Below are 144179 nucleotides of genomic sequence, written 5' to 3' on the forward strand. Positions count from 1 at the left end.
AAATAAGTCACAATGTCTTCCAGGGCTTCCAAAAATCAGAAATTCCTGAAAATTAATGGGAACTCTTTCATTGACATTGTAACATTTCTGTGTATTAGACATTTGATTGACACCATGTCGGCTCTTTGAAAGCTTAGGCTACGTCAGTGCCACTGGAATAAAAGTAAAGGAAGCAGTATTTGACTTTGTAACAGCAATCTGAGATTTTGAAAAATGATATATATAGTATATATGTATTGTGTGCACATATATACACATATATGCATACATATATACATATAGTACATATATATTCCATTAACACTTCAAGGGCAGTTCTATTGAGAGAATGATACCTCTTACAATGGGACAGTTTTCCCTGACAGGAAAAAAAATCTCCCAATGATGACACGTTGGTTCGGCAACCCCTCTGGATTCATTAAAGAGCCAATGGAATTTCTACTATTCATATATTTATGCCCAGTATGAGACACTTCTACTGAAATTCAATTGTGGCAGCAGAAGCTTCAGACCAGATATCATTTTAACAATTTCTGCTACTGGAGTGGTAAGACCAAATAGCTATTTAGGATTCACATTTCCCTTTTCCAATTGATCGTGGGGCTCCCCCTGGAACGCCCCATGCTCCAACTACCCTGACTTTCGGATTCATTTTCACCAGAAAAAAAAAAAACCCTAAACACGAAGCAGTGTCTTCTATTCTGGCTGGCACAGTGGTTCCCCTAAGGGTATTTTTGTGTTGAAGTCAGTCACTGAGTAGCAGACTGATAGCTTTTTGTCTTCTGAAGCTCATTGAGTAAGAAAATAATACACATAAAAGCAGCCTATTCCAACAATATCCCAGAGGGAAAATAGTCGATTGCCACCCACTTCTCCTGATGGGGACAGAGAGGGTTCGAGAATCTCATAACTTGGAGGCCAAAGAAGATAAAGTGACGATTCCATAGGGTTTTGATGAAACAGTAAAAACAATAGAACACAAAAACTAAATCTGTGATAGAAATCTCAGACAAGGCTTCTTCTGATGTGCCTAAATGAATTGGAAAAGAATTCACAATTAATCAAATACCATGGAATAGAAATTCCATTTAATTTGGGCTTGGTTTTTCTAAATGAAAATTCCCCAAGGAAAAGATATGTTTATATATATGTATGCATGTATATGTATGTATATACACACATATACACTATATATGCAATACATATATACATGTGTACATACATACATACATATAACCATATTCAAATGAATATTAAAATTTTTGTCCATAGGCTAGAGGATGGAATTCCTAAGTTCTTGAAAATACATACCTATGTAGAATTATATAATGACCAAGAAAATGTACCTCTTTCTCTTCTTTGTAGAAGTGGGAGAATATGGGTAGGAAATACTGAACATACCACCACACAGGAGATATATTAGTTTGAGGAATCACTTTCTTTCTTTTCTTTGTTACAAGGGTTACCTCTTGGTGAACAGAGGAGGGAAAAGAACATATTGAGAAGTAAAGGTAATGTTACAGCAAAAAATATCAGTATTTTTTGAAAGAAAATGCATCCTTAAATTAGTGTCCTAGAAAAGTCAGAAACAAACAAAGATGGAAAATTTTGCCATTCCATAGCAATGTAAGCATCATTTCCAAATAAAATATCACAGATTTGAAGGATAAATATATTACTTGCATCAGGCATAATCACTGCTCATAGGGACATAAATATTTTCATTCTGGTCTGAATAAAAGCGGCACAATTAGAAGAAAAAGAAAAAAAGGTGTTGAGGGGGCAAGGAACATATAATTATGTGTTTCTATCTACAATTTGGTAAATGTAACCAGTATTTCTCTTTAATTGTTATGATTTGCAGCTGTAACACATAGCGTGCTATTTTTATTGATCTGATTTTAACTTGCCTCATTGCCCTTATATCACTCTCTTTGCACAAAAGGCAACTGTGTTTAAGCAAAGTTCGAAGCAGGGCATTTCTTTTAGCCAGAAAAGTAGAAAAAATGAAGAGTTCTGACACAAATCTGACTTATTCTCATGTGCTCCAAGGCAACAGAAATGAGGATTGGGTTGAGAGAATATAATAAAAAGGACGGCAAATTCAGACAGAGGACATTTCACCCTGATAGAAAATATCCTTCATCCATTTGGACCAGAGTCAAATATGCTATTGTCAACCAGATGGACCCTCGATGTCCCTTGTTGTGATAAAAAGGCATGAAATTGGCTCAATCCTTTTCTAGGACTGACCACTGCTAAGGACAGACACTAATTTCATCCCACTGAAAAATAACAGCTAAACAAGTCAACATGGTTCAGCTCTAAAAGGACAATATTTCCTATTTTCAAGCCTCAGATTTGAGCAAGTGACCTTCATGTTCTCCTGGTGAAGTGGAAAGTCTTCAGAATCTACAAATAGTCCCTGGAATAACCCAGACAGAGTGATCTAGAGAGAGGTCCCTTAAGACCACCTTTGTGTTCCATGTTATCCCGTTCATCTGTTAGAAAGAAGTTCCTACGTGGTAGGAGGAACTAAGACCTAACCATCTCCTCTGAACAACAGGCATTCATTAGCAGAATTGTGAGTCCTGCCTCCCTTTCCCCGATGTACACCCAACTCTCTTACACTTGGTTAGGTTCCCTGAAATCTAGACAGGCCATCCATCAGAGCAAGATCCTGACCACAGTGATAAGGCATGACTCTGGTCTTCTGAACCCCTGACATAAGAAGCAAGATGAGGGAAAAAAACTTATTTGCAACTTTCCAAAATCTTTATGATTTTTAGGCAACACAGACCAGGTCATCAGTAAGTCAGTAAGCATTAATTCATTCAGTGTGCTCTCTCTCTCTCTCTCTCTCTGTCTCTCTCTCCCCCCCACCTCTCTCTGTCTCTCTCTTTGTCTCTCTGTCTCTCTCTCTGTCTCTCTTTCCCCCTCTCCTTCTCTCTCTCTGTCTTCCCCTCTCTCTCTCTCTTTCTCTCTCTCTCTCTCTCTCTCTCTCTCTCTCTCTCTCTCTCTCTCTCTCTCTCTCTCTCTCTCTCCTCTCTCTCTCTCTCTCTCTCTCTCTCTCTCTCTCTCTCTCTCTCTTACTTTCTCTCTCTCTCCCTCTCTCTAAGGTGCCATAGCAAGGACAGTGGATAAAAAGAAAGGCCAAAAACATAGTTTCGGCCCCCTAGGAGCTCACTTCCCAATGAAGTAATGAATCAGGTCTATATTCCCACATTTTATCAATTCCATGGAAACTCTAAATTCTGCTAAATGGATTTGTTCTGCTTTTGCTTTTAAAGAGAGCATACCTTCCTAAATCAATCACAAAATATTCATTACAAAAATAGTATTTTTAATAAATTTATCTCTTGTTTTACCGTCACCAATACTTCCTAATCCTCACCCCATATCTGTCTGCCCTCCCCATCCCAGAGTGCCACCTCTTATTAAAAATAAAAAAGGATGGAAATAAAAATGAAAAACCAAACCACATACAGAAAAAGTGTGATCTATGCAGTGTTCCGTAGCCATAGGCCCTCACCTCTGCGAAAAAGGTGAGGAGAGGTGTCTTCAATTTTCTCTTCTTTGGGGTCAAGCTTGTTCCTCGAATTTCATGACATACAATTTGGATTATTTTACTATTCTTTTCATTTTTATTATTGTCATCATCGGGTAGGTTATTTCTCAGGTTCTTTTCATTTCGTTTTCTATCAGTACATCTAAGTCTTGCTATTATCTCTTCTAGAGCCGTAACCTCCCATCCCGTTGACACACCAGCTTTTGTAGTCATTCTCCAATTGAAGGACATCTCAAAAAAAAATCAACCACTGTTAAATAAGAAAAAGACTTGTTTGTACAAATCCACATTAATCCAGTAACAGCTACATTTTCAAGTCCGGCCGGGTTCAAATCATTTATTTTCACTCCCACAATTCTTAATAGTCCCAAATTTGCTCTGTATGACCTGAGTTTGGGGAGGGGGTGGAAAATAAGGATTTCTTTGGTCCCTTTCGATTTGTCTGAGTTCCCAGTGGTTAATTTGGCACGCAGCCTCGCTTCTGCAGGGGCCCACGAAGGTGAAGCTAAAATGCTGGTACAACATTCCCAGCTTATTTTCACATATGTGCTTGCTAATTACCTGTTACCACATGTGTGATTACCTCCTTTGCACAAGGAAAAGAGTCCTATTTTCTGGAAATAGTCAAGGAACAACACTGGCTTTTTAAGCATGAAGACTCAGAAGGGGATCTCAGCCAACCTTAGAAACAACCCAAAACTTGGTTCAATGCTTCTCCCCTTCATATTGGTTTATATTTCATAGTGTTACTAATGACATCCTATTTTTCAAGATTTCAAGAGGTGCATAAGTCTTGGACGTGAAACAGACCTGGCAAAATAATCTTCTGATGAGTTAAGTGTAAATGAATCAGAAACATACGACTCATATTTCCCTTGAAACACACGGGGATTTAAAAGTTAATGGGGGAAAAAAAAGTTTTGGCCAACCACATTCAGGGTTTTTATTGAAACCAGGATGTTTGAATAAACATTGGAGATATCCAACTAACCCAAACCGTAATTGGGTTCACCCATCCCTACTACTAACGGTGCTGGGAAACAACGAGAAAACATGCCACAGTCAGGTTTCTGAAAGCTTTAGTTGGCAGACACTTGGGAAAGCTTGCCGGCACATTTTGGCAACCAGTTGAGAATATTAAAACAGACAGTGAAGTCTTAAACCCCTTTTGGTGAATGCCCTAAGAAAATGATTTAGAATTAGAAGAGTAGCCAGGGAGAAATAATCAGAAATGAAAAGGAAATCCTTTCTGGACAAGATGATGATGCCTTAGAGTTGCAAAGGACTTTACATACACTATCTCATTTGCTCGTCATAATGACCCTATGAGTTAGGTCTTATTACTAGCCCCATTTTTCAGATGAAGAAACTGAGGTAGAGGTGAAGTGACCTGCCCAGGGTCACACTGCTAATAAATGCCTGAGGCTTGATTTGAACTGAGGGCTTCCTGGCTACAGGCCTGGTGTTCTATCCACAGTGATGTGTAAGAGTAATCTTTCTCCACTGTGATGTGTTTATAATAATAACATCTATATAGTACTTAAAGGCTTAAAGTGTGCCTCACATATATCACCTCAATTGATCTTTGCAACAACCCTGTAAGGTAGCTAACATTAATGTAGTGCCTTTCTCCAGGCAGAGAAGGGTTTGATGGATTCCCTTTGGCAAGAGAAAGAAAGCCTGTAAAATATAATCGGTCAATCAGCAAGCATTTGTTAAGATGTGCCTACACTGCTCTGAGCAGCTACAGATTTATTGTTCAGTTGTTTGCTTTTTCAGTCATGTGTGATTCTTTGTGACCTTTTTTGGGGTTTTCTTGACAGAGATTCTGGAGTGGTGTGCCATTTTGTTCTCCAGCTCATTTTACAGATGAGGATACTGAGGCAAACAGGATTAAATGACTTGCCCAGGATTACACAGCTATTACACGTCTAAGGCTGGATTTGAACTCAGGAAGATAAGTCTTCTTGACTCCAGGCCCAGCACTCTGTGCACTAAGGCACCACCAAGTTGCTTCAGCTACAGATTCAGAGAAAAAAATGAATGCCTTTGCCCTCAAGGGTCTTACATTCTAAACAAGCAATAGAGAACTTGAAAAGTAGATGAGGACATATCACAAAGAAATTTCACCCACTTAACCAAATTGTTAGGGCCATGAACTCGTGAGAGGTAAGCCTTACTTCACATCAAAGGTCACCATGTTCTTTCCTTTCTGATCTTTCTGGACAAAAGCCAGTGCTCCCTCTTTCGAATTTGGAATCCCTTTTTTCTCCCGCATCATCCTTATTTGCAATTCTGTCTTTTGTTCTTCCCCTAGACAGAGAGCCATTGCTAGAAATTAAGCATAAAAAAGGGAGAGAGATAAAGTGCAAAAAAATTCCCCAAAAACTGTCAACAGAGTCATGAAATGTTCCACACCCATAGGTTCCCACCTCTCCAATGAAGGAAAGGAGTTATATCTGCCTATCTCTTCTTCCAGACCATGCTCCGTCAATTATAATTCATGTCTAGTTTCTTTTCATTGTGGCTCTTTCCCTTTACGTCGTCATTTACTGACCCTCTTTTTCTTTATATCATGAAAATCTTTGCATATATTGTTTCTTTACTTCTGTTTCCTTCACTTTCCATCAGTTTATCATGGGTCTCTCTTCCAGACTGCCATTTCTTGCAGCGCAGTAATAGCCCATACATTCACAAACCACAACTTATTTAGTCAATTTCTTAATCTTTGGGCATCCTTTTTTATTCCCACCTCTTGGCTATTACAAAGTATGCAGCCATATATATTTGATGTAGATGGGACTTGTTTCATTTTTTTCTTCTGTTTTTTTTTTTTACAACCTTAAAGGATATGCCAAACAGTGGGATACAGACATTTTCATCACCTTCTTAGGTAATGAATTACAAATTACAAATTCTAACCATCTTTTATTTTCAAAATTTAAACTTATTTAGGGTGAAAGGTGTGTTTTATTCACATCTCTCCCAAGTACAGAGAAAAGTGCCTAATAGATAGTAACAACTCAATAATAGTTAGCACTATATAGCACTTTAAGGTTTGCAAAATGCTTTATCTCATTTGATGTTTATGATAATCCTATGACATAGGTACTATTTTCATCCTTATTTTACTGACAAGAAAACTGAGGCTGAGAGGTTAAATGATTTGCCTAGGGTCACACCACATCTCAGTATTTGAAGCAAGACTCCAACTTGGGTCCTGCTGGCTCACCAAGCCAGCTAGTCCATCCACTAGAGTAAGCTACCTCCCACCTAAATATTGGCAAACCAAGCTGAACTGACAGGGGAGCTCTGTCTATACAACGGACAACAGGTAACCCTTGCAAGGAAAAGGGAGATTCCAATGAAAAAGCAAGAGACTTGCTACCCAAGAGTACAGGTCATTCTCTCTGTAGACATTTAAAATAAAATGCATAAATAAGGAAACTGCAAAACATTCTATACAATCTTCACATGTTCCATCTTTTCATGCTCCCAGAAATTCCTTTTTATGCACTTATCAATATATGTCAATGTTGCTGTTATGTTGCTTCAGTAGTGTCTGACTCTTCATGACCCCAATTGGATTTTCTTGGCAAAGATACTGGAGTGGTTTGCCATTTTCTTCTCCAGTTTATTTTATAAATGAGGAAGCTGAGGCAACCAGGGTAACGTGATTTGCCCAGGGTCACACAATTAATAAGTATCTGAAGCTGGAGGAGAACTCAGGAAGATGAGTCTTACTGATTCCATGCCAGGTCCCCTCCCCAAGTGAACTCTTAAGGGCAGGAATTTCTCACTTTTTTATTTGCATTCCCAACACCCCGCATAGTATGTGACACATAGTAGGCACTTAATTAAATGCTTGGAAAACTGAATGGTACTTCAGTGGGGGGAAAATATCCATACAAAAAAGCACTAATCAAACTTCTAGAGTTTTCTCAGAAGAGGGCTCAAAAGGCTCGGACTCTGTTTTATATACAATAGTTAGGCTTATTCATTACAAATTTAACATTAACATTTTAGCTCAAAGGCCAATTTGCCAATTTGCTGCCCATCCCTGTGAATGCTCTTTTTAATAAATAATGCAGATTGTATAAGGGGAAAAATGATGGCCAAGGTAAAAATGCAAAACATTTTAATGGGATGTCTTTATAAAAGGTCATCACCCTTTCTAAATAGTTTCAATAATTTCTTTTATCTTAAAAGATTCCTTTATTTCCCCATGCACAAGCTTACAGAGTGCAATCAGCCAGTAGTTTGAAGGAGATTCAACTGATGGGAAACCAAAGATTCTTTCTGAGATGATGGATGAGTGACACATGCTTGCTTTGTTTACATTATAAATGTTTAATTGCAGGAATAATAATAAATAATAACTGGTCCTAGTAGGGAAAATGGCTTTCTTATGAAGATAAAGTGAGAGCAAATTTGTAACAGTTGTATTGTAATTGAAAGCATTCCTCCAGGATGTTGAAAACTCTAAGGGGGCATTTCTCTTAAATGTATCATTTATCCCTCCCCCTACTCCCCCAAATGGGGAGGTTTTTAGTCTCAATTTCAGAAGATGATGGATGGTATACATTTGATCTCCTAATTCTAAGACTCCAAAATCACGAAGAGAAACTTTTAAAATGAATTTTCAAAGATTTTTAAATTCAACAAGCAGTTATTAAGTATTTCCTATGTACCAGGCACTGGTCTTGTGACTGCCCATAAGACCGAAAAAAAAAAGAACCAGTCCTTGTTTTCAAGGAGCTACAATTTTACTCAGAGGATACGGTATATACTCAGATGGAAAAAAGAGTACTTATTAAGCACCTAATATGTGCTAAGCACTGGAAATAAATACAAAGTATATGGCTAGCCAAAAAGCAACTACTATTTATGATACTTCAAGGTTTGCTCTTATTTGATCCTTATAACAACTTCAGGGAGGTAGGTATTATTATACTCAGTAAACAGGTGAGGAAACTGAGGCAGAGAGAGGTCAAGTGACTTGTCCAGAGTGATATAGCTAGTGCCTAAAGTTATGGTGCCTTGGAACATAGTAGGACCTTAATAAATGATGGTTGACCTGACTCAACAAGCCCTGCTTTGAAAGAAGTTAGAGACTACAATTTCCTCCAACTTCAGCCAAAGCTGTAGTGGGAGGGCTTGGAAGCTGGGACAGTGCATGCCAATGAAACTCATCTCAAGTGACCCCCATGGCACTGGTGGGACTGAGCCAAAAGGCTGTTAAGTTTCCATTGATTTGAAGTGGTTTTGGCTTGAAGTGGTCGAGATGAGTTGTGAACCAAGATGAAGCTGAGTCCCCGTTCTTCGTGCTAACTGCTTAATCAAAATTACTAAGGAAATGAAGTGTTCTCTGCCATATAACAGTTACTTCCAGGTACCAAAAGCAATTGAACTCTGGGTTTTTGTATGTTTCTCTTTTCAGTGACTTCATAGACCCACTACTTTGGGCTTCCAATCAACTCTGCAAAGCAAATTTAAACTAGCATTCATGAAATAATATTGGATTTAGAGTTAGAGGAACCAAGTTCAAATCTCAGTTCTGCCACTTAATCCCTGTGTGACTTTGGTTGAGTTGCTTAACCTCTCTGTGCCACAGTCTTCTCACCTAAAAACAATTGAGTAAGTCCAACTCGATGGGCTCTAAGTGGCTTTCCAGTTCTAAATTTATGATTTTATGATTTTACTTCTAACCATTTCTATGTTGTTGTTCAGTGGTTTTCAGTATGTCCAACTCTTCATGACCCCATTTTGCGGTTTTCTTGACAAAGATACTAGAGTGGTTTGCCATTTCCTTCTCTAGTTCATTTCACAGATGAGGAAACTAAGGCAAACAGAGTCAAATGACTTGTCCAGGGTCACACAGTTAGTACATGTCTGAGGTCTTCCTGACTCCAGGTCCAATGTTTTATCCACTGTGTCCCTATTTCTGACTGCAGTTCTGACCGTAAGAAATGAGCTATGGAAATACTCAGAAAGGACAAAATTTCATTATCACCTATTTATTTCAAAAGTCCTTTATACTACTATCTTTAATTCTCATAAATCAGTTCTCAATCAGCAAAATTATAAATTAATATGATATCGTTTAGACTTTTGAAGAAGGTATGATGTAATCTTGAGCTCTTATTCTCCCAGTACATGCTTGCTACTTACAGAGGCAGCAAGAGATAGTGGATAGAGTCCTCAGCCTAGAGACCTGAGTTTGAGATGTGACTCTAACTTTTCTAAGCCTCAATTTTCCCATCTAAAAAATGGGAATTATGATACTTGAATAATTCACACATGTTTCATGTAGGGAAAGCACGATATAAATGCAAATTCTTATTGTTAGAATTGATTTAATAATTTTCACTTGCTTTTTAAGGATATCAGCCAAGTATTTTGTAAGAGGAGGGGATTAAAGATAGCTAGTTTACTATATTTCCATTTTCTTAGACATCTGATGAGTTAAATTTTAAAATGATTAACCTTATTTTAAACATAGATAAGTGTCTAATTTAAATGCATTAATTTTTCCTATTTCTCATTTCAAGTTCCTTGTTTCATTTTTGCCCTTGTGTCCCAAACATCTAGCATGATGCCAGATTCTTAATGTACACTCAATAATTATTGCTTTTTAAATAAACAAACTTTTTCTTCTATCTCTTCTCACTGTTTTATGAGTTAATATTACTTATAATATTCCACTACCTAACCCTGTAACATTTCATCTTCTTCAGTATGATGACTAACGTGAGTTAAACTAGCTTAGGAAATGATGATAGTGTTTGGTGTCAATGTCTGTTCTTTTATCCAGTATCCATTTTTCAGCATCAGTAACTTAGTTACATAAGTTAGTTTGGAGATGATTTGCTATGTTCTCATTTCTATTCTTCTAATTTGGTATTGATTGTTGTCTTCGATCTAATGGGTCAGTGGTCAAAATATGTATAGACAGATGATTTAAAATAACTTCCCTATTGACCAACAGTTTTCTAATTATTAAAATATAAGTAATTTGATTTTGCTTACGTTATCCTAGTGCTCACCATGTCCACCGAAACCCAACTCCCTTATATAGAAAATGTTCATCATATGAATGATAAATATGTATGAGGCTTCTGTTTAGTCACTAATTCTTTGACCACTTTAATTTTTTATCTGACCATATTTTCTCATATTTTTTTTTATCATTGTCCCTTCTGCTTACCTTTATTCTCCCAGTTGGATTTACCTTAATAGTAATGTCACTGAAATTTCTCTTGTTTCGTTGGTTTTCATGGTCAAAGATATCATCACCTAGTTTCCAGCCTCCCACTTATGAGCCTCTGTACACTTAACTAGCCTAGTCCTCAGAACACAGTCATATGCTGTCATTGGAACCATATGCAAAATCTTTCCAATACTGAAGAAGCAGTCGGAGCTTCCATTCCATTTGCAGAGCCCCTGAGAACTCATTTACCTCCATGACACAATGAAGTATTAGAACAGGAGATTTTTGGAGAGTTAAAGAAAAAAGATAATAAAACTATATCATAAAAATCCTATGTAACAATATTCATCAAAAAATCCATCTTCCTTACAGTAATGTTATGATAACCACAAGTACTTTTAAACATTTTGATGAAAAAACCATACTAAACATCCCGCATTCAGCACAGTGCATGACACATAGTAGGTACCTAACAATCTTTACTGACTATTGTTTTATTATAAAAGTAATGGGAATCATATCACTGTGAGTTAAAAAATATAGAAGTATAAAACTTCATATAATATGTCACCCAGATTTAAATTAAAATAGTTTTATTCCTTAGATTGCCTAGTTCCTTCAGTAAATTCTCATCTTGGGTCTGGAAGGGATTTCTACTAACATAGGGAAGACATTGATGTGTTCTAAAATGTATTCAGGTCATGGAGGCTGCTCTCAGCTAATTGTGAAAATGAGAAACTAGAGGTAAATTTCATTTGCATTATCTTCCTTTGATGCTCACTAAGGTCAAAGGTAAAGGTTTCATCTTTTTCTGGTCCATAAAATATAGATTGCCATTTTCAAAGTGCATCAACACTGGTAATAGCCATTCCCATTAGTCAGTCATATAATCTTATGAAATATTGACATGATAAAACAATGCAACTGGGAAAGAACCAATAGAATATGTGTTTTATTGACAAATAAATGCGTGGGTTTAAATATCTCCTTCACCACCTTCCTTTAGCCATGATGACCATTTTATCAAAAACATAAGGATCTAGAAAGAGCTGAGGCCTTTTAAATATTTCTTTGATACTCCCTCAAATAAAAATACAAATCCAATTTAATCCTAGTTCATATTTGTGTTCACCCCATTTTGACAGTGACATTTTATGGCAAAATGTACTTTAATATCATATTCAAACTCTTTTCCCATCTTTTCGTAGAAAATCTACTTTTTAATTTATGGTACTTGCTTGCTCGATTCAAGCTGCATTCACTTTGAGATACTTTGCAAAGATAAATAACCAACACACTCTGCCATTCGTGAGTAATGTAGTGACTATAACTTAGGAAAATAAAATAGGTGGTCACCACCAAAGGAATGTATTACCATTAGAAATAAATATGTATCATATGGATAAGTAATAATAGAACTGTAAATTAGAAATACGCTATGGAAAATGCTTTCCTATTTTACAAAGATTAAATTATATATTGTAATACATTGTTGCTTCATATATATTTAAAGAATGAAATATATTGGGTCATACCTTGTGCTGGATAGACACCCAGTCTGAGTATGAAGAATGCAAAGCTAAGTCGTATGTTTACAAGCTATTTCACACTGATTCCTTCAGAATGTATATGACTTAGAGGTCATCATTTCTTGGCAAAATATGGCATTCCAGCACAACTCTCATCAATGAAAACTTTCAAATATAATCAAATATGAACATTCTTTGCAGAGCTCTGAAAAAAAACATTTAGAATAAATACATTGGTCTTGAGTTGCAACAAAATATATGATGGGAAAAGGATTTGGGTCAAGTATTTTTGTTAGACGAGGGGATTAAAGATGGCTTGGCTGAGTGATGCCCTTGTATCCATCAAATGTTAAAAGACCCACAGGAAGGCAATTATTGTTGGGAGTGGATTCTCTTTGGATGGTCACTGAAAGAACATGGAGAAGGATCCTGAAGAATGAGAATGTATGGATGAATTATTATCTCTACTGCCTTAAAAAGACCAAGGACCAATTAAAGTATTCTAACCATGGTTAGAATGACTAGAGCTACTAGACCATCGTCTTCCAAAAAACACATTCTTTGATCTGTGGTCAAGAGGAAGACCCTGTTAAACTAGGGTAACTATGTGGTGCAGTGGATAGAGTGCTGGGCCTGAAGCCAGGAAAATGCATCTTCCAAAGTTCAAATCTGGCCTCAGACACTAGCCGTGTGACCCTAGGCAAGTCACTTAATACCGTTTGCCTCAGTTTTTTCATCTGTTAAAAAAAATGAGCTGAAGAAAGAAATGGCAGACCACTCTTTACCAAAGTATCTTTGCTAAGAAAACCTCAATTGCTAGTCACAAAGAGAAGGATATTACTGAAACGACTGAACACCAACAAGAAGAAAAATCTTTAATTGTAAGGACCCCAAGATCTCTCTGCATATTGCAAGTCTTATTATGCAGTGAAGAAACTGATTCTGCCACTAATGCTCTTAAGTCAATTTTTATTGGACCAGATGGACACAACTTCTCAATTTCAATTGAACTCACATATTGTATTATAAACACAAGCCAAAAATAGCATGAGCATTTTTACTTTATATATCATCTAAAACTTACAGTTTAAGCAACAGTTCCTCCCTGGGGCCATTGTTAATTAAGAGGTACTAACAAGTTGTGAAATGGTCTTACTTTAACTTGACTTTGCGAAGAAATCACTGTATAATTTCATGTTTAAAATTCTGCCACCTTTGTTTTGTTCTGAAAGGACAAAATTCCTAACAAAGAAACATGAAATCACCCCAATTTTAAATAATTAGTAGCAAGACATTAATCAACCAATAAACATTCATTAAGTACCTACCATGTGCCAAGTCCTGTGTTAGGTCCTAGGGCTACAAATGCAAAGAATGAATTAACCTCTACTCTTAGGGCATTTACATTCTATAAGCTAGAGCGGAGACTAGAAGCTGTAAGAAAATTCCAGGGGAAAGCCATAGGAGGACAATGCCAATATTTTAATATGTAGATTTGATAACAGTCAATTTTAGCAATAAAACGTGTATTCTGCAGTTATTTTAAAAATTAGTCATTGCTCAATGACTGAAAAAACTGTGCTTTCTGAATGTACCAAAAAAGTGTGATGAGTATAAAACAAATTAAGGGAAATACATGAAGATTTATACAAAGTAATGTACTAGAAATTGTTGTGCTTGTCCTTTGTTTTCAAAGAGGACCATGACATCAGGGAAATGACATGACTTGCAGTTGACTTTGATTTGAGTGAGGGAAGGCTGTTCAGGGTCATCAGCCTCACTTTCTCCTCCAGGGCCATCTGGATGAAATGACCAGACATTCATTAGGATGATTGGAGATGGCCCTGGATGTAATGGGAGACCTTGGCCCTTTTAGGCTCTCACTTGGAGTGAGTTAATACCCATTCAGTGAATAGGCTTCTTTTACAAGTGAGTCAAGGGATGGCCCTTTAATTGAAATAAAGAAAAAATTTCAAGCTGGGAGAGAAAGACCCTTAGGGTCGATCTTCCAAAGAGAAACAGTTACCACTGACATTCACTCTAAGCCAGAAGGGCCCAAAATACAGCCATAAAGTGAAGTTTGGTCAGGGACCTATTATGGTCCAATCTATGAGCTTCAGGGCAAACTGGGTTTAAGATTTTGTGGAAAGATGGAAGGGAGGAAAGAAGGAAGGAAGGAAGGAAGGAAGGAAGGAAGGAAGGAAGGAAGGAAGGAAGGAAGGAAGGAAGGAAGGAAGGAAGGAAGGAAGGAAGGAAGAAGGAGAAAAGGAGAGAGAAAGAAAGAAAAATCTAGCCAGCAAATCCAAAGTTAACTGGGCAGCTTCTGGCCATCAAAATTTACCTTCCTTTGGAGAGGAGAGGGAGATCTCCTGCAAAGATGATCCCATAACCTCCCTCAAGGCCAAAAGAGCAGTTAGCACAATGATTGTTGTAAACACAAATAGTCAGGTTTATTTCCATAGGCCTGTTTCTACATCTGTATAACTGGGATGATAATTGCCAAGAGAATTTTGAAGGTCCCTTCCAGGTTCAATATATTTTATGATTCCTTTGATCCCAAGATATACAACATATTTCCACTGAGAAAATATTATCCAGCTCTGAAAACCTGACCATTTTCTCCCTGTTTTGAATTCACCCCTGTGCTAGCCAGTAACCAAGGAGCTATGGCTGATTGATGAGTGTGGCAAACTCCATTGGGACAACGCTTTCTAAAAGGAATCAGTGGCTATGCTAATACAGTGATTGACCTCAGGCCCTCCGAATTAGCCAGAAGCTACTTCCCTAGACTCACCATTTAGTCCTAGAGGAGGTTAGTAGCGCTAAGGCCAACATTTTCATTACATAATTTTATCAATGACACACACACACACACACACACACACACACACACACACACACACACACACACACAAAGTTTTCTTGTCCCTGGAAATACTTTGCTAGCTATTTTGACTATGGCTTCCAAGAAAATGTTTTTCATCAAAATGTTTGAGCTAGGTGCCATGTAGACACAACCATGGACATTCAGTCCTATCTTAAAATAAACATGATTAAGAACAGCCTCCTTTCAGCTGACTTTAGACTTGGGATTAGTCCATTATTTTGTCAGCCTTTATAGCACTGTTTTCTGTTCTACAGTCAATTGGAAGTGCTCCTTGTTTTTTAAGACCAGATTAGAACAGGTCCAAATGTTATGGACTTTTAATAAGAGATGCTCATCATTATTAGTCACATGGGTTCACTTAGCTAGAAAGTATCTGAGGCAGGATTTGAACTCAGGTCTTCTTGACCCCAGGTCATTCTTTCCATGGCACCACCTGGCTACCTCTTAAAGGTCATGTGATCCAGAGCTTTCATTTTACAAATGAGAAAACTGAAACCCAGAAAAGAGAAGAGATTTGCCTAGGGTGACACAAGCAATAGGAAAAAGAGCTGGGGGTGGGTTTCAGGTCCTCTTCTTTCAAATCCAGATCTTTCCTCTGTTCCACTGTGTCTCCCCAAGAATTTTGGAGGAATAGGAGACTTGGAAGCACTGTTAGAAAAATAACTCACACCAAGGAGCTTCCATGAATTCCCATGTACTACCTGAGTGTTTTGTTATGATTTAAAAGTATCCTTTCCCAAAGGTACACTATCCACTATCCATCTTCCAGGCTTCCAAATGTAGCAGGTAATTATGCTTGATTAAAACTATAATATTTTTTATCCTTACTCAGCTCTCCACAATTGATCTTTCCATAAAAAGCTACTAATCCAAATAAGAAAGGGAGAAAGGAAATTTATGTCAAGTATTTTTAAACTCAAGAAAAATGTTGTATGAAACTTCTTTGATGGATTTCTTCTTACTGTAAAATGTACTTGCAATATGCTTCATATACTTGCTTTTAGGCAAATTTCATGGAGAATCAGACTCTGCAGTGTGGCAGGTGTAGTGTTTTAGCAGAGTGATAAAGGAAGAGTTCTTACGAGTCAGTTTGATGAAGGACATTGAACTCACAATTTACTCAAATCACGTTTTTTACTTTTAAAATCATCGTATGTATAAATCTATGTTGTTAAGTGCTGGCAAAATTCTGCCTCTGCGCAAGCCTAGTCTTGAGGTTTGAAAATGTTCATAACTCTTCATGAAGTAGCAGATTAGCCCAAAACAAGCAAACTAGCAGGGCAAGGAAAGTCCCTTCCTCATAAGAAGGGGGTGACTGCCCTGCCTTGAGTCAAGCAATGGGTTCTGAGAAGCCAAAGGCCTTTATTGCAGGCCTCCTATGTGCCAGGCACTGTGCTGAGTGCTCTATATGTATCTCTGTCTGTCTGTCTCTTTCTCTCTGTCTCTGTTTCTCTGTCTGTGGGTGTATCTATCTCTGTTTCTATCTCTCTCTATCTCTGTCTCTCTCTCCCCTCAGAGCTGAGTACAGTGCTTAAAAAATAGCACTTAATAAATGTGCCATTTGTCTGACCCTTTGCACATTTACTCTTTCCACATATTTCTTTTCTACATCATTCTTTTCATTTCACTTTCATATGTCTTCTCTTCCTACTAGAAAGCAAGCTCTTAAGGACAATGACTGCTTCTTACATGATTTTTCTGTCCCTCAGAGAGCCTTGCCTATAATAGGCATTCAACAAATATCTCTTGAACAATAGGTCTGCCTAAGTTCAATTTAATTCAACACACATTTATTGTTTATTATGTACAAGATGTTATGCCCAGAATAGGAAATTTAAAGATTAAAACTTTACAAGTCCCTGCCCTCAAGAAGATTATATTCTACTGGAGGGGAAGAGGAAACAACCTATACATAGATACATAAATGCAAAGAAATGGGAGGCAAGAGAGAACCCGAATAAACTCGTAGTAATACAACATCTCTGTAGTAGGTGACCAGTTTAGAAACAACAGCCCATGAGTCTGGACTAGCTTCATTTTTACAGCTTTACTTAAAGGGCCACTACGAGTTGGTAAATACAGTCAGGAAGACTTGAATCTACATTGCCTCCCAAGGTTGTTGTGAAGTTGAAAAAACAGGCAAATGTCAAAATGCTAAATAATTATAAGCTATTGTTATAAGATATTATGATAATTAACCATAGAATAATTTGCTATAAGAAATGATGAACAGATGGACTTCAGAAAAACCTGGAACAACTTATATGAACTGATGCTGCATGAAGTGAACGGAGCCAGGAGAATACTATACACAGTAACAGCCACAGTGTGGGAGGACTGTTTCTGATAGACTTAGCCCTTCACAGCAATGAAAGAAACTAAAATATTTCCAAAGGTCTCATGATGCAAAATGTCATCCACATCCAGAGAAAGAGCTATGGAGTCAGAACAGAGAATGAAGCAGAATATTTCTCCTTTATGTTTTATTTTGTTTTTCTCATGGTTTCTCCCATTCATTTTAATTCTTCTATGCAACATGACTAATATGAAAGTGTGTTAATAGGAATGTATATATAGAACCCATATAAGATTGCATACCTTTTTGGGGAGGGAGGGAGGAAGGGAGGGGGAGAAAATTTAGAACTTTTGGAAATGATTGTTGAAAATTGAAAACAAACAAATTAATAAATTTGGGGGAAATTAAAAAAAATAAAACCAGAATAATTTGAATACAAGCAAGAAACTGCTAAATCTGTTTTTTGTATTTGTAGGATTTCAATCATCTCTGATACTCTGAATCCTACTTACGTCTTCATTTATTAGTTTTAGATTTACTTTTCACATTACTCAGTTCATTATTGTGATTTTAATTTATATGATCTCTACTTATAAATTAAGCACAGTGAAAATTAATGGGATAGAAGGAAAATTTATATGAAGCTATAATGCCCCTGCCCCCATACCACAGGGAATTGATGGAGAATACCTCAATTGTTTAGATTTGGCTCTTTATGTTGAACTCCTAGAACACTCTCCTGGATGATTCCTGATCTACCTCACTAACCCAATGCCTCATTTTCCCTTCCCCCTTGTATACCCAGAAAAAATGGATTCATCACCTGGAGAAAATTGAAGCCATCAGAAAATACCTCCATTCTTCAAGGCTTAATAGGTAAATTAAAACCTTCATCATAAAAATTAAATTAAATTTAAAACCCTCTTGTTCAATCAAACAAAAAGTAATTTCTTAGAATCAAAGAATCTTAAAGTTGGAAGAGATCTCAGGGGCTATCTACTCTAACCTATATCCAAATAAGAAACCACCCTACAACACACTTAATTGATAATCAGTCTCTTCTTAGGTCAAAATCCTATTAGGCAACTAGGTCATGCATTGGTTAGAGCACTGACTGTGGAGTAAGGTAAGATCTGTATTCAAATGTGGCCTCAGATACTTATTGGATGTGTGACCCTGGACACTTCACCTCTGTCTGTTTTCTCATCTGTAAAATGGGAGCAATAATGGTACTTATCTCCCAGAGTTCTTGTGAGGATCAATTTAGATAATATTTGTCAAGTGCTACGTAATTGCTGTTATTGTTGCACTATTGTCTATATGTCTAATTTTTACTACTTCAGCGAATCTTATCTTATCAAAGTGTCTACTTATATCAGTGATGGAAGTCACTGACTTCTAATGGCATTATGTCCCAGAAAACTCTTGTCCATGTCCTTCCATTAATAATACACATATCCCACTCCTACCTCTCCCAAGGGAATCCTGTTGTCATCGTAAGGATAAAAATAGAGCGTAGGACCTGTTCATTGGTTATCCCTCATCTCAGCAAATGACTTAGCCTCCTACTTGGCAAGCTTTGCAGCTCTCTGATGGTATCATCTATATCAGTTCTCCTGCACAGTTCTGAGTTGGTGTCGTGTTGGAGCATACTCATGTCCACCATATGTCTTTCCATTGCTCTTTGAATAACCCTCAACTTTATCATTCAAAAATGCCATTTATATATTGTGTTATAGGACAATTCTTTGTGAACCCACTCTCTCTCATTCTAGCTTGGAAGCTGCTAGATGGAAGGAACTAAGTTATCTTATTTCCCCTGTGGCTCTCAATATATTTGTCTACTAAATGAATGAAGAAAAGAATAAATGAAGGAATTTCAAAGAGGAGTGACCAAAATGCTAAAACTCCTTAAAGAATTTCTGAAACTTTTCTTAATTTTCTGAAACTGTTTTTATAAAGCTCCTTCATTAGGTGAAGGAGGAAAATCCACCCCCAGGCAATTTATTTCCCAGAAATGTGTTACACAACAAAGACCACTGGAGAGTTTTGGAAAGATTAGCCTGGCAGTGGTTGATCAGGGTTGATCAGAGCTAAGGGAACAGGGAGCAGGAACCTCAGGTAGAAGACTATTGTAAGAATCATCCAGGAATGAAGAGAAGAAGGCTGAAACTAATACAGTGACACTGAAAATAGAAAATAATATCCTTGTGTTTCCTCTCTAACCGCAACCTTCTCATCTCTGAGAGTTCTGTGAATTACAGTCCTCCTGAGGCTTTACCTGAATGACCTGGAATTCAATTCCACTCTATTCTATAAGTATTAATTAAGCACCTATGGTGTGCAAGGCCATGTGCTAGGCTGTAGTAATAAAAACTTTAGAAAGGAAGGAAGGAGAGAAGGAGAGAAAGAAGGAAGGAAGGAAGGAAGGAAGGAAGGAAGGAAGGAAGGAAGGAAGGAAGGAAGGAAGGAAGGAAGGAAAGAAGGAAGGAAGGAAGGAGGGAAGGAGGGAAGGAGGGAAGGAGGGAAGGAAGGAAGGAAGGAAGGAAGGAAGGAAGGAAGGAAGGAAGGAAGGAAGGAAGGAAGGAAGGAGGGAGGGAAGGAAAGAAGGAGGGAAGGAAGGAAGGAGGGAAGGAAGGAAGGAAGGAAGGAAGGAGGGAGGGAAGGAAGGAAGGAGGGAAGGAGGGAAGGAAGGAAGGAGGGAAGGAAGGAAGGAAGGAAGGAGGGAAGGAAGGAAGGAAGGAAGGAAGGAAGGAAGGAAGGAAGGAAGGAAGGAAGGAAGGAAGGAGGGAAGGAGGGAAGGAAGGAAGGAGGGAAGGAAGGAAGGAAGGAAGGAAGGAAGGAAGGAAGGAAGGAAGGAAGGAAGGGTTACTGCCCTCAGAGAGCTTGTATTTAACATATGATCAAGGTAAAGGTCCAAGAATTAAATTGCTCTACTACCCCAGATGTCAGTAAGTAACAAAACAGGAGAGCTGAAGGAACCTCAGTTGCCATGGAGCAGCTAGGTGGTGAAGTGGATATAACTCTGGCCCTGGAGTTAGGTAGACCTGAGTTCCAGTACAACCTCAGACACTTAGTATCTATGTGACTCTGGGTAAGTCACTTAACTCTGCCTCAGTTTCCTCATCTGTAAAATGAGCTGGAGAAAGAAATAGCAAACCATCCAGCATCTCTGCTAAGAAGACCCCAGATGGGGTCACGAGAATCAGACACAACTGAAACAACTGACTAACAACAAACCCATACTTTTCCACAAATAGCAGCAGAAGTAGGAGGTAACCCTAGGTTCTGCAACTTTAAATCTAATGTTCTTTTCATTGTTCCACACTCCTTCCCTTTAATTAGAATATAAACTTCTTAAGGGTAGAAACTTTTTCAGGTGTCTTTGCTATCCCCCCACCAAACACAATATCTGAAATATGGTAGTTCGTTTCAAAAACTTATTGAAGTACTTTATATGGTTAATACATGAAGGTACCTATTTAAATCTTACCCTCAGTTATGTGTTCAGAATACCCAGTCAGAGATACACAGAAATGGCCCAGGATTGTGTGGAGGGACAGTGTCCTATTTTTTTTTATTCATAGCTTTCAACAACTGTCCTCTTACTAAAACCTTTTGCCCACTTACGCAGGCAGTTTCTGAAAACTCCCATCTCACAACTAAAGTAACTTAACTCATTTGGAGCCCTAAGTGGATTGGCTGACCACTCTGTGCTAGAGAAGCTAATCTACTTCCCAGGGCTCTGCCATAAACCCCTCACCTTGCTCTAAAGCTGGGAGAAGAGACGTCTTTTGTGACAAGTGTAGGGAAAATGTAGCGAAGAGTTAAAAGTGAATCTCTTACCTCTTTGAACTGTTTTCTCAGTACTTGGTGTACACAGATACACTTTTGATGTGTTAACTAGAAAATCTGACTGCCAAAGAACAAAGCAGCTGTCAGGGAGAGGAAGACACTGACGGAGAAACCACACGGCCTTTATTGAAGAACTGCCAGGCCCCATCCTGCAGCGTTCAGTTTGTCTGTACTGTTTATCAAAGACCTGAATCTGATGCAGGAAATTAAAAAATAATAACAAAAATCTAAGCACTGGACATTTATGAATGGAACTTGAAGTTATATTTAACATAACTACAAAGAATATATGTGAGTTTTTTTAACAATTCTGACAAAAGAACACACGATTTTTTTTGAAACACTGGTATATGCAGATCCATTCATTATACATATGTGACTGAGTATGAATGTATATTTCAACCCATTCATACATGTGAATGGGGGGGGGGAATTTCCCCTTCAATAAAATCTACTTAATAATCTCAGCATTCCAAGTTGTCCCTAAGTAATGCTAATGAAAACATTATGTATGAAAATTAAACCTAGTGGATATTTTGGAAATGAGTTTCAGTGAGAAACCTTTGGAGAAATGGTTTTGAATTTCTATTTTGGTTCAAAATATTTAATGTTTTCATAGCTTCATCGATTGAAAGCTGGAATGGACCTCTGGAGGCATCTAGTCTAGTTCCCCCATTTTGCAGATTAGAAGACTGAGTCCGGAGGATTTAAGTCAACTATACAATTAATATTTGTTAATTTATTCATTACCTTCTATGGTGAGAGACTGTGTGGCGTATTGATTTGAGAGATGGGCTCTAAGTGAGAAAATGTGAGTTCAAGTCCTTTCTCTGGTATGTCCTGACTGCTCAGTGCCCTAGTGAGCACGCAAAGACTGTGAGTTGCAAGGTTGGTACTAACTGCATTGGTAGAGCTAATTCCTATACCAATAAAATCATAGTTCTGGTCCACAAACGTGCCAGGAATAGGGCCGGATGCTAGACTTGCCCAAGGTCACACTGTTTTTTCAATAGAAGATCAGAAATTCAAACCCAGGTACTTTTTCAACCCAGAACTTGCCCCCACTACTTCATGTTAATGGATTATCTTTCCCCATTTCTTAGAAAAAAAAATTTAAAAAAAGAATTTTCCTCTCCAATCCATTGTAGTTACATACAGATTATAAAATGATATTCTATAGGTTCTTGGGATAGGACCTAACATAGATATTGAAGAGAATTCAGGAGCCCTGGATGCAGAAAATACTCCTTATGTAGGTTGAATAACTTATTTCTGAAATCCCAATAGCAGAAGTTGTTCCAGTTTTTCAGGAGGTACACAGAAATCTCTGCAAGTTTCCTAAGAAGAGGAACCAATAATCTCTATTAAATAGCCAGGTTGATTGGGGTTGTTAACAAAGAAGCCTTCACACAGGGATGCTGGGGCATACTATACCCTCAATCCTCCCGAGTCCCTCCCGGGGAGTCCCACTGTGCCTGAGTATCTGAGGGAATCATTTTGCCTCCGCCAGCTAGCAGATATAATGCACCTGTGTGTCTCCCGGGTCCCACACGCTATTTTCATAAATCCCTGTTCAAGCAGAACAGTGGCAGTCAAAAGGACATGTAGTCCCTGAGGGCAACTTGTTGGAAGGATATTACAATATGTGCCTTACTTCTGAGGTTAGCAGGCATCCCTGAGCAATGGAGCAAATCCTCAGACTACACTTGTTTCTACGCAGGCAAAGTAAAGGGGAGAGCAGAGGAGTCGTCTGGCAAACTCAATCAATACAGACAGCCAGTGGGCTTCATTCAGACCACTTTTCCCCTCACTCGCAGGGTGATTTCCTTGGTTTCAACAGCGTACTTGGCCTAACTGCTTATAGAGAAATTCCCTAGAGAACATATTTTCTAGCAGCTAATTTTCCAAGAGTCATTAACTATGAAGCATTTGAGATTCTTCTTTTTCTAAACTGGGGGATGTTTAGACATATTCCATGTTCAATGTTCTATGGTTTATGTGTCATAAAAGGATATAGGGCTTTATCCTATTGGACCAAGCAAGAGTCCTAGCCTCAGCTCTGGAATGTGACCAAATGTAATATGGAAGAATCACTTCCCCCTCACAACACATTCTGACCCTTAATGGGATTTTATTGTCCAATGAGATTGGTACAAGGCCCCTTTCTCCACAGTGTCCATGAAGGAAATCTTTCTTAGTCCTTTCTCACCAAACAGGTCAAAAGAAATTCCAGAAAAGGGACATGACATCCGAGACTCCTAAGACCTTATTCAATTTCAGCTACAAAAGAAGCCCAAACGTCGCTCCTGACAGGTATGTCATCTGCACCTTAACAAAGTTTTTTGGGCCTTCCTATTGCAATCAGCTCGAGGTCAAAAAGATCAGCGTTACCATTTAATTTCTCTTGGAAACGTCCCAGACTTTCCACATGACTGCATATTGAGAAGCACTGGATAAATAATACCAAATTTGAGCTTTTATTTTTTTAAAGCTAGTTCTCATCCACTTTAAACTGTCATACCATTTTTTTTAACCATTCAAATTTGGGAAGATCACATTGTTAACTACCAGGCAACTGGGGAAAAAACCTTCATACAACAATACCCGCTTAATTGAAGATTTCTCTTAACATTTTTTTATAGAATAATGTGGGTGTTATCCATATGAAAAAAAATGCTTTTAATGAACCAGTTCAAAATCAGGGCAGGAAAAGAGCAAAGAGTTTCCTTTAGGTTCTGGTGACAGTTTACATAAAAAAAGATGTTTTATTTTCTCTTAGCAGGGTGTACACCATCATTTTGTCTTATTATTCCTGACATTTAGTCCATCATATTAGCTTCTTTGTGGGAAACAAGAAAGCAATTAGGGGCCCTGCTCTTTATTCCACAGGAAAGTCAGAGTCGACTTTCCCCGAAAACACTTAATGATGTAGCAGACCTGGTCAAACAGAAAATGTAGAGGCTTTAAAATGCAATAAAGATACAGCTTTAATAATTTTCAATTATAGTTATCCTGCAATAATGTTAGTGAATCTCATCTAGAAAGTAAATTATTCACTGAAAAGGATATAGAAATCTGGGGGTTTGTGTGACTTTCCCATTTAAAGTTTCACCAAGATTTTCCCCGATAAGGCTCCTTTTTTCGATTACATATTTTATACTTTGTTTCTATCCTATTCTTCTTTCAGGATGCTGTTTCTACTTTTTAATATACTTTTCTAACAAAACACTGTAGTTATGGAGTGGCCATTCAGATGGATCTATTCAAAGTAAGTATTCATTCACTTGCTGCCAGAAATACTGATAATGTGATATTTTTTTATTTAGTTTTAAGAATACATTTTTCATTTTAAGCAAATGAAACTTGGAGCTAAATAAGAAACCTGTCATTTGCTTTCAGGAGCAAGTTGGTAGGAAAAAAAGTCATGCATGTTTCCATTACATGAAGGTTTCTTTTCTTTCGTGTAAATAAATAGATCGATTATGGAATGTTTCAAAGAGGGGGATAGGAACTACAACAAAATATTTCAAACCCACATTAAAATGTGCTCAAATGAAAAGTGGAATATGGAATATGTCCTTTAAAAGAGGGTAGTATTGCGCTACCTATCAAACTTGAAAAAAAGCAATTAACCTAGTCATTTTCTACATTCCTTTGGCTATAATTTCTAATACTTGTGCTTAGATAAAAGCTGGATCTTTCATAATTTAGCTTTCTGTCCAACTTTCTGCTACCATGAATTCAACCACCTTTGTTAAACTCTTACTGTCATAAATTGAACATACCATTACAAGTTTGACTTGGTGATTAGATGGGTGTAAAACTTTTACCATGAAGCTTGGGTCCGGGAAATTCCTGGCATGGAATCCAGGAACGCACTCTAAACTTTTTCATTATGTATTTATTTATATCAGAATTCATTTTCTAACTTACCTAACCCAAGTTCCCACCAAACTAAAATAATGAATGCACACAAGTCATACGACATTGAAAAGTTTTGATCAATTTCAGGAATTCTAGTGAGTGCTATGGTGGGGTTGCTCTCATCCAGCCCAAAAAAATGAAAAATCCAAAGAAGATTGTTGTCATTGTTCAGCCTTTTCTTTAGTCATGTTCAAATCTTTGTGACCCCATTTGGGGTTTTCTTGGACAAGATACTGTAGTGGTTTACAATTTCCTTCTCTAGCTCATTTTACAGAGAAGGAACTGAGGCAAATAGGGTTAAGTGACTTGCCCCGGGTCCTGCAGCTTGTCTTCCTGACCAGGGCATGTGCTCTATGTCCTGAGCCAACTAGTGATCCCCCTCCCCAAAAAATTGATTCACATATTATTTTCAAGGAACCTAGATTGTGAAAAGGTTAAGTAAAACTAAGTAAAGAAAATGTTTAGAGAGTAAAAGTAAGGTCATACTACATTAGAGAGTCTAGAAGCCTCTCAATGATCTATAGTAATTTAGGGAGTGTGCATTTCAACAAGGGTTTTGGTTTAGTAATGATATGTATGTATGTTTTTTTGGGAGTGGGGAGTATGTAAAGGCAAAACAAAATGTAATATCTCTACATCTGTTTCTTAGTCCCTTCTCACTGATGTTGTTTGGCTCCCATTGCTAGGATATGCCCACTGAAGAGTTCAAGATATTAAATTTCCTGGTATTTTAAGTGAATTAGGATACAAGTTAAAAAATGTTCTAAGTAGCATTTATACAACATCAATTATGTGCCAGGCACTGTGCTAAGAACTTTACAAATCTCTCATTTGATCCTCCCAAACACCCTGGGAGGTAGGGACTATTCTTTATCTTCATTTTACATTTGAGAAAACTGAGGCATACTGAAGTTAAATGACTTACCCAGGTCACACAACTAGTCTGAAATCAAATCTGAAGTCAAATTTGAACTCAGGTTTTCCTGAGTCTGGACCTAGTGCCAGCTAGCTGCCAGTAGTCTAGAGGATTGGATTCTAAGTAGAATCCTAGAAGCCTAAGTAGAATTCTAGAAGTAACCTTGGAAATCATGATCTCTCTCTCTCTCTCTCTCTCTCTCTCTCTCTCTCTCTCTCTCTCTCTCTCTCTCTCTCTCTCTCTCTCTCTCTTTCTCTCTCTCTCTCTCTCTCTCTTTCCCCCTCCCTCCCTTCCTCTCTCCTTCTCCCTCTCCCTCTCCCTCTTTTTTTCTTCTCTGTCTCTCTGTCTCTCTCTCTCCCTCCCTCTATTTTTCCCTCCCTCCTTCTCTCTCTCTCCCCCTCTTGTTTCACAGAGGAGGAAACTGAGAATCATAGAGGTTAAAGGACTGGGGAAAAGCAGATGTCTTCCTTGACAAAGTTCATGAGAATCTTAGTGAGACTGATTTCTTTTATTGCCCATATTCTTTTTGAGAAGTGTAGAGCATCATTTGTTTTTGTACCAGATATACCAAAAGATCCAGAGAAACAAAAAGAGAGTCTTCAGTCATCTTCTGAAGCAATGATGACAACTCTGTTCTCATGAATCTGGCAAAATCAGCCTTTTCATTTCAGATCTAAATCCAATAAAGGTTCATCCCACCTAGTCATCCATCCAGCAAGGGTATCTTACCAACTACTCTGCTGCTTCTCTCCTTCCCACCTAGAAGAGTATCCTCTGAGCTGGACTTCCAGGGGCTGTCTCCCCATTGCCCTCTTCTCCACCCCATCCTATTGCCTCATTTAACCACTCAGTTTTGGAGCTCCTCCCTAAGGCTCAACTCTTTTGATTGATGAGTCTGTGAGTATAAACTCTCTTATCCCAATGGTTATCCAGCCCCAGACCATACTTCACATCCCATTCAGTCATCCACTTCAGGCATGCTGCCATCTACCATTCCATCTGCATAGCCTTTCCTAATTTTACACCTCTTGCTCTCTGAATCATAATCATATCAACTCTACTATGTAATCATTGCATCTTGAAATGTCATGATAGTAGTCTTCTCTAGGGCTAAACTCACCATCCCCATGATTTCCTAGGTCAAAACACCCTTCCCTGGCCACCATGCCAACGTACATTTTGTCTCACCCTATTAGTTCCTTGATATCAAAAATTATTTCAATTATGTCTTTGAATACTTGGTGCCTAACACAGTGTCTGGCACATAATCAGTCCTTTTTAAATGCTTCAATATTCATTCATGCATTAATGTGAGTGTCATAAAGAATACCAACATACTATATGAATGTCAGTTATCATTATTTTAGTTATTTCAATTAATATAAATTTAATAACCTACAATACAAAAATACAACAAAAAAATCACACATAAAGCTATAAACATGTTTAATGGTGAGAGGAAGGAACAGACTCCAAATTAACAATGTAGAATTTTGAATAAAGAGCTTGGCTTAGAGTCAGCAAGGCAACCCTGGGTTCAAGGCTCACCTCTGACACATATCTGTGTGACCATGGGGCAGCCATTTTCTAAAAAGAGAGAGATGATATTTCCACTGTATTCACTGATCATCAAAGCCCACCTGGGAAATTGTGATTAGTTCACTGTAAGAGGTATATTGATAAAGGCAACCAGGATGGGGAAGGGCCTTCAATCCATGACATATAAGAATGGATTGAAAGAAAAATCTTCCTAACAATTAGAGTCGTACTAAAATGAATGCAATAAAATTGGCTCAAAAGAAAATGGGCTCCCTCTCCTTGGAAGTCATCAAGCAGAGACTGCACCACTTGTTGTTTATATTGTAGTGGGGATGCCTTTGGTATGTGTCTTAAACTAGAAGGACCAAGTAAGGCCCCTATTAACTCCAAAATTTTGTGATTCTGTGATTCTATGGCCCTTCTAGTGGCCCCCAACGACATTCCAAAAACAGGTGCTGGTCTGACTTGGGATAAAGAGTTGCTTCACCAAGAGTACCCTACATACACAGATGATATCACAAGTCCAGACCAAGTTCAATTAATGAATAATAACAATGTTTTTATTAAAAACAATATTTTGTTTGCTTCTGTGTGTTGTTTAATTGATTTTCTCTCTGTAGACCATGCCCTGCCTTCTGACAACCATCATTTATATTGTCTTAGTACAGCTATAGTATAGTGTTTTTCAGTCCTGCCTTCTTTATACTTCATAAATTCATATTACTTCATATACATTGTATAGTACAATATTACATGATTTTGCTATGCTATAAATTATTATGCCATTTTCCCAATCTTTGCACATTCACGTAGCTTTCATTCTTGGTTCTGGGGGAGTTTGATGGACTTACTATTACAAATAAAGCTGTTGTAAAATCAGCCATACTTCAAAGGTATAACTAGCATGGCGGAAACAGTGATTAACTTTGTATTGCCTAATTGGGAGACCATCTCTTCTATTCCACAATCTGTCCCCCTGCTTCATTTTTCAGTTCTCTACCCGTCCATGTTATTGCACAATTCTCCCAGTAAGACAGTACTAGCAGTCAAATTGTCCTTTAAACCCAGGGATATGCTGGAGCCAGCTCTTACCAGCTCACAAGAGCTGATTATTAAATTTTCATTGAGGGCATTTACAACTTGGAAATACACAAATCCTATTTTCTAGCTTAAGAGGAGAATGCTAATAATGTAGATTAATCTTAAATGCATTTCTTACATATATATTTTCCTCAGAGAGCCAGTTGTTAAGTATTTATGAACACACTGCTGTCTGAGCCCCAATTTCCCCAACCAAATTATTTTGTGCAATGCCACTCTCCTCCCTTCCCTATCTTCATCAATGACAAGGATAGGGATAAGAACTGCTCCTGTGATTTTTTCCATATATATATATAAAAATCCTAGGATGAGAAGAGTTCTCTTATTGTGGATTGGTACCTTCTCTGCAATTTATGACTTTAGAAAGTTGTTTAGTGCACCAAAATGTTGAATGATTTTGCCCAGGGTCATGATACAGAGTTTGAACCCATATCTCCTGGCTTTGTGGCCACTATGCCAAGCTGATTCTCTCTCATCAGAGCAAGATTATTTCCAGTTTTGTTATAATGTTATCATCTGATCAATGCAAACATCTGTGAACAACATCTGCAATATGACGTACTCATTAACAGATTATAAAGTTATTATCAACATTTAACAGATGAGGATCTAGGGCTTACTGAGGTTAAGGGTATGCCTGTGTTTATTCAGCTAACAGTGGCAAAGCCAAGACCGAAACCCAGATCTAATACCATATCTAATGCTACGTCCACTACCCTATCCTAGCATATAATCTGATATTGATAAAAGGCTTTACTTGAAAGGTAAAGTTCTTCAAAGTATACTTTCTCCTTTGTTACCCAGACTCTGTGTTTTGACTAACCACAGGTGTTCCCCCACAAGAATCCTTTACAAACCACCTCCATCTTGGTTACATGTTTCCTCAAATCTTTTCCAATTCCATTTTGTTACTCAAATATGACTCACATGTCCTTTGAGTTTTACCCTTCCTGGATTGTCCAGGATAGGAATAGTAAGACTGAAAATTGTAGGATGGAATAGAGACCACAAATAGACATAAATCATGGGTTTCCTTGTTAGTTAGCACAGCACCATCCCCTAGATCATAAATAAAAGTCTCACCTGAAACACTGGGAAGGCAAAAGAATCTTTACAATACTCTGGGTACACCACATGTTTATACATTTTTATTACCATCTGTTAGCATCTCCTCCCTCTTTGGAGGCCTCTTTGCATAAGGAACTTGTGGGTTTCTACTTTCCTTTCAATTCTGTTTTATATTCTACTTTAATGATAAAGAAGCTTAGCCAGAGAAATAGAATTACCAAACATTCACTGTGAGACACCGAAAGGGATCTCTCTCTAAGAAACCAGGATCTACATGACTTTTCCATTCCTCCTGAGAGCCCATTAAGGCAAGGCACACAGGGTAATGTGCTCATTGGAATGCTTCACAAAATGTGCAAGGGAGAAGGATGCTGAAAACTTTGGAGTTAGAAACTACTGTAGCATCGGCAAGTAGGCCAGTGCGTACCAGGGCTAAAGGCAGTGGGTTGGTCCTATTGGACAGCTTCCTATAGGAAGGACGGATTGATAAGACTGAATATGATTTCACTGTGGAAGAGATAGTGAGGAAAGCTCTACATTTGGAGGGAGAGGATTTGGATTCAAATCCTGGTTCTGCTGCTTTTTTCCTACATAATCTTGTATCACTCATCACCCTTCCCCACACCTGAATTTTCTCATTCTGAAATGAGGGGGTTGGACTTAGATGACCTTAAAGGTCTCTTCCTAACATAGAAAGTTTCCAACTCACTTTATCTACTTTGTCTCATTTTACCTTTCCAATAGGTCTATGAAGTAGGTACTAAGGCTTTAATTATTGGGGGGTTATAGAGTCAAAGGATCTGAGGTCAAATCTCATCTTCAACACTTACAAACTGTGTGCCTTTGGGAAAGTCATTTAACATCCCTAAGTCTCATCTTTCTTATTTGTAAAAGGAAATGCTTGTGTTATTCCACATAGTAAGAATAAAATAAATGTGAAAAGAGGGCTTCTCATGATGGCATCTAGTACGGGAAAAAAAGAAATTAGATCAGTCAGTCAGGAAGCATTTATTAAACACTACATGCTAGACACTGAAGGTGCAAAGAAAAGGAGAAAAATGGACCCTGTCTTCAAGGAACTCACATTCTAGTTGAGGCAATATCGTCCAAATGGTCATGTATGTACAAGATGTATAAAGTATAAATGCGAGGTGATCTCAGAGGGAAGGCATTAGCAGTGCCAGGGAGTGGGAGTGGGAAAGACTTCTTTATAAAGGTGGTATTAGTTGACTCCTGGACTTCTTGGTTGCCATTACAAGTATGTCCATCACAATGTCCACCCAAGGTAGAGGATCCCATCTAACTACCCAAGGGAAGCCAGTTCTCCACCTCCCTCCACCGCCTCTCATTAGTCTGGAATCTTACACAATGGGAGAGGAGGAAGGGAATAAGCATTTATTAAGTACCTACTATGCTGAGCATTTTATAAACATTATCTAAATATATATAAACATAAATATCATATTAGATAATAGTAATAAAAAATCCCTAGTTTTAAGCCAAAAAAAATAAATAAAGGGGGTATTTGAGCTGATACTTGAAAAAAGTCAAGAAAGTCAGGCAGTGGAGATGAGGAGGGCAAATATTCTAGGAACAGAGGCAGCTAGTGAAAAGACCCAGAATGGATGAGATGAAGTGTTGTGTGTGACGAACAGAAAGAAAGACAGTGTCAATGGATCATAGAGTCAATGGAGAGGTGAAAATGATGAACTCTAAGGTCCCTTCATGTTCTAGATCTACGAACATTTTTATGAACATCCACAAACGAAATTGAGGCATGAAGAGACTCTACAAACTTGTCCAGGATCACACAAATGGTTGGTATAAGTGGTGAGATCTGAACCTCGTTCTACCTGCCTCCAAGTGCAGCATGACATCCACTACACTACTGTGCCCCTTTCAGCTCTCAAAGTAGGATTCCACTTGATCAGGTTGCTCTCCTACAAAGAAAGTTCAAATCTGCTTTCATGTATCCAAGTGACCTTAGAAAACCCTACTGCGATAATAAAATGTACTTGCCTGGCATATAATAAGAACTTGTAAGTGCTTTGTGATGGAGCGCTTCCTGGTACATCTTTATTTTTATCCAATTGTCATATAAACTAAAATATCATAGTATATTTAGGAAATCATATAAATGTGCAACAAACATGAATTCCCTAATATCTAGAGCAATGTCATAAAATTCAAATAGAAAGGGGACTATAATCTATATATAAGGATCCTCAGGGATGCATATTAACTTCATTTTTAAATGTTAATGCTACCTGAGTTTTATTGTATTCTTATTAATTTTGTTAAATTAATTACATTTTAACTGATTCAGGCTACACTTTGGAATGTCATGGGCCACATGGGCATTGTAAAACATGTGCTAATACTTAGATTTGTAAAAGGTTCCTGCCCTTAAGGAGCTTATATTCCATTAATGGAGGGAAGAGGAGAAGAAGGAATATGAACTCAACGTAGAAAGCTAAAATATACGTTACATGATAAGTGCACTAGAGAAAGTAATGAGATTTAATCATCCAAATTTCCAAATGCAAACTAATTTTCTTTTAGTTGCTGTTTATCTAACATAATTGTTTTTTAAATAACATGGTTGATGAAAGCAAGTTTGGATGTTATACATTAATATAAGTATAAAATCTTCTGTTTCAGAATCTGGCCTTTAAGAACTGTGAGCCCTAATCACAATATTGACAACCTAATAACATGGAAAAAAATGGAGTCAAGGGAATGATGTACATGCCATAAATAAGACCCATAAGTGGATGTTTTATGTGTTTTAAATGTCTATTTTATCATTAATTATTCTTTGGTAAAGACTCTATGATTAAAATAACACCACCATATGCTGTTCTGTGTGTCCGCTTTGTTCTAAAGAGGATATATATGTCCTTTCATATGCTACGTTCTCAGCCATCTGTGAAAACTAATCTTGTGGCCAACATGGATCAGTGGTTCTTCATTTCCATGTTATAAGGCGTTAAGAGTCGGAATCCTAGAGCCAGCCGTTTACAATTGCTATTATTTTTTTTCATTTGTGGAGAGCACTCAGTGTTCCAATGTGCAGATATATTTGGTGTCTATTATGAGGAAAAGTTTGGATTCTCTTATTAGGAGTGTTTTCACTCTATAAATAGTATGAAAGGAGAAACCAGCTCCATGCTAAAGTTATATAAAATAGTTACTATGTGTCCACTCTGTGGTTGTTCAAGCCAAGCCTTTTGTCAATGGGCAACCTAGAGTTTATGCCTCTTTGGTGACTCTGCCAGTCCCCAATTTTTTTTTTGAGGGGGGGGTGGGAATGATCAAGTTTTAATCCTCAGTCTAAAACATCAACTTCCAGAGTACAAACCCTCGGCAAAGACCATGCCCCAAGAGAACTAATCCTGTTCCACACTCCCACATGATGGATCATCTAATAATGTTGAGTGTGAATCTTCAGCCTGACTGCCAAATCCTCAGAGGAAACAAGAGTCTCAAAGCAGACAAGAAATGTGTGATCTTCCCAAATCATGTAGAGACAGGAAACTCTTTGAAGACATGGTATGGGGATAAGAAAGAGAGGAGTTATTGAATGAAGATAATTCTCCTGTTCCTCAAAACAAAAGTCCAACATATATAGGTGGATCCCCTTTAACAGTGAGGCCAAGCCCTGAATTCTTAGGAGAAAAGGATTTTTAACCCTTCTTACATGGAGCTCTCCAAGGTACTCAAAAGTTTCTTCTTAGAACTCACACTAGCCCACTCTACCAAAGACCTGCATTTCTGCCTTGAATGAAAGTCTAAGGTACTATTAACTTCTCTCCTACTACCTGGAGCATTGTCCCAGAGGAAAGGCATAGTATAGAGGAATGTACTATACACATATACTATATAGAGAGAAGTATAGTAAAATATCTGAAATAAGTGTCCTAAAGACTTCACTGTGTGGGATTGGACAACAAGAAAGGGAAAAGAAGGAATGGAGAATGAAACAGCAGCCAGGGAGAAGATGACCTATTCTTGCCTGATCTGCTTATGACTAGTAACACCTATTTTCAAGCTAGCTGACAAGATTATAGTCTTCTCTGTATTTTCTCCTTCAACTATGGCATAAAGTAAAAGCAGGATAACTGAGAAGCCTCTGCCTCAAAACCCCATTTGCTCAAGAAGCTAGACATCAAGGGTCAGTGGAAACAGTATGACTAGATTACACTAGTGGATGTGTAGACATCCACTCTAAACATTCCATTATAGGAAAAGAAGTATTTGAGGATACAAGACATTGTGACCAGGGTTGTCAGGCCTAAGAGAGGGAGGGATGCTATGATCAGCCATAGTGCCCTAGAACCTATTTCGTCTGAACCTTCCTTGCCTTTGGGAACCATTCTGTCCTTAACCATCATGACCTTACACATATGCCTAATAAGTGATGGTTATATCATAACTTAATGTGCAAGGTTAGATCTTCATCATCAAAGAAGCTTTTTTATTTCTCCTCAAGACTAAAGTTGGGGTACAGTCCTAATTTGTGTGTCTGTATGTGTGCAGTCTGAACGAGGATTCTCATAAACATTGTCAATGAAAAGAGATACTAGATCTTTTTTTCACTTCTCATGTTTTTAAACCAAATTAGAAATGTTTAAATAGCTGAAACAACCATTGAAAAGTATTGATTTTTTAAAAGACATCTAGAAAGAGTAAGACTGAGAGAAATACACATGTAGGTACATCTCAATGCATTTCTCACTAATTCTTAAGTGTTATCAATCAGAAAAAGTATAATGAGACCAAAGGGCAGTGAAGAAACATGATGGGCATAAGACTGCATTCCATTTTGAACAACGACTTTCATTAGAGAAGTGGCATGAAAATCATTATCAAAAGCATAGATGACCCCAAAAAGAGATCAATTAGTCTTATGTTAAAGATAAGAGAAAACAGGCATATTGAAGGATTCAAAAATGATATTCTAAGATGAGATAAAACAAATCCTTCCCATACATTCATTATATAATATGTAGATTTTTTTCAAAGAAAACATGGATAACAGCCACATAGGATCAAGTGTTGGAGTTGACACAGAGAAATCTAGTAATGAGTTATACTCTTAGAGAACATATGTGAGTTCTCCATCTCATAGGCTGGGTAAGTCACTTAACCTCTACATCAATGCAGAAATTCACAAGTCTATTAAAATATCTGTTGTTGCTAAATTTATCCCAATGCCTTAATAGAATGGTTCTTTTTAACTTAGTCTGAATCCAGAATCTTGAGGTCAGATAAAAACCATGCATGTTGTATGTATGCATATATTACACATATTATAAAACAAAATATCAACTTGCCAATTTTGATTTTTTGAAAGATCCGTATGCAAGCAAAAGTGGGGAGGAATACGCCCTGAAATATTCTAATAATTGCTAAGACAAGGTAATGTGCTATGTAACATTGAGCCAAAAGAAAATAAATGTAATAACGATAAATGCAAAGGCCTACACTTAGGTCCAAAAACTTAACTTTGTACAAGATGAGGGAGGCTTGACTAAAGTATCGGTTTTTTCTGAAAAATATCTAGGTGAGAGGTCAACTGAATTCAAGATTAATATGAGTAAAGTGTGACACGGACAGAAAAGAAGCTAATAGTTTCTTAAGCTACTCTGAGAAAACCATTAGAGTCTAGGACAAGAGAAGTTGCAATGGCATTGTCCTCTGACCTGAGCAGACCCAAATCTATGGTGTTGTGTTCAGTTCTGGCTTCTGTCTTTTAGGAATGACATCGATAAGCTGCCACAAAAAATCTTTCATTAACCTCCTCCCTCAACTAGAGTCATTTATCTGTAGCTAGCATTTACTTGGTAGCAATTTACTTAATTTCTGTACATACTTACATTGTACCCTCTCTGGATTACCCCTCAAAAACAAACTCACACTCACAGGGGTCCAGGTGTAGCTACTACAAGTTTCAAGGTACTCTATTGGTCTGCCCTTCTAAAACCATAGCTCATGAGCTCATACCAGCATACTTCCCTTAAACGGTCTTCCAATAGGTGCAATTAAGTCAAAGACAAGACATTTCCTGGGATGTCACCATAAGAAAATAGTAACAACCATTCCTTCCATTAATCTTGAATATACTCACCAACAGCTACACACAGTATCAGTGAGAAGAGGGAGCACACATTTAAATTAGTCTAATATGGGACATACATTGGAAAGACATGTGGTCAAGGCAACTCACCCTTCTGGTATTACAGGATCATAATGTCCTTTTCTTTTTCATTGTGTCCTGATTCATCCTTGGTATAGCATTTCTTTGGATAAGTTAAAGAATATCCAGAGGAGAATTGGGTAAGATGATGATGGTCCTTGAGATCACTACAAGTTGAGGCTCAAACGTAGAAACTGGGAATGCTTAGCCAACAACAGACTTGAGTAGGGGAAGAAGAGCCCTTATTTAAAAGATGGTCCTATAGAAAAGGAATTTTACTTTCCCTGATCAAACATATAGAGCAAAACCAGTTTTAGTGGGTGGAGGATGCAGAAAGATAGATTTAGACTCCATGTGAGGAATCATTTCCTAAGGATTTGAGTTATCTGAAAGGGGAATGGACTGCTGTGGGAGGGAGTACTTACCCCTGACTGGAATACTTCAAACAAAATCTGATTGAAAGCTCATCATTGCAGAGGAGACTCTCAGTGAGATATGGTTTGGATAAGTTCTCTGGGGTCCTTTCCAACTCTAAGATTTAATGGTCTTGAATTGCTGTTTCAGAACTGTGATCAAAAGAGTTGCCTTTCCTGTCTCCAAGAGTAGAGCTACTACTGCTGCTACCATTAAGGGCAAGAGAGTTCTGCCATTCCCCTTCTCTGGTGGTATTCCTATAGGTTAGGAATAATTGTTCCTATTACTGGAAGGCAGAATTAATTTTACTGTAGAAATAGTATAATCAATGATGCTTAAGTACAGCTAAAGAATATTAGAATACTTCTTCAGGAAGACAATGGAATAAATAGACTATTGAGGACTGGCCTGGGAATATAATCATGACTGATTATTTCTATGAGAAAATGCATTCTCAAGACCAAATTGCCAACATGCATCAGACTTTCAACATGAAATTCATATGGGGAGGGGTTTTCAATGGTACCTCCTCAATGAGACACCCTTTCTGTGATCAGAATTTTTACTCCTCTTGTTAATACCAGAGAAACTTGTGTCACATCAATCAATGTGGCCTTTACCTTTACCAAGAGGCATGCCAGATGGAACTCAGAAGTGTTAAGCTAAAATACAGAAGGCCCAACTGTGGGGTAGCTCCTAGCTGTGCCTTTTGCTTTCTGTGTGATCTTGAACAAGTCAATATCTCTTGTCATCATTTTCCTTATTTGACCAATGAAGAAGTTGGCTGCTTGACCACTGTCGTCTTTTTCAGCTGTGAATCTATTAATCCATGAACTCAATCAATCAATAAGCATTCATTAAGTACCTACTATGGGCCAAAGACTGTGCTATGCATTTGAGATACAAATACAAAGAATGAAATAATCACTACCCACTCAGAAAAAAACTTACATTCTAACTGTTAAAAAAGAAGTACATACATTATATACAGAAAAAATATAAAGAGAATAAATACAAGGTAGTGGAATCCAAGATAGTTTGAGAGGGAGAGAGGAAGGGTGCTAGTATTTGGAGGGATCAGGAAAGGTTTCACATAGAAGGTAGAGTTTGAGTTGAATCTGGACAATGAAAAAATAGGATGGGCTTTAAAGATTGTGAAGGGCTTTAAAAGATAACTAGAAATAACCTTCTTGAAAGCTTCTGTTAAGCATGAAACAAAATAGTTTTCTGTTTATATCAATTATAAAACACTGGAAATTCTAACAGAAATACTAGGGATTTAGTTCAGAATTTGTTGTTGTATTTGATATTATATTCAATATTTTCCTCAGCCCAAAACCTTACATGTACGTGTGTGTGTGTGTGTGTATGTGTGTGTGTGTGTACAAAGTTACCTGCAAAATGACCTGGGCACTTAATATTCAGGTAGTATTGACCTCAGTCCTCCCCAGTTACTAAAGTGACTTCAGGTACATAGGGAAGCATCCCCCACCCCACAGTTAAACTCGTCAAGACTGGTAGAAATGGTAACAATAAAAAACATAGAACATTTAACAAATAGCAATCACCCTCCCTTCTATTTTGATTTCAGCCACCAAATTCTAGCAGTGGAAAACTGAGAAGAGGGAAAAATACCAACTTAATAGGCATACCTTCATCATCAGTCCCTGAAAAGTCCTTTCTTATTAAATGGCCAGAATTTGCCAAGCATCAGCATTGCAGGATCTGAGTTAAGCCATAGTTTTTCAGGTTGGGCTCATGAAATAAAAATTGTCTGATTTGAGCCTTTGAGAGAAAGAGGAGCTTCTCTCTAACCTCTATGGAAAAGGCCCAGAAGACCCCTGAGAAGAGAAGCAATATGGCCTCCCATCCACACTGACACCCTTAATTATGCCGTTTGAGCTTTGATGTTCTGACACATAAATAGCTAAAAATTTGCTATTTCATTTTTGTGCACTCGCAAGTTGGAAATGTCATCAAGTTTCATCAAGATTGAAATGGGGTCCAATTTGCTAAAAATGCCTCATGCATAAGGAAGTTTTGTGTTCTCTTTCACATGGGAGTCAGCCCGCACAATGCATTATGCACTGAGGGCTGAAAGAATCTTGACACGCCGCTCAGATGGATTACTGAAATGGAGGGAGCATTCCAGCAATGGTGTTGTGTGCACTTGCTGGGGTTGGGGGGGAGGGGGTGGGAAACAAAGATCCACTTCCCAAAGAAAATGGTCCTCTGGACTTACTGAAGGAGTATTGATGTAGAAACGACATGGACAGTTTCCCTCTGCTCATTATTTCTGATTCACAGATGGTCACTGCTTTAATGTGTCCCTCACACAAAGGAAAGGATGCTAACAGGGAAAAATAATTGCTATTTTATGTCCCTTTTGCTTTTTAGCAGCACATAAGACTAACAACTTTTTACTTTAACAATGTGAAAGGAAAGTGAATTAGTGGAGGGGAGGACTGGCTTCTTATAATTCCACCTTATCTTTCTAATTGGGATTATTTCTCCCTTGCATCTGTTGAATAAAAAGCCACTCTGAATGAGACTCAAGGTCTCTCAGAAAAGCCTTTAAAAATATTTGAGAGCCAACATTTCTGGGCATGTATGCGCATGTGTGCACTGGATCTTGATTTCCTTACTCCAATTTTTGCTTCTGTTTTTTTTCATATCTTAGAGATGTAAATTTGTTATTTAATATTCATCTATAAAATGCTGAAAAGACTATAAACTTGCTCTCATTTGGGCATCCTAGGAACTCATGTTAGACAAAATAATATCTTAAAATTTCTCCATTGGTTTTATCTTAAAAGGCCAAAGGGGGAAGGGGGAGGGCAGTATGAAGATATCTTGATCTGTAAATAAAGACTTGGTGATCACTAAGATTCCTTCTAGCATATATATGTGTGTGTGTGTGTGTATATATATATATATATATATATATATATATATATATATATATATATATATATATATATATATACACACACACACATATATGTGTGTGTATATATGTGTATATGCATACACATACATACTTATATTTATACAGAGAGAAGCTATATATATGCATATATATTCATATGTTTCTAGTCTATTTTATATATATATATATTCTACATGTATACATATTTCTATTCTAGCTTATGATAATTGATGGTTCTATTATACAAAAGATGATCTAAATGAACTATTAAAATGTGAGGAAACCAAGTGTCTTTGCTTTTATCGTGCCTGGCACATAATAGACCCTTAATTAGAGCCTGTTCATTCCTAAAAATGTCAAAAGTGGAAAGGACCTTAGAGATCATCAGATCAAGCCTGATCATTTTTATCAATGAGGGAGCTGAAGGTTAGAGAAGCAAAGTAACTTATATAAGATTTGGAAGGTAATTGGCAGGTATACTGGACAGAAAGAATAAGGAAGACCTACTCTCACATATTGCTTTTGACATATGCAAGTTAAATGACCAGAGGGAAAATGTTTAACTTCTTGGTGCCTCCAGACAATTGGTGGAAGCAATTCCCACACTGAAAAATCACAGGTCCAGATTCTGAAAATACATCAATAATCTTATGTGACTTTTTCTCATAAGAAAAGAAAATTACAGCAAACTTCTGACTCCAGAATAATTTTCCTTTTCATTTGTTTTCTAATTTAAAGAATATAGAAATCAAAATTAAAGCAATATTTTAGCAGTCTATGGCAAACTATAGTGACTCCATACATAAGTTCTGTAGTCAAATTACATCTGTACCTACATCATAACCAGCTGAAAGGGAGACTGTTCACAAAGATTGACCCAGGAATGCTTCCTCTGGAAAACAAGGTCCACACTACCCAACAACCATCCCCTGACCCTTGATTTCTAAGTATTTGGTTAAAATGATATCTTTCATAGAAAAGTGCAGCTGACAACAATCTAGACATTCTCTTCTTTAGCGTTCTATCTTTGTCTGGACAGGTAGTAAAGGCTCACTGCAATCTGGATGGAATCTACCTTTTGACATTTATTTCCCATTATTTTCTTTATCCAATCTAAGTTCTAACCAAATTGTATTGTGCCATGCCTTGTCCCTTCTCATTTGCTTAGTTCTTCTCATTTATCTGCAAGGTATTCTTTATATTTCTCTGAATACTGAAATCCTTAATCTATATCCCAACCTGAGAACTGCTGCCCACTTCTGTCAGTTACTCAACAAGCATGTATTAAGCACTTTTTAGGTGACCAACACTGGGTCAAATGAAAAAGACCCAAAGGAAGACAGGAACAGGATCCTTGTCCTTAAGGAACTCACATTCTAATGAGAGAGATAAATGCAAAAATTTGTGCATATGCAAGATATATACAGTGTAAATGAGAAAATAATCTTAGAAGGAAGGCATTAGTAGTGAGGAATAGGAAAGAGACAACAAGAAAAGTATCCCATAAAGAACAGGGTTGGAGTTGTTGTGAGGGAAGGTAGGGAAATCAGGTTTCACATGGGCACAGATGATACTGGGAAAAGAAATCTTGACAAGATTAGCAGAGATTTTGAAACCTTAGACATAAAACTGAAAATCTCAAGGGTAATAGTACTACTGTCACTCCTACTACATATTCAATGCAAGGACTTCCAAAGTAGAAGACAGGTACAGGAAGATGATTATGAAGGTGAAGGCTTTCTGAGAAAAGTATTTGGATTTCTGAATCAGCTCGAAATAGAGGAAGGATAGGTTCCTGGCCAGGGATGGAGTGCTCATCTAGTGCACAGCTGGGAAGAGTGCATGACAAGATCGATACTAATCCCAAAGAACAAAGGATGAAACACATCTCCCTCTTCTTAGAGGGAGGAAAAGCTGCACTATAGATTACAAATTATAAATTCACTGATGGATGAGGTTTGAGTGTCAGCTGGTTTTGCTTAATTGATTTTTTTTGTCATAAGGGAGGGTGCTCTAGGAAACAAGTATATTGAGAAATGACTATTTTAAAGAAACAAAATACATCCAACTTTATCTATGTATATACTATATAGTACACATATCTGTATACGTATATGTGTGTATATTTAGATACATATACACACAAAAAGAATTTGGACCCTTACAAATCTAATAGAAATGGCTTTGAAGTGAAAAATAAAGACATAAGGAAATTGCATACACACATCTATATATGTATATGTATAACTGATCATTAATGTGTGAAATTATGAAATGGATGCAAGTACACCTGATTCTTTGAATACTAGCTGGGAAGGACTCTGATTGGCAGCAGGAAAGGAAGCATCAATCACACTTTAATAATCACAGAAGGTACAGAGAAGAACAGTGAAAGACATACAGAAGCAGATGGGTGACTAGGAAGATGGAATGGTGAAGCTCTCTTCATACCGGCAGGTATGCTGGAGGAGAGGCAGAGAATATCACTCATATGACCATGGATTTGAGTTGGGTGCATTAGGCAGCATGTACTATATAGAGACACAAAGGGGTTTGGGGGGACAGAAGTTTGAGGCATCATTTTTATAGGATTTTTAGGATAAACAGACCAAATACTATCTGTTCCACTTTGGGGTTAGTTCATTAATTTATCCAAATCATCTCAAATTTATCAATACCTTTTTGATGTTCTACTGGTCTAGAACTTTGGAGGTCTAGATTTTGTCTATAAATAATTTACTTATCACAGACCAGATTTTTGACAGTAACATCTTCTGTTGATTCATCACATATTACCAGGATGGGAATTTTGATTAATATTTGATACAATTTGCAAATTATGCTCTTTCTATCATTGGGACAGCTTGTGTGTGACATCCAGGTTCCCCTTTGCAATCTTATTTCCTGTTATTATCCCCATGAGACTGGCTGAGAGAGTGCCTCTGTGTGTGTGTGTGTGTGTGTGTGTGTGTGTGTGTGTGTGTGCGTGCGTGCGCATGCTAAGTGGCACAATAGATAGAATTCTAGCCCTGGAGTCAAGAAGATTCATCCTCCTGAGTTCAAATCTGGCCTCAGACACTTCCTAACTGTGTGACACTGGAAACATCACTTAACCCTCTTTGACTAATGAGCTGGAGAAGAAAAAGGTAAAACAGTCCAATATTTTTGACAAGAAAACCCCAAATGGGGGGTGGAGGTGGACATGAAGAGTGAGACACAGTTGAAATGACTGAATAACAACATCACACACATAAACACATATATATAGACACATACATACATATATTCACATGCATGTATATATACATAAATTATAAAAATATATTTATCCACCAAGCTTATTACCATAGAGAGTAGCTGCTATGACAAAAGAATAACAGAAGAGATACCTAGAAATTTACAGGAGAAAAAGTTCTAAGAAAGGAACCAGTAATAGAACTCAAAGCCCCAGATGTCCATAAATGAATATATAAGGCATGATTAACAAGCATGCGTCCTAATGAAAGCAGGTATTGAACCTTAAAGTTATCACTGTGACTTGGTAGAAAATGATGTGTTACCAAACTACAGCTCTGGACAGGCATATCTTATTATTATATTAATAGAATGTGAAAATTTGTGATGTAAATTTGAGAAACATTAATATTTAGAAGATGTATTCATGTGAGGAAATTCAGGAACTAAAAGTGGGAAGTTTGGTGCAGAAAATCTGAGATAATCTCAGTGGAAGCAGAAACCAACATGGTATTGTCTTGACTATGCCACAGATCACCTGGACTGATGAAGGAAATTAATAACTTTATTATAAAGCAGATAACTTGCTTAGCATGGAAACATGTTACAATATTGATAAATGCTGCTAGAGCTCTCTCTGTCTCTCTGTCTCTGTCTCTGTCTCTGTCTCTCTCTCTCTCTCTCTCTCTCTCTCTCTCTCTCTCTCTCTCTCTCTCTCTCTCTCTCCTCTCTCTCTCTGACTCTCTCTCCCTCTCTCTCTCTCCACCAAAGCAAAAGAGCTATTAAATAAGTTCCAAAACCGAGCTAAGGAACATTTCATTCTTTATAAGTTGGAGAAACTAATGAGAACCAATTCTTCTGGATCTGATTCTCAACAAGGAGGTATTTGTAAAGCACTTAGCACAGTTCCCAGCACACAGTAGGTGCTTTTAAAATGCTTCCTTCTTTTCTCCTCTTTTTGCCAAGTTGGAAATCATGGGAATATTGCAGAATATGATATTTGAATTTATGTTAGAGAAGGAGAATACAGCTAAGAATAATCTATCACCCCAAATTTTAAGAGAGCAAATTTCAGTGTGTTAGAGAAAAATAGGTTGAATCCTATGTCCTAAAAATTCTATAAAAATAATCCCATTAGGGGTGGGAAGTCCTCAAGCATGACATTCTGAAAACCAAAGGGAAACAACTTCTTCGACAAGTAAAATTGGAGGGGAGCTATTAAAGTGACCAGTGTGGATGCAAAGGTAATGAATCAATGAACTAGAGTTTTTTTAAAGATATATAGAAGATGAAGAATGGACAATAAAAACCAGATGAATACAAAAGTGTGACACAATCTTGAAAGCAGTTAGAAATAGTAATGCATAGAAATAATTTATTTCTCAGAAACAAAGGTAAGAATAAGCAAAAGAGGGCTGTGTATCTGGGAAGAGGGGTTAATTAGCAAGAAAGATGGATAGAATAAGAGGTGGAAAGGTAATCAGGGAATGCAGAACGTTGATGTTCAGTACTTAACTCTGCTTGTTTTCCTACCAAGGAAACTGATCTTTCTGTTGGGAAGGTCAGAACAAAAAATGACCAATAGAGAGATGAAATAGGATATAGGTTGAAAAATAGTTAGAGCATTGCTGCTGAAAAAGTGAAATCACTTTCCACAAGTGAACTAGATAGTAGGGAGCTGAAAGAAATGGCAGATGTGATTTCTGAACTTTAGTCAATGAGTTTGAAGAATCACAGATTGTAGGAGAAAAGTCATAGGACTGGAGAAAGGTAAATGTGCTGATTTAAAAAAAAAAGGAATGTAAATGGATTTCTGGATAATACAGACCAGTAGATTTAACTTTGATTCCTTGTAAAATTCTAGAACAGGTTATTAAAGGGATGATTCATGAACATTTAGAAAAGGAAGTGCTGATCACAAAGAGTCAGCATAGCTTCATCAAGGATCCTTCATGCCAAACTAATCTCATTTCTATTTTGACAGGGTTACTAGACTGGTAGATAAGGAGAATGCTACAGAGACAGTTCTGCTCGAATTTAGCAAAGCATTTCACAAAGTTTCTCAATCTATTCTTGTAGAAAAGATAGGGACATGAGATAGATAAGAGAATAGTTAGGCACATTTGTGCCTGATTGCATGGCCTAACTCAAAGAATGGTCATGAAGAGTTCAATGTCAACTTGGAAAGCAATCTCTAGGGAAATGTCCCCCATCTATGCTTGGCCTTGTGCTTTAAAAAGAAAATTAACATTTTTATCAAAACACTAAACTTAGAAGGATAGCGAACACACTATGACAGTCAAGGACAATGTGGAATTTGTTTTGCTAGATCTAAAAAGGTCTTGGCAAGCTAGAACACTGAACTGAATCAAATGAAATTCAATTTAATACAGATAAAAGTAAAGTCTTACCCTTAAGGGAGAAAAACTTTCCTTCCAAAGATGGGATAGCGAATATAGGTGGCTGCTCTTACAGGAAAAAATCCATAGATTTTAGTGTACTATAAACTCAACATGAATCAACATTGCATTATGGAAGGCCAAAAAAGCTTATCCTGTAGGCTGCATTAAGAGAGACTGAGTTTCCCTTGTTCTCCTCTGACTATTGGTGGTTTGTGGGTTGGTGTTAGTAATTGTCCTTCATTCTCAAAAAGAACCAACGACATCATGAGGGAGATGTCTTGGCTGTTCTGATTAGACCTCATCCAAAGTCCTACATGCAGTTTTGGATGCCATATCTGAGCAAGAAATTGGGGTGGGAAGCATCCAGAACAAAGCAAGGAAAGCAGAATAGAGAAGTCACTTGACATAGTCCTATCTGGGACTATCCATTGAAAGAGCTGGGAATATTTCAAATGGAAGAGGAGATGCTTTGTTTTGGGCAGGGGGGCATTACAATTTTCTTCAGTTATTTGAAAGGCCATCATGCAATAGGTAGACTTTGGAGATACACAAATTTAATCTTGTTGCAAGGGGAAAATTTTTATTTCATAAACTTCCTCACAATCAGAACTATCCAAAAATAGAATTAACTACCTCAAGAGGTTGTGAGTTCCCTTTCAATTTCTCTTCCTAGAAGTCTTCAAGAAAAGGTGAGGTGGAAAGTTGTCAAGTAAGTTGTAGAGGAGATTCTCATTTCACATATGGGAACATTTGAACACATTATGATGGACAATCAATAGACCATCCAACAAACAGATACTCCTCCCCAAAGGGGCCAATGGCTGATCTAGAGGTAGAGAATGCAGGAGAACGAATCAGTGGTCCAGTCATTTGGACAAAGATCAAAACAGAAAGTGCAGGCTTCTGATGTTTAATTTGTCCAGGATCCAGAAAAATAATTGAATATCAATTAAATGTAATTAATGTAACTTGCCCAATTGACTTATATGTGTGTGTATGCATAAGAAGGATATGTTGCCTTTTTATATTACAAAATGTCATACCGTGCATACCCTCTGACCCTGCAATGCCATTACTAGGACTGTAAACTAAAAAGGGAAAAAAGAGGGAGAATGGAGGACCTATTCGTACAAAAATATTTATAGCAACTCTTTTTTATATTGGCAAAGAATTGGAAATTGAGGGAATGCTAATCAGTTGGAGAATAGCTAAACAAGTTGTGATATACGATTGTGATGGAATACTACTGTGCTGTAAGAAATGATGAGCAGGGTGACATCAGAAAAACCTTGAAAGTCCTATAGGGAACAATGCAGAGTGAAATGAGCAGATTCAGGAAATCATTGTACACAATAACAACAACACTGTGATCTACTGTGAAAGACTTGGCTACTCTGATTAAGAAAGTGATCCAAAATGGCGCCAAATGATCCATGGTGGAACGTGCTATCCTTCTCCTGAGAGAGAACTGATGAACACTGAGTACAGACTGAAATATATTTTTCCCCTTCTTTATTTTTCTTCCTTGTGTGTGTGTTTTCTTTTACAAAATGGTTAATATGGACATAGGTTTTGCATGACTTCATATGTTAATCAATATCATATCACTTGCCTTCTCAATAGATGCGGGAGGGACAGGAAGGAAGGAGAGAATTTGGAAATCAAAATTAAAAAAACAGAATATTTTTTAAAATTACATGTAATTGGGAGATAGTTCATTAAATAAAAATATATTTTAAAAAACAAAATGACGGTACTGATGATAGTAGTAGTAGCTTACTCATTTTGACCTATATCCATTTCCACAGTTGATGATGATACATCCATCTATGATCTTAATCATTTAATAAGTATCTAAGGTAGGATTTGAACTCTAATTCCAATGCTCAGTCCACCAGAACCAGCTCATCATACTAATTCTCCAGATTTCAACTTCCATTAAATCAGACCATATATACCTAGGGCTGACATTTTTTACAAAAACTACCAGAGACCAAAGGACATGTTTAATTGGCATTACAGTCACAAGATTTATAAATAAATAAATTGATTAGCCTCATTCAGAGAGTCTGCACTGTACACTATACACCAATACACCTGCAGCAGATAATATTTTCAGAATAATCTTTTTCCTCTAATATTATACTTTGCTGTAAGAAAGTACTTTATTCTAAAGACGATTCCATTATTTCCTTATTTTTACAACCTAGGATATTGGGTATGTTAGTAAAATTAAGAAGCAGAGAGCTATAAACTCAAATCCTATCTCTGGCACAGCTATGTGACCCTGGGCAACGTATTTCATTCACTGCACCTCTCTTTCTTCATCTGTAAAATGGGGAGGGTAGTAGAGGGCAGATACTTTTAGAGGACTCTAGTAATACTCAAAAAAGATAATGTACATAATGTGCTTTTCAAACTTTGAAGCCCAATGCAAATGTTAGTTATTTAAATGTCCACGTTTAGTATTGCTTCTTGTAATACTGCTGTGCTTGATAGTTAGGCGACATTATTGTAGAGTTTAAGTATTCTTGGTTTCAAATCCAGCCTTAGACACTTACTGTCACCCTGGGCAAATTCACTTAACCTCAGTTTCTTCAGCTGTAAAATGAGGATAAAAATAGCACCTACCTCACAAAATTGTTGTGAGGATCAAATGAGAAGATATTTGTAAAAGGTACTTAGCACACTGGCTGGCACGTAATAGACCCTGTATAAATGCTCATTCCCTCTCTCTCTTCCTACTGCGATTTAGAACGTAAGCCCTCCTTTAATATAAGGATTATCTTACTTTTGTATTTAGATCCCTAGTTTCTAGCCCAGCAGGTACTTAATAAAAGCTTGTTTATTAGTTGATTTCAGCAGTTTTGGGATGTCCAGGTTCGAAAATTCCTCTAATACAATGGTGTAATTATACAATTGTTCATAATAATGGTCTAAGATTTTTTTGAAGAGGGTAGTAAGGATGAGGGAGATGATTTGCCTGTGATTCTGCTAGTAGAGCTGACTGCTCCTGGTGTGGAAATTATCTCCACCAATGCATTCCTCTGTAACTTGAAGTCCTGGAGGGTTTCCTGAAGCATTGAGAGGTTAATTTATTTACCCATGGTCCATAACCGTTACTCAGAGGTCAGTCTTGAACCTATATCTTTAAGGATGGTACTCAAACCACTATATCATTCAGAATAATCTATCACTGTAAATACCTGGGCCAAAATATTTGTCTTCCTCATCTATCTTCACATTTGTTATTTTAACATTCAAAGCTTTAGATATTCCCCTCTCTTATGTATCACACTGCATAGCAATTATCATGTATCTATTTTTAAGAAGGCAAATTTCTGTTGGGCTTTTTTAGGGGGAGATGGTAATGCGTCATTAATATCTACTCTAATTAAATAAGCTCATTTGCACATTACTGCACCATCTTATGTATTTGTTTCTAAGACTGAAGAACTTCTAAACCATATAATAATCCAGATCAAAAATTCAGCTGCTTTTGAAAGTGAGAAAATAGTGATTTACATGTTACACTTTAAAAGCTTCATCAAAGCTGTAATAATTTTGTTGGCTAAACAATGCGATTCTTGAGATTAATAGGAATTTCTAAATATGAACAATATGTACCCTGAGGAGAATATTATCTAACAAGCAGCTGATAAATTATGTTGGGCAAATAATCTACATATGAAAATATGGGTAATGGAGACAGGAAATTAAATATTGAAATGTGTAAATAATACATCATTTGATGTACTGCTTCTCTCCTCCTCCCTCTCCCCAAAATGAGGGTCAAATTCCAACCTCCGAATAATCAATGGCTTATGCCAATTCTTCTCATCCATACCAGAGAGCAGCTTAGGTTGAAGTAGATATTTGAAATCCCTCTTACTTTGGCCATGAACTAACAATCTCTTTGACTAGATTTTTAAAAATAACTGCCCAGAGAAGGGATTTTTAAAAAATGTTCTTGTAACATCTCTTTCCTTTTGTGAATATACCATAAATTACCTGGGGAACAATTGCTTCTCACTCTGAGACTCTCTGGTGAAAACAGATGAGGCACAATTTCTCCATAGTCACCAACACAGAAATACTGTCTGTAAGTGAGATTAGCAATATTTGCAAGCTTACCTGACTCTTATTGACTGATCATAAGAATATTGATCTAGAACTATAAGGAAGAGGCCCTTTAGTCCAAACTTTTCATTTTGCAAATGAGGAAACTGAGGCAAAAGGACACGATCACTATCTTAAGATCATAAAATCCTAGACTGAAAGCTAGAAGAGATATAGACTCCCATTCCCTTACGTCAAGGGCTTCTAGAGGCTTTGAAACTTTTCACAGGGAACCCTGCTTTAATAGCCGAACCTACAAACCCCAAGCCTTCCAAGAAGGACTGGCTATGGTGCTGACAGTTCATTTGGCCTGTAATTTTGAATTTGACTGTGAGACTCACCTTTTATCCAAAAGCAACAAGTGTATGAAATTAGTGAGAACAGCACAGGCCCTCAGCTGAAGCACAAAGACAGCTCAATTCCAAGCTAAGTTTGAACACAGAGGCTCTCAGAAAAAGCCAATTTAACCTTCCTACCCCCTGCTCCCGATTTGCTAAGTGGAAGTAATAATACTAAATCTGTGAGGATTATTCAATTCATTTCTTAAGCTTTGCAGATAAAACACATGCAACACAAGGGCTATTTTTTTTTAAAAAAATAGGAAATGTTTTGTTTATTCAAATGTCCCATTAGCTATTCCTTAAACCTTATTTTATCTCCCAATTCTCGTTGAGGAGATTAATATGGAGTCCTTTAAGCTATGATGAGTGCCCTTCGTGGATTAGACATTTCAATCACTGATTCACAATGAATGTTTGACCAGATAGATGTCACATAGGAGGGAGTCATACATCTAATCCTAAAGAGGTTAATAATACAAACTGCATTTTGGAGTTTCAATTTACCATAACTATTCTAAAAGCCTCACAATAATTCAGCTTCAGAATACAATTCTCTGTCAATACTTACCCAGGCACCCTTGTTAAAAGAAATGTTAGCACCCCAAAATAATTCTACAAGTGAAAAAGAGATAGGCAAATAGGAGGTGGCCAACTATGTGTCCTAATTCCATGGAGAAATGCCTGTTGTCCATAGTCATAATAAGGAATCCACTTACTTGGGACAAAAAGAGGGAGGTTGGAAGGATACAGTGGCAATGGAGTTAAACTGGAGGATGGAATCTGTCAAGGAAATGATTCTTCTCCCAGACATCTCTACCTGTGCTCACTTGGGGTCTGGAGGGAAGTTGGGTCCCTAGAAAGGATTGTCACAGAAATTTGGGGAGCCAAAGACCAAACAAAATTGAGGGGCCACAACTCATGATTAGACCAGTGAAGGACAAAGAGGCATGGGAAGAGCCTCCTGCCCTTAGAAGGAATTCCAGACATTAGAATGTAGGTACCGTAGAGCAAAATACCAGTATCCCATCAAAGTTATAGTGCTATGCTATCTTGCTATACAAAGAGGGTGCTTTGAGATTTAGTGGGGAAGTAAATACGGACTAAAATGGATTGCTCCCTTAAGCAGTTTTCTACCTGAATAATGACATCCATTTGCTAAGAAGCTGGCTAGATCCTAGAAGGAAAGCTCAATGGTCAGCACACAAATAGATTAGGATCTTCAGCCCACCAGAAAAACCACAAAATGATCAATTGCTGTGCAATTCTGCCTTCCTTCCCCACTCCCATTTCTTTCAAGAACAACATTAAAAGCTGTTTAAGAACATTTAAAGTGTCCTAGGGAAACTGTTACTCTGCATTTAGAACCAGGAACACCTGGGTTCAAATACTAGCTGAAATATTTACTGATTTCAGGCAGTAACCAATCAAAACCAATCTGGGCCTCAGTTTCCTTATCTGTAAAATGAGATTGAACTCAGCATTATCTAAGGTACCTTCTAGTTCTCAACCCATGAGACTATGATCCTATGACCTTTCTCTTCCAGATATCCAAATAATTGAGGATACTTTTGGACAGTAACTGTATTTATGGATTGATGAAAAAAAGGTTTCAGTAGCTTGATAAGACTATTTGATAAGGAGGTCAGTGTCTAATATCAGCCCTGTGATCAGCCTACTCCTTTACAATCTCAACCACTAGGATCTTAGTACATTCAGTTACCAGGATGAGATAAAACCCTAAAGATGCCCAAGGGCTACAATCTAGGACTTCAAATGCCCATTTAAACATCAAATTGTCTGGGTTTTAGAAATCAGATTTTTTAAATGAATTGGCCCATATAAATTTGCTGCAGGCTTCATTTAGAATACTCTCTCTTGGAAATAGTTCTTGACCTCAATTTGCATCTTATCTGAAAGTACCATCAGAGATCTGTCCGTTCCACCTTGCCACAGATGCACGGATTTTCATGATGCCAAATCCTTATTCCTAGAGCTGATTAGTCCTTCTCCAAGGACCATACTTAAAATCCCACACCTGCATCCTGTTGGCAAGGATCATTCCAGAAATATTGGTCCAAAAAAGATCCCTGAGCATGCTATATAAATAAGAAACCAATTAAAGCAAGTTCTTGTCTTCCAGAAGATGATACTGGTGACTGTCTGAAATAGAACTGGTCATCATCATCAAGTACTCTCCAAACACTGAGTTCAACCACTTTCCTTTAGGGAGTTCAGCCACTTTAGTGATGCAAGTAAAAGCACACCCACCTGGGAGGAAAGAAGATACAAAAGACAAAAAGACACAATCCCTGCAATCAAGGAACATAGTGAAGCGTAGAGGAAAGAACCCACATATGCAACAACTAGAGAATACTTTTTTATATAATGAGAATAGAAAAGGTCCCTACAATCCCTTGGAAATTCCTCTGATTAGTACACTAATTATTTGAGGCATCTCGGGTAATCTAACCAAAAGGAATATGGGGTGAGCAGGATGAAACCCCCAATAGGGTCACTTCCTAATTCTGATGTGCAAAGACTAGGGTCTCCTCCTCTGAGCTCACCTTTCATTATTCTACAAGTCTCTTCCCATGTCGCTATTTATTTACCACATTATCTCTCCCATTAGATTGTGAATTCCTCAAGGACAATGCCTGGTTTTGCCTCTCTTTGTATCCCTAAGTGCTTAGCACATTGCTTGGCTTATTACAATGCTTAGTAAATGTTTTATGATTGTTTGAATGGTAGTAATAAAAGAAGTAAATGAGATGAGAGGAAGCATCATTATATAGCTGATTGAGGACCAATCTTCAAGTCAGGAAGACTCAGGTTCACACCTTGCTTCTGGTATGTGAAGGGTGTGACCATGGCAAGTCACTTGACCAATCAGTGCCCCTGTAATAATTCCAAAACAATAATTTGTAGAAGATTTGCCTATCAGTCTAGTGGAGGGAATTTCCATACTGATTAAACCACAAATATGGATGTAAAAAATCAAGAATAACAGTGTGGGAGGGGGAAATAGTTATGATAGCATCTTAAAGATAGGTGTATCCAATCCAACTGCTTCCTATTTTGATAAGTTATCTTGCTAGTGAGGTGACAAGTTCCTGGTTACTTAACTAGGTATTTCTATGTTAAATTTATATGCCCTCCAAAACCCCACTGAAATTTGGAGGCATACAAAGTTGACATCGGCACTTTTTCAGTAGCTAGAGACATTAGCTGAGTGACCTTGGGACAAATTATTTGTCATCTCTAAAACTCAGTTTCTTCATTTTTCAGATGAGGCAGGGTGGACTAGATTTAGGTCCTTCCAGCTTTCATGTGATGATCTGTAAATAAGAATAACCCTATCCTCTTATAAGTAAATGTTCATTTGCCTCCTACCAAAGAGAAAGAATAAAGTCCCATTGCATTCAAATGAACACCCATGACCAAGGGCTATAAGAACTCGGAGACTTAGGGAAAGATCAACGAGAATCCAAGTAGTCAGAGAAGACTTGAAAGAATCGGGAATATTTGAGGGGAGCCTTAAAAGATGGGGAGAATTAGGAAAGGTGCTAGAAAGAAGAGAGAGGATTCCAGAGAAAGTTAACAATGCATGCACAAATCTGAATGAAGGGCTGAACGTGTCCCATTCATGGGACATCAGAGTGTTTTTAGACTATGCTATGAGGAAACCAGGTTTTCTCTAATAAATCCTCATTATTTTATTTATCCTGATAATTGTGTTAAGGTACTAAAGAGTTTTCATTTCAGTTTCCTTTACTTAATCTCCTAAGTACTTGATCTAGTGGAGAGAGAGCTGGCTGTGCAGTCAGAAAGACTTGGGTTCAAGTTCCACGTTGGCTGTCACACTTGAGTTCAAGTTCAAGAGACACACTGACTATCAGGTCTCAGACAAGTCTTTTAACTGCTTGCTGCCCTCAGATGACTCACTAAGACTTAGTTGCAGGGCAAGTTCTAAACCACATTGGAAAATAGATGAGAGACAGAGACAGAGAGAGAGACGGGGGGAAAGAGAGACAGAGATACAGAGAAAGAGATGAGAAAGTGATGATAGATAGATAGATAGATAGACAGACAGACAGACAGACAGACAGACAGACAGACAGACAGACAGACAGACAGACAGACAGACAGATAGATAGATAGATAGATAGATAGATAGATAGATAGATAGATAGATAGATAGATAGATAGACAGATGAGAGAGAGAGGTGGATGGATGGATGGATGGATAGATGAAGTAGTCCCGTTATATCTCTCAAATCTTATTTATCATCAGGCAAGCATTGCTTTCCAGTTTGAGAGGTAAGAAAGAAGAGCCCGGAGAGGTAAAGTAATTGTGAGACTTCCCCACAGTAAATTGGGGGTGTCAAGCAATACTTCAAATCTCCTTATTCTTAGCTCTGTCCTATTTCTGCTAGGTACTGTGATCTCACTTATTATGGAATCACCTTCAAATTATGAAATACCGATGAGCAGGAAGGTACAAACCCCTCCTCCCTGGATTGTTCTTCCATCATCTCCTACAAAACTACAAGAGCCTCACCAGGTATCCCAGCATTTGGGATAATCCAGGCTCTTGTGGTGATTTTAGGTTTCCCTTTTTGCTGATAATATCGTTGCCCCTGATAATCATAGCTTTGTTTCAAAGTGAGGTCTCTTGAGATTAGCCCTTCCAGCACTGATGAAGGTAGTGGGGGTAGTTTATTACGATAAAGAGAAAGCTGGCATTTACAACGTGCAACAAACTTGTCTATCTATAACAAACTCTGTCTATCTCTGGGTGCTGGTGACATAGCCAAATATTTGAGCTTTGCTCTCAGTTTATGATGTTGCCAGACTATTCCCCCTGAATGACAGCCTCATTATGCATGGTTGCTTATTAGTCTGTACATATGCCAGGGCTGTAATCTATTTCCAATATTTGAAGTAGAGGCTTTCAAGATGCTTTATCAACAAATTTGGAAGTTAGCTGCTCAAGGTGACTGTATCATAGGTTAGATGAAATAAGTGAGCCGTGGGTAGTCAGTTCCTAGTAGCATGTCATCACAATTCCAATGAGTTCTTTGCCTTTAAAAAAAATGACAGAAGATATTTTCTTCTTACAGATTAGGTGTGACATGGGGTGGCTGTCAGGTAGGTGCCCATGCAGTACCCATCCAATGGGCAGACCTTGTCAATCCAGACAATTTGACTGCCTTAAACTCATCGTGGGCTTGTTTTAATTGAAAGCTACTTGACTAATCTGTGAGGAAAAAGGGAAATATAAATGCATTAAGTGTGAGAGGCTGTGCTGACCTGTGCCTGAGGGCTTCACACATACAATCATTTAGGATCCTCATCTCCCAAGTGCCTTGAAATGTTTGAAAATTATGCAGACTGTGCTGGGTTGCAGCCTAATCAAAAATAGACTTGCACATTTTCCCCTCCTGGAGGTCACGTGTTAGGTCATCCAACACAACATGTGATACGCGTAGCCATCAAAAGTGTCAATTTACCCCATTTGTATGTGGTCCATGATGGATGGATGAGCAGAGATTAAATAAGACCCCTTTTCTTAGGGGCTAACATAAGATATAGTACCACTTACATGTCATGTCTAAGCATAATATTAACATATACATTGATACTGTATTTCTAGAAAAAAGATTTCTAATAGTATGCTTCTGCATGCAGAATTTATCTAAGTAAATAATTATTTTTAAACCTAAGATTTAGGCAGCTTTAGTATTCCACATTATGCTAATGTTTGACAATTACTAAGTGTGGGTATCAGCCAGTGGGTTTTTTTAAAGTTTAATTTAAAGCAATTTGACATGGAAAGGTTATTACTTTAGCTGCCAATAAAAGCTGTACTTTTAACATAAGTGTACACCAGGCCCTAGGGTATGTGACTATTATCTTTTCTGCAATTATGTGGTGTTCTACATAAATGTTAAAAAAAACTTAGAAATATCAAAAGTACCAACTTAGATACAATATAAAAGTTGAATAGATAAAATGGGAAACCCAGAATTCTAGACACAACAAAGGTTGAGGTTTCCTCCTAGAGGTCATATTAGGAATGACACGAGCTGGCTCAGACCAAATTAATTCAAACTATATCTTAAAAACACACACTTAGCACCCAGAATATCGATTTTATGAACATTTTGTCTTGAGATGCAGTTGTTCAATTTCACCAGTTAAATGCCATTAACTAAAGGAGCATCGCTCTGAACCAATGAACTCTTCTTCTATAAATGCTGTGCTAAGAAAAAGGAAAAAAAGAACATCTCTCAGATGGTGTTTGCCATACTCCATTTTCATATGCCCCTGAAAAAAGCACTAATTGATAGGAATCAGGCTGTCTGTGGTCTTTAAGATCTTTCTCTTCTCCCTGATCATTTAGGAAGTTGCCTCCAACAAAACAAAATACATACACACAAAAACTTCAAAATTGTGAGTTAGTAGTTTTCTATAGGCTCACAACCTTTCACCTTCTTACCTTTATCTCTGGGGTATACATACTTAATGAATGGGGGAAATGAGAGGGAAAGAGAGAGGATTTAATCAATAACTACTGTCAATTCTTCATTATTATGACTTAGCTCCCTTCCTATAATAGGAAATCACTCAAGAAAAGTAGGTAAGGCTGGATTGACAAAGTAGAGGGCATTCACTCAGACCTCTGCTTAAAAGGATAGTTTAATTCATCAAAAGAAGAGCTCATCCAAGCCCCCAAAGCAGTTGCAAACATGGCAGATGCCAGAATGGGGAGAGAAGTACCCTATTTCACTTTTCAAGGAGTAAAAAAATCATCATGTTAAAATGGACAAATATTCTTGGCCTCCTGCAAAAGGAGAAAAGCCTTTCTCAGTGAGTACAGAACAGAACCCCAAAAGTAGAAAGGAGCTCAGAGGCTACGTGGTCTCAGCCATACCTTAATCAACATCCCGAAAGTGGGGAGTGGTCACGTGGCTATTTTCTGTAGGTCTCAAGCTGGGGAGCAACCCTGAATCTTCTAATATAAGGAAGTTTTGCCTTACCTCAAGTTTGCTTGTAAACCCTGTCACTCCCAGCCTTTGCTCATACTTCTGCTTTTTGGTGCCAAGCAAAACAAATTTAATCCTTCCTCCACAACATATCCTTTCAAAGACTTGAAGACTGCTACTAAATTATGCCTGCCTCCCTCCTCCATTCCCCCACCATCATTCCTTTTCTCCAACCTAGTCATCTCCAATTTCTCATTGATGATCTTTTGACATAGAACCCAGGCTTCTCACCATCCTCACTGCCCTCATCTGGTACCCTGCCCCCATTTTGTTTGCCACCCTAAACTGAGGCATTCAAAATGAATCACAAGACTTCTAGTGTGTCCTTACAAAAGCAACGCTCAACTACAGCAGTTTATTATTTTTGAATTATCTATTATCTTTTATCTTTATATTATCTATATAATACTATCTATTTTCTATAATATATCTATTATCTTCAGAATCCTATAGTCCTAGACCCTATGCCTTTTAAGGAGGTCATAGACAAAATGACCTTTACTTGATGCTATGTCACACTGCTAACTTGCAATCCCGTAAAACCACCTCATCATTTCTAGACAAAATTATAGATAATCTTCTCTATCTTGTACTTTGAAGTCAATTTTTTTAAGCCAAGCTGATTCTACAGTTAAGATTTAGCCAGATCTTGTGGAAATTGCCTCTGCAGGCACTATAACCTTCTCCTTTTCAGGTGCCAAATCTACTAAACACAAAAAAATTCTTGCCACCAGAGTCTTTGGCACTGTCAAGTGGCTTACCACCAACAACAAATATGTTTTTATTGTTAGAAAAGACAGAAAATAAAATGCATTACCCCCTGTTTTGCCATCACCCTTGAAGGACCACTGGCTCATTGAAACAAGTAGCTGGACCCATCCATATGCACCCTCTCCACCTTTAAAATGTGAGTTTTTTTGAGAAGGACTGTTCTCTCTTTGTATCCCAGCCCTTGGCACAGCACTATAAGCAAAGTAAACATTTAATGTTTTTAATTCATTCATTTTATTAAATTTCATCTTATTTGATTCAGTATAATTTTGAACTTTTTAAGATTCTGCCTCTGCCATCTAGTCTGACAATTCCATCTCCCAGCTTTGTGTCATTTGCAGATGTGATGAATATTCCATCAGTCTTCCCTTTAATTTTTGTTTCCTCCTTTACTTATTGTTCACATCCTTTGTAATCTTTATTTCCTCCTTAAAGATTTCCCCTCTGTTTCTTCATATTCTTTTATCATCTTTATTTTCTCCTGGAAATATTTTTAACATTCTTCCAAAGTACCTGTGACTCCCCCTCATATCTTGGGGAATATTTGATAATACAGATAAATATAAGAAGGACAGAAGGAGCAGGCACAGAGCCTTGGTGCTCCTCCCTCTAAGCTGACATTGACTCATTGATGGCTAATCTTTAGGTCCTGTCATTGAGTCAGTTCCAAACCCATCTGGTCAGTCAATCAATAAACATTTATTAAGTGCCTACATTGTGCTAACTACTGGGCAAACAAGTACAAAATTTAAAAAAAGATAGTTCTGTCCCTCAGGAACCCTACAAACTAAATGTATGTCACGCCTAGCATATATCTCCCATCTTTTCCATAAGGGTAGTATATGAAATGCTTTAATAAAATCTAAGTAGACTGTGTCTACAATGTTCATCTGAGCTACCAGTCTAGATAAAAAAAGAAGAAATGTGGTTAAACTAGACTGCTCTATTCTTAATGAATCCATTTTACTTTTAATAGATTATTGCTTCCCTTTCTAAATTCCCATAAACCATCCCTTTAAAATGTGTTATTAAAGATTCAGTAGGAACAGATAAATGACACAGCGGATAGAGTGCCAAGCCTGGAGTCAGGAAAACTCATCTTCCTGAGTTCAAATCTGATCCCAGATCCTTACTAGCTGTAGCTTACTAGCTATGATCCTGAGCAAGTCACTTAACCCTGTTTGCCTCAATTTCCTCATCTGTAAAATGAGCTGGAGAAGAAAATGGCAAAACCACACCAGCTTCTTTACCAAGAAAACCCTAAATAGAGTCACAAAGAGTCAAACATGACTGGAAACAACTGAACAGCAAAAATTAAACTTAGAAGATGAGAATACTCTCCCAGGACACATATACATGGAAAGGCTTATTGTTATTAACATTTGATGCCTTCCTCAATTCATTCTTGGGTTTAGTACTCCTGCCACTATTTTTATAAGACCATATCACTCCTTTATAGTGATCTTTAGTTACCTGAGATTACTTCCACATGTCTTCTTTTCTTGATCTGAGTTGATGGAACCACATTAGTGTCTTGAGGCAGCTCCCACATCTACACAAACACTGCTTCCCAGCATCATCAAAGCTATTTCTGTTTGTGTCTTCAGAATTTCATTCTTGAGAACTCTCCATCTGTCATTGGCAAAATATAGTATCTTTTCTCTGAACCCTTTGAAATCTGCTCTCTTAAAATCCAGGGTCATGTCAGACTGTGCCCAAATTTCTTTTTCTTCTGTATCACAAACTCTGGTTTGTGGTAGAGGACCTGGTACCTAGTCCCCAAGATTCTTGTTTTTATTTCCACAAGTAATTTTGCATTGAATAGTTAGGTTTAAAATAGCATGGCCTGTTCTCACCTCCTTAACCTTTGAATAATACAGTCTGCATTTAAGCAATTAACAAACGTATCAGCTGCTCTGCTTTTGTCAGACAGAGAGAGAAAGAGAAAAGTAGACAGAGAAAGAGGAGAGGGAGGGAGGGGGAGAGAGAGAGAGAGAGAGAGAGAGAGAGAGAGAGAGAGAGAGAGAGAGAGAGAGGAAAGAGAAGAGAGGGAGGACATAGAGCTTCAGGGAAAAAATTATTTCCCTTCAAATTCAAGTCTTCAATTCATTTTTGGTTTTAGCACTCCTGACTTCACAGTGACCTACTTCTATGTAAGGTTTGCTTCTGTTTCAAAAACTCTTCATCCAACCTACATGGTCTATATTACATTTCCCTTATAATATTTTCTCAAGTGATCTTCAGAGTGCTTTCCTCACATTTCCCACCTCCCAGACCTTTGAGATTTATTCATATAAGTATATCTTTGTAATAGATGATATTACTCTACCTCAAGGGTCTGCTAGGTGGCACCATAGTGCACAGAGCACTGGATTTGGAATCAGGAGATTCATCTTCCTGAGTTCAAATCTGACGTCAGACACTTCTTAGCTGTATGACCCTGGGCAAGTCACTAAACCCTATTTGCCTCAGTTCCTCATCCATAAAATGAGCTGGAGAAGGAAATGGCAAACCACTTGAGTATCCTTGACAAGAAAACCCCAAGTGGGGTCATAAATAGTCAGACATGACTGAAGCAACAAAAGTTCTACCACCTCCACCCTTTTGTCTACAACGTTCTTTTTTTATTATTAGTTACGATAAAATTAATAGCATCTTTTTGATGTTTTAAGATTTACATAGTTCCTGGGAGGTAGGTGCTAGTATGCCCATTTTATACATAGGAAACTGAGACAGAAAGAGGTTGAGTGATTTGTCCAGTGTCATAAAACTAATACATATATTTGAAGCAAGATTTGAACTGCCTTCTTTTTTACTCCAGATCCAGGATTCTAGCCAATTATGCTATCTAGCTGTCGGCACATTGCAGTGATAAGCCCTGCCCCAACAAATTTTGATTATAACTATGAAGTCAAGTTTTCTTCCTCTTAGTAGCACCTCTACTTCACCTTACCCATAATCTGTGCATTGGTATAAAGACATCTGAGACCATGATTTTTATTTATAGCTGGCTCTTATTATTTCCCATGCATTATTCAGTCAGTAAATAAACATTAATTAAGCTCTTACTAAATGCCAGACTCTGTGCTAAGTGCTAGAGATAGAAAGGAAGGAAGAAGACAGTCCCTGCTCATTATCTAATATTAGAATTGTTCTATTCCGGGTTATGTTTCTTTTGATGTTGTATCTACTGTTCTCTCTGGTTCTAGGCTTTTCTTGCCCTTCCAGTTTAATGCCTTCATGACTATATTTTCAAGAACAGGAAAATATGGTTTCAGTAACCATTTTCAGGCACACTAAATCATTCCTATAATTTAAGTCACTGCCCAGGAACCCAAATCCCATTCTCAGGTACCATCTTTACTAGGTCTTCACTGTTCTAATTAACCTATCTCTTCTCAATTCCCCACCCTTAATCAGTTATAATGAAAACACCACTTGTATTTCTAAATTCTTCTTCTGTTTGACCTAGACTTTAGAAATCTTAGTGCAGATTTCCAGATGCCTACTGGTAGGATCATTTATCCCTAGGAGAATCACCAGAAATAGATAGAGGTTATTAGGTCTGACAAGTACTGCGGAAACTCTTCATCCCACCCAGAAGGGAGTATCCCTTTTGATCAAGTTGTCTCAGTACCCTAGTTGGCAGGGAATCAACAACGACCACTCTTTTTCTCTCCTTCCTCTGACCCTTACTGGAAGATCTTTGCCTTGTATCATCATTCCTTAGAGTACAAGAAGCAGGCTCCTGTGGACTAGATCTAGAACCCCCATCTGCAATAGCCTATTGCACTGGCTCTAAGTATTCTGTGGTCCTCCAGCCTTTCATTTTCTGTGTCAGAGCCTCCCACCCTACTCAAACTCCTGCTATAGGTGAGAAGTCCTTTCTGCCTCTTCATATCCTCTCAAATCTTTATTTCTTCCTTCCTTCTTTAGTCTTTTCATTTTTACATCCTGTTTAATCTACATTTTTCTCAAAGAATTTCTCTGCTCTGCTGCTTCACAGACTTTTAAATATTGATTTCCTCCTTTAAGTGTTTCTTTCATTATTTCAAAACCACTTCATCAAAGATGAGCAGGCAGATTTCAGAAAAACCTACAAGGACTTCCATGAACTGGTGCTGAGTAGAGTGAACAGAACCAGGAGAACATTGTACAGAGTGACAGCAACATTGTACAATGACCAACTTGGAGAGACTCAGCAATGCAATGATCTAAGACAATTCCAAAAGACTCATGATGGAAAATGAGATTCACATCCAGAGAAAGAACTATGGAGTCTAAATGCAGATGGAAGCAGACTATTTTTACTTTCTTTGGGTGTTTTTTGTAGTTTTTCTTCCTTTTCTTCTGTTTCTTCTTTGACAACATGACTAATGTGGAAATATGTTTCACATAACTGCCCAAACCTATAACAAACTGCTTCTTGTCTTGGGGAAGGAAAAGAGAAAGGAGGGAGGGAGAAAAATTTGGAACTCAAAATCTTATAAAAAATGAATGTTGAAAATTGTCTTCACATGTAATTGGGGAAAATGAAACACTATTTACATAAAAACAAAATCACTTCATCATTGCTGATAATCTGGGAAATGGGTCTTTTCCTAGCATTTTTATTTATCCATGAGAACACAAATGGTTCCTCTTCTGCTTGCCCACAGTCCTTCCTTGAAGCAAAATCCACAACCTTTTGTCTTTGCAGCAAATCTCTTGGCTGGTCCTTGTGGCTAATAGCCATGGCAAAATGCCTTTCTGCTACATAGGGATGCAAATTACCTCTTTCAACAATTATAATGTAAGCTCTTTGAAGGAGAAAGGGACTTTTTTTTACTTTGCTTTGTATCAGTACCTGGCACATAGTCAACTCTTAATAAATGATTACTAATTCTCTTCTCTAGTTATGCCTCCATTTCCCTAGAGGGCTAGGGCTCTCTGCCTCCACAGGGGAAGGTGAGACTACTTTATTTAAAAGAGGAACCTATACAAATACACAGGTGCAAAAGACACAATGATATAAGTCACAAGGAAGCAGGACCAAAGTTCATTATATTCTGTAATGGGATCTTCCCATTTCATTTCACCTGACCTCTGATCTCCAAATAATACCCTCTATTACTTTAGACATTAGAAACTCTGTCATCTTTTCAGTTGCTTCAATTTATAGATTCTTTTCATTCCCTTCAAGGATTATAAAGGTTCACAAGGTATTTTTAAAAAGTAACTTTCTAGGGATAAACATCATCAAAGGCAGGTTGGACAGGTTGTATTGTTGGTTTTGTCCAAGTCATAGAAGTCTCTAAAAACATATCTTAAGTTGATTAATATCATGCAAAATCTCAAGTTCCTAAATAAAATCTGATGAGGTAGAATATGCACAGGAGAATGTTCTCAGGCATGTGTCTCTGTAGGACCATTTCTGTTCATCCTTTGTTTTCAAAGAGGACCAATGTCATCATGGCATGATGTCTTGACTTGCACTGAATTAGATTGAAGCGAGGCAGAGCTGCAAAAAGTTGACAGCCTCACTCTCTCTTCCAGAGTCATCTAAATTCAATGGCAAGATGAGTCAGGATGACTGGGGATGGCCTGGAATGTACCTGGAATATCATCTTCTCCCAATAGGAAGCATCTTCTGAGTGATCTTTGGTCTCCTATACATTTTCTTTTTAGAGGTAGAGCTATAAAGTAGTGAGACTGATTCCATAAACTACTGAAAAGCAATAATGAATTTCCTCACCTTCTCTTATGAAGTACCCATTCATTAGCTAGGCCCCAATGAAAACTCTCATCTTGTCAAACAGCTTTAACTCTTACTTTATGCAAGATATCATATTAATCGCTATATGGTTCTAGGTATGGGGTGTTCAGGACTGACACTTCTGGTGTAAGGGTTAGCTGAGCCCTTTACAGGGCTGTTCATCCACCTGTAGTGTTTACCTGTCACCCAACTCTCATCTGTGGCTCCAACAAGCTATAGCATACCCAGAAGCCACACCTTGGTAAAACCATCTCAGCAGATGGACTAAAGTTGGTTGAGGTAAAAGACAGACCTCAAACCCATCTGTAAATTAGAGAGGTGTCTACCCCAAGCAAGTGAAGATTTCCCCCCGTGCAATGTGTGGATGAGAACAATTAGTTCCAAAGGCCATGATAGTGGTTGAAGAAGGAGCCATGGAGTGCTTAGAGCTTGGTTAGACATCAAAGACCCCAAGGTCATCCATTGCATCCCAAGCCATCCCCAGTCATCCTGACTCATCTTGCCATTGAACTTAGATGACTCTGGAAGAGAGAGTGAGGTTGTCAACTTTTTGCAACTCTGCCTCACTTCAATTTAATTCACGTGCAAGTCAAGACATCATACCATGATGTCCTTGGTCCTCTTTGAAAACAAAGGATGAACAGTAATGGTGCTACAGAGACATATGCCTGAGAACATTCTCCTGTAGATGGGAGAAAAAACTTTTATAATTTGATTAAAAATGCTACTATGTAAATGTTCTTTTTATTGTTTGGGGGGAGAGGCATAGAACCTCTGAGAATTAAGCTGTAAAAATAAGTGCTAGAGATTCCCAGATTGGCCTTTTCCTGATTAGGAAAGGAGAATTCTTGCTGTTTTGTGATTGTATTCCATATGTCTTTATATGACCTCAAGCACTGATCATCAGACTTCTTAAAGGCACCTTTTATTCTGAAGATAAAATACTTGCTCTCAATTCCATTTCTTGCATTTATAGGACATATGTCTGTATATAATATATACATATATATTTTAGATAGATAGATGGATGGATGGATGTATATGGGTCCCTATCTTCATTTATTTCCCCTAAAAGTAGTGCAAAAATGAGGCATGCATATGTGTATGTGTATGTGTGTGCATATATGTATGTCTTTGTCTAAATGCGTATATATATCCATATGTAGATAGATATCTCCATTTTTTTCCTAATAGAGATAAATCACTGAGGATTAAAGATGAGGCATGTATATTTATTTGGATATGTACATATGTGTGTGCATATATACGTAGTCTATCAATAAAAATGTATATGTTTACATGTGTGCATGTGTATGTAGATAGAGAGATAGATAGGTGGATGAATGGATGGATGGTGGATGGAAGGGAAGAAATTATAATTAAAAAGGAAAAGTAGGTTGGACCACATATGTGAAGAACTTTAAATGCCAAATACTAGAGTTGACATTCAATCCTGGAGATAGAACCATTGCAGTTAACTGAGTATAATCGCTTCATGGGGATATTATCGAAGTCATTTTATTTAGATGCAGGTTGGCTTACATGACTTTTGAAATTCTTTCCAACTTTGAGATTCTAGGATTCAAATTTAACAGAAAAGCTATGACAATAAGCTACCAAATAGACATTTGGAAGCCAATTAAGCTCTTCACCAAATTTCCTAAGGAAATTAAGCTCCTCTGAGCATTTACAAACCTTATCTTTCTCACACTTTTTTTTAGTATCAGAAGTGGCAATAAACAAATGTGTTTAAATATTAGATCAGTTACATGGAAGAGGAAAGTGACAAAACTAAAAATGAGTCATGGATGACTTTTGGAGATCAAATATTGGCCACTTATCAAGGAATAATAGACATTTCAAGGCCATTGGTGAGGATGTGTCTCTGAAAATGGAATTAGGAAGATCAGTGAATATATGATCATTTTCTTGACTACAGTAAAGACCATCACAGGGGAAATAGGGTGGTCATCTGGAGATGGAATGGAATGCTGATTGGGCTGCCAGCACCCAAATAGCTCTTCTTTGTATATGTGTGTGTGTCTGTGTGTGTCAATGCCTCGCTCCTATGGGCTTCTCATTACCCTCAGAAGGAACTGATTAAAATGCAAATATATTGTTTAGGATGGACAACACATGACTAATAATATTTGATCTTTGTATAACGCTTTTAAGTTTGCAAAGCAATTTACATGTATATTCTCATTTGAGAGACTGAGTCAGACGCTAAGATAGAAAGAAGAAACAGATATAGATAGATAGATAAGTAGAGACAGATAGGAGCAGGGTTTATTAAATGCTTATTATGTTTTATACTCTGGGGATACAAATACTAAAAAGCAAGACAATCTACCCTCTAGGAGTTTAGTGGGAGAAGATAATATATAAAGAAAGGTGGAAACAGTGGAGGAAAGACTCTAGGTAGACTACAACATGGTTTGATAGAGGCATTATTCCAGCTAAGATGCGATTAAAAACCCACCTATTAAAATCCAGTGTGGTTCCAGAGGCAGAGTCTTAGATTCCAGTAGAGAGAAGGTTGGGGAGCAGAGCAGGCATGGTTTGGAGTTCATGACTTTGGTTTGTGCAATTCCCAGGTGAGGAAATTTCCTTTATCCTTGCAGGATGAGTACTCAGACTTGTTCTATGATAGTCATGGAATAGGGATTCTTAGCCTGTTTTGCGTCTTGACTGCTGTGGCTCTCTAGTGAAGCTTATAGACTCCCTCTCAGAATAGTATCTCTAAATGCATAAAATAAAATACATAGGATTACAAAGGAGACCAGTTATGCTGAAATGCAACTTTCTAAATTTAAAAAAAAAAAAAACAAATTTGTGGCATAGTAATATATGTAGTAGGGGGTCTAACAACCGCAGCAATTTCAAAGTAGTGATGACTATAGAGGATATTTCAAGATTTCTGCATTAGTAATTGGATATGAAAATTGGAGATGTCTGCAATTCCTATTGTTGATGAAGTCAAACGTAAAACATGCGACTATGGTTTGTTATCCACATCCATAGTTGAAGGAAAAACTAAATTTCGGTTAGATGTTAGTGAAAATAAAGCCCATAATTTTTATTTTTCCCATCCAAGTTCATAGACTCCTTGAAATATATATATATATGATTCGATTAAGAACTCCCATCTTAGAGACTTTACTAGTGCACTGGCAGGTAAAATGATTCACCCAAGGTCATACAGCAAGTACACATAAGTGAGACTTGCTTCATCAGATCTTCCCATCTTCAAGGCTAGCTCTCCATCCCCTCTATCATGCTACCTCTTTGGGAGGTAAGCAGTACAGGTTTATCCTTCCCTTTTCACAGAAAACGAATCTGAGTTTCAGAAAGGGTAAGCAACTTTCCCATGGTCACACAGGTAGTATCAGAAGCATGATTTGAACTCAGGTCTTCTGGATGTCAAGTTTAGAACTCTATCCACTATACCTCCTTAAGAGCTTAGACTACAAATACATGACCAGAGGTGCCTTTCTCAAAATGATTGCTTGTTTCATAGGCACACTTGAAGAGCTGAGTTTCCAGATGAATGTTAGCAATAGGATAGGAAATGGAGAAACATCCAGAGGAACCAGTGCCGTAAGAACTCAAGTTAAACTCAGACTGTTACCTGCTACTTTATTTGCATCTTACCTATTTGACAAAAGTCATGGAAATTGAGCTTGGTTGAAATGCATTCATGATTTCAAATGACATTGGTTGGGATCATGGCATATTCTTGGGATTTAGCAGCAAACCTTGTTTTCACTCATCCAAACAGACTGCCAGTCAGTTAATATGCATTTATTAAGTACCTACTATGTGTCAAGAACTGTGCTACGCACTGGGGATAGAAAGAAAGGTTAAAAAAAAGAACAGTCCCTGCTCTCAAGGGGCTCATCATCATCAAATGGAAGAGACAAACACATGCAAAAAACTACGTATAACAAGGAGATGCAATCAGCAGAAGGAAAAGCCCTAGCATTAAGGGAGGATCAGGAAAGCCTAGAAAATGTGATTGGACAAAGGAAAATACATTTTGATGGGGAGTAAATGGACACCATTAGCACCTGGAATGCTGCCTAACTGGAATACTACAGTGAAATCCTTGGGGACCCCATCACAGTAGAAAGAATGTGAGATTTGGAGTCAGAGGACCTTGGTATGAATCTGCATTTTGCTGCTCACTACCTAAAAGACCTTGCACATTACTTAACCTCTCTGGACCTCAGTCTCTTTATCTCTAAAATGAAGGCATTAGAACAGATGACCTTATGGTTTCTTTCGGCAATAATCTATGAATGCATGTTACTAAGTCAAGGAAAAACATGAAGGTCCTTGGTACCTGGGAATGGCAAGAAAATGTATGTAAAAGTCAGGGGTTGTGACAGAGAATTTTTTTATATCCTTATAATTTTGCCCAAATTCGTTGTGGTTATTCTTCACTCAAAGCAACATTTCTCAGACTAAGTTCTACAGTGCGTATAGTTCTGTGCAATATGAATGGATTTCCTAGATTTAAAGTTGGAAGACACTGTAGAAATCACCCAGGCTAACCATTCATTTTACAGATGAAGAAACTGAGCCCCAGAGAGTTCAAGTGCTTTCCCAGAGGCATGCAGGTATAAAATGGGAGAGCCAAGAGTTGAACCCAGGTCCTCTGACTCCTCTGTCCTACAAGAGGCTGTCTCCCAGGAGCTGTGAGAAAATTTCAGTGCTAGGGTTATTTTTCCTGCTAAAATATTAAATATAAAATGATTGATGTTCCAGAAATACTTTATATAATTATTTTGATATGAAAATAATCTGTTTCCTCTGTTTCCCCCCAAATTTCCCAAGCTCCCATTTATCCTGAAAGTATTCATGCTTTTAAGACCACCACCATCCCTTGCTGCCACCACAGACCAGCATTTAGTGATTTCCATCAATGCATTTCAAACCGCAGAATGTTCCATGGTTAAATTAGTTTAGAAAAAAGTGGTCTACGGCATTCATCCGTTGAACCATAAGCTTTGAACCTCTTTTCTAATGACTTAAACACAAAAAAAGCCATTAAAATGTCAGCTCCCCCACAGGGAAATGACACATGCTGATAACCCCTAGCTGAAGGGAAACCACCTCCCGTAACCAGCCAGTGTAAACCAAACACCAGGCCAGATCAGAAAGAAGAGTTCCTCAAAGAGCGCAATCCAAAAGAGGGAGACAGGAGCTAGAAGTCAATAGTCAGATCAAGAGGTCTCTAGCCAAGGAGGTCTGCATGGAGAACAGGAAGCAAGCCACTGGAATTATCAACAAAATGATTGTTTGTCTGGCATCACCTACCCCTTGAGAAGCTCCACCCCTCATATCACACCAATGAAACTTCCCCACCTGACCTTTGCTCTCACACATGGGCCCTTGAGCCCACTAGTGGCCAAGCCAAGATCCTCTTCTTGCCCTGTTTGTCCATGAAGGTTTGAGCAGATGTGAAATTCATCCTCTCTGCGTTCAAGTGTTTCTACCAAGAGAGGAGAAAAGAAAACAATCCCTTGCAATCCCATCAAAAGGTTCATAGGCCAGTTTCCCCCCTCTAAGTAAAACCAGGTTGCATGATTTAAAGATGCTTAATGAAAGATTTTCTCAGCTCTGTTAATTAGTGTCAATTTCAATGGCCATTTCTGCTTCAAATTAATTCCTATTTGTTACTTCACCCTTCCATGATCCTAGTGAGCTCTTCATCAGAGAGGCAAACACTAATGAATAATCCCTAACCTAAATTGTTTGGACAAGTTTCTGATGACTTCATTAGGGTTGACAGGGACCAAATCAAGGACTAAGAAATGGGGAAATTTGTAGAAAATTCTGTGTTTGGTGGTTCCCATTGGAAGGAAAGGATGATTGGATGAGATGGAGGCAATGAAAAGTAGCTCCAATATAAATGAGGCAATTTTGTCACCACCATGTCATATTCAATAAACAGTTTTTGAAAAAAACTGTAAAACTTCTAGAAGTTCATAGTTTCAGAGCATCCCTTTTTTGTTCTTGGAATATTTTAGTTTTGTTTGGTTCTTTGTTGACAATTGTTAACTTCATAGCATTTTTTTCTTAAAGAAAGGATTCTAAAAGCTTTGAGTACAATAAATTCAACAATTTACTATTTTGTGGCAAGCATCATATGAGCCCTGGGGATACAACAACAGTTCCTGCCTTCAAGAAGCTTATATTCTATTTGGATCTTTAGTTATGGTTCTTCTTCTTCCAAGAATTGGGAAATATTTGTCTTTTTATTTAAAATAAGTAGTGAAGATAGAATAGATAGCTCAGTTTGTGGCACTTAAAGAGTCACCTAGGATTCAGGTGTCCTCAATGCCACATACCCTCAATCAGGTGTCCTCAATGCCACATATCAATCCAGGAAGACCTGGATTTGGGTTTTTTCTTAGATATTTGCTAGCTGTGTGACCCGGGGCAAATTACTTAACTAATCAGAGATTATGGCCTCTAAAATGAAAATAATAATAACATCTACCTTCACAAGGCTGATCTAAAACTTAAATCTGATAATGTAGGTAAAATGTTTTTGGCAGCTAGGTGGTACAGTAGATAGCATTGGGCCTAGAGTTAGGAAGACTCATATTCATGAGTTCAAATTAGGCCTTGGACACTTACTAGATGTGTGACCCTGGGCAAGTCACTTAAGCCTGCTTGCCTCAGCTTCCTCATCTATAAAATGAGATGGAGAAGGAAGTGACAAACCACTTTGCCAAGAAACCTCAAATGGGGTCATGAAGAGTCAGACACAACGGAAACAACTCAACAACAAAAATGCAAAATGTTTGGCAAATGTTAAAGGGCTATACAAATATCAGCTTCTATCCAGGTCATCTCCAGTGGTACTGATGTATATCTGGCCACTGGACCCTGATGGCTCAGGAGAAGAAAGTGAGGCTGATAACTTTGCACAGTCCTTCCTCACTTAAATCCAATTCACTTGTGTATCATCGTTTAAAGGCTCTTAAAGATCTTCCCTTTCACATTAATGGGCCTCAGGTGAAGCCCATTAAGGGCAGCTTGATTAGGGAAGCCTTGTTTTGTAGGAAGGCCCATACCTTTTGTTAATTTCTAATGAGGCACTGGGTTGTGAGGGCCATGATGCCCTCCAGCTCTGAAAACTGTATATATACTCTGAGGTGAGGTTTTTCTTTGGGGCTTACTCTTTGGAAGGAGGTTCATGTGCCAGATGAGACTCTAGGTAGCTGCTAAAGAGACTCCCAGCTTTGATGTAGGCTCTCCTCTCTCTGGTGACTATGTGTGTACATAATAGTCAGACAGTTGGATCTGTCTTATTGATCTCCGATGTATGTAGTACTTATGGTCAGACAGTTAGAAGCTGTGTCTGTTGGTCTTTATTTCTCTGCTTGTATTTTCCCTGTTGGTATATGTGATTAAAAAAGATTATTAGCCCCTTTTGAAAAGCAAATGCAAATCTAAGAACCTGTTCTAGCAGGCTTTCTTGGGTACGCCACAGTGCCTGCTTCTACACATGGCATCAGCCTCCCTGATGTCCTGGTCCTTTTTGAGAACAAAGGACAAACAACATTATTAAAATACTGGATAGTGAATTGGCTATTCAAAGCTTCTGGTCCTTCATGCTCAAGGGACCACACAGTGGGACTGGTCTCACTCATTTGTTTGTAGTGCCCCCCACACCCACTCCCACCCTGTCAGAAATCTCATTCATCCCTTTTCCCATGTGTTCATTTTGAATAGGTATCAAGACTGACAAGTCTTTCTAAAGAGAAATAAAAATATTTCAATAAATGTAGGGAAGATGGAGAAATATTACAAAATCTGAACTGAGAGGAGGAGGGGTATGGATCTCACCATTCTCATTAATGAATTTAGATGAAAGGAGGATCTGAATGCTTTGGTGAAGGACTGGGCTCCAGAAAAGCTGGAAAATTTAAGGAGGGACAGGCAGCAGTCACTGCAAAGACAAGGAGCTAACATGTCAACATTACACCCCAGAGTAATGAGATCCTTTCCCAGCTCTTTATGTCTTAGGCCACATGTGGCCTCCAAATGAAAAACAAATGGAAAAGCTCAAAATCTTCACAAGTAGACTCTCCTTCATCCCTAAAGGGAAGAGATATTTTTGTTCCTTACTAAGAGAAAATTGTGTTCCCCACCCATGTTGGAACCTGCCCCACTAGAGGGGCCCAACTCCAAGTGAGAGTACTCAAGATTGAGAAGATGCTGTTGACTGACAATCCAGTGGTGAGCACAAGGTTGTGTAGGGCTAGCAAAGGGAGAAACAGTCAAATAAAAGTTCAGGTGAGAGATTATCCTAGGAGGAAAGACAGGCAGGTTTTTGTTTAGGGAATTATATCCTAAAGGTACCACAAAGGTGATATTAGGTGTGTGACCCTGGGCAAATCTCTACCTGCCTCAGTTTCCTCAACTGTAAAATAGAGTTAATAACCTTCAAAGAGTTGAATGATTTAATTGCATAGCATATAGTAGGTGTTTAATACAGGCATGTTTCCTCACTTTGCTTTATCCCAGACTCTTCCCTTCTTAATCCACCCTCTGCTCAGCTGTCAAATTAATATTCCTAAAACACAGGTGTGATCACATCACCCCCCCTTCTGCTCTGCCTCAGGATTTTCCTTCTACCTTGAGGAAGAAAAACAACCATTTAAAGCCTTTCATCATCTAAGCTCTCACTTGCAAACAGTAGTCCTTACTTAGCTGATTGAGTTGAGTGATAGGCGGCCATGAGGCAAAAGTTGAAGATTATTCCAAGGTCTAAAATGCTGTAGTGACACATTGGAATAACTTTCCAACGACATCAAAAGAGTTTATGAAGTAAAAATTAGAATTGCAGATGTCTTCAAAGAACAAATTAAGGTCACATAAAGTATTTACTAAACATGACTTCAGTATTAAGTAGAGAAGTTGTATGTGTGTGTATTTGAGTTAAAGATATTTATTTTGAGAGTCGTTCATGAATACAAAACATTGAACCAGTAGAGTGAGGTCATGTGCTCGGAAAGCTGGCTTATCTCTTAGGCTCTGAGGAGCCGACGATGATAGACAAATTCTAACCCTCTGATTCAGCCTTCAGAGTAAATGTGGAAATAGTATGTCCTACCCACACACTTTGGATAGATTGACTGAGAGATAGATTCACCACTCTTCCCATGGGGCAAATCAGTCAAATCCGATGTCCTAATTAAGCTGGCAAATGCTGACAAGGAGTGTGGCATGGAGGACGAGGAATCAGGAGTTAGGGGTTCTGATCTAGGCTTTCACATTAACTGGTAGCCCTCTGTGTTAAGGCCCAGGAGATACCCCATTCTGGCCAGAATGAGTACAGTTAGACATGCAGCTTCAGGCTGAATCTAGAGCATAGGTCTTCCTCAGTGGCATAGTCTCTACTGGAACACTGTGAAAGAACATGATCACCCAGGAAATCTTAGGAACACTCATACTACTTGAGATCTTGTCTTTTCCCCAGCATTACTCACACTCACAGATAGAGGGGCTTAATTGGAAGACACCCTAGAATCCCAGATAAGTACCAGTGTACTGTTAACCTATTCCCATGTGTATCCCCTTCACTTCTTCTATTCTCCCATACACAGCAGTCAGCAAACAAGCTCATTCTAGCCAGTTCAATGTGTAGAATGTGATCTATTCTTGCCCGTCCCCAATATCCTGCTTGCCCCAGTCTTGAAACAGTCTTAAGGAGCCAGAGTTAGTTCTGAGGCATGGTTCCCCTTGAATCCTTCTTCCTCTAGATCATACTGCTTTCCTTCTGCTTATACATCCCCAGAGATTGGGTCCCATGATGGTAAAATCAGCAAGTTGTTTTAAATGATCCAGTGGGAGGGGATAAAAAAAGCCACTTCTGAGTCAAGACATCCTGGGTTCTAACTCTACCTCTGAGTGACTTACCTGGGTAAGTCTCCCTCCAAACTGTCTCCCTCCTTTCCCACCTTTCACCAGAGAAGGCCACCATTTGACACAGATAAAGAGAGAGAGATAGATATATGTACATATATATGTATATAAAACCATGCTATGGTATTTATATATCATTTCTTCTTCTGGAGGTGGATAGCGTCTTCCTTCCCAGGTCCCTTACAGTTGATGTAAATATGCTCAGAATAGACCGACTACTAGCTTAGTTGTTCACAGTTGTGCTTTGAACTATTTTGCTGATACTTGTACAATTTCTTGGTTCTGCACATCTCGCTCTTCAGCTGGTAGCTCCCCATATCAAGGAATTCACAGAGCTAGTCTATTTTCTTATCCTGCTTTGAAGATGCTTTCCAACTCAAATAGTCCATGACACATGACATCACCATGCCAAGTGTGATGTCACATGATGTAACTATGCCAATTGTGAATGTTCAGATGAAAAGAGGATTTTCTATCATCTCACCTTCGTATGTGCAATATGCTACAAGAATGGAGGGCACACAGAAATATGTCTTAGAGAAAAAAAACAAATCGCCAGGTCGTTGTTCTTCCTACGGGAAAGGCCATCCTACTTCTTCTAAATCCAAACATCCAAAACAGCTCAAGGACAACAGAAAGCCCCCAAAACCCTCAAAGTCGATCTCAAAAGATGGAGCCAGACCTCAACCACCTTTACAGCATTCACAAAGAGGACATTCTCCAAGCAAAGGAAGGGTCAAAACTCAAACCAAACATAAAGAAACCCATTCAAAGCCAAAACAACCCGCTTGCAAGTATTCTCCTTCCACGGACTTCCAAAGATCTTTCGGCGCAGAGGGATCCCTGGTTAAGCAATTGTCAAGTTTGGAATATGTCTGAAAAGTCTCCTCCAGGTCATCCCAAATGGAGCTCTACCACATTCCCCAATCTCCACTAAATGACCTCTCTACCATGTCTACCTACTGTTTGTTATTACTGTGATCTGTTTGTCCCGGGCCATGCCCCTTCCTGGCTACAACCTTCAAGATTGGATTTCTGAGCTTTACAATCCGTGGTCTTTCTTCCCCCAATAACCGGTAAGTGGCTTGACAGTACCACCTGCTGGATAAAATTCACATAGCTGGCAAACCTCTCTAGACTCTAGACAGGATCTGGCTCTGTATAACATGGCGTACTAGTCGAAAGCATAGAATTCAGCATAAGGTGTATTTCTGCTGGATCCCCTCCAAGGGGTTCTATTACTGGAAATACTCCAAAGTCTTTGTTATATATTCTCACCTACAGCAAGATCCCTAGGTTCCAACATATTTTCACTTGGCAGGTATGGAATCAGTACAGCATTTACTTTGGGGATTTTTTTCTATCAAAATTCTTTTTCAGTTAATTGAGAATTCCTTTTTACTCCCCCAAGCTGAAAACAGAACTACCTTTACTATTTTCAGTTCCTCTTGTCTATAGCTTGTTGGTACAGAGTTTGCAAGCTGTCTCCCCCATTTGACTGGGAGCTCCTTGAGAGAAGGGTCTACCTTTTGTCTTTGTATTCCAAGGTGTCTGACACACAATAGGCACTTTGTGTATGTTTGATAGGAGTTTGAGGATCTCAGACGCTGCAGCGGTAAATTCTCCCTTTACCAACCTAGGATGCAAACTATTCTCCCTGTACAACATAATCTATGACAGGGCTCCTCCCTGTACCCTCTAAAAATGCATCTTCCTGTTGTCAATCTGGTAAGAAGCCTCTGATCTAGTCCTTAGAGTGATAGACATGCAGTCCATCCAATTATACTTATTCCTAGAGCCCTTCTAACTTCATAAGACCAACCTGAGCTTTAGTTCCCCAAGCATCATTTTAGAGAACCTTAGGGCCTACCTTCCTTCCTTTCCAGGCACGGGGAGAGACCTTTCATGCAGAAGAAAAAACTTTTCGTTTTTTGCTCTGGATCTATGATTTCGTCCATATAGGAAGGTCCCAGTGTGGAAATTCCCTCAATATGTAGCAGATCAACTGCTTAACTGTAACCTATAACTTTGGAGATTTTCCTGAGCTATGGATATCATAGAATTATGGACCTAGAATTATTAGAGGCCAAAGAAACCATCTAGACCAATGCCCTAAATTTGTAGAGGTGGAAACTAAAGTTCAAGGAAAGAAAGTATAAAAACAAGACAGAAGTGAACAGAAACACTAAGATTTGAACCCACTGCCTCTCGGATGACTTAACAACTGTAGCTTGTTAAGTAACATGTTCAAAGGGTCACCTAGGTGTAATATGCTAAAGCACATTAGAAGCTAGCTCAAGCCCTCTAGAGCCAATTGTTAAATTTTCACTGCGACCATTTACATCTCAGGAATCAGCAAACACTATAAATCAGGTTTTGATTTCTTGTTTTGGTAACTGCCTATACTAAAGAAAATGATGAGAAAAATGTTAATAACATGGATTAAACCTAAAAAGGTATCTTAAGTACTTTTTTTTCCTCAGAGATCCAATTGTTAAAAATTTACCAGCACAGTGCTAGATATGTGATAGTACTTGAACGAGATCTTCCACTCACTTTTCCATGTTTTCTCTTGAACAAAATAATAATCCAAACAATGTAATAAAATATATTTTATTTTATATATATATGTAATATGTAACATAATATATCTAAATATTATGTAATATATGTACAAATTATGTGTATGTACATATAATTTGTAATAATATTATAATATGTAACATAATATATCCAAAATACATAATAATATGTAACATAATATATGCAAAATACGTAATAAAACCTATCCAAATGAAATATAATATTATATATAATAATATAATCCAGATAATTCTCTTTTTATAGTATTTAATAAGTATTGATTGATTTATGGCTCAAGTATTAGAGTTGATTTAAAACATTTTCAAAATCCATCTTGGTACATGATTCTAGATAACAGGAGATATATAACAGCACTTTGCTTCCTAAGGAAAAGAGAGACAGAGGTGTTTTCTTTTTTTTCCTCTAAGGTACTGACACTATATTACTATCTAGGGTCAATCTTACAAATTAAGCTAAGAATGTAAGCAATTGGAAGACAGGAGTTATTTTTGTATTTCTTCCAAAGTTGCCTTATTTCAATAGACCCCACAACTATAATCCCCACAGGCTACCTACATACTCACGCAAGAATTGGAATAAAAATATTATAGTGCCTGGAATCAGAGAACTGGGGTCAGTTCTCACCTCTGCAAAAACATAGTTTATATAATTTTAGTTAAGTCTACTCTCTAGGCCTCAGTTGCTTTCTCTGTAAAATGAGAAGGTTAGACTAAATGACCGTTGGTGTCTCTTCTAGTACCAAACCTATGAAACACGAAAAAACATTTGTCATACTCCATCATGCTTCAACCATTTTCTTTGACGTGAATTCTTGATCTAAATTTTGAAAAGGTAAAAAACAGTTAATCTCTAAATTCCTTTGTGAAAAGAGTCCCTAGATAAAGTTGTTTTCTCTGAAGGTGCATCAGAATTAAGCAAATACTTTTTAGTTGTATCCCTTCATGAACTCAATCCAAGAAAGAAACAAAAATCTCCCAAATGTTTTGCAGACGGTTTCTCCCACCAAAAATGTGTTCTTATCCTTGAAAACAAGTATGTAACTGCTGCGATGATGGGGGCCCCAGTTTCTCAGAGGCTCAGAGTTGGAAAGAAGTTTAGTTCAGCCTTCTCACTATGTGTCATTGTCATCTCTTCATCACCACAAGGGTCCTATCCTTTCTTGATCCTAGGGAGATAGATCTAAAGCCACAAGGGACCTCAGAGACGATCTGATCTTTTTCACATGCACTGGCCCCCTGTAATAGTCTGTCAAAGTCTAAGGACTCCTTCTCAGCAGAGTTTGTAAATGCTTAAAATAAAGTATATAGACATAAGGAAAACCAATTTTGTTGAAATAATAATTATCAAAATACCTTTTTTAAAAGTTCACAGATTTCAAGTTAAGAATCCCTGATCCAATCCAACCATTCCGCATCCTTATCTATAAAGTGAGGGGTTTTGATTAGTTCATTAGTTTTGACTTGGGGTCCTCCTAGCTCTGGAACTTTCCTTCTATTATACTGAGACCTGATGAATTTAGGTGACTTTTCCAAGGCCATTCAGATATAAGTGTCAGAGGTTAGATTTGAACCTCATATCTCTTAACACTAGAACCAGTACTGGCATCTTGATGTGCCTCTCTTGTCCCCTTTGCACAATGCTTTTTTTTTTAAGACTTTCTTATCCTTACAATAGTAACAATAGAATTTTAATGAATTTTACTGCCGAAGACAAGTGATGAGTTGAGGAGACATCAGGGAGACATTTAAGGGAGAGAATTTGAGAATAAGCCAGGAGGTCCCTTTGGAAGGTAGTATCAAACAGAATAATTCACCTGGGATTTGGGAGAGCCTGAGAGTTGCAACCCTAGGATGGTAGCCTTTCTTTTCACTGTGCCATTTGGAGCTTTTAATTTCAGCAACATATCCTCTAGAGTAGCAGCCTCCAAGGTGAGGTCCATGGAATGATTCCAAACGGATTTCATGAACCCAAAAGATGTATAACCAAGCAAGCAAAGTATGAGAAGATAGGTTGAAACCTACCTTCCTTGGTCATATCCAATACAACCACACCTATACTTTCCCCATAATCCCTAACACTTTCATCACCACCATCCCCCATATAAATTTCCATTCTCTTCCCTTTTTTCCCTACCCAATGGCCACTCAGGGCCATTTATAGTCTCACCACTCCCTGGACTCTTAAAGTAATCAAGTATCCATGGGAAAGTTCCCATCCTCACCCCTTGCCTTCATAGTACTGCAGATCAGAACAGTGACCAGTGAATAAGAACCCTGCTTTCTACCATTTTTTGTTTTGAGTAAGGCAGAATGAGTCACCCACTGGTAAACTTTTATATACTGTATTTTATAAATTTATAAACAAGTAGCAGATATTATGCAATATACATAATAGATTTACAAATAAGTAAATATACATATATCAGTGTCATATGCTCAAAAAAAATTTTTCTCGATACACGACAAAATATGTTTGTAAACCACTGCCCTAAAGACTCTAACCTGGACCCTCTTTAGCACAGTTGACAGCCAACTCCCTCAAGTGCAATGAGTAAGAGTAGGAATGGAAAGATAGACTGAGATAGTCATAGAACTTTCTTTTATATATCAAAAGTAGACAGTTCAACAGCTTTGGAACACTCAAGCCAATCCACTGGCCTCAACAAGAGGCAGCCAGAAATGTTCCATCCTCAAACTAGTGGAATGTCGTGCTATCATTCTATGAATATATACGTATAGAGGCTGTAACTTGTGCAAGCAGTCTTATAAGTTTCCTACCTGGTCTTCTGTCTTTACTCTCTTTCCTCTTTAATGCATCCTTTCTACAACTTCCAAATCAATCTTCTTAATTCTCAGGTCTGACTATGGCACTCCCTCATTCAAACACTTTTATTGGTTTCCTGTTGCGTATAGAATAAAGCCAGAAAAGATGAAAGAGAGGGGAAGCCAGAAGAAATTCAGAAGAGAACCTAGAGATTGACCATGTTAAGTAACAGGGGTAGGTAGGTAGGTGGTGTACCAGATATAGGGGTATTGGGCTGGAGTCAAGAAATCCCATCTCAGACACTTACTAGCTGTGTGACTCTGAGCAAGTCAGTTTGCCTCAGTTTCCTCCACTGTAAAAGGGGAGAATTAATAGCACCCCCCTTCCAGGACTGTTTGTGAGGATAAAATATGGTAATATTTATAAAGTGCTTACCAGAATACCTGGCACATAGTAGGTGTTTAATAAATGCTTTTCTCTTTCCATATTTTTTTCTTTCTCTGTAGTATGAATATTGGTTGATTTTTTTAATGACTATTGTAATATTAGAAAATATCGAAGAAAATGATAAAGATATGCAAAATTCTGTTATTGGTTAATATAGAGAATGGTGAGGCAACTAGATGGCACAGTGGCTAGAGCACCGGACATAAAGTCAGAAAACTGTCTTCCTGAGTTCAAGTCTGACTTCAGATGCTTACTAACTGTGTAACCTTTCAAGTCACTTAACCCTGTTTAAATCAGTTTCCTCATCTGTAAAAATGAGCTAGAGAAGGAAATGGCAAACCACTCTTGTATCTTTGCCAAGAAAACCCCAAATGGGGTCTCAAGGAGTCAAAAACAACTAAAACAACTGTACAACAAAAATAGAGAATAGTCTCTAGTCAACCAAGGAACTACTAAATACATATTAAAACAATATAATTCTATTTTAATAAAATTTTAACATCATATATATGTATACACATATACATATATACATATTTCATTCAGTTCATACCCAATTCTGAATGATGGCTTATGAACCAGATATTTCTTGGTTTTTCTGATTCTTCATGTATGCCATTATGACAATTCAGTCTCTTATTATTATGTGCCATCACAACTATTGTGAGTCAGTTGTTTTTAAAATATAGCATTTTATGAATAAAATGACTATTTAGGAATTTGAGGTACAATGCTCTTTTATTGTGGGGGAAGTATGCATGTATGTATATATCACAAATCATTAAATGGTCTAGTATATATTCTTACCAAAAAATGCAATTTATTTAAAAATAATTCACATATTCTCTTATTTTTCAAATAAACAAGATCTCATTAAAAAATTACAAAAGTTTGAAATTCTGGTGAAAAAATCAATCACATTTTACAAGTAGTTAATTTTAAATATTGTATTCTCAATTTTTTAAAAGTTGAAAAAGGGTACATTTCAAGAATATTTACTGCCATGTGAATTATAATCTGCGATATGATTATTGTAGGTTACGTTTTTTTTATTTTTATAAGTTATTTAAAATAAATATTTTCTTTTTCCTTTCCATATTCTATCCTTTATGGCAAGGACAGCTATTAGAATCTTTTGCATCCCTTAGAACATACATCAGAGGCCACCTCTTACAGGAAGCTTTTCCTGATTCCTTCACCAACTGAAAACTATTTCTCCCTCTTCAAATTCCTGATAATATTTTGTTCCAATTTCTCCTTTCTCCTTGAAACATTCTATCTTATATCCTACTTAAATGTCTTCCATTGTTTGACTGTAAGCTTCTTGAAAGTAGGGATCATGTAGTTTTGCCTTAGTATCTAGTCATATTTGTTGACTGGGTGATAGATTGATAAGCATGCACTTTAAAATATTAGTTGAACCTAACATCTACTGAAAGGAGCTACCACATGGAAATTCAATGCTAAAAAAAAAAAAAGAACAATTTAAAACCTTAATCTTTCAGGGGATGTGAATTTAAATCACACCTTTACTGTTTAGTAGCTGGTGTATAACTGGGCAGTTCCCATAACCACCATAAGCCTTAGTTTTCTCATCAGTAAAAGAGAAAGGTTGGTATTAATGGCTTCACAAGGTCCCTTTGAGGCTCTCCAGCTGCGATCCTACGGGCACATACTACGAGCTCATGATACTATCACCGACTGGAGGCTGTTCCTCAACACTGCCTTTTCCTTTATCATTATAAATGATGCATGAAAAAGAAAGGCATTATGACCTGACTTGAGAGACATGTACGTCTAACTACCGTAATCATGATGTAAAGTGTTTTACCAAAACATTTCAGCAATAATTTGCCTCCCAAGCCAATCCAATAAGCATTTACTAAGGGACTTCTATGGGAGCATTGTGTAAGTGGCTAGGCTTTACTAAGATGAAAGGAAATGGTCCCTGTCCTCAAGAAACTTACATGTGGAGAGAGAGAAGAATTAGAAATGGAAAACATCCTTAGTTTAGTAATTTCTGCTTTAGAATCTCTTTCTAATTAATCGAGGGACATCGGGCATTGGACAAATTTTTCATCCAAAGATAACTTGGGAAATAAACAAATTTATATGTGTGTGCATGTGTGTATGCTAAACCTTTTTCAAAATCATTTAATTCACCTTAAGCTATCATTAAAAATAACTTAATTGTGAAATTCTTCCATCTACAAATCAGAGGCTCATTTTTCCCAAGAGTGAGTCCCTAGGAATGTTAATGAAATTAAGCTTCCTTCATTTTTCTGTCCCCCATTGCCTCCAAGGACGGGCTTACAAGGTAGAAGAGACCACGGAAAATCTTGGCTGACTTCAGTCAGGCCAGATTTGTCACAGTGCTTCCTAACAACATATTTGTATTTTGCAAGAGGGGAAAAAAAAGTATACTTTTTTTTTCTAGCCCCCTGAACAAATATATTTACATAACTGTGTCTAACGAGAAATTACATTTAACTTCTCAGAAATGACAATAACAGAAAACTTGAACTGCCAATTCCACTTCATTAGCCTGGTAGAAATGCATTCCCAATGTTAATAAAAATTCCAACATGCTGATAAATTAGGGCTTCTAAGGAGCATGTGACACCTTGGTTAACATATTCAACCTCAATTATATTTCTCTTCAACACCCTGTTATCTGGAACCTTTGCTGGCAATCAGAGGTGCTGTTTTTCAGCGGCCAATTTTCTAGATAATGTAGCTTATCAACACTGTGGGTAAACTTGCCAATGAAATCAGACGGCACTGAACCACACACACACTAATTGCATCCCTTTTTTATGCATATTTACAGACTGTCACTTCAAAGAAATCAGTGGCCCATTGAGGCACCCAGTTAGCTGAAAGAATTGCCTCTTGCAAATGAAAATTAGCAAACAAGCTCCTGATAAATATGAAATGAACAAAGTATTTAAAAAATGCCCGGGTTTTGTTCTGAAAGTTCCTCCTCAACCCAGTTGAGACTCCCAAAGAAAGAGAGTTGCCCCCTGAGAAGTCACGGATTGTTTCCAGGGAAGGCAGAGCTGTGTTCTTTCCCATTGAACGAGGGGGAAGCCTATGAGATGCCTTCCCTTCTCCTCCCACACCCGCCCTCACCCCAAATTTCTAGTCACATAAACAGGTTATTACGTTCCCACCTTCCACTTGCTTGGGAGTTGGAACAGGCAAATGACATGTTAACGCTTCAGAAACAATTAACCGTGGCAACTTAATTAAGTTCTTCTGACTTTGAGGAAATACATTTGAAAATAAGGTTTCAGAAACTTGTCTCCTGGCTTTCCCAAGTATGGTAATGCTTGAATCTCTAAGGTCATAAGGTCAGAGGTTGAGAGTGGCAGTTAGATACCTATAGAGTCCAACCCTCTCATTTTACAGGAGAGGAAGCTGAGGCCCACAAAAGGGAAGTAATTTCTCCAAGATCATACAAATAAGCATCAGAGCCAGAATTCACTCCCAGTTGATCTGATTCCCAGTCTAATACTCTTATCATAGGATCACAAGCTGAGAGCTGGAAGGGAACTTCCTTTGAGGTCATGGAATCCATAAATGTTAGTTTTTCTTATTCTTTAATGAATCTACATTTTAACAAGTCAAGGAACAGCTTCTTTGCCACCAGGAACAATAGGCAAGATCTTTATGACATCAGATAAGGGTAGACATCGTGCTAGAGGATAGGGTATATGGGGTATTCAGGGAGAAGACTAGCATCTCTGGTGTGAAGACTGCTAAGAGTTTTTCAGGGATGCTCATCCCCCTTTGGTGTCCACCTGATTCACCCAGTTCTCACCTGTGGCTCCAAGAAGCTGTAGCATGCATGGTAGTCACACTTCAGTAAACTGTCTCAGTAGACAGGTTAAATCAGATAAATGATGGGTCTCAAACCCATTGGTGAGTTGGGCGATGTCTACTCCTGCATATGAAGACTTCCCCTTGACACAAAGGGTGGATGAGAACAACTTGTTTCAAGGTCATGAAGGAAGCTAAAGCAGGTACTGTGGAGCACTTGGAGCTTGGTCAGGCATCAAAGACACTAGGGTCATCCACTGCGTCCTAGGCACCATCAGTCATTTTGACTTTTGCCCTGCCATTGGTCTCTGCAAGGGAGAGTGAGGCTGATGACTTTGTGCAACTCTATCTCATTTAAAGTCAACTCACTCACAAGTCAACATCACCCATGATGTCATTGGTCCTCTTCCAAAAATGAAGAATGAGCAACATTATCCTTGGTCCCTGGACTCATGGATGGTCATTGTGTTGATCAGAGTTAAGGCTTCCAAGCTTGCTTGTTGTCATTACTATACAAATTGTTCTGTAGGCTCCATTCATTCGCATTCATTAGTTTATGTCTTCAAAAATTATTTGTTCTTAAAATTTAATGTTAATAGTCAAAATTGCCCTACCACTTATTTTACTCTGCATAAGTCCATACAAGTCTCTCCATCTCTTCTTGAAAATATCTTTTTCCTCATTTCTTACAGTACACTAGGACTTCATCACCTTCGCATACCACTATTTGTTTAGCCATTCTCCAGTTGACAAATATCTCCATATTTTCCAGCTTTTTGCCACTATAGAAAGAACTGCTATAAATACTTTTGTACATAAAGGACCTTTTCTTCTTTCTTTGGCCATTTTGGGGTATAGCAATCAAAAGACACATACTGTCTAAAAACTCTTTGTATACAACTCCAGAATGGTTGTAGCCAAACTCCACAAACAATGAATCAATATGAACGTGGGCCCTAGTTTTCCAAAACTATATTGTAAAGACAATATCTAACCCCAAGCAGGCAATGCACTACATTCATATTTCTCTATAGGGCAAAAGTTTAAGGCTTGCAGGAGAAAGTGAAGTTATTCACATGCTGAGATCTTTTAAATCGTCATCTTCAAGCTAATCCATCTCCATCTTGAATACACAGTTTCTTTCCAAGATAAAAGAGCCACCATCTGACATTTAACTATCGTAAGATCAGAGATTTGGGGATGGAAGGGACCTTAGAGGTCATGAAGTCCAATCTTGCCTTCATTTTAATAGTGATAATAATAACAGCTAGCAATTATATAGCTGTTACTGTGTGCAAGGCACTGTATTAAGTGCTTTATAAGTATTATTTCATTTGTTATTAATAATATGGCACTTATAATACAAATTATATTAATTACATTATGTCATATTGTATCATATATTATATACCTTCTATAATAATTATGTGGTGCTTTTACTGCCATTATTCTCATTTGATCCTCACAACCATTCTGAGAAGTAGGTGCTTTTATTATTCCCATTTTACAGATGAGAAAACTGAGAAAAATAGAGGCTAAGGGACTTGCCCTGGGTCATATACCTAGGCCAGATTTAAACTCAAGACTTCCTGAAACCTGACCCAAAGCTTCATCCACTGTACCACCTGGGAGCTATTATTATCACTGTTTCACAGATGAAGATGCGTGGTCCCAGACAGGTTAAGTGGTTTGTCCAGAGTTACAAAGGTAGTAAGTGAACGAGTCCAGATGTAAAGCAATATCCTCCTCACTCCCAACCCAATGTTCTAACCACTGTCCAGCACTGCCTCTCTCAGATGCAAGTGTTTTTCAGTGCCTGTGTTACACAGAAAAATAAAAGGGGAGGTAGCATCAGCCCTTTAAGAACGTTTCTCAAACGTCAAATTTTGCCATTTCTGAAAAATGTCTTAAGCATGTGTCCTGACTTGGCAATGCTTTGAATTTTTGTCCCCTTTGGATGCTCCTAACAAGTGACATCACTCTGTTCAAGTCAAAAACCACTGATGAATTGCAACCTTTACGCTTCACCTCAGAGAGCTGCCCACAGCACTGGAAACTTAACTTACTTGTTTAGGACCAAATCATTTGATCCAGTATGTGTGAGATGCAGGACCTGAAATCCAGATCTTCCTGACTCTGAGGGCCAGAGCTCTGTCATAGAAAATTCTCTAAGAGAGACTTTGACTGGCACAACAATTGCTACCTGAAATAATTGAGGTGTCCAACGCTGACGAAATCACAGATCTACACAGCATCGAGTCCTCTTACTCCATTTCTAATTACCTTTGTACCACGGCGTTTCTTCACCTGAGGCAGTGAAAGAGGTCTAAGATCAAACACAGCCTCTGAAATTGACTAGCTGTGTGACCTTGGGCAAGTTATTTAACCACTGTCTGACCCAATTTTCTTAACTGTAAAATAGGGATGATAACAGCACCTACCCCTCAAGGTTGTTGTGGGAGGAAAATGTGATAATCTTTGGAAAGTCCTTAGCACAGTACTTGGCACATAGGAGAATGCTATACGAATCTCTATTTCCTTCCCCTCCCCTCTTCTCACAGTTCTGAAAAGCAATGGTTGGATGTTTACTTCTCTGTAGTCTCTACTTTGAAGTTTTTGAGATCTTTTAAAACTATAAAAAATAGTAGATATATGTTGCATTTCAGACTTCTAAACAGACCTCAGTAAAGCCAATGCTTAGGTACTTTTGATTATTACCTGTTCAAACGTGAAATGCCAGATCAATTTAAAAATGTATTCCTCAACAACCAAATCCCATAGACTGGCTAAGGAGAGCTGGATTTCTAACATACAAAATAATCAATCTAAATTTTAAAAACTACACTAAGATAAAACTGTTCGTTGAACTAGTGCTCTCCTCCAGTTTGTTTGAGGGAATGACATTCTGGAATACTTTCCCCCAAACAATTTGTTTTAAGACAACATTTGGTTTGGGTACACAGATGATTACAAATCAATTTTGGAAATTTGAAAAAAGAAACCACGGGCCAATTAAACTATAAATACTTTCAAATTACTTGTGCTGATCAGGGCAATGCAGTGACATAAAATTCAACAAAGAATCATTATTTGGCTTCTGGTCACAGTCAAATTCTAGTTATACCTTGTTGGGTTGGAAGAGGTGACGATCAACCCAGTTCCGTGTTGTGGTTGCTGCAAATGGAAGAATTTTTTATTTCACAAGCATTAAAACATCCCTTGTAATGTATGGTATCATTGGAAAATTTATTTTTTTAAGTAGCAAAGACATCAACATCAATATTGATATAAAGAGTGGGAAAACATCTCTATTTTAGGAGATACACTACACCTACATGCAGACTGTTCGTTTCTTACAGGAGGAAAACAGTTCATTTCCTTGGTATTCATGGATTGATTTCAGATGAATCATTAAGGTGAAAAGAATAGAAAGGAGTAAATAAAAGTGAAAAGCGATGATGATTTGGACTTTGCATGATCTATCTTTCTGACAAGTCACTCCGAAATCATCTATCTCTTTCTTTGAAACCAACAAACAAACAAAATCCCATCATGTCCGTCATGTCTTGAGTAAGTCTAATTTTATGAGTCGGATGTCAGTTTTACACTCCCTGTCACGGGGCTCTATTATTGGTATTGATAAAGATTAATGTGGCCACAGTTTAAAAAGAGAATGAGGAAGGCAGTAATGAAAATTCAAACAGTCTATGCATGCGCCTGCCCATCTGGGAAAAAGAAGAAACTGTCGAATTCAGTCAGCCATTCAGTTATGGTGAAAAAAATAATGAAGTGGTTGTTTTCCAAATAAACAGTTTAACTGAATTTAATCTCCTTCCATTCCCTTTCTGAAACAATGATGTGTGCTACGCAGCCTACGTGTCTAATAAAATACATCTATATCTGAGTGTTCTAGACAACAAGAATTTATTAAGAGCTTAAGATGTTTCAAACACAATGCTAAATCAGAAAATAAGTATCACATTCATGCTATTTATTTAAAGGAAGGAAACAAGTCTTTATTAAGCGCCTGCTATATACTAAGCACTTTACCAATACTCTAATATATAATCCTCACAACAACCCTGAGAGGTAGGTTCATCCCCATGTTACAGTGGAGGGAACTGAGGCAGACAGAGATGAACTGACTTACCCAGGGTCACTCAGCTACTAAATATCTGACGTCAGAATTGAATTCAAATCTTCCTGACTACAAGCCCATAGTTCTATATGATGAATTGCCTGGCTTTCTATTTGACATAAAAAGATTATTCATATAGACTGTGTGACTAAAAAGTCTAGTTTAGAGCTATCTGAAAATTCAATTTAATTCAACAAACATTTATTAAACACCTACATTTATTATGTACTGAGTCTGGCAATGTGCCTGGTAGTGGCAATTCAAAGACAGAATCAAAAGTATCTGCCTATTCTACCGAGTAAAAACAATATCCACAGATAAGTTGGTAGGGTGGGAGGGGGGAGGGTTGGATTCATCAAAACCATTCTATAGGAAGTGGAATTTGAGTTAAACCACAAAGAAAAATGAGGATTCCAAGAGGTGAAATAATAAGGAAAACCTCTCCAGGTGCAAGATGGAAGACGGAGGGAGGGACCTAGGAAGCAGCACGTAAGCCAGGTGGACTGAAGCATGCGTGTTTGATGAGGAATACCATGAAATCAGTCTAGAAAGGTACAGTTGGTGCCTCAGTTGGAAGGATTTAAAATGTGAAACTGATGAGCTTAGATTGTATCCAAGTGGCAATAGACAGTCACAGAAGTCTCTTGAGGAATAGAGGGAAGTGATGTAGGCAGACCTATGCTTTAGAAATATCAACTTGGTATGTGGAGGGGTGACAGCGGAGGCAGGAATACCCATTAACAGGGTACCATTATGATTATTTCCATTTATATATCATTTTAAGGTTTGCAAAGCACTGTACATATATGAATATGTTTTCTCATTTGTTTATCACACCAACTCTAAGTTAAGGTGCCATAATTATCCCCATTTTACAGATGAGAAAACTGAGGCAAATGGAAGTTTAAGTGCCCAGGGTCATATCACTGAAGTGTCTGAGGCAGGATTAGAAATCAAGTCTCCCTGATTCCTAGTCCTATGCTTGGCATACTGTACCACCTAGACCCAAGAGATGATGAGAACCTGAATTAAGGGGTTGGCCATTTGCGGGGACAGAAAGGACAGCTTAGAACAGATGGCCCAGGAAGCGCCAAGAGCTTTGGCCAGGGGAGTGCCGAGGGATGTGGATGAGCAGTGAGTGCATATGCACACTACTGGAGCCCAGATCTGTCTAGATACAGGCATAGCCAATCAATAGATAAACTCTTACTGTGTGTAAGCCACTGGACATGCAAAGACAAAAAGAAAATTTCCTTGTCCTCGCAAAGCTCATATCCTATTAGTGGAAAATAACACTTATAGAAAATCAGAAACAAAATACATACAAAGTAATTTCAGAAGGAAGAGGAAATAGCAGCTGGGAGAATGGAGTGAGGCTCCTGGTAAGAGAAAATAGAAATTGACTTGGGCTTTGAAAAAAGTCAAAAACTCCAGGATGCGAGGGGTAGCAGAGTGGGTTAGTCAGTGGGACTAGGACGTCGTGCTGGAAGCACATCGGCAGGAGCAACACTGACACCAGGAATGATTCAAATTTGTTGTTTTAGAAAAATGACCTACGAATGTGTCCTAGTTATGGAATGATTTTGGAACATGTTTGCTTTTTATGGTGTTGATCAGTAAATATAAATCAACTTAATTCATCAAGCACTTATTAAGCCCCTCTTATATGCAAGATGATTTACTAGGCAATGGAGACAGAGAGAGAGATGTCATAGATAAATGAAAGCATGGTTGATAGAGACAGGTGATAGGTGCTAGAGAGATTGATAGATAGGTGATCAACTGATAGTGACAGGATAGTGATAGAGACAGGAGAAAGACCAATGATAGAGAGATTGAGAAATGGGTGATAGAGAGACAGAGATAGGTAACAAGTAATAGATATAGATTAATAGAGAGAGGTAATAAATATTGATAAAGATAGGCAATAGATAGAGACTAACAGAGATTGGTAGGGATAGGTGAAGGATAGATCACAGAGAGATTGATAGATGAGTGATAGAGAAACAGAGATGAAAGACAAGAAAAAGACAGAGAGTGGGGCAAAGAAAGAGAGACAGAGAGACAATTGTGTCAGAAGAAAAGCCAGATTTCCTTAGAGGGACAATACCTTCCCATGAAGCTAGGCAGACAGTCCTCTGAGTCAGGTATGACTGCTGAGGAGAGCTAGTATGTGTTTAGAGAGATGCTTCTGTTTAGCTGACAAAGTCATTCACAACTTGGTCACATCTCATCTCTCAAGGGTTTCTGTAGACTCGTCTCCTTTCCTCTCCTCTGTGGCACAGGAGAAGCCATGTAAAAGAAATCTCCCCATTGTCTTTTGCACTATCCTCAATCTCAGGTCTCAAAGTTTATAGTGTCCATTGGCTTGAAGTCATACAAGATGGCTTCCAGTGAGTAAGTCTATCAATGTTCAAAATGTAGGTCTTTTTTTCAGGGATTATGAAAAACGTTGGTTTCTCAAAGATCATCCAGCCTATTTTTCTCATCCTGTACAATTCAGGACCAAGTTTTTTTAATCCACTTGGATTGTTTGTGGATGCTAATGCACATGCATTTTGGGTTACCCATTCCATTATAGTTGTTGTCTGGACAAGAGGCATTCTTCAGTCACTCAGTAATTCCTCTGTGGACAATTGGGTCAAACCGTTTGGAGTGAATATGACTCTTGGGAGATTCTGAACTGTTCCAGGATGGGATTGACCAGCATAATTTCACCCCCACAAAGGAGTTTATGGTGGACCTCACCATCTGTAAAGAATCTTTTTAGCCCTGAAGTGTACATGTGATCTCCTCCACTATAACAGTGAATGTCTTAGGTGAGCATACACACTCTTGTTTTTAAAACACATTGTTTTGGAGAAAGATGCAGGTTACAACAGGGCAACTAAGTGGAGCAGTGGATAGAGTGCCAGGCCTGGTGTCAGGAAGATTTCTTCTTTCTAAATTCAAATCTAGTCTCAGACATTTAATAACAATGTGACCCTGGGCAAGTAACTTAACCTTATTTGCCTCAGTTTCCTCATTTGCAAAATAAGCTGGAGAAGAAAATAACAAACCACTCTAGTATCTCTGCCAAGAAAACCTCATATGGGGTCACAAAGAGTTGGACATGATAGAAAACATCTGAACAGTGACAACAGCAAATGCAGGTTACAATTTTCAGGAGGCGCAGCTCCCATGGAGAGTCTATATGTACTTATAAGTACACAGGTTGCTTCATTATCAAGTGGAAGTTCCTGGATGGCAGGAGCTATCTGGGTTTTTTTCTTTATATTCTGCAGTCCCTGGCATAGAGGGAGTGCTTAATGAATGTTTATTTACTGAATACGACAATAACCAGAATTCCATGAAGCCAGCTCTCATCTTAACTCATTTCTTGACTAGGCCACTGGTAAATTTATTGCCTTGGAAATATTTCATACATCTAAAATATGTCAAAGGGACCATGGAATTAAATATATAATATTTCATCTTTGTCGTACATATATTTCTAGAAATATATATATATATGGAGAGAGAGAGAGAGAGAGAATTACTTGCATACATCAAAGGGTACTTGTAGCTAAAAGCATGTGTCACCGACTGACCCTTAATGGAGCAGGTTTTGGTGGTTTCTCTTTAGAAGAGTCAGTGTCTTTAGTCTTCATCCATCTTGGAACCCAAAACAGTATTTTTTTTCCTGTCCTTTAAAATTTTTGTAATTTTTTTTCTTTGGAGTTAACACTACCATTGCTGATTGGCAAACTTAGCTCTATTTTGCTATCTACTTTCTCATTCTGTCCTAGAGGGCTGTTTTATTTATGTTAGAATTAGACTCAGGACCAGAAAAAGAGAGAACCCAGTAAAGGGTAAACTACTGTATTTCATAAGAAAGACATTGTTTAAAGATGGCTTTGGAAAGCTCTCTGGGTCCAGCATGAAATAAACAGAATTGAGATTAACTCAGGAGCCAAAATCAGAGAAGCTAAAGACCAAGGTAGTTAGCCAATGCCCTCACCCTCCCTTTTTTTCCTTCATTTTGGGAATTAAATACACATCAGTCTTCAGCAGGCTTACTGGTCTGGCCCCCTCTGCTTGGACAGAAGCTCATTCTTCGCTTTGTAAAAACCCAACCCACCAGATACTGTTTCAGTAGAATGTAAAAACACTTGCTTTATATTTTTATATTTCCTTGAAAGCCTTCAAAAAATAGGTAAAACATTATTTGCAATGAATATTTTTGACATATGTCCTATAACTGACATTCCAGCAAAGCGTCTCAATTATAGGAGTACGATGTGGCTAAATGTGTGTCTATACATTTGTCTAGAGATTAAAGAAGAAAAAGAAAAAAAAACCAGTGCAATACATAACAAAACATTGTCTATTCCGTGTCAAAATGCCTTTTCTTTAACTACAGAGGGCTTGGACAGAACTCAGGAAATACTTCAACTGGAAAAGAAATGTTAAAAGCCACCCTTCAGGCTATTAGAAAAGCTATTATCAAATGGTAGAACCTTTTTAAAAATCCATGAGTACACCCAGCATGATTACATACCTTTGTTTAGCAAAGGTTGATCATCATTGATAACCAAAGACAAAATAATATGGATGCAATCTACCCACTAATTAGGAATCAGGACTCGGAAATTAAGAAACTCAAGAAGTCACTTCGAAACCTAATGACGTGCCCCGTTCTTTCTGTGTATACTGGAACCAGGTTTGCTTGTACAGAAAAGGCAGTTAACTATTCCTCCTTGTCACTGCTTTTGCTTCCAGAATCAGCTCGTTAGATTCCGTGTGTTGGCTGTTGCTGAGACATGAGTAACTAGAGGGGGAAAAAAGAAAGAGAGCAGTGCGCTTCTCCGAAAGAAAATCTTGTATGGAAATGTGAACAGGCTCTGTAGATGGATGAGCTTTCTCCATGGCAAGCTGAAAGATAGAACCTAATAAAATTAGCACATTGCTAAAGAAAAAAATTAGCCCTACTTTCCTTTTAATGTAGAACTAATGATTCTATAAAGAAAAGGGAGCTGTGGAGGAGAGAGGTTTGGGGTCAGATGGATATGCAGATGCAAATACAAATGAATGCATTCTTATGGCATCTCTTCCTGATGGGTAATTACAGATGATACTAATTCAAACCCTTTGCTATAAACTATATGTAAAGAGCAACGTGAGCCAAATACAGCACATGCCAGTTTCAAAATTCATTCCCTGCTGACTTCTCCAATTTAAATTTTTTTTTCCAAATTGCCACTTCCATCAGAAAAGAACACAATTGCCTTTTAAAAATTTTCCTTTGAAACCCACTTGATTAGTGCATCTATTTTCACTCTTTTAGTCCCCTTTTCCAGAGGCAGCCTGGCAGACGGGCTAGCTATGATGCCTGACCTTGAAGTCAGAATAGCCTGGGTTCAGGTTTTACCGTAGGCATATATTTGCTCAGGCAAGTCATTAAACCTCTCTATGATTCTAAGTTACAGTTACATTTGCATCAGTGGACAGAGCCTCTATGTCAAGAGTTACCCATAGAAATAAACTCACAGTTCTAAATTTAAAAAAAAAAGCAAAAACAAGTGTCTTCTTCAGGGAATTGACATGGTCAGACCTATGTCATAAGAATTCCACTTTGGCAACAATTTTGTGAAGGATGAAATATTTGGGGTAGTACCTGAACCTCGATCATTCCTAGATCCTAATCTCTAATAGGCACATTGACTACAAAAGACACACAGATAGATAGAAGCTCCTATTCACAACACAATGACATTCTTAGCACCAGGATCATCAACTTAGTCTGGAGGGTTCTTAAAGACCATTGAGTCTAACTTCTAATTTTACAGGTGAGGAAACTAAGGTCCCATTATAAGCAGCTTGAGTAGGGTGATACAAGTAGTTAGCATCTGGGGAGAGATTTGAATCAAAATCTTCCTTACTCCATTTCCAGTATGGAGGAAAAGTCTTAACTGTATTTTACAAGATCTTCCGGGGGGGGGAGGGGAGGGAGAGGAGAGTGATGGAGAATGAGGGACCAGGAGTAAATGTGAAATAGGTTGATGAAAAAACAAACTATATTATAAAGAGGTTCTGCTGTAACAGCTGCTTACAAGAAATCCAACTCACCTCCAATGTTGGTATTAGCCTCTCCCTCCCCCTTTGCATGAGAATGGGTCTCTTCAACAACACTGAAGTCATTTAGTAAGCCGAGACATTGAATTCTGGAAGTATTTGGTTCCCGTTTATGAATGCTTATTGACTGTGTCTCAAGAACCCTCATACAGATAAATCTAATGCCATAATAATTCAATATTTTTTTTCCAAAACAAAACCATTAGCATTTTATTAGAAGAAATATTTCATCCCTTTGTGTTTAACACACCACAGATGTAGCCCTCCGTGTGGGTTGTTGGAAAGTCGAGGAATATAATTTCTTGATTAATTGCCATACACAAGATCCAAGTTATGTACAACTTTTGGTAGTTAACCCCATCACCTCCCAGAAGCAGTTACTGCTAAACCTTCCAAATAAGCACATTTATGATAAATCACCGTGAGCGGCTTAAGTGGATCAGGCCCTAAGTTATGTCTCCATCTAGATCATGTCATTTTCAATGTGCAAAGACTATGGGTGAGCGATTCCACAGCAGACCCCGAGGCAGTATCTCTGCCCTCCTTGCAGGCTTCGGGGAGACCAGTCAGTATTTTTTTTCATCTTATTTGTTTAAATATCTTATAGCCTCCGAAATGGAGGATGATCTAAGAATTAGATCAGAAGTCTAGAGACAGACTATTTCAAGCTATTGACTTCAATAAGTGCAGTCATTCAGCGACAGAAAAACGAAATGACAGTTGGTTTTAAGACTATTTGGGGACCAAGAAACCTATCTATCTAACAGCAAGTTGATTCCTTTCCAAGTCTATCTGTCAATTTAAGTAGAGGACAATGAAAATCTATCAGAATAATCCTTATTTCATAAGATTGTAGATTGAGAAGTTATGGGTATCTTAGAATTTGTAACTAAACTCTCTCTCACTTTAAAGGTGAGGATACTGAGACTTGGAAAGGTTAACAATTTGTCCAAGACCTTATAAGATCAGTGTTGGGATTTGAACTCAGGTTCTGTGACTTCAAAACCACCTTTCTTTCTACTGCACCACACTGCTTCTCTCATTGGCATTCAGTTGATTCTTAACTCAGAGATGATGATGTAAATATTTTTAGATTAATTTCACTAGATTCATATTGCTTCTCTGGAGCATTCCACAGAGGTCAGATCTCCCATTATCCAGATGAGAAAACTGAGGCACAAGGAAGGTCATTTGTCTACATTAGCAACAATAACTCACACTTATATAGCACTTTAAATATGTAAAATGATTTATCTATATTAACCATTCACACTTCATATCAACCCACTGAGGTAAATACTATGGTATCACTATTTTATGGAGGAGGAAAATGAGGCACTAAGAAACTAAGAGATTTATCAAGAGTTACACAGCTCGGAAATATCTGAGGCACAATTGGACTCCAAGACTTCTTCATTCCAAGGCCAGTTCCTTAGTTCTACATTCCTCTTAGCACTGTTCACAATGGCACTCTGGCTCTCAGATAATTCAGGAATTTAATCGCAGTGTTGGAAGTAGAACACCGGTTTTTTGTGCTGTTAGATAAATCTGCCTCTATGATGGTATCCAGTCCCACATTGATTCCTTGTTGTTCAGTCATTTCAGTTGTGTTCAACTCTTTGTAACCCCATTTGGGGTTTTCTTGGCAAAGATACTGGAGTGATTTCCCATATCCTTCTCCAGATCATTTCACAGATGAGGAAACTGAGGCAAACAGGGTTAAGTGTTGCTCAGGGTCACAATGTTGGTATTTGAGGCCAGATTTGAATCCATGAAGATAAATCTTCAGTCTTAGTGCTCTATCCACTGTGCTACCTACCTACCCCACTCACATTTGATTAGATAATCCCCAAGTGATTTTGCCTTCATTGTGGTGGCCCTATTTTGTCTAGTCCCATGACCTAGGATATTTTGGCAAGTTTAAAAAGTGGTTAGCCTACTCACAGATCAATATAATCCCCTGGGATATATGAATGTGAAGTAACTTTCCTCTGTCAGTCATTTTATACCAAAGTATGAAGGCTGAGATTCAGAAATCCCCTTTCACTGTTCTTTCTCTGGTTCTGGGTTACTCTGGGTCGATCTTGTGTGACAACAAATGGGAGAGAGACTAATTTTTGCTCTCCTGTCCATTAAAGCTGTACTCCAAGCTACTGGCATCCTGAAACTCATAGGTTCACAGATTTGGTTGGCAGGGACTTTAGAGATCCCTGAGTCCAAATCATGCATTTATTTTTTACATGACATTACAATCCCCACCATTCCCTTAATGCCTCACCTCTTCCTCTTAGAACACCTAATTCTTTTCACATCTCAGTTCAGGGGCTACCTCCTAAGGAAAGCCTAGCAGAAGGAAAGTTCTTCAAAGGCAGGATAGGCATAATTCAAAGGCAAAATTTTCTGGTTTTGACATCATAGCAACATTGTCTACCACAGTGCTTTGCTTTTACTAAGGACTTAAGTAATTCCCCGCTAAAGTAAATTGGAAATGTGTTTCACAAAGAGTACAGATGTTCACTATGACAAGCCTCATAGAGGCAGGTAGGTGGCGCTGTATAGAGAGAGCTGGGCCTTTGGAATCGGGAAAATCTGAGGTCAAATCCAGCCTCAGATACTGAATAAAAGTAAGTCCCAGCACAAGTCATTTAACTTTTGGGTGCTTTGGTTTCCTCAATATAAACTGGAATAATAATAGTACTTTCCTCACAGGATTGTATGAGACAATATTTTTAAAGCCCTTAGCACAGAGGCATAGAGTAGATGATTCATAAACATGTGTTCCCTTCTCCCCCAACATATTTTAATTCACTTTTGATAATAAGGAAAGCAGGCTAGTGATCAGTCATATGGCCAAGAACCAACTGGCAGTCTCCATGTTCCATTGTTATCCATTTGTAGTCCTTTTGTATTGAACCTCTTTGGTCAAAGGAACCTATGAAGTAGAGTCACACAGAAGGAGAGGGCATGAATGGGTGGCAATTTGCATTCTTGGCTGGGATATCATCAAGATGAGATGATAGATCCATTGAAATAGATGGTGGGAGCAAAGAATGCAGTTATAAATAATAGATAATTAATGTTTCTAATAGATTCAACACCATTATTGTGTTGAGTACATACAAAAAAAAAAAATCTAGCAATCGTTGCCCTCTCTTCTTGGATCTTAGATTTAATGTGAATATGCAATTTTAAAGTATAATCCCATAGTAGCTTAACTTCCTTCAAAAGGTTTTTTTAACTTAATAAAACATTCAGTTTACTGTGAGGAATTTTTCCATGACATATTCTACCTTATCTTGATCTTATTAGACCCTTTAAGTCAACCAGAATTGATGACTTTAAATATGCAATATAGGGTAGCAAAAAAAAAAAAAAAATCTACCCAAAAATGTCCTCTAAGTTTTTCTAGACACATCCTATACCTCGCCAGTTGGCTTAACCATCCAACATATTTAAATAACCAACCAACATATTTATTTAACATTCAGCAGATGGACATGATATGAACATCATGATTTTCAGATGTATTTCTATAACGGCTAGATTTTCTTCTTGCCAGGACTGCAACAGGTCCTTAAGGTAAATCAGACCCTACCTGCTGTCTCCTCAGTGTTGGAGCAACTGTCAACTTAAACATGTCCACTCTGCGTAATTTCAATCACAAAACATTAAATGGAAATCAACTCGCCTCAACCGCTTTCTACCAGCAATATAAAAGAATCTGCTTTACATGCTAATAGTAATCTGATGTCGTTGCATAAATCTGACCTAAATCCCACACCTTGTTTTGAAATGCAGCTAATTTAATTGAGAAGTAAATATTACTTTTTTAACTTACAAAAAAAAAAAACCAAAGGCTGACAGAAGATTAACATTCATGACCATTATGTAATTTTCCTTTACACATTGGGCATGGCACTAAAACGTTCTTTCCTCAGCATCTTGTTAAGAGCATTTCTGTTGTTTTTCCTTGGAGAGTAAGGAATTCTTCTCCTTTTTTCCCCCATCAATTAAACAGGTGGTAATGACACTTGAAACAAGATTAACAACAACATTCTAAATGCATTTTTGAAGAAACATTTAAAGTTACAATGTAATAAAGTGAACAGAATGTCATAGAATGTCAAACTGGGCCCAGTAAAAATAAATGTTATTCCCAAGGAAAATAAAAAAGACTGCATATTTATATAACACTCAGCAGATGGACATGATATTAATATAGGGGTTTTCAGCTCTGCTTTTATAGTGACTAGATTTCCTTGCCTCATTTGGCAACCCAAGGCACCATTTGAATTTTGGATTTGGACAATGCTGCAACAGATGTCCAGACCAATAAAATAAATTCCTTAAGGGCTCTGCTTAATTTGTGTAATTGATCAATTTTTGTTGCATGGGCCTCAGTTCCCCGGCATGTAACTGCCTTCCAGAGCAGCTCAGCAGTTGGGATTTCATTCCATATGTTGCCCGGCTTTATTGGCTCTTTGGTGATACTGCTTGATCAAACCAAGCTTGTGGGGACACCTGTTGGCTAGAATGGTGATCTCAAACAACTGGCTTGCCACAGAGAGTCAAAGGGCCCGATTCTCGGCATATCATACACAGGCCAAAGAACATAAATCTGTTTTATCTTTGTGATTTATTAGAGTAAAATATAAATTTTTTTCTTTTGTCTTTTTTTTGTTGTTGTTGTTCCTTAGGATAGTGAGTCTTCTAATGGATGAAATTCAATCTCTAACATATAATGGGAAATTGCCATGGATTCCCATAGAAGAAACAGAATTTGGTCAAACTTGGATACCCTCTCAGGCCTGACAGATTATCAACAATGTGCAGTAAAGCATCCTTAGCCTGAATCTCGTTAACTCAAAAAAAAAACCTACTGGCGGTAATTAAGATATGGTATCTGGAGCACAACTGTTACCTCTCATCACTCACCTATTAAAGTGGCTAGAGATGCTGTGTTAATTATCTTCCCTTATCCTTGATTTAGCATAATACGGCCGGCAGCCAGTGACAGGAATGAAAGAAAGGACCGGTGACCTCTTTTGTGATCGTGCTAACAAATACACGATAATAAATTAGGCTTCAATTTTCAGAAGAGAAAAAATGAATAGCAAGACCTTGATACACAAACTTGATAGAAGATGACTGATCTGGATCAGTGTTCATGATTCTTGGACAATTAGTCCCCAAACAAACAAATTGAGCCATGACGTAAGGACTAACTACCAAATAACTCACTCTATCCCAAAGTAGATTGGGCTACCAGGGGAGGTTGGAGACCACTTGTAGACAGAGTTTCTGATCCAGTAACATGTTGGTCAGATCACATAACTGACTGAAGTCCCTTCAAACTCTTATGAGTTTGTGATTCTCTCAGTAAGAGTCTCAGCTAACTGAAAATATGGCATTTATGATGCAAACACTTTATAGAAGTTTATCATTAGGTGCTTCCAGGTAGCATAGTGGATAGGATCCCATTCTTGAACTCAGAACAAACTTAAATTCAAACTTTGCCATAGATGCTTGCTAACTGTTTTATTCTAAACAAGTCACCTATCCTAACCATGCCTCTTTTTCCCATCTGTGTTGTCATTCAGTTGTTTCAGTCATATTCAACTCTTCGTGACCCAATTTGGGGTTTGCTTGGCAAAGATATTGGAGTGGTTTGTCTTTTCCTTCTCCAGCTCATTTTACAGATGAGAAAACTTAGGCAAATCGTGTTAAGTGTCTTGTCCAGGGTCAGACAGTAAGTGTCTGAGGTGGGATTTGAACTGAGGTATCTTGACCCCAGGTCCAGAGCTCTATTCACTGTGCCACCTAGCTGCTTCCCCTTCCCAACTGTAAAATAGGGAAATTAATAGCATCTTCCTCAGATAAGTGTTTTGAGATTAAAGGAAATAATATGCATAAAGCACTTTGCAAATTTTAAAATGCTATATAAATGTTAACCTTATTATTACTATTGATGGATGATCTACGAAAGAGTAGCCACAAAAAAAGCTTCCTTTCTCATTCAAATGTTTTTAATTATATCTATACTTTTTTTGAGAAAAAAAGAAAATTTCCTCTTATTTTTCTTCAAACTTCAACATTTTCTCCCCCTATACCCTCATACATGGCAATATTTTAACAAGTGTATAAATATTCATTGAATTGAACTGAACTGAACTGAATTTCTCCAGACATCAGTTCACTAGGGGGATTACTACCGATATTGACAGAGCAACATTATGTGAAATGTCTCCTCTACATCCCCACCCAACCCCCAAAACCAAGAGTGATTTCTTGGCATATTTTATGCTTTCCTCACATCTGCTCCTGCTCTGACAGTTTTCATTCTTTGGCTGATAAAATATAAATTAGAATATATGGAGATATATTTCATATATATTTATATACTTACATATATAATTATATAATTGGACTCAACGCATTATTGATTTTTGAGTGAGACCTTACAGATAACCACCTCATTTTTAAAATGAGGAAACTGAGACCCAGAAAGCATAAGCGACTGTTCAAGTTCCCAAATGAGCCCAAATTCATTTGGGTATTTATTGGCAGAACCAGATTTGAACACAAATTCACTGATTCCTAATCCAATACTCATCGTCCACACCATTGCATTGAAAGGAGAGAAAAAAACATGCAAGAAGACATAGCCCCCTTAAAACTTAGAAAAGTGTCAGAGCTGAACTTGGATCATTTTTTCTTCCATTTCTTCATGGTATTGGGGAATTTATAAGTTGATCATTTCAGTCTTTTCAAATGAGTTCTGACTGAGTGAATGATCCTTTGAACACTACACCATCTTCTGGCCAAATGTTGAATTGCAATTTATTAACTGAAGTTGATCCAACCTAAACTTCTCACCAGACAGTCCAATGAAATACTTGACACACACATCATATGCCCTACTTTAAGGCAAGCACAAAAACATTGTGGGGGGATGGTAATTCTACTCTTCTGGAAATGGCACAATTTTACATTCTACTGGCTCCATCAAATCACTCATCTCCATCTAATTCAGCAAATGTTGGTTAAGCCCTTGTGGTATGACAGTCACCATGCTAGGCACTGGAGATCCAGAGATAAAGCAAAGTGAAACCCATCCTGAGGGAGCTTCTAATTTATTGGGACTAAAGGCAATAAAATGTATGCAAAGGATTATGATACAAAATGGGGGGGGAGGTCCTGAGAAAATGTTTTGAATGATTTGAGGAGTAGCCCAGTTTAAGCTGGAGGAGAGGAGGCACTTAAATTCATCCTAGATGAAGGAGGGGATTTTAACAGGCAGAGATGGGATAAATCCATTCCAGGTATGGAGGTGGGAAGGACATTTGAAGATGAGCAAAGTATGGAAATGGGAAAACCTGAAAGAGGGCAGAATAAGAACAAAGAATGTGGAATGGTTCATTTTGGCTACAAAAGAGTATGTGAAAGAGAAGAACAAGAGACAAGGTCAAAAAGGTAAGTCAGAGCTATATTTTAGAGGTCCTTGTGTTCAGGATCACGAGTTTAGATATTATTCAGTAGGCAGTGAATGGAGGAGGGGCCAAGAAGGGGAGACACATGAAGTATGGACGGTTTTGAGAAAATGAGTGCTTTAGCAAGATTATCTTAGCTAGGAATCAGGGAGAAAAGTTGGAATGCTATTGAGATTGTCCCTCAGAAGGTCATCAATGGGAGCACTTGGAAAGAGAAGGATAACGTGTGGCATCCTACAAAGAGCCCCAGACTTGGAGTCCAGGAAGACTTGAGCTTGAATCCTGAAGCACTTATTATCTTTATGACCCTGGGCAAGTCACACAACCTCTCTTGGTCTCAGTTTCACAACACTGTCATGAGGTTTAAGTTACATAATATATATAACATGCTTTGCAAACCTTAAGTCATATAAATGCTAGTTACTGCTTTTATCTGACTCGGATCATCGCTATCTATGTGACCCTGAGAAAGTCATTTAATATCTCCCTGTTTTAGCTTCCTCATCTATGAAATGGGGATAATAGCATATATCTCACAAGGGTTGTTATAAAGATCAAATGAAATAATACACATATCAAGTGCTTTGCAAACTTTAAAACCTTTATAAATTAGGCTATTAATAGGAAGGAATTTCTACTTCTTAGAAGTAGAAATGAAAAGACATAGCAACTTATTGGGTATGAGAAACTGAGGAGGAAAGAATCCAAGATGACCTTGAAGTTGCAAGCCTCCATCACTTGGAGGATTGAAGCATCAGCAGGAACAGAAATAAGGAGGAGGGGAGGAGTTTCATTTTGGTCATGCTGAGGCATCAACTGGAAACACCCAGCAGGAATTCCAGAATGCTGAATAGGAGCTCAAGGGTGGGGTAGAAACAATTACTTTGGAGTGAGCTACAAAGAGTTGGTAAAGCTATAGGAGCTGGATGAAATTACCAAGGGTCAATGTGATTCAGAGAAAAGGAGATTGAAAACTCTGGAATTATTTTGAAATGGGGGAATGACATGATAAAAAAAAATCATCTTCTGGACGTTAAATCTAGGGATTCTGTGATGACTGGAGGAGAGGAGACTGGAGGCAGGACGATCAAGAGGCTACAGAAATCATTGAGGCATGAAGTCCTAGAGTGCTTGAAGTGAAAATGAAAAGGAAGAGACAAAAGTGAGAGATATTATAAATAATTTAGTGATAAAGTGGCTGGAGGGAGAATAAAGAAGAACCACCCTTACTAACTACATAGGAAGAGAATAGATTGGGAGCTGAAAAGGATTCAAAAGCCTATCGAGTTCAAGGAACTTGGGCTGGGAGAAGTGAAGTATTTCCACCATGATCACATAGAGAAAAACTGGCAAAGGTGGGATTGAAAATGAAATCCTCTCACCTCAGACCCTCTGACTCTCCATTTAGACCAGTCTGTCACCTAGAATTCAAGACAAGGAAAACAGAAGGATGAAACACAAATTGGAGAATCAAGAAAGGGGAAAAGTTTTGGTAGGAATGAAAGACAAAGATAAGTCAGATTTGAAGAAATAACCAAAAAGACAAATGGAAAAATCCATTATGTAAATGAAGATTGTAATAATCTTTTCATATGAGACAGAATTTGAGAGTAAGAAAAATCAAGTTAAAACATGAAGTGGGATGGAAAATATATGTTATGTGTGTTATATATACATATATATAACGCATCTTTGCAGACCTTAGAGTGTTACATACACCTAGTTATTCTTAGTATTATTAGGAGTTATCTACATAGAGTAGATAGTCAATCCCATAAACAAGAAAAAGTGTTCCAAAGAAAATCCCATAAAAAGGGTCATTGGCTAAAATTTGGACAACGACAAAAATTCCAGTTCTGAAATAGAGAAGTCAGGGGTTGAGAGAGAGAAATATTTCAAGAGTTAGGAAGAAAACTAGGAGAGTATCACATCATCAATAGCTAAAGAGGGAAATCAGCACAGTGGATAGAGCACTGGGTCAAAACTCAGGAAGCCCTGAATTCAAATCCAGTCTTAAACACTTGCTAGCTATTTGACCCAGGGCAAGTTACTGAACCTCTGTTTGTTTCAGTTTTCTCATCTGTAAAATGGAAACAAAAATTGCACCTAACTACCAGGGAGTTTCAAGCATAAAATAAGATAAAAATTATTAAGCATTTGGCACAGTTCCTGGCGCACAGTAATCAATATGAAGACCGAAGTGTAGTCAACCATGCTGAATCCAAGTACACACCAAAAGAAATGAGGCAGTGATAACCCACAAAAATACTGGGCAACTGGAAAAATGGGCAGTTAGGTGGCATAGTAGATAAGAGTGCCAGGCCTGGAGTCAGGAAAACTCATCTTGTCAAGTTCAAACTTGGCCTCAGACACTTGTAACCTTGTGTAACCTTGGACAAGTTCATGTAACCCTGTTTGCCTCAGTTTCCTCATCTGGAAAATGAGCTAGAAGAGGAAATGGCAAATCATTCCAATATCTTTGCCAAGAAAATCCCAAAGAGGACATAACAACAATGAAAAACAAGTCTGAGACAAAGTGGCTCCTCTTCATCCTTATTAAAAAGAAATGACTCTAAATGAAAGGAATGCTTATTACTTTTAACTCTACACACCAATCCCACTGTGAACCCATCCTTGATTAATTTTAGTTCCACCGTATTCCTTTTCCTATCTCTATCTAAAGAAACTAATTCACAATTCACATCTCCATTTAAGAAACTCCTATACAAATCTCAGGGTCCCAGATGAACTGCCCTACCTTGCAATCCCTGCCACATTTACCTTTCTTTGTTTTTGTTTGTTTGATATGTATTAGCCAAGTTTCCTCAACTAGGCCAAAATCTTCGAGGTCAGAAATCACTCAACAAAATGTAATTTGATCAGAGGGAGGACTTCTGCCATCACTGAAGATTGCAATGTCTAGATATCCTTGTAGAAGAACTTAGACACTACTGTGTCTGAAAAATTCATTCTACAGTTAACCTGGTGATGAGTTTTCTGAGATAACAGACATATCATATGTCACAGGGCCATACTCAATACATTTCCAGAGTGGCAGGACCTGTCAAATGTATTCTTGTTGGTATCTCCACCCATCCAATCAATCAGCAAATCCTGTTGACTGTCCCTCCACAATTCTCTCATCCATCTCCTCTCCTCTCACATGCACACCACTCTAGTTAAAATCCCTCATCATGTTTCAATGGGACATTGCAATCCATTTCTAATTATCGTCACAAGGCATTTATTAAACAATGTATGTACCAAGCAGGCACTGTGCTAAGCACTAGGGATACAAAGAAAGGCAAATGTATGGTCCCTTTCCTAAATGAGCTCATGTTCTAATGGGCTTATCCAGTTATTAACTCCTCTGACCACAAATTAATCTATTTTGTACCTATTTTGCATATATTTTATATCTATTTATTTGCATATATGTTGCTGTCTCCATAGAAAGTTACTTCCTCAAGGGAAGAAATTGTTTTCTTTTCTGTATTTGTTTTGCCCCAGTACCTATTCCGGTATTCTGTATATAGTAGATAGTTAATAAATTTGTGTTGAATTGAGGGTGGTTGCCTTCAGGAACTCAGGGTCACCTCCTCATCATAATAAGGATTTTAGGAGCAGACTTCTTAGAAGCCACCCACAGATCACCAACAACACTAGGGAATACTTAGCAACTCTAAATACTTGTTGAACCAACGAGTGAATAATTCAGTAGTTAATTTAAGTATCTATACAAAGTGTACCAGAGCTAAATTGAGCTCAAGAAACAAATTTGGGAATGTATAAACTCTAAAATACATACCTAACATCTCCCTATGTTTCAAATTAAATTTGCGGTGATTCACTTGAATTCAATTATCATTTATTTTTATGACACATTTGTCACTTTACAAATGATGCATTTTAAGAAGCCTTCTATGGAAAACAACTTGGAACTACTCTAGAAAAGTGACGAAACTGTTCATACACTTTGAGTGATATCCCATTCCAAGGTATAGTATGCCAAAGAGGTGAAATAGAAAGAGAAAAGTCCCAGATACACAAAACTATTTATACTACTGCTTTTTTTTGGTAGAAGAAAACTGGAAACAAAGAGCAGGTCCATTGATTGGGGAATGGCTGAACAAAATTTGATTTGTGAATGTAATAGAATATTATTGCTCCCTAAGAAAGGACCAAATACAAAGACTTTGGAGAAACTTGAGAAAATTCAAATGAGCAGATCTTGAGCAAAGTATGCAGAACCAAGAGAAGTATTTACACAGCGATGTAAAGGAAAACAAGATGGGTAGATATCTGAGCTCAAAACAGTGAAATGGTCAGACTTGTCTTCAAAGGACTAATGAGGAAACACACTTCCTTCTCAGTACAGAGCACTTGGATTACAGGTGTGAAATGAGGTGTACTCTGTCAGGCATGAACAACACATTGATTTGGAGTACATGAACTTTTTTCATGGGAGAGTTCCATGGGAAGAATTATTGGAAAACATCAGCAATCCCCTATCCCGCAACCATCAAGGAAACATTTTTAAACATGCAGCATCAAGCACATCTATCATCCCACAAGTTTGTGGTATGGGATCAAAAGAGAGCCTGACTAGAAAAAGAAGCCCTGAACTCTATTCACAGTTCAGTCACAAATTGCACAATTTCAAAGTTGGAAGGGACTGTTGGATAAGTCATTTAAGTTCTGTGGACATCAGCCTTATCCCCTACACAATGCAACTAATAATCACCTCTCTATTTGCCATGAAAAGTTCTCAGAAAAGCACAGCTCATGATGCCAGAGGTAACATCCAGGAAGGTAGGGAGCATTAGAAGCTGGAATGCGGACTTCTCTAACGTCCTAGATTTTAGTTTTAGAAAAAGTCTTACTTTCCTATAACATTGTTCTCTGGACCCCAATATGGTAAAGCATGTCCATCAGGGCTGTTAACTGCAATGGGGCATTTGGGGGCATTACCATATTTGGCGACACCTAGGCTCCATCTGGAAGTCTCCCCATCACTACTAGTTAACTTATTTTTATGTTCCCCATAACTATTTATGGGAAGCCTTGTAAGAAGTGTCAGGAGCACTAAAGCTCGGAATGAGCTGAGACTGGCAAGGAATGCTAAGGACAATTAAAAAGGGTGTGTGTGTGTGTGTGTGTGTGAGAGAGAGAGAGAGAGAGAGAGAGAGAGAGAAGAGGAGAGGAGAGGAGAGGAGAGAGGAGAGAGAGAGAGAGAGAGAGAGAGAGAGAGAGAGAGAGAGAGAGAGAGAGAGAGAGAGAGAACAGAGACAGAAAGACAGAGAAGTGGAGACAGAAACAGATGGAGACAGAAAGATAGAGAGAGAAACAGATGGAGAGACAAAGACAGAGAGGTAGAGGGAAAAAGACCGAGAGACAGACAAAAAGATACAGAGAAAGGGAAGAAGAAAGGAGAAAAGGGAAGAGAGGAGAGGAGAGAGAAGAGAGGAGAGGAAGAGAGAGAGGAGAGAGACAGAGAGACAGAGAGACAGAGAGGAGAGAGACAGAGAGTCCATCTTTGCTTCCTTGTTATGTCTGCTGTACGGAGCAGATGAAATTACAACAGACAATTGACAACATCTTCTGATTTGATGACTGCAATGACTGTTTCCTACGCCCAGATTGAGCTCCCTGCATTAACACCACCCCTTAGAATTCCTTACTTATTTCAAAACTCCATGTAAATGCTATGATCTCCATGAAACCTTTCCTACTCTCCCTGCTCCCAGCTGCCATGCCCTTCCCACATACTACTTGCATCAATTTGTTCTCTACTGAGCACATTGTCCCCCACACTAGAATGAAAGATCCTTGAGGTCAAGGACTGTTTCACTTTTGTCTTTGAACCCCGAGCACTTAAAACAATATTGAGTATATAACTGGTACTTAATATGTATTTGATACGTGATTAACAAGATGTCATGCTTTTCAGATTTATAGATGGCACAGCACTTGGGGGAATGGTTACCATATCGCTTAGTGTGCTTATGAAACATTCAGATGATAAAAAAACCAAATAAATGACATTTGATGACCAAGTCAAGATGCAAAAATATCTTGACAAGACAGAACACTGAGTTAAATCTAATAATTTGATGGAAAAAAAATCAGTTTGTTTACAAAGAACCTGGGTGTTTTCATGGAGTCAGGCTCACTATGGATCATGAGAATAATATGACACCCAAGAAAAGTAGTGGTAAACTTAGGTTGCATTAAGAGACAGAGACTACATATAGTCTCCAGAAATCAGGAGGTGTTTGCCCCACTGAAATCAGAGACTTTGAATATGAAGAGACCTAAGCAGCAATCAAGTACAACTCCCTCACTTCATAGATGAGGAGACTGAGACAAAAAATGACTTTCCCAGGGTCACACCGTTAGTTAGTGACAGAGTTGGAATTTGAACTGACTCCAAGCCCATTGCCCTATTACTTGATGCTAATCAGACAACCTCTGAAGTACTATCCTAATCCTGGACACCACATTTTAAGAAGATGCTTCAGAATGCTCAGAAATGAACAACCATCTTGGAGAAGGACCTCAAGTCCATGTCAAATAAAAAGCAGCTGAAGGAAGTGGGACTGTTTAGTCTGGAAAAGAGAAGGCTTGGGGAGAGGTGAGAGAACTGGGATGCATTATAGCTATCTTCAAGAATGTGAAAGGTTGTCTTGGGAAAGAGGAAGTAGACTTGTTCTATTGTTGTGTATAATATAGTAAAAATTCCTTTGGGACATAGTTGGGACCAGGAAGCTGCTGATAACTGACCCAACTCTTAAGATTCTATGATTCTGGTCCCACGGGCAAAATTTCAGAAAAGGGCAGATGTCCCTAAGATGCAAATTTAGATTCAACAAAAGAAAAACTTCCCAACCATTAGGGCTAGACCAAAATAGAATGAATGGGCTGTCTCCGGGGATAAAGAATCCTCCCTCATTGGTCATCTTCAAGCAAAGGCCAGGGGATTACTTGTGGAAGATAGAGGGAATGAATTTTTTTTGAGAGATAAACAGAATTAAATGGCCACCACAGCCTCTTACACCTCTGAAATTCTTCAGTTCTGTGGTTCTCAATGAAGCAACTGATTTGAAGTCATACCAAAGTCTTTACAATCACATCCCAACTGATGGGTCCCTACCCATTACTATTCGAAATTGTAGGTCACTGGGTAGCATTATTGTTCATCACTGGTACCATCATTATTACTAAAAACCCAACTAACATTGGGTTGGTTGTGACTAAGCCCAAAGGTAACGTTACTCAGACAATTTCCCAAAAACATAAATTGGATAAGCAGGAATCATTGGAACTAGTCTTTGAGTATATATTGAATGTTATCCTTCTCACATCAGAGCACTAAAGAACTCATCTGAAAAATACAAATCCAAAATCTTTTTTTTTCCCTTTTGCCTTGGCCTGAATCGTTCAGATAAGTGTCTCCAATCTCCCCTTTTCTCTTGCTTTGGAGATCTGGACTTTATGTGACCTTGAACAAGTTTCTACCCTCTATTTGCCCATCTATAAAACAGAGATAATGACAGTATTTGCCCACTGCATGGGGGAATTGTAAAACTTAATTAATTGAAATCCTTGGATGAAATGTGTTACCAGTATGAGTATTCTTCTTTACTTCCTGATCTGTATGTGAATGAATATAAATTTTAAAAGGCACACTGTCTAATTCATGCCATGGTTTTACACACACGCAAGCACACATACACACTTCTACATATACATATGTATATGCATATGTACCCTGGCATTTATATGAATGTGTGACTTCAGCAGCAAATCAGCCAAATGATAAATTAGCTACACTTTTTTTCCAAGGGAAATAATTTTCAGCTCATATTCTGTTATTTTCAAAAGGCTCTAATGCTGCTATTCCAAAATGAAATGTCCTCAAACACGGCAAAGACAATTCTTAGTCAGAATCATATAACCATATGTCAAACCTTTAGTGTTGTGATAAAGCCATTTGAGAAAAATCCAAGTTACCAGGAAAATGTATGGGGGAAAAAATCCCTTAACAAATGAAGGGGGAAAAGATAGATTCTATCCCTTTAAGATCAGATAAATGAAGTATAAAAAACAGTATTTTTATAAACCTCTTCCCTTTCCTTAATAACAATGGAAATAAGAATAACAATTTCCTATAAGTCTCAATCAACATTTAAATAGAACTATAAGTGATTCAACATTGTTGATTTGGTTTTTTGGATTTTTTTGGTTTTTTGTCTAATTCATTTTAATTTAAGTATGCACAGTTTCCCATGGTTAGGTAACATAAGACAGTCTGCATGTTTTGATCACTATACAAGGTAACAACATCTTTTCTAAGAATCACCATATTGGGTTGGGTACAATCTATTAACACTGTATATAATCATAGAAACTGCTTTTGTTCAAAATGGCTGGATTCCATTAATACTAATTCAGCTGTAATGCTGAGATCGTTAGTCTTGTGTCTTTCAAAAGAACGGGTTACTTGATTGAATTCGACTATTTTTATTTTTTTTAAAATAGTTTTTGTGTGTAGACAGAATCTTAATTTGATACACTTTAATGCTACGTTAAGTTATACTATGAGTCACATGAACTACTGTTATACAAAACATATGTTACTGCTAAGGACTAAACACCCACTAATGTTCCCAGCAGAGAAGATGGATGAACAAATTCATGAATCAGGGGACTATTTATGCATCTAATGTAAAAAATAATCATTTGTTAGTTTAAATAAAAATTTTGTATAATGCCCTTCTGATCACAAATGGTTATACAGTAGAAACTCATCATTATTCCATAAATTCAGATGTATTTTGGATTAAATCATGTTCTGTGAAATGTGAGAGTAGAACAGCTTACATTTAGATAGCACTTTAAGGCTACAAAGAATTGTCATCCACATTATCTCATTTGCTCCTTACCATAATCCTAGCAGTTAAGTAATCAAGTGTTACTGTTCCCATTTTACAGATGAGGACTCCCAGAGAAGTGAAAGGTTAATCAAATTGCTTCAAGTCATATAGCTAGTAATAAACAGCCTCAGGCTATGTAATTTACATTTACAGGTAAGGCTTACAAAGTGCTTTCCCCATAATAATACTGGGAGTTCCATGGTGTACCTAATTTTCTGATTATCTATTTTATCTATTATCTTTATCCTTTTCTATAAGACTCCTATTTTATAGATAAAATGAAGGTCAGAGTTGACCTTTCTTTCTGTCTCTCTGCCTCTCTCTGTGTCTGTCTGTCTCTCTTTCTCTGTCTCACTGTGTGTGTGTGTGTGTGTGTGTGTGTGTGTGTGTGTGTGTGTGTGTGTGTGTGTTTCTCTGTCTCTCTCTGTCTAGGTCTCTCTCTTTCTTTCTCTGTCTCTGTCATTCTGTCTGTCTCTGTCTCTGTCTCTGTCTGTCTCTGTCTGTCTGTCTCTCTGCCTGTCTCACTGTCTCTGCGTGTGTGTCTTTCTCTCTCTTTCTCTCTCTCTCTGCTTCTCTTCCCCCTACATTAGCATGATAAATGAGTTCTACTATACTATTGAAGCCATTTAGTAAACTTGTGGATGTTAATAAATGCAGCAGATCAGGAATCATCCAGTTTAGGAAACTAGAATCCTTCTGAAGAACCAAAACCTGACACATTTAAGTGGTGTTAAATCACAATCTTGAGAAGATGCCAACATGGTGCCAAAATTACTGACTCAAACCTGAACATTTTAGTCAAGAGATGTGTTGGTTTTAAGGCCAATAAAACTGGTTTGGGGTTGAATTACTTAGTCTATCAATTTGCTAAATTCAGTCAAACAGGCTCACCCACTTAGTCAACAATCCCAAGCAACTTGTAGAGGATCTGGTCTGCTGAACTTCGAAGCAAGGGAATAATAAAAACCATTGTTGCTGTCCTCTGTCCTTATTTTTCAAAGAGGAACAATGACATCAAAGAGATGTTTTCACTTGTGTAAGAACTGGATTTCAGTGAGGCAGAGTTGCACAAAGTCGTCAACCTCACTCTCTCTTCAAGAGTCATCAAAGTCCAGTGGCAGGACAAAGGTGAGGATGATTGTCAATGGCCCTGGATGCAGCGGATGGCCTTGGTATCATCGATGTCTGACTAGGCTCCTATACTTTCACTACAAGGACAAAAGGGACAATGGAAAGGGTGTCGGCTCTGGAGTGAAAGTAACTGGGTCCAAGCTCTCCTGATACTTACACTGTGACCTTGGGGAAACTGCTCAACTTCCCTGACTCTCACTTGGCTCATCCATAAAATGGATCCATTTGAACGGATGGCTGTGGAGGCCCCTTCCTCTTCTTGAGCTATGATCCTATGGAATCCATCTTCGTAAGACACCAATCTGGTTGACACCAAGTGGTAGCTTCCATTTTCAAAGAGTGCTTTCATAGATCAAGAGACTAGAAGTGACACTGAATATCTTGTAATAAAGCCCCTCATTTCATAGATAAGGAAGCCGAGGCTCAGGGAGCACCAGTGAATTGACCAAAGCTGCAAAGTTTAGAGACAGTCAGAATTTGAACTCAAGTCCAGTGACTCCAAATTCAGCATTTTTTCCACTGTTTCACTCTGTCTTCCCAAAAACTGAAAGTTAGGTGGGATGCCATGTTTCTAATGGGGAAAATGACTTGGCCAACATCACATAATTCATAAATGGAAGATCTAAGACCTAAAACCAAGTCATCTGATGGCAGAGTCAATGTTGTTTTTACTCTGTCATACTAAAAGACCATCTCTAACAATATAAAATTCCTATATATCAAAGGTAAACACGTGAACCTCTGTTAAAAAATTTCTCTTTTAACAGATTAATTATATCTTACCCTTATTTCCGATCTCATTAACTAGAAAAAAAAGAATTAACTAGGTGGCACTGTGAATAAAATATTGGACCTGGAGTCAGGAAGATTCCAGTTTAAATGTGGCTTCGGACACTTATTAGCTATGTGACCCTGGGCAAGCCATTTAATCTCTGCCTCAGTTTTCTCATCTGTAAAATGAGATTAATAGTAGTACCTATTCCTAGGGTTGTTGTGAGAATAAAATCAGAATTTTTGTAAAGTGTTTTGAAAACCTTAAAGCATGCTAGCTTATTATCATCAAGATTTAATAAAATTGTTTCAGATAATGGACAAATAACTATTATCTGAAAGGCATTGCTATGAAGCTTAGAAGAGAGAGAAAGAGGAGCATCTCTAACCAGCTCTAAGTCTGACAACCTGTCACTTTGCTTAATGGAAAAAAAAAGGATTCCGTACACCGGAGAAGGTGTGGAATTAATTGTGTCCAGACTAGAGCAGGAATTCTGGGATATCATTCACCACATGGTCAAGTGATTCCTGTGAATAACCAGGAAAAGGAAGGAGCAAAGAAGAACACAGAGCTGAGATAGGGCAGGGAACATGGACACTAATCAATTAAAAAGAACCACAGGGAAAAAGACTATTCTAAGAAATTGTAATAAATTATCCCCTCTTGATAAAAAAAAAAATCTCATGACATACTTGTATTGGGAAGATAGATGTGCTGGTCACTGTATCTTAAGATGTAATGGAGAAAGAGAAAAGTCAAGGAATAGATGATAAAATGTTTGTGAAATAACAGGTGGCTTGGATTTTTTCTTAATTCAAAGATTCTTCTGAAAAGATAAAAGCTTAGGATTCAGGACTGAACTTTATGAGATACAAACATATCCATCTCTGTCTCCTCATATTAAGTTCCTCTCATACCCCCAATCTTGTGAAATGCAAATAAGGATCTCAAACCATCTGAAATTCCTGACCCTACAGACAGACAGACAGACAGGGACAGAGACAGACAGAGGGAGACAGAGAGGGAGACAGAGAGAGAGAGAGAGAGACTAAGAAACAAGATAGAATTTTAAAATAAATCTTAAACATAAACACAACCTTTTGATAACTTACAAATCATCTCCCACTTCCCATCTGTGGCACACATTTGTGCTCTGAGCTGATGAACTCCCAACGTTTTTGATCACATGCTCTTATCATTAAAAACATTTTTAACCTAAGCTCCAAATATGTATGTTATTAATTACTACTTACCTATTTTATCTATTTCATATATGTATTTTATAATATCATATAAACATATTATAAAATTAGACTATAGAAATTAAAAGAGAATAAGGTGAAGATGAAATAACATATTTTCTTAAAAGTAATTGGTAAGCTCATTGATGAGCTCCAGGGATCCCTTTTGCAGGGTGCCCTGATCAGACATGCCCTTAGGGAAATCACTTGGGAAATCCTCTATGCTGAGGATAGATCAAAGGGCAGAGACTCAAGACAGACTGGCCAATTATGAAGCTATTACAATCATCCAGGTGGGAGGTAATGAGGACTTGAACTGGGTAGGGACTGTGTGAGTGGAGAGAAGGGAAGCGAAACCACAGATGCTATGGAAGTCAAGATGACTAGATCTGATCAGGAAGTGAGAAATTGGGGGGGAGGGGGAAATAACACTGAGTTTGCAAAGCTGAATAACTGGAAAGATTGTGGAGCCTTCAAAAGTAATGAGAAACCAGGGATGGGTGTGAGGTAAATAAATGTAACGAGAAATGCTCTGTTGTTTGACACCCATCTGAGCCCAATCATCGACTGTGGATCACTCTAACCCACTAAAAAAAAAAAAAAGAGGAAGATAAAGGGATGTTACTCCTTGGCCACAGAGCCTGCCAAGGAGGGAGGGGCCAGCCTAGGGGTTCTTGCTGAAGCTGTAGGATGATCTGGGGGCAGAATGAGTCCATGCTAAGGCCTGGGGTCCCAAAAGTACCTTCACAACTGTTTGTATGCGTTTCTGGGTCAAGGTCAGGTTCCAGCCATCCTGAGGAAACTTGCTAGGGCCAAAAGGGAAAATTTAGGAGCCCATCCAGTTGGGGTGGAGGTCTTCAGTGCCAGAGAGGCAGGCCAGTGACTAGCTATCAGGAAAGATGGAAACCCACTTAAGCTCCAACTGATCAATAATCCTCCTTTTGGGATGAGGATTGGAGATGATTGCTCTAACCAGTGATGTATGAACAGTATTTAATGAGACCTGGGTTTCTAGCCCCAGCTCTCCTACGAGCTAGTTGTGCGACCTTGGGCAAGTCACTTCTTCATCTTTCTGGACCTCGTTGTCCTCATCTTTAAAACGGTTCAACGATGTTTAAAGTTCCTTCCAATGCTAAAACTCTATGATTATGTGATGTTCTAAAAACAAACAAGCAAAGAAAAAAATCCACTCTTTGATGTCATCATAAAGAGGCAAAATACCGACTTATTCAGATACGACACTGAATTACATTTCTGTTGTCTTAAATACAAAAAGTAATGCTCTTTCCTCCTTCATCTTCCCTTTTTCCTATCACCACAGAGGACAACATCATTCTTCCAGTTTCTCATCATCCCATCCCCCTCACTTCCCCCATATTCAATCTGTTGCCAAGGCTGTTGATTTCAGCTTTGCAATATCTCTCAAATATGTCCCCTTGACCCTGCTCCCTCCTTGATGCAGGCTCTCATCACTTACCACCTGGACTATTATAGTAACCTGCTGCTAGGTCTACCTGCCTCTAATCTCTCCCCCACTCCAATCCATCCTCCATTCATCCACCAAAATGAGTTTCCTCAAGTGCAGATCACACACACACACACACACACACACACACACATACACACACACACACACACACACACACACACACACACACACACACACACACACACACACACACACACACACACACACACACACCCTGGTCAGTAAACATCAGTGGTTATCCTATCACCTCCAGGATCAATTCCTCTCTTTGGCATTCAACCTTCTTCCTAACTTTGCCCCATTCTATGTTTCCAGTCTTCTTACATCTTACTCCCCACCACCTACTCTTAGATCCAATGACACTGACCTCCCAACTGTTCCACAAACAAGACACTCCCTCTCTTGGCTCTGGGCATTTTCTCTGGTGTCTCCCTAATGTTTTCCTAACATGTTTTTCCCCTAAATGTTTTTCCTCCTCATCTCTCTCTACTGGCTTTCTTGAATTCTTTTAAATCCCAACTAAAATCTTACCTCTTACAGAAAGCCTTCCCCAATCCTTATTAGTTCTATCACCTTTATTCTCTTAATTATTTTCTGTTTTTCCTGTACATGGTTTGTGTGAACATATTTCTTTGCCTATTGTCCCCCCCATTCAGTTGTAAATTCTGTGAGTACAGTTATTGTCTTTTGCCTCTTTTTTGTATTTCCAGAGTTTAGTGCAGTGCTTGGCATGTGATAGGTGTTTAAAAATGCTTATTGACTGACTCACTGAAACTGAAGGAAGTTGAAGAAGCTTATACTGGCATTTTTAACTTAAATGTTCTGTCACCAATGGAGCAGGGCTAGCTAATCTGAGTGAGAGACACCAGGACAAACATTCCATGTAGGTGAAAACCCCATCACCACCACCTCTAACATCACCTTCACCCCTGACCCTGATGGAGACCTCCCAGGAAGCTAAGGTTACAAGCTCCAGGAATAACTGGCCTCCACCCCAAGGCCACCAGTTCCAAATCATTCAGCTATCATAGAGAGGAACAGTCTTGTAGAGAAGGAGCCTGTCATCCCTGCCACCATCAACACAAATTGATGAATAATTGCCATCGAAGACCGTCTGGGCTACTCATCTCACTTCTAGCCCAGCAATTTTATAAAGAAATGATGGGGGGGAGGAAGAGCCCTATCTTCTCAAATGCCACCAACACTGACCATTCACCAAATGCCTCCAACAAGCACATAAACCAAGAGCCCCTAGCTATTGCAGCCTATCAGCTTCCTCCACAGGTATTGTATACCATTGCCTCACTCCCAGGAACCATAGCTACTGAAAAGTGGGAAAAGTTCTTACCCCTACAATCTTTGGCTCTATCAAATGGTTCAATGGAAATGGCACTAACGAAGATGCATTGCCATCTGTTTTGAAGCTATGTTCAAAGGACTACTGAACTTTCCATCTGACTTGCCAGTGAAATCTCCAAGATGTGCTGTCTTCCCTTATTAGAACAAATGCTCTTTAAGAACAGGTACTGTTTTTTCTTTTCCATTTGAATCCCAGCATTAGCACAGTGCTGTGCATATAGTAAACACTTTTAATAATTTTTTCACTCATTCACTAACCTGTGAGAGACAGTGCACCATAATAGATAGAAGCAGAAATCCTACATCTGACAGTTAGCTGAGTGACCGTAGGCAAGTCACTCCAACTTTCATGCTCCAGACAAAGCTCTCAGACTATAAATTAGAGAAAGGTTGTCTGCCTGAACCAGTGGAGGGAGTTTCTGTACCAGGAGTTCCCCAGACTGTTGAAATCACAGAACCTGACCAAAACCAAAAACCTAACATATACCTATTCACCATTAATCTAAAGTAAATACAATTTCAAACACAATGTGATATTCCTTGTAGTATGAGAAATTAAAATAGCTTAGCCTCTAAACACTGCTCACAGAAACAAGGGCACAATTTCTACCCTCATCATGTACACAGTGACTAGAAAACTAAAATGATATTGAATATGAAATGTTAAATATTTACTTCTGAGGGTTTTTTATGCTTGCTGATGTTAATAGGTAATAATGATTACTGTACCTTATCCAAGACACACCTAGACCAAGAAATTAAATTACCAGCATATGGATCTATTCTCTTGTCGATACACATGCCTAACTGCCATTAATGTTAATAGGACTTGGGTAAATGCATCGATGGGAGAAAAGACCCCAGAATTCTGGTATAATATGAAATAATGGGGAGTCTATTTCCCTTGCAACTATGTGGTATGTGTTTATAATTTTTGTATAAAAGCTGAGCATTCAAAGCCTAACAAGAATTCATTCTGTTGACAATACAAAAAAAAAATGTGCATCTACTCTAAGACTCCATTATGCTCTTCCCCCTTTTTATGGGAACCAGTTCACGAAAATTAACCCACAATCTGATCTGCTTCTTCCTCTCTCTCTCTTTCACCTCAGTCTTTCCCAACCCTCATTAAAGGCTCTATTCAAGGACACTGAAAAAGGTCCTGTAGTGAGGCACATGCAGATCCCAGGACCAGGTTTCAAATGGAATAAGGGGGAAATGCTAAAGGTGCCTGAAGTTCAGTAAGATCTTGTTTTGTCTAAATATCTCAGCACCCATATTTTCTGTCTTTCAAGAGCTTTGTTTGAATTCGTACATATGTGCCTCTTGGAGGAAAGATGGGATTATTGCTATGTTCATTTCACAAGTCATTCACTGTGGCAACTGCTCTGTCACTTTATCCCTAGAAAGAAGGACCCGCGGTGTATTGAAGTAAGTGGTACTGGTGTCTTTAGCTGATACAATTACTCCTGAGCCATTGATTACTTACTCCATGTGTGTCCATACCCCCCCATTCCACCAAATTGACCAAATTATGCAGTCAATTCACCTTTCAGCCTGTCAACCGGCTGATCACTGAGCAATCCATCACATCCCAGAGCAATCAACCAGATTTGCTTGTCAAGATGATAAAGATAAGCATATGGCCAATCTGATTCAGTCATGGAGAAAACTAAAACCACCCGATTTAGGATTCCTTAAACTGTCTTATAAGCTATCTCAGTTTGCCCACATGACAATCCCATTCAGCCAATGATCGGTAAGTAAAGCATCACTTTTGGGGGCCAATGAAACCCAGTCCAAGCCACTCTTTTCCCCAAGGAGCTTAGTAACAGTTTGTCATGTTTGGATTCTCCTTAGATAGCAAGTGCAAAGAATTTCTTTTGAGAATTGTTCTATGGAATCGTAAGAGGAAACTTGGATATTGGTTACTGTTTACTAATGCAATCACTATGTCCTGAGAGGAAGAATCAAACTTAACTTCCTAACTAAACTTGTCAGGAAATCAATTTTCATTTTTTAAATATAAAAAGGCCCTACTATTGAGTCTTTTTTCTGCCTATGCCCAAACAAATACTTTTATTAAGAGTAAAGGGCAGGTTCAACTTCAAAGCAGACTACATGACTTAACAATGCCAAACCTAAACCTAGAAAGAAGTTAAATTATCCGTTCAAAAAAAACTCATCGTTCTTTCAGGTCATTAGGTTACCATTATCTATAAAGCCAGATGTGACTTACTAAGTCGGCTTCAGTACCCTGAAATCCATCAATATACCTTCTCAAATTGAGAAATTATTCCTTTCATTTCTACCAGTGATTTTGACTTCTCTAGTCTGCAACAAAGGTTATTGTGTGTCCCCCTGGAAGGCAACTCACTCAATATGGACAGGGCAGCTGGTTTCTGTTATCTTAAATGGTTATATCACTGTACCTTTTTTATTTTACTGGGCTAACATAGAACCATTTCAACAAATCAATTCTAGTAATGAATATTTATATAAGATCAAGGGGATTTATAAAGGATTGGAATTGTTTTAGGAAAGCGAGAACCAATGTTGCAATCTTAATTACCTAGCAACCAGTGCCAGCAGAACAGGGAGGGGAGACCATAGGCTAATGTTTTTTACTTATTTTTCCACTACAAAATTTTCATATATAATTACTATTTAAAAATTAATAGTTTTCTAAGATTGATTTCCATAAAGATCAAGTTTACTTTTCAGATCTTTTTTCCACAGTTTCCCACTTCCCATCTTACCTTACAATCTCCTTTGTCACAAAATTGTCTCATGTCCTTTTCTCTAACACATTAGTGACACTAAGGTGAGGAATCTTAGGTACTAGAAGATCAAAGAATTTAGAACTTGAAGAATTTTAGAAATAGTTAAACCCATCCTATTTTCCAATGGGGAAACTAAAATCCAGACTACTCAGATAACATGCTAAGGTCACATAGGCAGATCCTTCAACTCCAAAGTCATTGGTCTTTCTGCTCTACATAGTAGATGAGAAGGTCTTAGATAAACAGATTTTTCTCTGTAAGCCTTGAGTCACTCCCTATATATTTACAGGTGCTAGCTTCCCTTCTCCAGCTCTGCATTCAACTACCATAGTGGAGAAGCCTTTCAACTTCCCTTGGAAAGCCACCCATAATATAGATATGCATTCTAAATTTAGAATGCAACATAGATGTGCATTCTAAATAAAACATATCTTTGTTTTTAAAAACTATGAACTATCTAGTATAGCCCTCCTACACAAACTCCTACCTTAATACAGATAGTGACTGACTCATTGGGAAGGCTAAAAACCCTTCCTCTCCACATCCACCTCCTAGAATCCCTAAGTTCTTTCAAGATTCCACTCATGTGACTCCTCTTCCAGGACACCTGTTATGATCCACTCAGCCTTTAACGGCATTTTCTTCTCATGTTACCTTATGACTTATTACATAGACTTCTCTGTTTACATGTTGCACCCCCCAACCCTGAATTCAATGTAAACTTCTTCAGAAGAAGGACTGCTTTTCAATTTTGCCTTTGGATTCCCTGGCATAGAGCACAGCACCTTGCAAATAGCAGGTGCTTAATCCTGATTGCCCGGATTGAATTCAACTCAATCGAATGATAAGAGATTCCTTGAAAATGTAGGAATCTTCAACTTTGGTCTTTTGAGTTTAACTTCACCAACAAATGAATCCAGACATATTCTAGCTGATTGACCTTGGACCAATCACTTATGTCCTGGAACCTCTGCTTCTTTGTCCCTAAAATGGAGATAGTGATATTTAGACTGGTTACTTTACAGGGTTGTTATGAGGACAATACATTGTGTGAATTAAAATACTCTAGCTACATGTGTGAACGTGATGATAATCATGAGAAAGAAGAATGGAGATTACTGGAAGGATCTCAGAAATAATAGGCTCTCGGGAGGTCACAAAACTCAGAAATTGGTCAAGAATCTAAGTAGTAATAAAGATAGGTCCATTCTCTGTTTATTATTAAAAGAAACCCTACATTCATGCCTGTCGAACCCTGATAACTTCAATAAGTCCTCTGAATCCACTGGACTGGAGGCAAGAACAAAGCACAGCTCTCCTAGCTTCCCTGGTGCCAGACAAGTCAAGGTGACCTTCTGGGTGCAGTGTCTTGCTTCTGCCTCCTCCCCCACATGAAGGACACCCAGACATGCTTGGAGGAACACTTAGCACAGCATGCCATCTGTTGCCCATCTTCTGTCATCATCAGGAGGACACAGATGTTGGATCACAAGCTCATGGCCCTGTTCTACTTCCTGACATGTTATTTTAAACTAACACATGACCCCAGTCCTGGACACAGGTGAGGGAAGGTAACTTTGTACTGATATATCAGTATATCCTACCCACTGTGGAATCTGGTTTTCTTCCACTCTTTCTTTGGACAGACATGATAGCTGTCTTCAAGGATCTGAAAAGCTGACATTTGGAAGGAAGATTAGACTTCTGTTTGGTTTCAGGGGCAGAACTGGTATCATTAGTGGTGAGGGGAAAAGACCTATAGAGTCAAATTTAGCAATGCTACTAAGGAAAAACTTTCAAATGACTAGAGTTGTCTAAAAGTGGAATGAACTGCTGTGAGAGGGTCTTCTGTACAAAGGTTTGTGAGCAAACCACTTGTCACCTGTATTATAGAGAGAATCCTTACTAATAATGTAGATGCATCTGAAACATTCCATGTAAGAATAAAAATATCGATAGAGATGCTTTATGAATATTCCACCTTCCAGTGATGTCATGAAACTGAGGGCTTCTAGTTGTTTCCAAGGAATTTGGGGGGAAAGAAGAGGAGAGGAAAGTAGGTTAAAAGGGAACATTCTCCATCTGGATGCTATATAGGCTTGCATAATTGAGCACTTGTGTGTTCCTTGGCACCCATCTTAACACCAACAGCAACAAAATGTTGCTTTTCAGAGCCTCAACCACTGGAACAAGGGTCCTGGCTGTGCTGAGAGTAAGTCGCATACTGAACAACAACTAAGTGAGATGAACTCCATCCTTCCTCCTTGCCATGCAGTTGGGAAGGATGCTACCTGTTTAACTAAACTATTCCTCCGAAATCAGTTTGCCCTTCTCCTTGTGAGGGGAAAAGATACTGAGCAGGGTAAGCTCTTCCTGCACCTGCTGCCTTGATTACTGTTATTTCCAACTGTACTGGTCAGCACCTTCATGCCTTTTATCTCTTCCCCCCTGTACTTTCTGTCATTTCCCTCATTGCTGTCCATTCCTATTCTTTATATAAAAAAAATTAATGGCCACTAACCTCAGTCCTGTATTTTATATCAGCTGTAATAGAGGTTGGAAAACCAGAACATCTGGATAAAATCAGAAGACCCATCCAGCACCTAGTGTGAGCAACAGGTTGAAAAAGAGACAGCTTAATGATTTCTTCCCCTGGGAGATCACCAATCTAGTAAAGGTCTGCTATTGTTAAGGCTAGATAGCTCAAGGTGATAAACTGGAGAATGTAATAAGAACAATGAGATTAGGAACCCAATCAGAATCAAAGAAATTTCCCATGGATTCGTTAAGAAACTGTATATGTGCTTTGGTATTTTTTTATGCTGGAGTGCCTAGAACAAAACAGGATAGGAAAGTGCCTTTTCTGGGATTCTGTGCTGGTACTAACTTGGGACTTCTCCCATTGCCTGTCTGAACAGCTTAGCCATGGGTGAGGATATTTACATGGTGAAAGACTACCTTTTTGATACCCACTGATACCAGTCATCAGTATTTACCTTTCCCATGGAGGCTACCCCTAATGGAATTATACTAAGCCTCAGAATTAAGGCAGAGGATCAGGCTGTGCAAAATATATATGCAGGAAGCTGGGCAAGTCTAATCTCCCCATTTTATATTACCCATTGGGAGACAAGCCCCTTGGTTTTATATTACACATATTTTGAGTCTTATTACACATGATATCCTATGTTGCCATGATAATAACTGATATTTCTATGGCTATTTAAGGTTTACAAGGAGTCTTACATAAATTATCTCATTTAAGCCTCACACCAGTCAGTCAATAAACATTTATTAAGCGCCTACTATACTCCAGGCACCCTGCTAAACGTTAAGGATACAAAGAAAGACAAAAGACAATCCCTGTTCTCAAGGAACTCACAGTCTAATGGGGGAAACAACATACAAACAGCTCTGTACAAACAAGATAAATGCAGAATAAACTGGAGATAATCTCAGAGCGAAGGCACTAGAATTAAGGGATGTTGGAAAGTCTTCTTGAAAAAAGTGAGTTATTTAGCTGGGACGAATGCAAGCATCAATGTAGCCCATTTTATAGATGAGGAAAGTGAAGCAAAGAGAAGTTAAGGGAAATTCCAGGGTCATGCTCCTAATAAGTTTAAGAGGTAGAAATTGAATCCCTGCCTTCCTGACTCAAAATGTAGAGTTCGATCCACTATACCATGCAACCTTAAAGGTCGCTGAGATCCTGTCTAACTCCGAGAGTCTGTAATTATTATGTAACCAATCACGAAACAGGAATACCATTCTTCCTAAGACTCAGATGAGATATTTTCTAAATATTCTGTATAGCTTCACTGCACTCTTGTTCATTGCATGATTAGAGAATTTTGAGGAAGAAGAAAATAAGTGAGTATTAATTAATTCAGTGAATATTAATCATGGCTAATAATAGTCAACATGTAGATATTCATATCTGAAGCTTGTTTCATGAAATATTATCTCATTAGCACTTGGCTCTCCATTCACAAATGGGTCCCCCAGTTGCTTGTGCCACACCATAGCCTTACATGAAATCAATAACCATTGTTAGTTGATTTAAATGAATTTCAACATCAAAATTGAGAAAAACATCATTTGAGATCCATACTGTCCCACTCAGACTCCTGTAAAAATTACTCTATCTTGTTTTCTAATTTCTATTTCATCTTCCTTACTCACATCTACAAGGTGCACTTGTTGCTTCCAGAGACTTTTTTCCACTTAGATCCCTATCTCTGTGTTGTGGGGGAGGGGTATTCAGAGAAAGGTTGTTCAGGCAGGACTTTGGAGGTGAGCCAAAAATGTAATTTTCTTCCAGTGAAAAACCGTGTTCAAATGGAATGTCTTTTCCCTGAAATGAATGCTAACACAACACAAGAGAATACTAACTACCCCGAAGGTCTTTTCATAATGGTTTCCTAACTGAAGATTACTTAGATTTTGTAAAATATCTTTCATATACAAGGGAACCTCAAAAAGGCAAGACATATTTGAACCAGGGTTTCCTCTCCACGGATTTCTGGCTAACTTGCAGACACTTTTATTAACCTATCTTGATCCAGAGAACCTTACCCAAAGAAAAGACAAATTCAATTTAATGGGTACTTCTTTAATAGGACCTTGCAAGTACTTTAATAGGACCAAGAGGGAGTTAACCAATCCTGAATTTCCTCCAGGGTCATCCAAATGCATAATCTACCATATTTGTACTTATAAACTGAAAGCTTTATATTTACTATCCTACAAATGCAGCTCAGTCATTAAATCCGCAGTGACCAATTAAGAGACTAAACCTAAGGCTGAATTACGTACTGAATAGATTTTTTTTTTCAGTCAATGAAACTATTTTACATCAAACACAAACATTTGATTACTCTGTTGCCAAGCTGGAGTGAGGACTACACTTGGCACAGCCTTTCAATTTCCTTATTTTTTCAAATCAAATCATATATATTTTAAGCAAGCATGTAACTCTCCTCATCCTGTCAAAAAAGGGATAAAGGGAACGCTAATGGGTGATAGGGGCTGAGATAAGGTTGGTGAGCAGGTGCAGAAAGCTGAATGGGCCTCTAGTGAATTGGAAGCTTTTAAAAGAGATTGATTCTCTTACTTAACTAGTTCTTTCAAAGATGCTTTTAAGGGTGTTAATTACTTGTGAAGAAGATTACCCATTTGCTCACAAATAGTGTCTAAGGCTGGTGAGTGTTGCCATATAGGTACATCTGGGGTCAAAGTGAATCCTCTGCCAATCAAGCCACCCAAAATCTAGGTATAAATGTTGAATTAAATTTCCCAAGATGAAATGAGTATAGTTTTTTCGTAATATATAAACCTATAAGTGTGAATCAGAAACTTTCATTAACACTTTCCTATAATTGAGTAAAATATAATTCTCCTTGTAGAACAGGGCTAATTAATTGTAATCAAACAATAAGCACTATCATTTTCAAAACTTTAATCAATTAGCTATGGAATGAAATGACGAATAATTTGTTTTTCAGTTGTACATACGGAAGATATCAGGTGAGGAATCTTTAAGTAGGGTCCAAAGGATCAGAAAACTTCAGTACACTATCATATGCGTGTCTCCCACTCAAGTCTGCAGGAGTCAAATGTACCTAAATCACCTTTTTAATAAAGGAGATAGTGCTATAGTCAGACCTACATGAAACCAAATCATCACACTGTGAAGTCAAAACCATCTCAAATGACAGGAAACTATTTAAACAATTTTCTAATCCAGGACCAAAGCTAATGAATCAGAGAAAGCAGAAGAAAGAAATTTAATATTCACAACATTGATAAGTAGGGTAAGGATTAGTCATTTTAAATGCTCATTAGTAATATAGCAAAGGAACAAAATACTATTTTCAAAACCTCAGAATTTAGAAACAGAGAGCTCTTAAATCCTGGACTGTGAGTCTTTTTAAAAAAACCCTAACACCTGCCAAAATAATTCTTCCTTTGTGTCTTTACTCAATAAATTTATAAAATTTGGACAAGTAGAGATTTTTTTTAATGAAAAAGAGCATCAAAAATGAAGTAAAAGGGATGAATTTTGTTTCCCTTTTTCTGGATTTAAATAATATTCTATTTATGGGTTGACAACAGCCAGGCGACTGGAAACTCCATCAATGACATGAAAATAGAGAGGGGTAAAAATGTTCAAAAGGAAACCCTTGTAAAGGGTGAGCACAAAAATGATTTCACTTAATTTAGTGAAACAATTCTGATCCTTGAGTCCACACAAAGAGTTGTGTCCTTTTTTTTTACAGTGTCCACTCAGTGTCCCCCAGAAGACCATGTACTCTAGTCATTTCCTCATAGACACCAAGAGTCACATTTTAAGGCACTCAGCTCAGGACTGATCTTACTTTGACTATTTGAATTCAAGCTTCTTCAGCTCTTCTCCTTAGCCATTAAGAATATACTGAAGATGGAGTTTGTGGAGACACATGTAGTAGTCACAGAGTTAAACAACTTTGGTGCTTTTATGGTTCAACTCTGTTTCTTTGTGGCAGGAAAAAAAGTCTCTAAGAGACGCCAATAGATAGGTAGGTAGGTGGGTAGGTAGGTAGATAGATAATACATGTTTAAATAAATTTTACATTTTATTTTCTTTTTCTATTAGAAATGGATTCTATAGAAAGTTTTCTATTAGCATGTTTTGCCAAGTAAGCTTAATAAAAGCAGAGAAAAAACAAAAGGTTAAAATGAATCTGAAACTTACCACCCAATGAACAAATGAACGGGTTAATTCTCGACCCAAAGCCCCATTGAGGAATGCTCAGAACACGCATGGGTCTCCCCTCAAACTAATCAGGGGCCTGATGGATGAGTGCCTATGAAAGGGGACCCCAAGTCGGTATGCGGGAATTAATATTGGCTTCAAACTCATTACCATGGATGTGCCTTTTTCTAGCCCTAAATGCAAGAGTAATTCTTCCTTGGGGTATATGATATACATGAAAAAGTACAACTTCTTTTTTTAAATGCCATTAGAATATTTTACTGTATGTGGACATACACTCTTGTTACTCCGAAATGTTATCCTATTGAGTACAGTTTATATTCACTGGCAAGGCGAAATCTCAGGGGAAGGTAGAGAGCGAACGCAATTTCTCGTAATAACAGCTCACAACAGTGACTACTCTCCACTTATCCCCACAATTTCCAGCTATTTTGGACTCCTTTCTGAATTAACCTTTCATATCAAAAGGAGCAGTTCTGCACACTAGAGACTCCGGTACAATTTCATGCATAATTTATTCACTCAGTTCAACATTAAAGCGTAGTCCTTGACTTTGTCAAGGTGGATTCTGTTGGCAGACTTCACAAGCAGCAAAACAGGAGAAATGAGATCTCCGTCGCCACCTCGTCACCTATTCTGTCTGGAAAAAGAGAAGGGGGGTGGGATGGGGGGAGAAAAATCCTCCAGAATTCACGCACAGTGCCGGGCAATCAGCAGCATCACTGGCCAGTACACACTAGTATCACATCAGTACTAGCAGAAAGGGGTGGCTGAAAAACAGACCAAACTCAAATTATCTTGCCCCAAAGAGGAAAAGAAAGAAAGAGGAAATGAAAAGGGAAGGAAGGAAAGGAGGCAGAGAGGAGGGAGGGAAAAAAGAAAGAAAGGAGGAAGGAAGGAAGGAAGGAAGGAAGGAAGGAAGGAAGGAAGGAAGGAAGGAAGGAAGGAAGGAAGGAAGGAAGGAAGGAAGGAAGGAAGGAAGGAAGGGAGGGAGGGAGGGAGGAAGGGAAGCAGGGTAGGGAGGAAGAAAAGAAGGGAAACAGCTCTTCCTTACTTTCCTAATAATCCCACCATTCATTTAGAATATATGCTTTTTAAAAAATCCCTTGTCATCTAACACTTAGTGTTTAAAGAATTCACTGGAAGGTGTTATTCAAATAGAGCCCTGCACCTGTGCTTGAGGTCATATTAGAAGGGCTCATTTTGAAGTTGAAAAAAGATGTCTGGTCCTCAAATGAGATCCCAAATCCCAGATTTGTACTCCCAAATAAACCTTCAAGAAGGCAAGCTTTCATTTTCTCCTCTTAACTGCCCATTTGAGCTCCCCCAAATGTGGAATGTGTGCAGCCAACTGTAAAAATGGAGTTTGATACACCCAGGAGCTGGCCCAAAATGTTTTAAATGGTATTAGGTGGTTCCCAGAATATAAGGAATCATTATTCACCCTACTCTCTTTCCCTTGTTTCTGAAGACTATCTCATTCCAAAGTACTAAATCCTAGATCCCCAAATTAGAAACAGCTAATCTGTCCCCAGATGTTACTGCTCCCTCCCCTTCTCCATCCTGTGGATTAAGGACAGATGACATACAAAGCATGCCAGGCAATTCCTCTGAGCACTTTTCTTTCCCTTGAACAGTGGACTGCCAGACCCAAAACAAAATGGACTCTTGACATGGAAACATGTGGAACTACTTCCCCACCACCCCAACCTGCATGGAGAGGGCCATTTAGCACTGTTGGCAATTTATCTTTAAAAACGACAACTCTTCCATGGCCTCCTGGGTCACAAAATGTACACCCCAAAGGATAATTCTCTGGTATTACAAATAGCTTGAGTCCCCAAAGTCACATTTATAGATGTCTTTGCATAATCATAACTGACCCAAATATGGAATATGGGCTCCTTCTATTTAAAGCATTTAAGTTTAAATAGTCCTGACCCCACAAGCCAGAGAGAAGAAGGTTGGAACATTTATGTCAAAGACACACACAATGTGTACTTTCCTTTCATAATTTGCCTTCGAATTCATTGCAAATATCTCCGGTCCCTTCAAAGGAGATTACTGAGAGTCAAGGAGTTCTTCTCAGTTGCAATTTAGCCATTTATAGTCTTCTGGCAGTTTCTGGATTTGGACCAAGTTGTTGAAGATCAGGAAAGCTGGGGGACTGGAATTTATGATCCTTTCACCTCCAGAGATGTTGATTTGCATCCCAATTATGACATACCAAAATTAAGTTTCAAAGCCTCATTCTGCCCTCAATTCCACTTAGCCCCATCCCCAGCCATCCTGTAATCGAGGATGATTGACAGCCTGCATTAATCGCACTAGGCAGATTCAGTTTGGTAGGCTTTGGTTGCAATGGCAAAGCCTGGCTGGGAGTCAGTTTCAAATAATGTGTATTTCAAGTCCCCTCCCTTTCGAGGAGGAAGCTGACCACTCCTCTTCTCCTTCTGAATATCAGAGGCAGCTGAATATATAGGAAGATAATTTGAGCTCATATTCCACCAGACTGAAAAGCAGTCACAGAGCTTCAAAATGGGCATTTGGAGATGATACATTTATTCTCCTCAGATGTCCAGTCTTGTGTTGCCCCCTTTGGAGGTAGAAAGATCCCAGTGATTCAATTTAAGGACATCATCTTCGAGTGGTATGTAGAGAGCCACAAACTCTATGAACTTATAACTAAATCACCTTATCAATGTTTTAAGCCAAATGCTAATACTCTCCTTCCAATATATTCACCTCTCATTCTGATGCTGGGAGGATAGGAGTTGAGAGGTGAATATATCTTCTTGCCAATATATTCACCTCTCAACTCCTATCCTCCCAGCATCAGAATGCTGCTAAGCTTCCTGACTGTTAAAAGAAAAAAGGTACCCTAATCATTTAATCCCAGTTTTACAGACAAGCCTAGAGCATTTTGCATGAACTCAACTAATTTGTGGAGAGAATGCTGGTATGACTTTGTATTCTTGTGTAAGAGGGAAGAATTAGTACAAGAATTATGAAGAGGGAAGACATCCTTTCTTTAAGAGGAAACGTGTGGTTCCAGACTCTCTCTTAGACCAACTTCAGACACATGGTCGGGGGTGATAATGGTGTGTGTGGCGGGGGCAGGTGGGCGGTGAAGGTTGGTTGTAGAAAAAGACTTTTGGAAGCTACAAGATGGTAAGGAAGCCAATTCTTCTGTTTGTTCTTGATGCCTGATTTCCAGCTTGCCTCATTAGAATGTAAATGCCTTGAAGGCAGTTTTCTTTGTCCTCTTTGTATTTCCAGCACTTAGCATGATGCCTTCCACTCAGCAAGTGCTTAATAAATCCATATATTATGACTTCACACACATACATACACAGACACACACAGACCATGTTAAAGTCACTATGATCCTCTCCTTGGGACACATATTATAGGATCTCTTTTTGGGACAAGGGAACATTTTATAACAAGGTCCTTTGGCAGTCTGTATATTCTTTTGATTGATTTTTGGTGATTGGCAACTTTGTTTTCTGTATTTAGAAGTTCTGGGCAGTTGTCTTGTATCATTTCTTGAATTACAGCATGCAGATTTTTTAACTTGACTCTGAGAGTCTTTTTAAAACCTTAAGTTGTATCTACTCATCCTGTCTTCAAGATTAATATGTTTTACTTATATAGAGATAATATTTTCTTGTAACACTATTGGTTTGGTTTGTTGTTTTGTTTTTGGTTTTTTTGCTTTTCTTTTTCCAGACTGACTGTCATTTCTATATATTTATACTCCCAATCAGTTATTCTATCTTTTGTTTCTTTAGTGAGACTTGCCACTGTGGATTCAAGTTTTTCTATTCTGTCAATTATTTCTACTGTGCAAGCCATAAATTCTGCTTTCACAGTTCTTACTTCTCTTCTAAACCATTCAGGAGTTTCCTATTATGGCTCCATGGTTCTCTTGGGTCTTTACAGGGTCCTCTGACTTACCAGGTATTGATCAATTTTCCTTCTTCTTGCTATATTTATTTATAAATGGCTGAGCTCTTTTAGATGATCTGGAGTTCATATTCCCTTCTGTAATTAATATCATCCCTGTTGCTTTACCTGATTATGTCCAAGATCTGAAACTGAGTTTTCTTCTTCCTGAGATTTCTGTCACTTTTTCCCCTTATTTTCCCCTATTTCTCACTTTCTGACTCCTTCCTTTTTTAATTACAGTTTTCCTGGGAAGTGAACTTCAAAGCTATGTGTGGTTTCTCCCATTCTGGGCAATCCGTATTTCACTAGCCTCAGTCTTTGCTCCAAAAGACTTCTAAGGGAACAGAATTGGGCCCCATTCTATGATGGGTTCTTTCCCTCAAGCTTAGTAGAGTTTCACCAAGCCATGCACCTATGTCCTGCCTCAGTCCCCTCTACTCCTCAGTTTTCTAGCTGTCCTGTCCAACATGCTTCTATCTTTTGATTTTCCACAGCATTGAGAGGAAGAAGTGGTAAAGTTGAATTCCATTGTAAGCCCAAAGAAAGGCTTGTGCTACTGTAGTGGAATACATTGGGTTGTTAGGTCAAGGTGCTGAGGAAGCATATTAAGGATTAGGTTCCTGTGCTATTCATTCATCAGGTCTTTACCTAAATTAGTTACTGTGCTTCCTTGACCATGGAAACAGCTAAAATTGCTTTATCTCATGCCCAATTCTTACTTGGAAAGGTTTTAAAGGTCATGAGTTGGAATATAATGTGTAGTCCTCCATCTTGCTGGTCATGTGATCCAGAAGTCTCCTTCAAGCACTGAACTACCTCGGGCAGATTTCACAACCAACCTACTAGACACCAGATTCTACCCTATAGGAAATTAAGAAATAGGAAGGGATTTGCAGGCAAGCAAAGTAGTAACAGAATGATAGGACTAGAGCTGAAGGGGATCTTAGAGGTTGTCTATTATAATCTTCTTGTTTTACAGATGAGGATAATTGACTTGGCCAAAGTCAAACAATGAGTGTAGTATTTGAACCCAGGTCCTCTGACCCTAGATGTAGTACCTATTCTATTATTATTTTTGCTGTAGACCTAGGATTTCATTAGTCTAGAACATATATGTATATATGTGGGGGGCGGGGTGCAGCTAGGTGATGTAGTAGATAGAGCACCAGTGCAGGAGTCAGGAGGACCTGAGTTCAAATCTCACCTCAGACACTTGACACTCACTAGCTGTGTGACCTTGGGCAAGTCATTTAACCCCAATTGCCTCATCCTGGGTCCTCTCCAGTCATCCTGATGAATATCTGGTCACTGGATTCAGATGGCTCTGGAGGAGAAGTGAGGCTGGTGACCTGCACATCCCTCCCTCACTCAAAACAAACTCAAGTGCAAGTCATGTCATCACTTCTCTGATGGCATGGTCTCTTCAGCCATGAAGGACACACACATACACACATATGTATGTATGTATATATATATGTATACACATATATAGGCATGCACATACATGTATACACATATTTAATCATTTGTATTGTACACCTGTGTCAATATGCAGGTGCTTGCATGTGTGTTTTTATATGTTGTGTGTATATATACATGTATACACATGTGTATACATACATATACACATCTTTCATCCCTCTCTCATGGGTTGTATCAATAGCACCCTATTCTCTGGTTTAGCTTGCTTCCTCCCACCTGCTCTCACCCTGGCAAGTTTACATTCTGAGAGATACACCATCACTCTGCAGTTGCCTTCAAATTTTTTCAGGGTTCTATAGGTATGGAGTATAAGCACTCCATACCGGCTCAGAACTCTCATGAATGAACCCCCATCCAATGTATTTTCTATCTACAACACCAGTCATTTACAAGGTAATGCACTCAGACAGTAAGTGACGGTTATTTGGAGAACCATTGATAATCACTTTCAGATACTGAACATAACCATTTACTACCTATTAAGCAAAATAAATAGTAATGCTATAGATACTAGGCAAATACATAAATAACAATATATCACAATACACATGTAAACCTAAGTCATACTCTCCCACCAACGAGCACAAGCGTCATGAAAAATGGGCACAGACTTAAAAGAACCCGGGCGTGAAGCACATGAGAAAGAAAAACTCATGTTTTTAGGGTAATTTACCTGGAGGTTTCATATTTGAGAACATCTGTATCACACAAAAAGTGCCTTTCTACTCACTACTTAACTTGTGGTTGGAGTGCATCACTCTTCAGTTAGGGAAATTGTCTTCACCACTCAAATATAATATTTCTAAGACCTTTCACTTTACCATCACCCTTAGAAGGATATCGAGTCAATTGTTAGCACTTAAGTGAATAACACTTCTCTTTAAGCCAGAGAAGACCAATGATCATCAAACTGGCAATCTCTGGGCTATACAGACAAGCCCAGACAGTTATCCACTCACCGAAATGTTCCATTGTCCAATCAGAATGAACCTCACGATGACATTTCTCAGACTGACTCTTCAATCCAGTTTGCCGTAAATACCAAATCAGGCGCCAGGTCTCCCACTGCTTTTCCTTCTCATGCCAGAGTTGGCTGCAAATAGCAGGACTTTAGGAGAAGCTTTACTTCTCTCCACCTGTAGGTGGCACTAGAGGGCAATAGCTGTCACTGAAGATTTTGACCAATGATGTCAATCCTGCATGGTCAATGAGGCATCATTTCACTAAAGTCTCCTTTCAGTTTTATGTTTTCTATCTACCACAGACTCCAACAGAGTAGCATTTCCTGCTGAGTCTGCTATTGTTTTCAGATCTCTACATAAGGTCCATCTCTTAGTTTCTGATAGCAAATTCCTATACTTTTCTACACTCTTAAATGACAGTCTTTTACTCTGTAACCCACCACTTATTTAAAAAGAAACAGCTCTCCCAATTTCCCCTATCCAGTTGATTGTCCTGGGTTTTCTCCCACACCTGTCTCCAAATGTTTATGTGATTTTTCATTTTTTTAAATATTTATCCTTTCTATTTAAAAAAAAAGAAAATGAGCAAATGAGCTAAGGTATCTATCCATCATGCTTGTGTCTTTGAAGGTTTCAACACCGTTTTCCACCTCTTTGGTGTCTTTGAGACCGTGTTTCTTTATACTCACATTTCTCTAATTTTTAATAAATAAATGATCTTTCTCTGCCTCTTTATAACATTAAACCCTTCCCACAAAAGCCCAGGCATCATTCTACATTTGTCACAAGGAAATTTTAGTCTTTATATTTAGACTATTGTTCATTTTTTGTCCAAAATCTTTCAAATCCTATCTGGGAAAATGTGTTCCTTCATATACACATAGCAATTTTTATTAAAACAAAATATTTTCTACACTTTTTAGGCATTAAGATATTTATCTAAATCAGATGTAATATTTTATATCATTTGACAATAAATTTATTTTCTTTACATAAAAACACTATTTTTGTCCCTTTCATCACTAAACTGCTCCATGTGAAAAGAACCTTCAAGGGAAAGTGTATCTTAAACATGTATCATCTTATTTGAGGTTCATTTTATCATGACCATCATCATTTTCTCATTTTATAGATAAGAAATTAATCCTCAATGTGCTTGAATGATTTGCCAATGTTCACACAGTTATACTACAGGTAGTATCTTAATCAGTCAATCAATGAACATTTATTGTGTACCTCCCAATAAGAATAGGTTGACTTAGATGGCCTCTGATGTCCCTTCCAACACCAAATGTCTGGTCCTACCATCCTACTATGTATTGGTCACTATGGCTGGCAACGGGGCATTTGAAAAACCAAGGAAGACAGTCCAGACCCTCAAGGACCTCATATTCTACTAGGAGGTATAACATATTCATAGACTAGTAAATACATAACACATGCAAACACACACCCCAACCTTTCTTACTCGAAGTTTAACACTATTTCTATGGCACTACATAGATGCTGTTCAGTCATTTACAATCATATCTGACTCTTCATGACCCCATTTGGGGTTTTTTTTGGCAAAAATACTAGAGTGGCTTGCCATTTTCTTTTCCAGCTCATGCTGCCTATGAGGAAACTGAGGCAAACAGGATGAAGTGACTTGCCCGGGATCACATAGCCAGGAAGTGTCTGAGGCCAGATTTGAACCCAGGAAGATGAGTCTTCCCAATTCCAGGCCTAGAACTCTACGCACTATGCTGCCACCTGGAACTGTGCTACCTCTCAGATCTAGTCTTTCTTTGCCCATGAGTCTATCACTTCAGAAATAACTTAACATCTCTGTTAATATATTCTCATTGGTAGTACCCTATGGCATCGAATTCTCAAAAAGGTTTCCTGGTAGCAATGATTTTGACATATTCATTAAACTTCCCTGACTTCCAAAATACTATATTCTTATACTATAATTTTTAAAATAGGGGCAGCTGGGTGGCACAGTAGACAGAGCACTGGCCCTGAAGTCAGAAGGACCTAAATTCAAATCTGGCCTCAGACACCAACCAGCTATGTGACCCTGGGCAGGTCATTCAACCCTGATTGCCTCAAAAAATTTAAAAATAAAAACAATAATATTGAGAATAACAAAAACGTCTATATGGTAGTGAATTTCCTTAACTTGAGCAAAATTCATTTTAAAAAATTGGAGAGAGAGGACCTTGCTGAGAACCATAATGTAAGTAAAGAGAGGACTAGATTAGAATCAGGAAGACCTGAGTTCAAAATCTGCCCCAGAAAATCACTGGTCATGTGATGTGAACCTCTCTAGACCTCAGTTTCTTCATCTTCAAAATGAAGAGATTGGACTCTACGACCTCTAAGTTTCCTTCCAATTCTAGATCCATGGTCCTATGAGATGTCTAGAACACAATAACAAAATTTCAGAATATAAACTGGAAAGGGTACCCTAGAGTTCACTAATAGAGACCATGCCATAAAAGGAATCTACTCTACAATAGCTTAGATAAATAGTAACCCAGCCTCCTCTTGATACCCTCCAATAAGATGGTATACATTCTGCTTTGGGACAGTTATAATCGGAATAATTTTCCCCCATTATATTGAGCTGAAATCTACCTCTTCCTCATTCGAATTTGTTTTCTATTTCTGCCTGCTGAGGCCAAGTGAACTAAATTTAATTTCTCTTCCATAGGACATCTCTTCAAATACTCTCTTTGTCTTTTCTTCTCCAGTCTAAACATCTCCAGGTCTTTCAAATGATCCTGGTAAAGAGTCCTTCACCATGGTCACCCTCCTGTGAATACAATGTAGTTTGTCAGCCCTAAAGTGTGGTTCCCAATACTGGATACAATATTGATGTGAAAAAATCAAGAGCACAATTCAATGGGGCTATTCCACCCTTGGATGGTATGCCTTTCTTAATGTGGCCAGTGAGTGCACTAACCTTGGGGGTAAGGAGGAGGATTGCCATGTTATGCACTTAAGTCATGAGTCATAGCAAGCTTACAGTCCACTAAAAGACTTGCATCTTTTAATATGAACCATTGTCATCCAGCCATGGCTCTCCCATCATGTACTTTTGCAATTGATTTTGATAACCCAAAGTAGAATTTTGCAGTTAGGGAATAGGAGAGGAGACTAACCTGGGATTTCTCTGGAATAGAGAGCTCCTAGTGATGAAAGTCCTTTGATTAATGCAAGTTGGCAACTTGTCATCTTAGAGAGTTACCTAGAACACAAAGAGGTCCAGTGACTTGCCCAGGGTCCCACAGTGAGCAGGCTTCAGAGTAGGGACTTGAACCCATTTCCTTGGCTCTGAGGACAGAACTCAATCCACAACAGCCTGCTAGCTCTCTATCAAACTTGTGTTTATTCCTATTAAATTTCTTCTTTCTAGATTCAGGTCATCATTTTCATCATTTAAGAATTTTTCAATTTGGATTCTAACCTCTAATGCCTTCACTATGCCTCCTATGGTACGTTTAAATCTGAGAAGCATATAGATTACTTTGGAATTAGGGTTATAATTAGGTTACTTTGTATCATCTAGGCCATCTCTAGTTGTCCTGATCTAGATCTTGCCACTGGACTCAGATGGCTCCAGAGGAGAAAGTAAGACTGGTACCCTTCCACAGCCCTGATTCACCAAAATCCAATTCGCTTGCAAGTCATGGCATCACCTTTCTGATGTTAGTCCTCGTAAAGAAAGAAAAGACAAACAACCAACAACAACAACTTTATATCTAACCCTGCTTCATTAAAGCCATTGATAAAAATATTAAACAGCGCAGGACCAAGGACAGACAACTGGGACACTGCTTGATTCCATCCAAATTGACAATGGACCATTAATAGCTATCCAATCACTTAACTACTCTTGACTAAGTCATGTCTTTCCTTTCTGTTTTTCACAAGCATAACATGAACACATTATCAAATACTTCTCAGAAATCTAGGTATATCATTCCTATGGCATTTCTACATTCAAGCAATCCAAGAACCCTTGCAAAAATGAAATGAGGTAAATTTTAAATTTTAAATGACTACTTCCCTAAAGACCCTCAAACTACCACTTTAAGAAAGTTCTAGAACCTTACCAGAAATCTATACCAAGCTCATAGGCCTAAAGTTTGAAAGGTTTACTATCTTCACATCTTAAGAATTAAGATATTTTCCTAACTCAATTCCTGGACTAACCTTTTTCTATAATTTTTCTTTTGTACATATGTGTCATTTTCTTTTCTTTTTAATTTATCAAATAACACAAGCATTTCCATAATATAGCAGAATTTTTTAAAAAGATGATTGCACATGAAATTTCAAATCTATTATGCACAACTTTCTATTCCTTTTAAATATACAACAAAGTTATCATGTAACTTTTTTTCAAAGACAACTTTCTGTAACTCAACAAGCACGTCTATTAGATTTTTCCTGCCATGCCCTAGAACAAGATGTGTAGGACTTAGGACTTGGATTTGTTTAACTCTAGTTCTAAATCTCTACCTGCCTGCTATATGTTTTCATCTGGTTGTCCCATGAACATCCCAAACTTAACACATCTCAAACAATTATATTTCCCCAAAATTGCTTCCTCCCAAAGAAATTTTCCTATTTCTCTCAAAAGTATGACTATCCCTCCATCCCCCCACATTAGTAACTATGAGTCTTCTATGTCCAATCCATTGGCAAGTCTTTTGTAGTCTATCTCCATAACATCTTTATTATCTGTCTTTTCTCTCTTAAATAGCTCCATAGAGACATTCTTCTCTAAATCCTGTACTCTTACCTGGAATGTTGAAATAGCTTCCTACTTACTCTCTCTTTGAGTCTCTTATCTGTCTAACTGATCCTCTACACAGTTCCTGAAAACACAGATCCGACCAATGCCATTCCCATGCTCAAGAATCTTCAGTGATTCCCTTACCTACAGTATTCAACACAAATTCCCCAGTTTGTATCATAACTTATGCATCATCAAATCTAACCCCCTCATTTTACAGATGATGGAAATGAGGTCTGGTAAGGGAAGTAACTTTCCCAAGGTCACAAAAGCAACGTGACAGTCAGGTATTGAACCCAGATTTAGTCTTCTTTCCACTGCATCACACTAACTCCCAATGGATAGAGACAATGGTATGACTGTCATTCTTCCCTCTTCCCTTGGAGTGATCTTCCTAAAGCTCAGACCTGATCAGGTTACTCTCCTAATCAATAAACTGCAGTGACTCCTTAATACCTCTAGGATCAAATTTTCAATCCTCTGGTTTTTAAAGTTTTCACACCTAATGTCTCCTACCTTTCTGGTCTTCTTAAACTCTGACATCCTCCTCTTCTTACACATACACACACACACACACACACACACACACACACACACACACACACACTCACACGTTCTATGATCCAGTGACTCTGGCGTTCTTGCTATAGTTCCCATAGGACCCTCTATCTCAAGACTCCATGTATCTTCACTCACTGTCTCCCATGTCTGACACTCTCCCACTCTTCATCTTTGTCCCCAGGTTTCCCTGGCTTCCTTAAAATATCATTTAAAATCCCCTTTTTTGTAAGAAGTCTTTCCAGACAACCATCCAATACTTAATGCTAGTGAATCATTTGAACTTGTCTCTAATTTAAGCTGTCTCTAGCTTGTTCATATATAGCTGTCTGCATATTGTCTTCTCCATTAGACTCTACATTCTCTGAAAGCAGGAGCTGTTTTTGTCATTCTCTGTATTTCCAGTCCTTAGCCCAGTGTCTGGAACAAAGTAGGTGCTTAAAAATGCTTCTTGAATTGACTTGCTTTGCCTCTGTACCCTATGGACCATGGGATCTTTCCATCTGACTTGCAGCTGAAAACTGCTATGTGTTTTGTTTTCCCCTATTCGATGGTGAGCTCCTTGAGAGATCCTTTTCTGCTCTGTTCCTTTTCTGTTCATATCCCTGTAAACTACTGGAGAGTTTTGTACATAGTGAGCACTTAATAAATGCTTTTTTCATTCATCATTCATCCATCCATCTACCCATTCATTCTAAAAGTATGGAATTCCCTCCATCAATGTAAATGATAGCCTCTCCATTACTTAGTATTTAGATGCTAAAATAGTTACTTGAAACACAAAGATAGTAAAGTGACTCGCCCAAAGTCCATAAATAAAGTGTCAGAGGCAAAATTTGAACCCAAGCCTTTCTGACGCCAATATACACTAAGCCCCAATATTTCTAACATGAAACATACGAACTTAAAAATAAATATATCCAAGAGACACTCCTTTGAGTCATTCTAATGCTGCCATTAAAATGTTACCACCTACAACTCCACATATCACTTTTTTTTTTTACTAAAACACTTTTTCCCCTTCTATTGTTGTAGGAGTGCCTTTAAACCATCAAAACAACGGCTTGAGAAGTGATCCATATAGTCCAACCTGTTATTTGGTGTCATGGAGACTGAAAAGATGCCTATTACTTTCCGGAATTCAACTCATTTCACCCCCCTCTGAATTCAGCCACTTTATGAAAGGAGATCCAGCCTACATAGACCATTTCTAATTTAATTCACCACCAGGCAACATGACAAATTACATTGCCATAGAGAATTTGAAAAATATATACTTAATTTATAAATTTTCTCAAGCTATTGCATAGCATTCAAATTATATTGAATTTCACTTTTTTATTTTATTTTATTTTTTTGAGCTCAGCTAGAAGGAAAACACAGATTTGCTAATGTAAAAGTTTCAAATAAAAGTAAGGAACCTAAAGGTGTTAAGTACATACCCAAGGGTTGTCAGAGCCACTTCCAAAGGCTTGCAGGAAAATTGATTGCTTCCTAGCCTTTGTAATCAAGAATAATAAGTAAACCTGAGCTAGACTTCTATAAAAACCACTGGGCTTGAAGGATTTTAAATACATATAGTGTAAGACTAGCTTTTAACATTTTTGTGTTATTTTTTAAAATTGTTGCTACAAACTTGATTAATAAAAAAGTTTCTTTTAAGCTAAACTAAGCAAGTAGGGATTTTATTTTAGATCTGTTTGAATTTGAAATCTTTTTTCCCCAAAAATTCTTTCCTTGCCTAGGATGCTCAGACAATTCGGATGGTTCTTTTAGGGAGCAGCTGAATAATGTTTATCAAGTGATAACAACAGAAACATATCCCAATTTTGGGAATCTGGTGGTTCTAACAGTATTTTGTCTTTAAATTCCTATAAATTCAAAACATAATTTTGATCCTTTTGAGCATGATCTAGTAGAAAGAGCATTTGATTTGGAATGGCCATACCTAAGTTTTAAATCTCAGTCCCTAGTAGGCTAAGTGCTAGGGCACCATGAGTCCCAGATCTCGGATAAATCACCACCTTTCTGGGTGTCATTGCTTTTCCTCATCTAAAAATCAATTGATAAGCATTTATTAAGCTTCTATTATGTGTCAGGCACCCTATGGATACAAAAATAGAAATGAAACTGTCCCTGCCTTCAACGAGCTTGCACATTTGCAAAATAAGCATATACAAGAATAAATAAGGGCATTTGTAGGAGAGACTAGCCACTGCAAGAAGATTAAAAAGGGTTTCATATAGGAAGTGGGATTTGAATTAAACTCTAAAGGAAACTAGGGATTCTAAGTGACAGACATGAAGATGGAAGGCTCTGCCTGGAGCAAAGCCTTTAAAAGGACATGAAGATTGGAGATGAGATTCCCTTTACAAAATAAAGTCCTTAGATGAACTAATGTCTGAGGCCCTCTCCATTTCCAAATGCTATGATTTTATTATAGAGTAAGCCATTTCCCTTCTCCCTACCCTCATTTCCATGGGAACACAAATTTAGAATGAGGAAGTTACCTCACAGGTTATATAGTCATAACCCCTCATTTTACAGATGAAGAAACTGAGGCCTAAATAAGTCAGATTACTTGTTCAAGATTCCACAAGTAGTGACAGAGTCATAGTTTGACCTCAGATACTCTGACTCCAAATTCAGCACCAAAAGGCAGAATGATATAGTGGATAAAGGGCTAGCTTTGGAATCAAGGTCTGGGTTTAAGCCCTGCCTATGAGGCATGTTAGCTTGATGATTAGCAAATAATTTGACCTCTTATTGCCATAAGTTACTCTCTAAAACTATGTTGTTGTTCAGTCATATCAGTTGTGTCTGACTCTATGTAACCCCATTTGAGTTTTACTTGGCAAAGATACTGGAGTGGTTTTCCATTTCCTTCTCCAGTTCATTTTACGCATGAGGAAACTGAAGTAAACAGAGTTAAGTGACTTGCCCAAGTCTGATAAGTATCTGAGGCCAGATCTAAACTCAGGTCTTCCTGACTCCAGGTCTGGTAATCTATCTACCATGCAACCTAGCTGATCCCTCTAAAGTTATAGTACACAGGCTCTGAGAACCTAGGTTCAGTTTCCACCTCTGAGACATAATTTGTGCGGCCTCAGCCAAGACACAACCTCCCTGTGTAATAGAGCTTTGCAGGGAACTGGTCTTGCTTCTGACCAACCAAATGCATGTGACTATTCAAAGAAATCTCAAGAAATGCTGACCACCAAGCAGAAAGATCTGATGACTCGGTAGACCTTTAAAAAAAGTGACTCTATCACTAGACCTGCCTCTTCCTTCAGTTGTCCATCATAGGGTTAAGAAGTGAAGAGGCAAAAGAGGGCAGTTTGCTTTATTCTCCCACCCCAGCTGCCATGTGGCCATGAACATATGGCAACTGAAGGCCATAGTCTACTTAATCAAACCTAAGCCTAGGGTTTGACCTTCTCCTTCCATCTTTGTCCTTTCTTAATCTTTTTGAAGGAGCTTTGAGACTGAGAAAGAAGGATCCAGGCTTAGAGGCTATCTTGTGAGTTTGGGAGGTTTGGAAACCTTAAGTCCTTTCATCAATGCTGACTGGCAATACGTGGAGGAGTCCCCAACAACTGCTCCAGTGTTTCTTGGACAAGGTGACCAACCACCAGCAGGAAGACAAATCCAATCCTTGACTCAGATTACTGGAAGATATCTGATATGCATAGACAATAAAGAGCCAAGGTGAAGAGAAGGATGACTATTTAGTCATCTAATAAACCACATCATTTTCTAATGTTTATGACAACTTTCTAGGTAACTGGACCAATAGTTATAAATTACACTGTTAACTATTTAAGTCTTGTCAATGTGCATGATGAATCTTTTGTGTTTATTTAGTGAGAAGCAAACACCTTTCCCATGAGGTAGCTAGGCAGTACAGTAAATGGAGCATTCAACTTGGAGTCAGGAAGACCTGAGTTCAAATCTAGCCCCAGATCCTACATATGGCAGCCTGGGCAAGTTGCTAAGCCTCGTTTAGCCTCATGTTCTTTATCTATAAAATTGGAAAAATAATAGCACCCACCTCTTGGTGTTGTTTTGAGAATCAAATGGGACAATATTTAGAAATTGCTTTATAAACATTAAAGTTAAATAAATAAATGTTAAAAATGTTACTGGCTATTAAGCCTGATGCTTCCTGTCCATTGAATGCATCTCTATTTCCTTCTTGGAGGAGATGCCAGATGTGAGCCAACACCTAAATCTTTAAGTCAATCATTTATTGTGTGTTGAGGTGTGGGGTATAATAAGCTGAAGAGCATTAGTTTATAAAATGAGAAAATTGGGCATAATGTCTTCTGTGGTTTCATCCAGGTTGACATCAATGATCCTAAAAAGTTTAGGTTACAAATGAGGTGCTGACCTGTATCAATAAAGTTTCCATGCTAGGAATATGAACAAATCTAGTCATTATATAAATAATTAAATTTATATAATTGCATTCATACACAAGAAAACACGAACTGCACGCTAATTTCCAATGTAAGAACTACAAAAGTTCAGTTTCCTAAAATTCTGTCTGGTTTTATATAGTAAGTGATATTGTCATTTAAAGTATGAGAATGGATTCATGCATTCAAAAATCAGTTATTAATGACCTACTACGTGCTGTGCAATGTGCTATGCAATGATGATAACAAGGACAAAAACAAACATTCCTTCAAAGAGCTTATAGTCTATTTGAGAGGGAGGCAAGATACTAACACCATGTACTCAGAAAAGCAAATAGAAATTATATACAAAGGATGTAGCATGGCACACATTGAACTTGGGCACAGAAGACTTAGGCTCAGATTCCCATTTTTCTGCTTCCTACCTGTGTGACCTTTGGTAATTCAAGAAAACTTTCTAGATTTTAGCTTTCCTAAATGCAAAATAAACTCTAATCAACTCCAACTACACATGAATGACCACAGTTCTTCTGCCACTCTAAAACTAAACAGAAATGTAAACCTGGGTTGATAGAATAAAATAGAATGTAAGCTCCTTAAAAGGCAAAGATTATTCCTTTCTTTCTTTTTTTTGCTTTCATATCCTCAATGCCTGGTACCATTCCTGGCACAAAGAATGTGCTTAATAAAAACTTGTTGAATTTAATTGGGTGATTTTCAAACTCTTTGGGCCAGCCAGATTCATTGAGAGTTTAGCTTATCCTTGGGTAAGTTTTTTGTTTTCTTTGTTTTGAGGCCATTTCTAAGTGTTAAAAACAGTAATATTGACAGTATTACTGTACATTCATGTGAACAATATTAGTGGACAGTAATACTAACCCTGCTTTAGGTAATTAACATTTCCTGCTTCACTGGGAGCCTGCTTTGCTCTTAATGCAGCATATCTTCTTTCAAGGAATTTAGATTAGGTCACCTTAGTCAGTTGCATGAAACCAGGACTAAAGAACATCCACCATTTGGTTAATTTCCTACTGGCATTGGAGAGTCAGTCAGTAGCAATGACCAAATGGGCATGAATGAATTGTAACATTCCGCCATATTTGTGATTTCTAGTATATGTCCAGTATTGGTCAAAATGATTTAGGGCATTTGGATTTCATTACCCAGAAAGCAGAAATTACAGGGTCATTATTCTTTGACTCCAGAGACTAAATTTTTGCTACACAAGGCCAGAGAGAACAATTTAGCTCATGTTGCTTTGTTTCTGCAAGGGTGGAATTCAAGATTCATTTGAAATTCTCTCCCTATAGTAATGTTTCTTGGACAAAGTTGAAAGCACCACTCTACTCACACTAGGTAACCACTCATAAACAAATACCAGTTCTGGACTGTAAATACTGAATGTTCTAATAGATAGATAGATAGATAGATAGATAGATAGATAGATAGATAGATAGATAGATAGATAGATAGATAGATAGATGGACGGATGGACGGATGGATGGATGGATGGATGGATGGATGGATGGATGGATGGATGGATGGATGGACGGACGGACGGATGGATGGATGGATGGATGGATGGATAGATGTGCATGTTTTTATTTGTGTGTATATGTACATATATGTAAGTATATGATATAATTTATATTATATTATATTCATATATACCTCTTTTAATGGATGTTGATGTCAGGGTCTTTGTACAAAACTTCTAGAACATTGTAAGAAACTAAAGTCATGAGGGGCTTACTCTTTGGAAGTGCTTGTTTGGCCAGACAAGACTCTTGGCAGCTGCTAAGGAGCCCCCCAGCTTTGAAAACTCAGATGTTGGTGCTTGTCTCTCTGATAACCATGTCACTGTCTGAATTGTCATGAAGCAAATAGTCCACCAAAGGGCCATGTGCTGCCCAAAAAGGAACACAATCTGAGAACTGCTACAGATTTTAGCAGAATTACTGATGAATCACTGCAAGTGACTTGTAACCAAAGAAGCAGATGCACTAGAAAGTGTTCCCTTCAGAACAACCCTCACAATGAGGTCTGTTCAAGAAGGCCCATGGGGAAATATTTCTATGGACCAGATGACTGTTGGAACATCTGGGACTCAAGATGAAATGTGTTGATTAAATTAACATTGGGACTAGGCTACCAGGTTACAAACAGTTTTGATGTTATTTGATGATCATTATTTTACTACTTCAACTTTTTCATTTTATTAATGTTTTCTGAGCATTCTTGGTGGCATGTAAATATCCCCTCTCAAATTAGTCCACAGCAATCCTTTAAAGAAGTTTTATCTATAGCTTGATTTAGTCTTATCTATATAGTTTTATCTATAGCCTGACTTTACTTACAGAGTCTATTTAACAAGGTTTATTTCCTTAGGGGATATATGAGATTATGACTGTCTTGTAGTTTTTATGATTCTTTGCATGTGTATAACTTGTTGCCTATTCCATAACTGGGTACTTCTCTTACCCTATTCTTTTGATACTTCTTAAGGAAGACTGGTATTTCATTCAAAAATCCCTTATAGATTAAATAATTGATCCTGGGGGCTGAGAATCCAGGAGCAAAGGAAGGAATATTTTATTGAAAAAAATAGTAAGTCTTTTACCTTTATCTATCATTTTGTGAAGTTGAGTTCCTATTTTTGATAAGTCACCTGATCACAAGAAAGTCACAAGACTACTTTCTCACCCCTCACCCCAATATCCCCCAATCATCTCTACCAATTAGGAACAAGGTGGCTCAGTCTTTACATTCTGTTTTTTTCCCCTCCCTTAACTGTATATTAATTGTGTAGAAACCAAGATTTGAGTTCTTTGTGCTGACCAAGAGCCTTGGAACTGATTTACTGTTTAATTTCATGCTTTGCTAAATAAATCATTGTCTGGATGGAAAAAAAAAATTAAAGTCATGGAATCCAAAATGTTAAGTTAAGGACCATCTAAGTCAGCCCCCTCACTTTACACAGGGCATCTACCCACTAAGTCTAGTGTGGTAATTAGATGCCATCTCTAAGTTTGTTTCACTTTTCAGAGAGAGAAAGTCTTTTCAGGAACCCAGATGGCTACCAGATGGCCATTAATTAATATGACTAATGAAGGCACCCTAGTGCAGCC

The 144179-nt window shown here is 38.1% G+C and overlaps 3 long non-coding RNA genes across 5 annotated transcripts; 2 read left to right on the plus strand and 1 right to left on the minus strand.

Annotated features, from left to right (window-relative positions):
• Positions 1–3621: 3621 nt before the first annotated feature.
• On the minus strand, positions 3622–73400 carry LOC140497579 (uncharacterized). 3 transcript variants are annotated; one of them, XR_011964735.1, is made up of 8 exons: positions 73043–73400; positions 68479–68600; positions 65586–65845; positions 58822–58980; positions 21337–21538; positions 12314–12512; positions 5749–5899; positions 3622–3818 (listed from the first exon to the last, which is right to left on the minus strand). It is a non-coding gene; the product is annotated as an uncharacterized lncRNA (long non-coding RNA). The 3 variants fall into 3 exon arrangements; XR_011964737.1 differs by lacking the exon at positions 73043–73400 and adding an exon at positions 70297–70606; XR_011964736.1 differs by lacking the exon at positions 58822–58980.
• On the plus strand, positions 23397–32740 carry LOC140497578 (uncharacterized). The gene is made up of 3 exons (XR_011964734.1): positions 23397–23658; positions 24533–24613; positions 32555–32740. It is a non-coding gene; the product is annotated as an uncharacterized lncRNA (long non-coding RNA).
• A 147-nt stretch (positions 73401–73547) lies between the features above and the next one.
• On the plus strand, positions 73548–97901 carry LOC140497577 (uncharacterized). Its single transcript, XR_011964733.1, has 2 exons — positions 73548–74124; positions 97634–97901. It is a non-coding gene; the product is annotated as an uncharacterized lncRNA (long non-coding RNA).
• Positions 97902–144179: the final 46278 nt, after the last annotated feature.

This window comes from Notamacropus eugenii, chromosome 3 (genome assembly GCF_028372415.1).
Source record: "Notamacropus eugenii isolate mMacEug1 chromosome 3, mMacEug1.pri_v2, whole genome shotgun sequence".
Taxonomy (NCBI): domain Eukaryota; kingdom Metazoa; phylum Chordata; class Mammalia; order Diprotodontia; family Macropodidae; genus Notamacropus; species Notamacropus eugenii.